Raw genomic sequence first — 138,808 nt, 5'->3', positions numbered from 1 at the left:
AATTTTAAAAAAGGAACCCAAAAGAAAGAACGAAGCCAGAGGGTGACATTTCAGCCAGCAGGCAGGCCTTCTTCATGGTCCTGTGCTCAAGATGTGTGCCACCAAGCTCAGGCCTGGGATGTTCTCAGTCAACTGACCTCCAGCCAGGGCTGCGGGAAGGCTGAGGGTCCTGGAGGTGAGAGGGTCCTGAGGGCCACCATGCGGGTTTCTGAGGACCTCCGAGCACCTCCCAAGTCAGCACCGGTGCCTTCTGTCATTCACTCACTCATTCCTTCAGAATGTTGATGGCGTGGTGTCCGCCGAGTGGCCCGCGCGTCAGGCCTCCATTGTTCATTATTCACAGACTTAGTCATTCACGCGTTTAGTCATTTTCTTTGTCTAAAGAAGAAAGCAAATTCCACCTTCCGCCAGCCCCAGCAGAATGTCTGGGCACCCCAGTCACGGCTGTTGGGATTAATGAGGTTTCTCAGATCCTCATGACCATTTCAGAAACGCTGTCCAAGGTACAGTGGGCAGGGGCACCTCATGCCAGGAAGGTGTTCCTTTACAAGATGAGCAGTGAGAAGGTCAATTAAGACAGGGGCCCCCCCGAAGGGAAGGCTCCCAGACCTCCCCAGGTGCACAAAACTCGCCCCCAGAAATGGGTGTACCAGCCGGAAACAGGGGGTGGGGGAGGTGGCAGCCGTGAGGGTCACTGCCCTGGACCACCAGCCCGAGTCCAGGCCTTTAGGGAGTGTTTGCTGGTGGCCACTATTACAAAAGCCACACGGACAGCCGGGTCTCACCTGTGCGTGTCAATGAACTAATTCACAGTCATACACGCATTCATTCAGCCACGCGTGCATTTTCAACTGTTTCATGAGCATCTAGTGTGTCCTTCCTAAGGAGCCCACACATTTATTTACGAACTCACACGTCCACAGTGCAGGCAGGCACACATGCACTCAGTCCTGTAGGCTGTGTGGGGTTTGCAGGGGCAGACAGCCGGGTGGGTCGGGGGCCACTGGGAGAGCAGGCAATGCTTCCTGGGGAGGGGGCATCAGGGTGCTGTGTGGGGAGGGCATGGAGTTGCTCTAAGTTGGCGTGGATGGCGGCCACAGCAGCAGGGAAACCCCAGGCACCAACAAGAGTGAACCTTCCAGGTGGCAGAGGTCATGCCGCCATCCAGGGAGTCGACTGGCTCACTGGGAGAGGGCGTCTTGGTTTTGGGGTCCAAACCGTGCAGGCTGTGGGCACCCCCATACCCACAGCACATCAGAACCCACCTGGCCGGCCCTACAATGCCCAGCGAGGGGTACGCTGTTGCCAGTGCAGCAATTTACAATGAAACACTCATCACTGCTGGCAGAGCCCTGAAATGCGGCACGGAGAAAGCAAAAAGAGTCATCTGGCATTTAGTAGTTGTGTCAACAAAGCTCTGTTTGGAAGTGAATTCAATCTGATGGCATCCCAGCCAGTGAGCGTTAGGACCCTGCCAACCTGTCCTGCAGCGGCAAGATGATGGCTCATTCCCGGGACATCCAGGAGAGAGCTCGCCAGCGGGAGACACAGCTGGGCAAGGCGCAGACTTGGCTTGAGGTCATAGCCAAAGGTACTCCACTTAAGGGCAGCCCATGAAATTTTAACGACATTCTGAGGTTTGCCAAAAAGCATCCTTTTAAGAGGAGAGCAAGAAATGCCCCTGCGTGGAGCCTGGCCAGCAGGGGCTGAGAGGAACTCATTCCTTCCCGCCTCCCCATCAGCTCCAAGGCGGGCATGCCCACAGGGCCACCCAGACTCCGGCTTCCCAGGCAACCGCAGCTCAGGCCCTGCCTCTGGCTTCATTCCCTTGTAAGCCCCTCCCCAGGGCAAAGGCACCCCTCGTCCCAAGGACCGGTGTCCCTCTGGAAAGGGCTGCCTCTGGCCCACATGCCCCTCTTGAGTTGCTTTTCAGAAGTAATTTCTATGTAATGAGAACACAGGGAAAACTCATTATTCCAGACACTGCTAATTAGGGGTGTGGGGCCAGCAGAAAGTGACATTTGCTTCCTCCACAGACAGTGCGAATTAACAACCAGACAAGATTGCAGGACCTTTAAAGAGCCAGAAGTAGCTCCTGGCCAGCGGCTGTCAGCCGTCAGGAGCACGGTCCACGTGAGAGGTGTTAATTACAAGTCTTTCTCTCCTAGTCAGTGAGGAAGACTTCAAAGGGCGGCCCAGGGCATCACTGCCTCCAACCCCGAGTGTGAGATGCCCCAGAGCAGCCCTGGGAGGGCGACAACAGTATTATTCCCATTTCACAGAGGAGGAGACTGAGGCTCACCCTGGGTCTCACAGGGAGGACCCCACAGAGACCAGAGACCACCAGGCCCCACTGCCTGGGGTCCGGCTCACTCCCCCCATGGCAGTCGGTGGAGAGGACACAGGCTCCGTACTCCATCCTCTGGCTTTGCCAAATTCCACCGCATCTGGGAGACTGGAAAGATGGGGGCAAAGGGACCCTTCTCCTTTGGAAACTGTGAGATCCTGGGGGGTCAACAGAGAGGGGCAGCCGTACCAGAAGGATCATGTGAGCAAAGGCGTGGAGAGCTGTGTTGCTGGAATGAAGCGTCTCCGAGGGGCACACAGGAGGGCTGGGCAGTGGGAGCCATGGAAGGTCACAGAGCAGGAGCCGCCATGGGCATCCCGGAGCCCGGCCACGCCATTCCTAAACGGCCCAGCCTGCCCGGCTAGATGAGGAGGGGGAGGAAACCCCTGCCCCAGGAGAGAAGGGAAGGAGGCCAAACTGAGGAAGGGGTAGGAACGGGGACACATTTCCTGAAGATTCCAGCTCCTCCCTGGTGTTCTCCCCATGCAGAGGTCATCCCGTCGTCCTGGAAAGTTGGGGCCCCCAGGCCACACTCACACTGTCAGGTTCTTACCAATCCGTCTGCACCGCATCGCTGAGAGATGTGGCCCCACTTAATCCCACACCCACTCCTGAGGTGTGACACCCATGGGTGTGCGTGGATCTGTCCCGTCCCCGCTGGGTCCACAGCTAAGGAGCCATGCTCAGGGGGATGGGGGTTAGGGACAGGAGACCTGGGAAAAGTCACATCTGCCTAAGAGGGTCCCGTGCTGGGGAGGGGGTCGGGGGTGAGGGCTGTAGCCGTCCTGCGGCAGAATCTCCATCCCATCCTCCCCCCACCCCTGCAGGTGCGGAGGCAGCTCCGCGGACACCAGTGGGGTCAGCAGGATGGCAGCCACGGAAAGGCAGACCGTCCACCCCACAGACTCTCCTGCACGCACAGAGGCAAGATCTTCTCCACCTTCAGCTCACACGGGATGGAATCGCCAGCCGCATGGGGTCTCCATCCTGTGTCCGTGGCCCTGAGCCCACTCCTGCGGAGAGCGGCCCAAAAGAGGCTTCTGACCCCTTGATTGGTCAGTAGCTGGTAGTCGGTTGAGCTGGGAGGAGGCCCACGGTCACCTTGCCCAGAGGCCCTCCTGGCTGTGAGGGGCGGAGCAGGTGGGAGGGGCTAGGGGCGGGGCTCTGGTGATGGTGGGCAGGGTGGGGCGGGACCGGGAGGGGCAGGGCCAAGCAGGTGACCTGGCGCACAGGGGCAAAGGGCTTCAAGGGTCATCACCTTACTCCTCATTGGATACTTGCTGGACACACGATGCACCCCAGGCCCTGACCATCCCGGACACCCAGTCAGCATAGCGGTGAGGTTTTCTCTGGACACACCTGCAGGGTGGGAGCAGGAGGGGCCAGGTGGAGAAGGGGGTTTAACCAGGGTTGGGGTTTTGCCAGGAGAGGGCCCAGAAGGGAGAGAAGAAGGGAGGGAGTGGGGCGATATGAAGGGCATGGTGAGGGCGGCCTGGACTTCAAGCCAGGACAGAGGGCAGCGGCCAGGGGGCCTGGGGAGGAGCGGGGCAGAGATGGGGGTGGGTGGTGAGTGAGCGGGAAGCTGGGGTGGAGAAACAGGTCGGGGAGGGCCCCAGGTGCAGGCCTAGAGCAAAGTGGAAACACAGGGCCCTGTTCAAAACAGCAGGCAAGGTGGGTCATTAAAGGCATTGAGATCCAGAGCCTTGTCCTTTCCTCCGCGTGATGTTTTTTATTTGCTGCTATTTAATGTCATTCTAAGTACAGAAAAATTTTAAATGTAAATTCTTAGCATGAATTTTACCATTTATCCTGGTTTCTTCTCTGATTATTATATCAGAGCATCTAAGTCGTATATGGAATCACTGCAATTATTCAATTTGTATTTCATGCTCTTTCCTGAGGAATGTCTGCATGGGGCTGAGGAGACAAGCCAAGCCAGACTCAGGAGGGAGGAAGAGGATGCCCCCCAGGCAGGAGCTGCTCCAAGGAGCGCCCCCTCGGACCCTCGGGCAGAGCGCAGACCTGCCACCTTCCGGGCACACCTGCTCGGACCCGGCTGCTGGGTCTCCCCTCCTGCCAGCCGCCAAGGGATACACACACTTGAGCGCACGCCCCCAGCCCACTCGATCAGTCGACCCCAGGGGCCTTGCAGCCTGCACACCAGGACTCAGTGGGTAGTGGATGGGGGGGGCGAGAGGCTCACCCCCACTAAGTCGCCGCCCAACTTGCCTGGGCCGACGCCATAGCTACCACCTGCCCCAGCTCCAGAGACCAGCCCGATCCCTAGTGCCCAGGCCCCTGCCAGGACAGAGGGCAGTCATGGTCTCTGGGCAGGGATGGGTAGGGGAAAGTCGGGCTGGAGTCTAGGTGCTGACGGGTGACCCAGGTGGGATGTGGAGAGAGAAGCTTAGTCCTGTTGGTCTCTGTACAGGGGGCTGGGGGAGGGGGGAGAGAGGGAAGGGGATGGGACCCGGGAGGAGGAGGGGGGGGCATCTTTTGGGAACAAGCTTGCTCAGGGCCCTCCCTGCCCTCCTGCCAGAGCCACTCAAGGCCCGAAGGCTGGGGGAACAGGGCCGTCGGTGGCTGGTTCTGCTCTGGCCTGGGCCCCAGCTCCGGGCTCCCGGCCAGTGTCTTCCCCTCCCCCACCCCCGAGTCCCTGTCCCCTTTGGAGGCAGGAAAATCAAGGCAGCCAGCGTGGATGCGGTCAGGACCACAGGCCACACTGCCTCCAGGAAGGGCCCAGAGGACAGGTTGCTGCTGCCCGTCCTGGCCCCCCCAACAACCCTGGGAAGGCTGTTTCTCGAGGATTCGGGATACGTGCAGACCCGGGCCCACGCTGACCCCGGGCACCTGGGCTCTGGCCCCAGCGCTGCCCCTCCCCTGCCGTTGCACCTAGCTCTGGACCTGTCTGTGGGCCTGGACACTCACTCAGACCCTCCCCAGGATGTCCTGCCCTGGACCTCCCCAGACTCGCGCCTCGAAGGAATTTTCCATGAGTCTGTGGGTCACCTCCATTGAGTCCCAGGTGACACCCAGACCTGGTGTCTGGCAATCAGTGAGCATGTGAGTCTGCATGTGTGTGCACACATACACCATGCATTCACACACACACACACACACACACACACACACACACACACACACACACCCACCCATGGGGTCTGGTCTCCACACCATCCCGCCTTTCACAAATAGAAACCCCATCTTTCCAGGGTCTCTGTCTCTCCGTCTCTCTCTGTCTCTGTCTCTCCCTCTCCCTCTGTGTCTCTCTGTCTCTTTCTGTCTCTGTCTCTCCACCTCCTCCCATGTCCTTCTCTAAACCAGGACATTTCCATCTGGGCTCCAGCCCACCAGCGCACAGGACGGGGGACCCGGGGCATCGCCCTCCCGTAAAGGGTGATCGCGGTGATTTATTCGACTTTCTGGCAACAGCTTAATCGAGTCTGGATGGGCACCTGGTTCTGGGCTCATCCTCGTTGCCAGGAAACCCTCAGCCTGTAGACCCCATCCCGTCCCAAGTAGCAGAGACGGTAGGCAGAACCTCTTGTGCCCCTTGTGGCCGAGGCTAGGGCTGGGATGGCTGGGACAGCTGGGGATCACGGTGGCCTGTTCACCTACTGACTCCCTGGGGAAAGGGCCTGGTTGACGAAGCTCCCACGGGTGCAGGGGCCCTGCTTGCCCCGGCCCTCCCCGGCCCCCTGACTCAGGGCCCTGCACACCCACCCCTCCAGCCTCTCGCCGAGACTACTGCTTCCATAGACCCGGCTTTGTCTACCTCTCCAAACCGTACGGTGCCGTGGGGCACATCTCTTTGTGTGTCTCTCTGCCTGTAAACCATAAATGCCTGTGAGCAGGACAGGTCTTTCTCATCATCATCTCCCCAACATCCTGCAGAGATTTGATTTGGCACTTCAGACACTTACATGCTGGGGGGGAGGGGAGGAAACGGAAGAAGGGAAAGAAGGAGGGATGGAGGGAAGGAAGGAGAGGGGAGAGGTGCTGGTGGGAGTGAGCTGGGCAGTCCTGGAGAAACTCGGGGCAGTGCAGCATCAGGACCAGACAGGGTGGGGCAGCTGACCTCACCAGGTCATTCAGACGTGGATGCCAGATGCCAGGACCACTGCATTTCCACCTGGCGTGGCAGAGCTGGGAGGAGCCCTGGTCCCCTCGGCCCTCAGCATCCTAGGACCAAAGACCCCCTTCCCTGGGAATCGCCAGTCCTCGGCTGTTCCTATTTTTCTCGTTTCAATAATTCTTGCAGCCAATGTTGTGTAAATAAAATTATTCTTCCCCAAAAAATCATTAGCAGGGCCCGACATTAAATCCCCTGCAATCTGTGTAATTAACTGCATGTAACACAGGGCATTAAAGGATCCATTTGCTAATCACCACTCCTCTGCTCCAGGCACCTAATTAAATCCCTTCCTGTTTATCCATTTACAGGATCCAGGGCAAAGATACAGGCCACCGGGAAAGCTGCTGTCATAAATCGGCTTTTTGTAATTGTCAGAGGGTGCAGGTCCACCTTGTGTATTTGCATTTCACTCCCACCACTCAGTCCCCTCCCTCCCAGACTCGTGCCTCTCCACCCAGGCCCCTGCAGGGAAGGAGGACGCTGCACCTGGGAGGTGGGCGCAGGAAAGAGCACCCACGAGGTCCAGGTGAGCGCCTTGCCCGCGACACACCTACCCCCGGGTCACACCTTTGCCGCTGCGGCCCCTTCACGTGAAAACTTTGTGCCACCCTCATCTACGTCTGTTAGATGGGGCTCTGGGACCACCTTTCCATCCTGGGCCTCCTGCTTGTTCCCTTAACAGCAGCAGCTGGGGCAACTGGGGGTGATTTTGTCCCTTCACTGAGGTCCCCAGACAGCTGTCTCCTCGGAAACGGGGCCTCAGGAACACAGCTGTGGCATCTGACATGAGTTTTGAACCCTGGCACCTCCTAGCCCTTGTGCCCTTGGGGAGGCACGTGACCTCCCAAGCTCCTGTTTCCTAGATTATCAAGGGGGACAATTCTGTTGGCCAGGATGGTCGTGGAGGTGTGAGTAAGCAGTCAAGGGAAGTAACAAGCCTCCCCAGGACCACCCCCCACCGATGGGCATTGAGCACTTGCTATCTGCCAGCACCGCACATAACCCTGAAGGACGGCCTGTCACCCAGCCCTGTGAACGGGCACGTTCAGGGTCCTGGAGGTCAGGCCGCTTGCCCAGCATCCAGTGGCTACTGGCAGAGACTTGTACAAACAAACCCAGGTCTGAGGAAGCAGATAAACAGGGCCAGGCAGGGTGTGGAGCGACAGTTGGTGGGGACCAGGTTTCTTTTGGGGTGAGAGTCGCACAGCTCTGTGAATATACTAGAAGCCCTGAATTGCACATTTTAAACAGGTGACTTTCACAGTATGTGAATTACATCACAGTGAAACATCATCCACGCAGCCCAGGCCGTGACAAAGCCCACCCACGGACCTCTGGGGCCCCCAGCAGCTGGAGGAGACAAGGAAAGTCCCTCCCCTGGAGCCTCCAAAAGGAGCGTGGCCTTGAGCCCTGGATTTTGGACTCTGGCCTCCAAGACTGTTGTTTCCAGGCACCCGGTTTGCGGCGATCTGTTACAGCAGCACAGGGAACTCATACTTCTTCTGAATCAGAATCTGAATTTTATAAGATCCCCAGGTAATTCAGTGCACGTTACAGCTTGAAAAGCACTGGTCTCCAGGTGCCTGGAGCCCAGGCTGTCTCTGGGCTGAGCAAGACTTGGGTCTGAACTCAATACTAATAACAATACCTCCACTCAGAGTGGGAAACCGAGGCAGGAAGTGAAATAGCTATGCCAAGGGCACACGACACAGGGCCAAGTGCCCTCCCCCAGGGCCCTTGTCCACACGGCTGCGAGAGTGATGAGGGCCCTGGTCCCAGCATCGGCATGGTCCATCCAGAGCGTAGGAGGCGGGCGGGGAAGCTGAAATCAGGTGGCCAGACTGAGTTTGTTGGAAGAGATTCCAATTCAACCTGAAAGCACCGGTTGCCTGCAATGAGCCTCCACTGCCCGGGTGCTGCCCCCGCAGATGCCCAGGATGGCTTGATTCCCCTCGTGGGATGGTTCTCTGCACCCTGTCCCTGAGACGGAGACGGGGACGCGGGAGGTTCTCTGGGAGCCCTCTCGGGTGAGCGCCTGTCGGGTGAAGGAAGCAGGATCAGGCAGCGGGGGAAACTGAGCTGCGAGGCGGTCTTGACAAAGGCCTCAGTCCGTCCCGCAGGTGCTCGGGGCCATCCCAGATCAGGGCGAGAGGCCAAGGCTTTCGGCCCTGCACGGGCCAGTCTGGGATGTTAGCCGCCCTCAGAAGAAGGCATGCGCTGGGGCCAGGCTGCTCTCTTCGGCCAAGGGCGAGCCTGCAGAGGGCTTGCTGAGAGCGTGGGGGGTGCAGGGAATCTGGGCACCGTGAACCAGCTCCCATCACCCTCAGCCTAGTGCCAGCCCCACGCGGTCCCCGCCATCCAGCTCTCCGTCTGAGTCCCCTCCCCCAACAGCTGCCTGCCTCCCACCAACGTGGAGGCCCCTCTTCCTGGTCAGCACAGAGGGCCTCAAGACCGGGGTCCAGTGCAGAGCTCGGGGGGCAGAGCCATTACCCACCTTGATCGGGGGGTCTGTGGCGTTAATCATCTTCCACGTGCACAGTTAAATCGGGCAGCCTGCCAAGCCCGTCGCCAGCAATTTCCTCATGTTAATAATGCTTCCATTTGCCCCATGCAGCAAATCTGTCGCAACTAGCCCCCTTCTGGCCCATATTTTTGACTTTTAATTATGATCAGATGTGGGATATTGAGTAGTGTGAGGCCTTTTAGACATCTACCGAGATTTCTTTCTAATAATGTAAGGCTCTCATGGCTCATAACTTGGGTCATTACTGAAGTACGTATACAGCGGTGTCTCCAAAGTTGGACCCTCCTCCCCTAAGAGGGGAGTTTCAGGGGGACAACCGGAGGTCGGAGATGACCCGGTGAGGAATAACAGAGGCAAAGACCTTCTCAGGTCCCGGCCGTGAGCCTCTGCTCCCAGGGGTGCCTCGGGTGCGCCCTCCCCGACACCTGCTCCTGAGTCTCTGATCACCTGAGAACAGCTCTCCTGTGTCACAGAAGAGCCCTCACCAGGAGGGAGACGCGGGGCACCGCCCCTGGAGCAGTACGGTTAAGGGTTAGGGGGGCTTTGGGTCAGGAACCCCAGCTCTCTGAGTCTTCCATGCTCCCCCCCAAAAAGCAGCATCAGGAGGGTCGGTGAGGGGGTTCAGTGCCATAAGCCCCATCACCTGCTTACACAGGACCTTCCTGATGGCAAGGTCACCCCACCAGCTGCAGTCATGGGCATTGTTGTTCCCGGGCAGCGGTGCCTTGTCCAAAACAGGAGCTCAGCACCGAGCACATCCCTGCAAAGAGCGGCAGAGACACCCACACAGCCCACAGCCCGGTTCACACGTCTACCAGTGCAAGTTAGACGCTGACAGCTCTAAACTACAACCCTGATTGCTGGCTCTTTCCTTGCAAAACACCTGCTGGGTTCCCCAAAGACCCCTATCTTCTCTTCTGCAGACCCACTCATCACCCCTGCTACTACGCCCAGGACGGGGTGGACGCCATGCCTTCTTCCCAAAGCAGGGCTGGTGGCAGGAGCCAGCAGGGGCCACGTCGTAGCCGTGGCTCTCAGACACACCCTGCCTTCCGACAGCTCCTAAACATCAGTCAAAGGACGCCCAAGGCGGAGCCACAGGTAGTGTCCTCGTGGCCAGTGCCCCCAGTTGATCCGCTGGCCCTTGAGGCATCTTCAGCTGCTTGGCTGGACCTTTGCTGCCCCTGAGATAGTCACCACGGTTTGCCTTCCCTCCCGCTGACACCCTCCGGCCCCCAGAGTGCTGCCTCCTCTTTACGAGGCTCTCCCCAAGGCAAGAGAGTGTCCGTGGCCCACTTCCCGACTGGATGTGACTTCTTTGAGGCTGGCGGCTCCAATGTGCGCCTGAAGATGAGAACCACCGCCTGCGTGTCCGTCTGAGACCCCGTGATCTGCACATCCTAGCTCCAGACCACCTGTACAGGGACCACCAGGAGGCTGGGAGACAGCCCTGCCAACAGCCGCCCCTCCCACACCTCCCAACCCTGGAAGGGGACATGAAGAGTCCACCAAAGGTTGGAGAAGCAAGATGGGCACTTCCCCAAAGAAAACGTGGCCACGTGCCATGTTCTGCCCCCCACCCCATGGCAGGAAGGTAGGGGATCCTCCTGTCACTGCAGGTCAGGCGAGGGAACCCGGGGCTGGGCACCTGACTGTCCCAGGTGAGGGGCTATGCCTGGAGCATTCCTTGTGACAGAGCAGGGAGTCGGGCTGTGTATGCCATGGCCCTGGTGCCACATTTGGAGGCAAAGACTCCAGGGGGGTTCTCTCCAGGAGGGCCGCTGGGTTCTGGTCATCTTGGAAGAGACCCCTCCCACAAAGACCGCTTGGAGTGGCCAGGTGACCCCAGGAGAGGGGACAGTGGTGGCCAGCCAGCCAGCAGCCTCCCTACCCCAGGAGCCACAGGCGAGAGATCCTCAGAGATGGGGTCTCCCAGGCCCACACAAGGACCCCGAGGAATCTGTCACACCCGGCAGGCACCAGCAGCAGTTTACAAGGCACCGTCCAGAGTGCCCTTCTGCCCCTGGCCCCTCTCGACTCTGCTGGCGCCAGGTGGGTGGGGGAGGGAGACCAGGTGGGGCTCAGAGAATCAGCCCACAGGCGTCTCACCCCCGAAAGCAAGGGCTTGACCTCGGATGAATGTCTTGAGATGAGTGACCGTTGGAAAGACCATTTATTACTATGTATCGCTTATCAGGGATGAGAAGCAGGGCAGGGAAAGAGCACCCAAGGAAGCAAGTCCAACAGGGAGGGTGAGAAAGAACGAATGCCATATGGTCCCGCCTCCCTGGTCCAGCTCCCCCAGTAAACCAGTGACCAACTCGAGTCCAATGGTGGATGAATACAGAAACCGGACATGGTCCGTCCATACCATGGAATACTATGCAGCCTTAACGAAGAATGAAATTCTGACCCAGGCTATGACACAGATGAACCTTGTAGACATCATGTTCAGTGAAATGAGCCAGTCACAGAAGGGCAATCCTGCAGGACCCACCCCTGTGAGGTCGCTGGAGGAGTCAAACCCACAGAGACAGGAAGTAGATGGTGGGGCCCAGGGGCTGGGGGAGGGGAGGGGAGTGAGTGTTTAATGGGGACAGGGCATCAGTTTGGGAAGATGAAAGAGCCCTGGAGACAGACGTGGTGATGGTTGCACAATAATGTGAATGAGCTCGATGCCCCTGAGCTGTGCACTTAAAAGTGCTTTAAGATGGTATCATTTATGTTATGTTTATTTTACCGCAATTTAAAAAATTTTAATAAGCCCATTACACATGTATTTATTTTTATCAAAACTCTGGAAGCGCGGACACCCAGCCCGTCTCTGGCCGAGGTGCTGATGACTGCCTGCTCTCACTTCATCTCCATCGCTTGTTCCTAAGTTTTCTACGCAAACACTCATTATCTTTGTTGGGAACAGGTGGAGTCATGTGGGCCCACCCGCTCAGAACGGCTAGGCGTACAGACAGCCAGACCAGCTGGTGGGACTCAGGAATGGAAGCCGGGGGACTGACCGCACCCAGGCCCACAGGTCGGGGCTGAGTCTGCCCTGAGGGACCCAGGGTGTGACTCAGCACTTAGAGAAGAAGCAGAAAAGGTCATCTCTGGTGTCAGAGAGCATGGTGAGAGGCAAACGGCCCGGTCCATTCCCCACCCTGAGTCAAAGCAAGAATGCCTGGGGCAGAGCCCGCCATTCAGGGGATCCAAGAAGAGGGAACCGGACCAGCGAATCACTGCCAGCCATTTGAGCAAGTGGGTTCTCAGGCCATCAATAAATGATGAGTGGTTGCCACAGCAACAGCCCCACCATATTTCATCTCCTGGAGACTCAGGAAAGCTCCAGCGGTGCTGCAAAGAGCCGGGCTGAAAATGATGGGGCTTCAGCATCCCGTCTTTATGTTGGCCAGACCCCAGGGTTCTGAGCACAGGGTGGACACTGCTTGGATGAGATGGGGTTTGGAGGGAACAGAAAGGATGGGTTTGAGGCAAGAAGAGTTGTGAGCGGCACAGCCCAGGAAGCAAAAAGGAACCAAGTTCAACCCCGGCTGACTGTTGCTCTTTGTTGTATTGTCCAGGCCATGTGACCTCTCCGAGCCTCAGTTTCCTCACCTGCAAAACGGAGATAGAAAAAATGCAATACGATACAATATGTGGAGTGCTTGGTGCATATCAGCATTCAGTAAATGGTATCTAACATCATTATTGTAGGTAAATAGATGTAAACTGTGTTTACCCACATAGTTACCATATTGGGGTGTTTTTATTCCTCTGTGTAAATCCATAATTGTATTTGGCATCACTTCTTCCTGAAAGACAGGCTTCAATATTCCTTGTGATGCAGGTGGTTGGTGGTTCATCCTTTCAGCTTGGTGTATCCCAAAAGCCTTTATTTCACCTTCATTTTTGAAAAAGTGTTTTCGTGGGGTATAGAACTCTAGATTGACAATTCTTTTTTCTCTCAGCACTTTAAAGATCTTTCCCTACTATCCTCTCACTGGTTTCCTATGAGAAATCCACTGTTTCCCTCATCGTTTTTTCTCCGAGTATAATGTGTCTTTTTTTTGGCTGCTTTTCGGTCTTTGTTGCTGTGCGCAGGCTTTCTCTAATTGCAGATAGCAGGGGCTGCTCTTCGTCGCGGTGCGTAGGCTTCTCATTGCGGTGGCTTCTCTTGTTGCGGAGCACGGGCTGTAGGCACGCGGGCTTCAGTAGTTGCGGCACGCAGTCTCAGTAGTTGTGGCGCACGGGCTTAGTTGCTCCACAGCATGTGGGATCTTCCCGGCCCAGGGATCGAACCTGTGTCCCCTGCATTGGCAGGCAGATTCTTAACCACTGCACCACCAGGGAAGTGCATAACGTGTCTTTTTCCCTTGGCTGCTTCATCACTGGTGTTGAGCGATTTGATTATAACATGCCTGGCTGCTGTTTTCTTCATGTAACTTGTGCTCAGGTTTCGATGAGCATCCTGAACCTGTGGGTTTACAGTTTTTATTAAATTTGGACATTTATGAGCCATCATTTCTTCCAATAACTTTTTGTTCTCCTCTTTTCTCTCCTTCAGGGTTCCAATTGCTCATCTATTAGGCCACTGAAAGTCGTCCTGTGGCCCTCTGTGCACTGTTCATACTTGTGAGGTTTTTTCCTCTGTGTGTTCCATTTTGGATAACTTCTAATGCTATATCTTCAAGTTCATGTATCTTTTTTTCTGCAGTGTTTAATCCCATTCAGGTGTATTACTCATCTAAGACACTGCAGTCGGTTGTCCTCACTTCTAGAAGTTTGATTTGAGTCTCTTTTATACCTTTCACGCCTCTACTTAATACATCCAATTTTCCAGTGTGTGTTTCATTCTGGATACCTTTTAATGCTATGTCTTCAAGTTCACGTATCTTTTTTTCTGCAATGTTTAATCCCATCAGGTGTATTTCTCGCTTCAGACACTGCAGTTAGAAGTTTGATTTGAGTCTCTTTTATAGCTTTCACACCTCTACTTAATACGTTCAATTTCTCTCTGTGTGTTTCATTTTGGATACCTTCTAATGCTATATCTTCAAGTTCACGTATCTTTTCTTCTGCAATGTTTAATCCCATCAGGTGTATTTCTCATCTCAGACACTGCAGTTGGTTGTTTTCACCTCTAGAAGTCTGATTTGAGTCTCTTTTGTAGCTTTCATGCCTCTGCTTAATACGTTCAATTTTCTTCCAGCTTTTTGAACATAGTTACAGCAACTGTTTTAATATCCTCGTCTGCCAATTCTAACATCTGGGCTAGTTCTGGGATGGTTTCGACTGATTGATTTTTCTCCTCCTTGAGGGTCATGTTTTCCTGCTTTTTGTGTGCCTGGTAATTTTTTACCAAATGCCCAACCTTATGAAGTTCACTTTGTTAGGTGCTGAATCTTTTTTGTTCAGGTAAGTAGTCTTGAGCTTTGTTTGGGGGTGCATTTATTTTGAAACAGTTTGAACCTTTCCAGTCTTGCTTTCAAGCTTCATTATGCAGGATCAGACAGGGGTTAACCTGGGTTTAGTTATTCCTCATGACTGAGGCCAGACCCTGCTGAGTGCTCCCTGCAGGGACCCGTGAGTCACGAGGTTTCCCATCTGGCTGGTGGAAGGGAACCCTACTCCCAGCTCCGTCAGCCCAGGGGCTGTTTCCTCTCATCCTTCGGGTGGTTGGTCCTCTGCTAGACCTCAGGAACCCTCCTCACATGCATGCAGCAACCAGCACTCACATGAATATCGGCGGGAGGTGGGGGGAGCCTCCAAATCTCCCTTGTGCAGCTCTCTCCTCCAGGGCGCTGCCCTGTGACTCTAGATGCCTTGGTCTCCCCGGGCCCTCGGGTCCTTCTCCTTCACTCAGGGCTTCCATCAGGATCCTCCTGGGGTCCCCTCCCTGTGCCACAGCTGGAAACCCCCTCCTGGCCATGAGCTGGGGGCAATCTTAGGGCTCACCTCACTCCTTTCAACAATCACTTGCCCGGTGTCCAGTGTCCTAAAAACTGTGGTTTCATAGATTATGTCTGGATTTGGAGAGCAGCAGAGGGGAACACCGAGGCTTTGAGCAGACTCCCACCGAGACCTCGAGTTGGCCCCAAGTCCAAGTCCAGGGGCATCGAGCCAGGCCTACATCTGGGTGGCAGTGCCAGCAGCATCACTGTCATTGTCATTTATATTTTAAGGGGAGACAAGAAAAGGGGAGGGTCTCACACCCACTGGGCCTCGTCTTTCAGCCTCAGTCTCTACTGGTCAGTAGGAAAGGCCTGTCTTTACCACTTGGTGCAAAGGCTGTTTGCAGACTGGAGGCCCACCCATGTTTCCCTGAGAGCGGTCAGGGCCAGGCCAGCAGGCCCAGAGCACGGGAGTGTACGAGCCCATCAGGAGGACAGAGCCCCATGCGGCAGCTGGGCGTCCACCCTACGCCCAGAGGGTTGCCCACCTCTGGGCCAGATCAGGGGCTGGGGGGAGGGTCTGGGAGCCCCGAGAAAAGGGAGAGGGCTCTGCCAGGCTCTCAGGAATCTTATTTTCATCATCGCCATCATCTTCACCTGCATACGCAGGCCGCTATCACAGAAGGCCCCAGCCTGACCTTCCCTCCAACTCCCCACCCGGCCTCCACCTCTGCCCGGTCCACAGTGCCCGGGCCCCGCAGGGGATCTCTCTAGACAGAGGGCCGGGCTCATCCCCTGGCTCTCCTTGGCCTCCCTGAGTCTCAGGAGAGACAAAGCCGGCAAAGCCACTGACCTCCAGCCAATGGGCCTCTCGCATAAAAATTTACCACCAGACCGTGAAATGTTTAAACACCATATTTCACTACTAAAAAGCGAGGCAGAAGCCAGCACCTTCTGAGCCAGGATTTTCCTGGGTACAGACGGGCATTTTATAGACCAAAGCGATAGAATAAAATAAATATGGCCGGCGAGCTGCGGGGAGCGGGGAGCGGGGAGCTCTGCCCAAGGAAGAACCTGGGGGGTCAGGCCCTCCCAGTGGGCAGCCTCGCTGCATTGTCTTGGGGCCACAGCGTGTCCTGGCTCAGAGCACTCGGCAGACAGGATGGTTCAAGTCTCCAATTTCCAGAGGAAGAGCCTGAGGTCCTAAGAGCTCCCATGACTTGTGTAAGAACCCCCAGCCCTGTGGTGGAGACAGGCTTGAGCCCGTGTGAATGCAAACCCTGCTTGCCTGTTCTTGAGCCCCCATGCCGCCCACACCCAGGCCAGGAGGGCTTTGGCCTCCTCTTTGCACCCACAAGTGAGGGCAGGACATGGGGTAGTGGTGGAGAAACACAGCAACCCCTGGAGGGACACAGAGGAATGGGGGTAGAAGTGGTGGGAGGGCCCCCCCTCTCTGCTCTGGGAGGCTGGAAATCCGGAAACCGGACCCAGGCGGCAGCTTCCACACAAGCAGGGTCCTGCAGTGGGTTCTCCCACCCGCCCCCACCTAGGGGACCCCCAAGGTCCTCTCCAGCCCCTGCCCTGGATGCCCTTGACCTCAGGGTGGGACGGAAGACTGGCCCCCCAGCCCAGACGGCCCCAGGCCTGCTCAGAGGCCACCTGCCCGGCTCAGCGGGGGGCAGGGGAGGTGAGGGGGATTAACAACCAGACGCCCCCCCACCCTGGGCATCACGGGGCTGAGAGCAGCAGGAGGGGCCGGTCGTCCACCCCTCGCGCCCCTCGTGCCCTCGTGCCCCTCGCGTGTACAGCCGGCACGTCCTGTGCCTACCGTGCCCCTGGCACGTGCGGGACACAGGGCATGTGGGAAGGGGGCATCTCCCGGCAGTGGACCGTACCACGCCCTAACATACAGACAGGTGAGGGGCACCGGGGGGCCCGCATGCCCAGGGTCCCTGCGGACCATCTCAGCCTGTGCTGCAGCGGGTGCGTTTGGGGTCGGGGGGAGCCCTGAGGGGATGAGGCGGAAGGCTGGGGACCCAGAACGGCAGCCTGAGCGGTGGGGAGCTTTCCTGAGCTCGGGGGCCACCGTCAGAAGCTTTAGGTCGGAGGGGGCGAGAGCAGGGCCAGCCTGTGTGCTCCCGGGGGCGGTGGTGAGAAGGGCGGGGGCACGTGGAGGGCAAGCCGCGGGGTCGGGCTGCAGGTGGAGGGAGGGGTGGCAGGGGGACGAGGCTGCCTGCCGGCCGTGTGGCCTTAGACAGGTGACCCCTCTGAGCCCGGAGGGCTTGGGGGTTAGGAATTAGGAATTAGAGGTCTTGGCCCAGAGCAGGGGTGGCTCCCCGCCTCCTCAAAGGGCCACATCGAATTGGCTCACACATGCTGCTGGTGTTGTCCTCAGCCATGGCCCCCCCAGGGACCCCAGTCCCTCCCCTGCCATCCAGGAGACACCCACTCCCACCAAAGCCTCGCCTGCAGATTTCTGTGCCCACGTGTTCCGCTCCAAGCAGCTCCCCGGAGTCGCTTCCCGAAACTGGCGGTCCCTCCCGAGAGGCGCTGAGCCCTCCCAAGACAACCGTGTTTGCCCTCTGCCGTGTGTTCTTTCTGAAACCCGAGAGCACTCCAGGGTCCCAGAGAGCCCGTCCCGGCCAGGGTCACGTTCGAAGACTAACGGTCCAACAGCCAGAGTGAGTTCGTAAAAGAAATCCTGGCCTTTATTTATGCTTCTTAGAAAAACTGGAACTGATCCAAATCAGAGCTCGGAGACTCTTCGTCAAGTCCTTTACTTTCTTCTTTTTCTCCCACAACCCACAGATGCTCCAGAACCTCCAAGAATGTCCATCCCAGAGTCCCCACCACCCTCCACTCCTGGGTCCTTAAACTCCGACCGCCTCCCAGATGCTTCAGAGCCCGGGACATCCGGGAGATGCAGCCCAGCCAGCACCCTGCCCTCACCTCCCTTCTTCCCGCTCCCCTCCCCCCCTTCCCTCCCCCGCCCCCTGGCCCAAGATCCAGGCCACAAAGGCCCAGACTGCCCTCCCAGAGCAAAGCCCACATGTTCTCTTAGGAGGGAAGACTGGATGCAAAATTCGCAGACCTGGTCCCCAACACATCAGAGAACAGTGATTTCCCATTTGCCCCCAAAGCCCGCTGGCCCTGCCCTGTCCCCACTGGGACAGCCCTGAAAGATGAGATAATTCCAAACGGGGACATCAGGGCCACCAGGAACAAGAGGAGCCTGGCCCAGGGCCTGGGAGGGTTCCAAGACCTGCAGCCCCACCTCCATCCGGCCCCTCCTTTGGCGGCGGGAGCCTCCCATCCACACCCGTCCACCAGGAAGGGGGCCGCCACCTCCCCCTGCCCCTCCACACTCCCCAAGAGAGGAGGGAAGCATCAGGGTGCCCTTGGGGTCTGGCTGACCCCAGCCCCAGCGAGACCAGCCTGCCCTGCTGCCCTCCCACTGGGCAGTAGCCAGCGCGGGAGGACCAGTTCCTCACCCAGGTCTGCCATCTCAGCGGGACAGTGAGGCAGCGACTAATTACGCTCCCCAGGGAAGGCTTTTCTGCTTTCTGTCCTTTTTAATGAGGCTCTGGGTCTGAGCCTCTAATCACCACCGTCAATTATCTGTGGGCGGGTCAGGTTGCCCACCTTCATGAGCCCCCTATGCCCAGGTCTCATCCTGCAAGGCGTGGGGCAGGCACGTCAGAGGGCAGAGAGCTGGCCAAAGAGGGCACAGCCGGGAGAGGAAAAGGAGGAGGCCTGGGGGACCCCAGCAGGTCCCCAGTCCTCTGGATTTGAGACAGGCTGGGACCTGGGACCCTTTGCTGCAGTGCTTGCACCTGGACACATGTCTCCTCGAGCATCAAAATACAAAGAAACTATAAGGGACTAAAAATAACTGCGTGCATGCACATTTAGGGCAAATTCTGGACAAAAGATACAAAGAGATCAAAAAGCCCAACTGCCACTTCTGAAGAGCCGGGAGCAAAAGCAGGGTCCTGCGCATGACCCCTGCACGCACCACCACCAAGGGGGTGGGCAAACCTCCTAAGCCACCCCTCCGGCCCGACCCCTGGACACACCCCTACCCTCACCCCATAGAAGGAACCAGCTCGCCCCCCACCCTCAGGGAGGGAGCAAGGGAACCTGTTGTTTATTCTCACTCGCTCCCGCCTGCGGCCCCAGTACAGCCTCGCCTGAATTTCTTGTCTGACCGCTAGTCAATTTCTATTGATTGGGGAAGGTCAAGAACCCTGGTTGGTATCAGACTGAGTGTCCCTTCCATAGGCAGGAGACCCACACCTGACCCCCAGCCCTCCTCTGGCGCCCCCGCCGGCTCAGCAAAGGCTCAGTTCTCCTCCCAGATCTACACCTTCCTTCCCAACCCAGCCCCTCATCAGCCAGACCACGGGCCGCGCTACAAAGGGGCCTCCTCTCTGCCCTCCTGCCACCCCTCTGCCGCCCAACCCAGCCACTTTCTTCTCTGTCCCCCACAAAGACCGTCAGCACCATAAAGGCGGCAGGGGCTCTGCTGCATCCACTGCTGTAGACCCGTGGACCCCAGTGGGGACCATTCTGCCCCCCAGGGGACACTCAGCATGTCTGGAGACACTTTGGTTGTCACACTGCCAGGGGATGCTCCTGGTATCCAGCGGGCAGGGGCCTGGGACGCTGCTCAACACCCTGCGATGCCCAGGATGGCCCCACGACAAAGATCAGTCCAGCTCCAAATGGCCACAGTGCCCGGGGAACGGATCTGCGAGAGACTCGCCACCTGGCACAGGGCCAGGCACACGGTAAGAGCTCTGTGATGTGTGCCCACGAAAGGCCAAAAAATGAACTCGCTGGTAACAAATGAATGATGGGTGACTGCTTCCCAAGCTGCAGGGAGGGGCTGATGTGTATTTTGAGACGTGCTCACACATGTACGAAGGTTCTCTGCAACAGTAGAGTTCATCAGAGCACAGGGACATCGCCCTGACCCGGAGTGTACACCCTCCACATGCCCCCTGCGCCCCTGCCCTTCCCCAAGTCCCGCCCACGAGCTGAAGCCACACCCACCACCCTCTCTCCACCCTCCTGGGCTACATGGACCACACCCCACAGAGGAGAAGGCTCAGTCCTGCCCTTTGGGGCTCTGTGCCCAGGGACAGATCATCATCTCCCTTGATCCTCAGTTTCCAGCAATGGCCGCTGCCTGGCCACGACCCAGGACCGTCATGACAAAGGAACGAAACACTGGACTTGGAAGCACCTTGTAAATTGCAGGGTGCCCCACCACCGGGAAGAGCATCCCTCCCGTGCTGTTGGGCCCTCCAGGCCCAGCCCCTTCTTCACCAGGGCACCTGGGCATTTCATGGGGCTGGAGTCCAGGGCCCCCGTGTGCAGCTGGCAACTGTGCCGGGGCCAGGCAGCCCACAGGCCCCAGCACGCTCGCTCAGAGAAGGAAGGAACCAGGCAGATGGCTCGTGGGCAGGCTGGTGGCACCACCCCGTGTGGGCAGTCAACGCAGACTCCTTTGTGCTGCCTCCTCCACAGTGTATCAGGAGACACATGCGGAGAACGAGTTTGGCCCCAGAGATAGGCCTCCAGGATCTCAGCTAAGCTGTCTGTCTTCCAGGAAGCCTTCCTTGATCGCCCCCCGCCCCCATCAGGCATGGCTCTGCTGGCTGCCTCTGCACCTGTGCTGCCCTCACCCCACCCACTCCACACCCATGGATGCAACTGGTTTGCTCATCTGTCACCCCACCAGACTTTGGTTCCGTGAGGGCAGAAACTATCTGGTTTTTCGCCTTTGGATATCTCCCTCCCTGCCCACTCCCAGACCTAAACTGACTGTGTGACTTGCTCAAGAAAAATATTTATAGAATGAGGGGATGGATGGACGGACGGATGGATAGGTGGATGGATGGATGAATGGATGGATGGATGGATGGATGGATGGATGGATGGATGGATGGATGAATGGGTGGATGGATGGCTGGCTGGCTGGCTGGATGGATGGATGGATGGATGGATGTATACATGGCTGGCTGGCTAGATGTATGGATGGATACATGGCTGGATGGACAGATGGATAGATGGCTGGATGGACGGACGGATGAATGGATGGACATATAGATGGATGGACGGACGGAGGGACAGATGGATGGATGGACAGACGGACAGATGGATGGATGAATGGGTGGGTGGGTGGATGGATGGATGGATACATGGCTGGATGGATGTATAGATGGACAGATAGTGGATGGACAAACCGATAGACAGACAAATGGAGAGGATGGATGGATAAATGGATGGATGGTAGATGATTGGTTAGATGAGTGGATGGATGGATGGATGGAAAGGCAGATGGTTGGTTGGATGAGTGGATAGATTCCCGGACAATTAACACACTCAGCACATAAGTAGAGGCCTAACATGAGGTGCAGAAAAGCAAGAGGTGGACAGAGGCAGGGCCCAGGCCTGGAGCCAAGTCAGGAGGCCCTAGGACAGCAAGCCCAGGGAAGCAGGACCATTTGCAGGGCAGAGCCAGGAGTCGGGAGTGATTAAGCCTGCATGCTCATCCCTGGAGTCCCAGCAGCCCTGCATTCATTAAGGTGTTGATTAGGAGAATTTCATGGGAAATAGACATTGAGGTCTGAGGTGCTCCCAACCCTGGCACCGCCAACCTCCTGATCGAGTGTCTTTCAGGGTCTCCCCACGGCCCCAGGGCCACACTGCCTGCAGAGAGTCTCCAGGAGTGAAGGAATCCTTGAGCCCGCAGGGTCCCTGCCCAGGAAGATTCAAATGACCTTCTGAGGCCCCCACTTGTCCCCTCCCTCCACCAAAGAAAATTCAAAGATCCAAATACCAAGGACTTTAAAAACCTCCCAGGGACTTCCCTGGTGGTCCAGTAGTTAAGAATCCACCTTCCAATGCAGGGGACATGGGTTTGATCCTGGTCGGGGAACTAAGATCCCATATACCATTGGGCAACTAAGCTCTAGAGCCTGCGTGCCCCAACAAGAGAGCCCGCGTGCCACAACTACTGAGCCCGCGTGCCACAACTACTGAGCCCACGTGCTCTGGAGCGGGCACACCACAACTAGAGAGAAACCCGCGTGCCACAACAAACAGCCCGCGTGCCGCAACGAAAGATCCTGCATGCAGCAACGAAGATCCCGAGGGCCGCAACTAAGACCCAATGCAGCCAAGTAAATAAACAAATATTAAAAAAAAAAAAAAACGCCCAGCTCAGGCTGCCTGTAAGCACCCTGGGGGGACCTCCCTGGCGGTCCAGTGGTTAGGGCTCCGCGCTTCCACTGCAGGGGGCACAGGTTCAATCCCTGGTCGGGGAACTAGGATCCTGCATGCCCTGCGGCAGGGCCAAAAAAAAAAAAAAAAAAGATAAAAGAAGAACCCTGGGGGGCTCAGCCCTTCACCCACGGCCCTGGTCCCCACCCCGTCTTTCCTTTCTCACGTCCTCAGGTCTGAACAGGGCGCCCTTTACGTATCCTGCTCATCTGAGACACGCACAAGGCTCTCTGTTAGGTCTCTGCCTCTCAATTTCCAGATGCAAAACTGAGGCTTCATGAGGTGGCGTAACTTGCCTTGGCCAAGAGGACACAGGCCAGAGCTGACCCCACGTGTGCTGTGGGCTGTTGGGCAACGCCCCCTTGGCCAACTGCACAGCAGTTGTGGAGGTTTGCCCATCACCTGCTGATGAACCTGGCCGGTCCTGGCTCCCAGGAGGCGGGAGGGAGGCTCGGGGACCTGCCGGAGCCAAGAGCCCAGCCCCAGAAGCCAGTGGGTGCCTGGGACTCACGGTTTCCCTAACACTTGCACACCTGAGACAGGTGTGGTCACCCTGGGACACTCCCATCCCGTTCACAGGGGAAGGAGCCAAGCCCAGAGAGGTCTCAGCACCAGGCAGAGGAGGCAGGGGCTTCGGTGTCTGGCTCAGCCCTAGCGCACCGTGTGACCCCGGCGAGCCCCTTCCCCCTCTGCACCCCACCCTCATCTCCCCCAGGGTGCAGGGGTGCAGACAACCCCCCTCGTAGGGTGGAGAGTTCTGTTCCTGGGCTGCCCTGCAGCTCCCCAAGGCCCGTCCATCTCCGGACCTCTCTGAGCCCCACGGGGACCTTGGGTGTGATAAACAGACAAGGACCCTCGTACAGGACAGGACAGCAGGTTTGAGGCAGCTCAGCATGTCTTTGCTGGCGACACCGTTTCTCAAGGTGGGGATGGGGGATTTCACGTCAAGTTGGGACAAATTAAAACACGTTTGTCATCCGTTCGGAAGGCGTCCAGCCCCCGGGGAGGCCAGGCACCGTCTTACTGCAGCTCGCCCAGTGCCAAGTCAACTGCGGGAGCGGCGAGCTTCTGGCTGAGGACACGCGGGGCAGGGCTGTGGTTGATCCCGGGCCCATCGCTCAGCCCGGACGGAGCCCTGGCTTCAGCCTCACTGGAGCCTCGTCCACACTCTGCCCTTGGCCATGATGACCGCGCTTTGGGAGGACCCTCCCTGCTTCCTCGAGGTGCCTCCTGCTGAGCGGGTGACAGCCCGGGGAGTCCTGGCACAGGCTCAGCCCCGGAACTGGGGGGTGTGGTCCCAGACGGCGCTGGTGGTGGGAGTGGCAGTGAGGACCGCTGTGTGGGCCCCACAGCGAGCCTTCTTCACCTGGATTAACTTGTTCAGCCCTCAGAGCAAACACCGTTCCCATCAGCATCTACGGAGGGGGCCCTGCACGTCTGCAGGGCGCCCCTCACCCGGAGCAGTAATTACATCTCCCTCGGGACCACGGGGAGAAACACGGGCACTGGCAGAGCACGTGGGCCGGGGTCTAAGCCCATCGTGGGCCAGAGTACGGCCCTGAGGGTGCGACTGCTAAGACCAGCCCCCAAGGCTGGAGAGGCCGGAGGGTCGGAAAGGGCAGGGGCCACTGAGACTGCAGTAGGTGGACCCTGGGCAGGACTGACGGCCAGGAGGGGTCTCAGAGTGGACCCAGGGTCCTCGCAGCTGCTGCACAGGCAGCCGGTGGGGGAAGGGCTTCATGGTCCTCAGAGGGACACCCTTGGCCGGCTGAGGTGGCTGCCTGACCACAGAGGAGGACAGATGTGCTTGGGGTGCACCCTGGGGACGGGAGGGCTGTGGAGGGTGATGACCCATCCCTGCACACCTCACCTGGGGAAGACGGGCCCTGCACACCTCACCTGGGGAAGACGGCAGCCCCTCCGGAGCTACTCGGCTTAACCGTGTGCTGAGAACTCAACCCACAGCCCACTGGTCCCTGCGTCACGTCCCAGCTGGGCGCTGTCATCGACTGCTTTGCGCAGGAGAGCCTTGAACCGCCCCGGGGGGCTGACCCCAGGCCCATCCCGTGGATACGCCCCCATCCTGTGCCAGCTCCCAGCCGTCTCTGCCCAGCCCCCATCACCTCCTTCCCGGGAGGATCCCACTGTCCGTCTCACGCCCCTCACAGCCCAGCATTGCCCCCTCCGCCAACCCTGGCCCCCTCTCTCCTCTGACTCCTCACACCCCAGGTTTTCCTTGCCTCCTGGAGGACTTTATCTCGGCTCCAGAAAGATGCCCAGGGGTCCTCCTTACCTCCTCCGCCCCACCCACTACCGGCCACCCCCCAGCCCATCTCCCTGGCCTGGACCACCTCCAGGGGCTGCTCTCTGCTCCTGTCCCCCCACCCCCATCACCTTGGCTGCCCTGGCCCACCACCGTCCAGGAGCACCCTCCTTCCCCCCCCCCCTCCCCAGGCCACCCAACCGCCCGCAGGCTCCCAGCGCCCCCTGGTGGACAGTCGCAGGCTGGCCCTCGCCTTCCTTCCCAGGCCATGCAGGGCAGGGACCCGTCCCCGCTCACACACAGGTGATGCCGACGCCGACAGCAGGAGGGCGGACGGAGGTCTGAAAGGGGACCCCACGCCTGCGGAGACGAGCGCAGTCCTGCGGTGACCTGCTCCAGTGGGGGTGGAAGAGCCTCACGGGGGTGAAAGGTCGGGGGCCCACATTCAGAGATGACACCAAAGGTCCCCATCTACGAGCAGCCATGGTTCTGACATATTAGGGCCCGGGGGCCCCAGGGCCACGGTTCACTTACTTATTCAACCCTCATTTTACCGAGCGCCAACCGCGTGCGGAGGGACCCAGCTCGGCGGCCCGGCTCACAGAGCGCCCCATCTGGGGGGGCAGAGGCGTGAGTGAGCCACGCGGTCACCCAGCAGAGGGATGCACATGGGGTCTCACAGAGCCCCGAGGAGGGGCGCATCCCACCAGGGCTGCGGGGCGGGAGACGCACCAGGCTGGGCTGCTCACAGGAGCTCGGGGGGTCTGAGCAGAGGATGGACGTGGTCAGATTGCTGAGTTAGGGGGAGGACTCCGGCCGCCCAGGGAGGACGCTGCCCGGGGAGGGGGCCATCTCAGGGTCCAGGGCGGGGCCGAGGGGGTGACAATGTGGGGTGATGGGGTGGGAAGAGGAGACAGCCACGTGGAGGCCGAGCCGGCAGGCCTGGTGACTGGGTGGACTTGGGGTGAGGGGGCAACAGGGAGGACCCCAGGCCAGGGCGGGGCCCCCAGGAGGAGAGATTTCTAGAGGAAGACGGAGATGTGAGTGGGGGTCAGGGGCCGTTTAGGGGACTCTGCAGTGTCCGTGGGGAGTGGCACTGGCAGCACGGTGGGTGCTGGGGGGAGGCACACGGGACACGGCCGGCAGAGCCCCAGGGCGACCACGGGGCCTCACAGCCATCTCCTGCCTTCACCCCTGTTCACTGCCAACATGTACGAAGACCCCAGGGCCGGGAGGCTGGGGTCCCAGCACCGGTTCCCAGGCCATTTGTTGAAGGAAAGAGTGAGGTGTGAGAACGCGTGGGAAAGTGGAGGGATACTTTTTCCCACGAAAACAATGTTATAGCTTCTGGTTGGCGTGAGCAGGGCAGTCTTTGTGTCTTTGTCGAGAAGACGTTGGGGAGAGAGCAGGACTCCACTGGCGGCAATCAGGCAGCAGCAGCAAAGACAGCTCGGTTGCCTTCACGCTCTGGATGCGGTTCTGGTTTTTATAAACGGACACATAGATGGCGCTTTTTCCTGTGCCCGGCACCGTGCTGAGCAGGTCTCAAACGCCAATCCGCTTAATCCCAGTGATCACCCTACGGTTCAACGCCTGACTGTATGTATGTTGCCTTTTGTGGAAACGTCCGAGACAGGAGCAAGGACACTCCTGGGCCCCGAAGCCAGCGTGCTCCCCGGAAGGAGAGCAGGGCTGGGGAAGGAGCAGCCTCAGGGGAAGGACCAGCCTCCGGACGGGGGCAGCTGGGAATCAGGCCCACCCTCCGCCACCCTCACTCAGGCCCCCATCCTGGCCTCTACCAGACGAGCCCCCAGAGGGCCCAGGACCAGGGTTGGGGCATTTGCTCCTGGATCTGCGCTCGCTCTTTCAGGCTCAGTACTGCTTGCTTTTGGCCACGCTGTCTCCTTTGTTCCCCCCAGGCCCCTTGGGTTTTAAGGGAAACGGCCCTGACATCCAGGTCTGGAGGACTCGGTCTCATTGCTGGGACAGCCCTAGCCTTTCAGCCACCAGCCAGCTGTGGGCAGGGACCCCCGAGCTGCCCCTGACGGGAGCCGAGGAACTGAGCCCAGAAGCACGGCAGTCTCACCACAAGCAGAGTCAGCCAGACCCAGGCCCCCAGGGAGACAGCCTGCACCTGCACGAGAGCCACACACAAGCCCTCCCAGGGGTACTAGAGGCCCGGATGCAGGGCCCACCCTGGGGGGAAAGGAGCCTGACCCCATCTGGGTGGAGTGACCCCATCTGGGCGGAGTGACCCCAGCTGCCTTCCAGCCCCTCCCAAACCACTGCCCCAGAGGCTGCCAGGCGGTTTGCTCTGCCAGGACCTTGCAGGTGGCGGGGCTGCCCTGAGCCCAGGACCAGCCAAGGCCAGGGCTCCAGCTCCTGTGCCCAGAGCAGCCTCTTGAACGGGTCTCGGCCCTGTGGCTCCCCAGGCCCACAGCCGTGTCCCCGCACACTGGGAAGCCAGTGACCCAAACAGGGTCAGCAGGACCCTGGCACCCCTCCCCCAACTCTGGAGATCGGACTTGGGTCCAGTCAGGCCGTCACCGGACAGCTTCCTGGGGGCAGTAGTGGAGAGAGCTTGGAGTGGACAGAACCCATCCGCTTCCACAGGTCACTCACCATGTGACCTTGGACAGACTTTGTCCGGGCCCAGCCCCAGCCTGGGCCTGTGTGTCCCCCTCTGAAAATCAGGACAGTATGTCACCCATCACAGGGGTTGAGACTGGAGCTCTGTCCTGGTAAAAGAGCTCAAAACCTGGTAGAAGAAGGGGGCGGCCGAGGGGCAGTGCATGGGGGGCGGGGGGTACCAGGGCACTCTGAGAACACCTGCCGCTACTAAGTGGGCCACCTGCCCTGGTCCCCTAGGCCACTCCAGCAGCTCTGCCCGTCCCCTTCGTCTGGGCAAGGCCAGCTCATCAACCAGGCGGGGAGTGGGGTCCCATCACGATGGACAAGCATCCTCTAGAGACCGAGGGTGGGCAGGGGCCACCGCGGGCAGCATTTCCAGCTGGTTTCTTCAGGCGTCTCCCAGGAGACATCCCTTGGGTCACATAAATTTGAGAAATTCCGCACTCGGCCGCTACAGCAACTCACAAAGTGCAGGGATGTATTGACCACCTGGGAAGCATGGTGGACTTCATCAAAAACGATGTTTCCCAAACTTATTTGCCTGAATTCTTTTTTTTCTAGCCACACCTGTTAACATCTCCTGGAGCCCGTGTCCTGAGGAGCCCAGCTGGGAAATTCGGCCAAAATGTGTCTCAGAACAAGTTAAAGGGTGTGACCTCTGGGTGTGACCTGCCCAGTTCCATGACACCCTTGTCCCCTCCCTGCCTCCACCACACGCTCAGTATGAGAAAGAGCCCGAGTTCCAACACCCCGTCCTCAGACTCTCTTTTCTCCATTCAGGGACAGGAAATCATTCAACTAACGAAGCGGCTTACACCCGTGTCCAGGAGTGGGTAGGAACCAGACGTTCACAAAATGGATTTTCCAGAAAAATAGAAATTGGCAGTCTTCCCTCAAGCTAGTATCAGGAGGGATAAAACCATGAACAATTTAAATAATGACAGAAGAGAAAACTCACGAAATTCCCTGAATTCCCCTCTTAGGCTGATGGGAGGCCTGAGAAGTCCCAGGAAAACAATTTTAACTCTTCACCCAACGCTTCTGCACCCATGAAGTCCTTTCCATCTTGTAAACTGGTGCTCGGAAGGAGCCTGGAGAGACCAGGCAAGCATTCCCCGCCATGTGGCCTCGGGCCAGCCCTTCCTCTGCACCCACGTCCTCAGCCGTGGGCACTGAGCTGGACTCCGGGGAAACCAGGGGAAGAAACGCAGAACAAGGTGATCACGTGATGAGGCAGCCAGTGTGTCCTGAATTACATTGCTCTGAATTTTAACCCTAAGCAGGTATTAGGTTTGCGGGGCAGGGTTGGTACTCGTGTCCGTTTGCCACCTGGACGCAGGGGCTCAGGGCAGATGAAGCGTTCTCCTTCAGTGACGACACACACTCACTCACACATCCACACATGGCTGCCTCTATTGTACTTACGGATTTGTTCGTGCATGTACTCCCCCAAGTATTGATAACGCAATGAGCACCGTTAGCCCCCAGACCTTATGGGCTCCCTCCATCCCCCCTCCCCACCTTCCTCACCATCCCAGAGATAATTGCCAGCCTGTGCTGATGTTTATTTGCTTCCTTTGCTGTTCATAAACAGTTTTATCGATCCAGAAGTATGCCGAAATCATCCGATGTTCAGTTTGTCTCTCTGCTGATGAGATCCACCAGTCACCGGCACGGCCCGTCTCCTGCCGGGGGACCCTCTGCTCTTGCAGCACCACGACTGGCCCATCTTTTCCCCGGGGTGCTCTGCGGCACAAGTTGTGCACCTGTGCACACAGTCTCAGGGCGTGTGAATGTTCAACTTTGTAATATGAGCCCAAATTCTTCCGAAGTGATTGTTCAAATCTATCCTCCCACCAGAAAGAGAAGGTCCTACAGACCCAACCGAGTTCACCACTTGGCAGGCTCTAGACTGCACTTAAGACGGAGTCACGGGTGGTCCTCATTTGTGCCTCGTGTGGTGTCAGCCGTCTGTCTTCCCTCGTCTGAGAGATGCCTGTCCATGGCTTTTGCCCATTTTGCTATTGAGTTGTATGTCCTTTTCTTATTGGTCCATCAGAACTCTTTACATATGCTGGATCCTAATTCTTTGTCCATTATTTGCCTTGAGAATATCTTCACCCAGTCCATAGCTTGCTTTTTGCTCTCTTTAATCGCTCTCTTAATAGACAGGATTCTTAATTTTAATATCTTCAAATTGATCTAGTTTCCATTTACGGCCAGTGATTATGGTGTCTTGCTTACGAAATCCTTCCCCGCTCCCCCCCCCCCACCCGCAGGTTGGGGGAGGCTGGGCACTGAGAGGGAAGAGCAATAATCCTATGGATGAGGATGTCCAGCGGGGAGGAGGCTGGGGGAGACCCTGAGACACCCCAGAGTGGTGTGAGGTCTCTGAGCACAGGGGGAGCTTGGGCTGGGAGGAGGAAGAGGAGGCAGAGTGACCCCCGTGGATCTTCACGCCCAGGGTGCTGGGACCCTCCGCCTTCTCAGGGAGAACCAGGCTGTGCCAGAGGGGGCAACAGACAAGTTACATTCTGGCAGAGCGCCGCAGAGAACAAGGACTGACTGTCCCCGCTGCCAAGGTCTGGGCAACCCCACATCCCCAGAATGCCCGCCCCCAAGAGAAGCTGGAGGGTGAGGGGGAAGAATTGGCCTTGACATCTCCCATCTCCCAAGAGGGGCCAGGAAAAGTCACCAGGAACGGGCAAGATTAAGTTTTGCACCCCAGATGCGCATGGGGGCTTCAGAGCCCAGTTCATTCCCAGAGAAATACTGAGTTTCTACCTTCCCCGGCTGAAATGCCCGTCTGCCCCCTGCATCGGGGCCTCGGCACCTGGAAGGGCCCCTGGTGGGTTTGGAGGCAGATGTGCTGGGCCTGCCCAGAGTCTGGTTTTTGGTCCTGACTCTGGGCGCCCGGGTGGGACACACTCCGTCCTGGGCCCACCGCCCCCTCTGCGGCAGGAAGGGACCAGCCTGAGTGATGCTGTCCACGCCTCCCATGTGCAGATGGGACCAGGGTGGGGTTGGTGTCGCCGCCAGGCCAGGAGGCCCAAGGTCTCCATCAAACACACCGACCCATGGCCACGTAGCTCTGCCCCAGCTGCGCAGGCACAAGACTCCTGTCCCTCCCAGACTGACAAAGTGCCACACGGCAAGGCGCCGCTCCGAGGAACAGCACAGAGCCACGTTTGAAAAGGCAAAAAGAAACAAGTGAAGTGAATTCCGCTCATATATTTTATTTAGGCCGAACATATCAATTGTCAATTTCAATGTGTAACCGATATAAAAATTATTGATGAGCTATTTGCATGTTTTTCTACTAAGTCGTTGTCAACATCGGGGGGTGTATCGGTCACAGCCCCTGTCAATCAGATGGCCACATCCGCTCGGGGGCTGGGGGCTGCCACATCCGATGTGCAGAGCAGAAAGGACACCGGGGTGGTGGATGAGAACGAGAAAAACTGCAGGCGCACTTTTTAGAAAAGAGAAGCCAATGGTCAGTGCAGGGAAGGACCAGAAAAGGGGCTGTTTCCGTGCTCAGCTTCCACCGAGCCTGGCGTGACCATGTCTCCCGTGGGTGGGCTGAGGGCCTCAGGACTGATTTTTCTAGCATTTCTGTGACAGCCACAGGGTTCGCGCCAATCCAAGGGCATGACTGCCCCCTGCTGGACTCGCTGCTCCCTGCAGCCGTCCTCTTAGGTGGGGAAATCCTGGCACCCAGTGGGCACAGCTGGCATTTCTGCAAGAGGGGAGCTCCCCTGGCCGGGCTGGGGCTCAGAAGTATAGGGGCCATCGGTAAAGGGGGTCAGAAGGTACAAACTTCCGGTTATAAAACGAATAAGCCCTGGAGACGTAATGTACAGCATGGTGACCATAGTTAATAACACTATATTGCACATTTGAAAATTGCTAAGAGAATAGATCTTAAAAGTTCTCATCACAGGAAAATTTAAATGTTGCAACTATGTATGGTGATGGGTGATAACTCGACTTATTGCGGCCATGATTCTGCAATATATACAAACACTGAATCATTACACTGTACACCTGAAACTAATATAAATGTCACATGTCAATTATACCTCGATTTAAAAAAAAAGAAAAAAGAAAAAAGAAAGGGGCCACCTGGACCCAGTTTACCAAAAACATCAGAAATGGGGCTGGGAATAGGTTGAGGCCAGTGAGGCAATAGAATAACTTAAAGGGGATGCCAGAAAACTCAGTAATCAAGATTTTAAATATATATATATATATATAAAAAACGTAATTTTTAAAATCAATATTAACACTAAACTACCCATGATGAACAAAATATCAAATGTTAAATAAATACAGGATCTGACCCTCGCCCAGTCCTGGAGGTGGTGGGGTCCTGCTTGGCTTTGGAGAGACCCACCTAAGCCGGCCCGGGACTCTTCCAGCTGCCAGAGGTTCTTTCTGGAAGAAGGTGGGTGCGTTAATCTGCTCAGGAGGCCATAACAAAATACCGTAGAACTGGGGGGGCTTAAACAACAGGAGTTTATCTTCTCACAGTTCTGGAGGCCAGAGTCCCAGATCCAGGGGCCAGCCAGATGGGATCTAGTGAAGCCTCAGTTCCCGGCTTGCAGATGCGTACTCTCTCCGCGTCCGCACGTGGCCCTTCCTCGGTGCAGAGAGAGACCTCTGGTGTCTCGTCCCCTTCTTTTTTTTTTTATAACTTTTTATTTTATATTAGAGTATAGTTGATTAACAATGTTGTGCTAGTTTCAGGTATACAGCAAAGTGATTCAGTTGTACATATACATGTATCTATTCTTTTTCAAATTCTTTTCCCATTTAGGTTGTCACATTCTCTTCCCCTTCTGATCAGGACTTCAGCCCTATAGGATCAGGGCCCCAGCCCCATGACCTTATTTAACCATAATTGCCTCCCGAAAGGCCCCATCTCCAAATGCAGTCACATTAGGGGTTAGGGCTTCAACGTGTGAAAGTTGGGGCACAGTTCCATCCACAGCAGAGAGATACAGATACGGGAAGCAAACAAAGGCTCCTGCTACCTTCCCGCTTCTCTCTGACCCTCTGAGGCTGCCTGGGGGAGACTCTGCAGTCAGGCAGCTGGACCCTAGAACCTGCCCAGCACCCTCCAACCTTTGGCAAAGACATGGGATAAGCATGGGCTCGATAACCCGCAAGCTCCACCCGCCTGCACAATCCTGGTGTCCTCACGGCTCAGACCAGGCTCCCCGACCCTCCTGAGCAGCCAGGCCACGGGGCCAGCAGTGCAGCCACTGCCCAGCCCACAGGGTCTCCTGGATTCAGAGCTGACAGCGGGGGGAGCAGGAGCCCCCCCCCCCACAAGGGCTCTTTCAGCTCCCATGAGGATCCCGACGGCGGCCTCTGAGCTGTTGGATCCTTCATTTCCGTGACTCCCCGTAGAGGGGCCCACGGTCACCCAGTAGGAAACCCGGGACAGCCCAGATCGCGCAGACTGGCAGCCTCTGTCCATGGCTGTCCAGGGCCTGCCCCGCGGGGCCAGCGCACTGCGGGGATGGGAGATGGACCTTGGTTTCTCTGGGCGCCTCCAGCCAAACAGAACTGATTTCTTGGGAGATTTTGCAAGAGGTTCTAGACTCCTTCTCCCACAGAAGTGTCCTGGAGGTGGGAGGACGGTCGGGTTTACAACTTGCCCTCGAGAGGCACAGCCAGGAATGGACTGGGGGAGCTGCCCAGAAACTTAACTACCCCCCTTCACGGTCATTCCCTGCACTGACCATCGGCTTCTCTCTGTCTTTTTTTTAGTGCTTTCCCAAAAGAATTGAACACACATTCACCTATGTGTTAAAACGTGCTTAAAAATGGTTCATTTTGTGAATTTCACCTCAATTTGTTTTCAAGTGCTTGAATCCCTGCAGGACACTCTGAGCCCAGCTGTGGAGCCTGGGGTGGTTTAGAGCCTGGGGAGCTCCAGACTTTCGGGGGGTACTTCGGGTGATGCCATTCATCCGTCGTGCCCCCAGACACAAAGGACAGAAGTGCACACCTTCACCACAAATGTGTGCTGTATTCCAGCCTCAAAGACGTCTTAGAGACTCGGGGTGGCAGCTGTAAAACGTGTCCCCAAAGCCACTGACCTTCTGCCTACTGAGAGCTGGGGTCTCTGTCACCTCCTTAAAGCTGGTAGATGGCTCCTCCAACGGAGGATGGAAGAGGGGAGATCTCTCTTTGCTCAGAGGCCAGTCAGCACGCTGCTGGAATCCGGCTCCCTGGACTTTCACCGTGGGAGACTCCCTCTCTGAACCTGGCCACCGCCTGGAGAAGCCCAATCCACATGGACAGGCCACAGGCAGGCGCCACCTTGGAGTCCGGCCTTCGGCACCACTGGGATGGTCCAGCCTCCGGCTCCAGCACTGGCACCTCCCAGCCGGGCCCAGACAACCTGGAACAGGGGCAAAGCCACCCCAGTGCAGCCGGCTCGAACTCCTGACCTCCAGGCCCCTCCGCGAGTGTGATAAAACTGTGACTGTTTTATCGCACACAATTAAGGTTGAGGTGGTGTGTTTCACAGAAATAGAAAACCGGATCATCAAGAGAGTTCTTTATTTGAGTGACAGCTGCCCCATCACTTCCAATTTGAACGACCTCAAACTGATATCTTTTCCATCTAAAACCTCATGCTTTGCAGATATCTGAGCTCGCCCGTGTAAAGGCTTGATGAATGGCAGTATTCTCAGGAAGTACGGAACCCACTGGAAAGCTCTACTGCTCAGAACCTTCCATTGCAAGGGACAGAAACACGAGCCAAACCAGCTTAGCCCAGAAAGGCAGGTGCCAGCGGGGCCAGGGCAGCCTCGGGCTGGATCCAGGGACCAAGGAGAGGTCGTGGGCGTTTCCACCCCCTCTCTTAATCTCTCTCCCTCTGATGGCCTCTCTCCCTGCTTCTGGACCTTCTCCGCATGGCCAGGGGAAGGGTGGACGTGGCCACAGAGCCCCCGGTTCACACCGTCCCATGTCAGCAACCCGGATGGAAGCACCCCCTTCGGTGCGTGTCACCCGTGCAGATTCACACCCCTATACGCACACACCCACATGTGCCCACATGGAAAGGACTCTCTCTACATAGCAAGACTTTGGGTCATAATTTCTATTTCCTTAGAAGCTGCGTACACACTCACGTACATGTACACAGATGCACGGGGCCCATGTACATACACACAAGCACACACACACACACACACGCTCACGTGTGCACACACACACTGGGTCTTCTGATCCCCACACTCACGTTGGGGCCACCTGCCCTGGTGTCGCTCTGCCGTGCCCACAGGAGGTTTTCCAAGACCAGGCAGACGGCAGAACAATCGCTTTCTAACAACCCTTCCTGTGAAGGAGGCAGACAGACCTTCTTAATAAAAGACATCTAACAGAGGGAAATATTTGCACTGAACTGTAAAAACTGCTACTCCAAAGGGCATTTTTAATTATCTCTTTGAAGCTGGAAAGTGTCTTGTGTGGGTGCGGAGCCCAGAGGCTTGTTTTTCACTTTTCACTGCGTCATCGTCCTTCGCGGGAGGGGGGGGGGCCCTGAGGGATGGCAGCCCCGTCCTGGGCCCTAATGCTGATCCCCACGTTTTCTCGAGGTGCCCTGGCTGAGGACCATGCAAACCCTCCCACCTCGAGGCCTGGCTCCTGAGATGAAGACAGAGATGCCGCTCCCTGGCTGTGAGCTTGGTCCTGATGCCCCCTCCCTCCGCCTCTTGCCCCAGCCAGGCTCCCACTCCTTTGTTTATTCTACAGATACTGACAGAGCATCTTCTCCGTGCATCCATCAACTGAGACCTGCTTTCAGCTTGGAACATTTAAACCAATTAATTCTCCCATTGCCTTGAGTCAACCATGATAGAGCTGCAACCGTGAACTTCTGAGTTGCAGGATGCTCTGGGGACGGCAGTTCAGTGGGCAGGGGGCTCTGCCCTTTACAAGAGACAGATTTTTACACAAAACCATAAAGCCTCGCATGTTATTTTCTGCCAGAGTTCAGACTCCCACTTCCCTTTTCCTGAGAAATTCATCAGAAGCGGGGTTCCCAGGCCCAGCGCGACTGACACTGGCGCTGGATCACTTCGCGTCGCGGGGCCGCTGGGGCGCCTGCTGTGGGATGTGGAACATCATCCCGGCCTCTACCTGCTACATGCCACCCCTGCCCACTGTGACAACCGGTGGCATCTCCAGACTCCATCCCGTGGCCCCCTGGAAGGCAGTGCCCCCTCCTGTCCGGCACCACTGATTCAGAGGAAATACTTCTCCTAGATTGGAGTCTTTTTGAGCCTGTTAGAGAAACTAACGGCTTCCTTTACATGTGAGGAAGGTCTCTGCACATCATGTGGCCAAGAACACCTTCCTGAGAGAGCAGACCCAGCGAGCAGGACGCTTTTACAGGGAAATCTCCGATGGCAGGTTTGGCCGCCGCCTTCCCCATTGTGCCCTCTACTTCCCCATAATGATCAGACGGTCCGTCCAGGTTTCTACCTTTGACTGAGCCTTATCATTCCTGATACATCTTGACAGGCTCCCCCACTGCACACGGTTTGAGTGAATTTCCTGTGAGGAGCCTTTCATCTCGAATATAAACAGCCAAGGAGCCTCCCTACCAGAGAGACAGTTGCTGAAACGCATGGAGCGTAATTGCTTCAAAGGAGGCGGCTTGGAGCCGGGGTGGGAGCCGGGGGTTCACTTCTGAGGACGCAGCCCCTGTTTGAGCTCTTGCTTCTGTGACTCTTTCTGCAGTTTGGATCCTCTTTGTGAGTTCATGTCCCTGAGGAGGTGGTGCCCCTCGGTCCCCGGCCTCCCTTCCCCGTCTGGGGAGGGGGGGGCGGATTTTTCCACATCCAACTTCACGAGCTTTTGGGAGCATCTAGAACCTTCTGGGAGCATCCAGAATCTTCCAGAACCAGGCCCAGATTCTTCTGCCAGGGAGAAGAATCACTTCTGCACTTTTTACTCCGTGAAGTATCAGAAAGGAAAAATCATTATTTCCCCTCAAGGCTTTTATACAAATAAGCAAAATTCTAAGCAACAGGAAAAGAGAAAGGGAAGTGCCCAGTTTTTGGTTTTGTTTTTTTTTTTAATCCAGTGAAAGTTGTCCTCTTCGTTTGTTCTACCAGAAGGGTTTGTTTAAATTTTTGGAACATAATAAACCATAATATGTGTTTTTATTAAGCTAAAATTCTGTAAAAGATATTCCTAAAACCAAGATGACTTCAAAAATTTCTTTCAGGAAATATGATTGCTGTCTTTAGCTATAAAAATAAGCCAGAACAGAGTCTCCCAAAGGAGATCATTGTGTTTTTTAAGAGAACCTTAGATATTTACTTGAAAAGCGTGAGTTTGAGCCCTCTGCTGTGAGCATAGCTGAAGCTATGTCTTTATCTACCTAGATATCACGTTAAAACAACAAGAAGAGTTTTTTTTAAACCCCATGTTCAGAAAAACTAGGAGATAAGTATAAAGTACAGACTCTGAAAACACACATAAGGGAGGGGAGCTAAAACTGGGCAGAAGGAGGATGGGCATCTCCGAGGGTGGTGGGCAGATCCCAGGCAGCGGATCTCAGAAAGAACCAGCAGAGCGCATCCCTTGTAGATGAAAGGGGCTCGCTTGGAAGTGAAAACACTTGATGGTCACCAATGTGGGGATTGCAGGGAGAGGAGGGAGTCACACTGTCAGCAAAAATCCACCTGCACCAGGTTGGCTCAAAGAGCCCGAGAAGGTAGCGGACACACGTGGTTACACGGACCAGCAGTGTTTGTAGGAAGAGGTCCACTCAGGGCAGCGGAGGAACAAGCTTTGGAGTTGTGAGGCTGGGAGGTACGCTGAGCCCTCATCCAGAGCATCCACACGAGCAACGGGACAAAAATCAACAAGTGGGATGATGTCAAACTAAAACGCTTCGGCCCAGCAAGGGAAAGAATCCACAAATGAAAAGGCAACTTGCACACTGGGAAAGAATATTTGCAAACCGTATGTCTGAGAAGGGGTTAATATCCAAAATAGATAAGGAACTCACACACCTCAACAGCAAAAACTAACCAATTTTTAAATGGGCAGAGGATGTGAATAGACATTTTTCCGAAGAAGACAGTCAGACGGCCAAGAGGTACATGAAAATGTGCTCCACGTCACTAATCTTCAGGGAGATGCAAAATCAAAACCACAGTGAGATGTCAAGTCACACCTGTCAGAATGGCCATCGTCAAAAAGAGAAGAGATACCAAGTGTTGGTGAAGATGTGGAGAAAAGGGAACCCTCGTGCACTGCTGGTGGGAATGTAAATTGGTGAAGCCACTGTGGAGAACAGTACAGAGGGTCCTCAAAAAATTAAAAATAGGGCTACCATATTACCCAGCAATTCCACTCCTGGGTGTATGTTCCAAGGTAATGAAAACAGGATCTAGAAGAGATACATGCACCCCTCCCCCATGTTTATTTCAGCTTCATTCACAACAGCCAAGATATGGAAACAATCTAAGTGTCCATGAACAGATGAATGGATAAAGAAGATGTGGTGTATATACAATGGAATACCATTCATCCATGAGAAAGAAGTACATCCTGCCATTTGTGACAACATGGATGGACCTTGAGGGCATTATGCTGAGTGAAATAAAATGCTCAGACAGAGAAAGACAAACACTTTAAGATATCACTTATATGTGGAATCTAAAAAAGCCAAACAACTAAGAGAAAAGAGAATGTGAAAGAATTTAGAAAAATATTTATGTCATATCATTAAATATAAATGGGTTTAACTTATTATTCAAAGAAACAGACTTTCAGGTTGTACCTAAAAGCAAACCCAGTTCTGTGCTGCTCACAGAAATACATCTAAAATTACTAGAAATTTCTAAAATAAAAGGTTGTCAGTGGTATGTCAGGAAATGGAAAAAAGCAACTATGATTATGTGTTAGAGGATTATATGTTAAATACTGTCTACAGAAAATGAGGAATAAAGTTTAATATATACAGTTAAAATAGTAAAGGCAACACTATCACAAAAGTCAAAATCTTTCTAAGTATCATGACCTCAAATGGAGGAGAAAGGAATGAAGAATAATGAAAATGGTAAATATGCAAGTAAATGTAAATGAATATTAAATGTATAAAACAAAAAGATAGGAAATACAGAAGAGGGTGAGAGACATAGTAGATGGAGAGAAAAATCTAACGCACATTTCACTAGGGTCCCAGAATAGGATGAGGCACAGAATGAGAAGCAATATATAAAGAGGTAATGGTTAAGAACTTTGCAAAACTGATGAAAGACATCAGTCTACATATTCAAGAAGCCTTGTGAAACCCCAAGGAGGATAAATAAGAATAAATCTATAACTAGACATTCATAGTATAAACCTGTTTAAAAATCTGCAATAAAGAGAAAATCTTAAGCAGCCAAAGAAATAAAGAAGGTTGTTGAATTGTCACACACACAAAAAAACAATGAAATGATATCTTTGAAGTGCTAAAAATAATAATAATAGTAATAGCAATAGTTCTACTTAGAATTATCAGATAGAAGAGGTGGGGTGTTGGGAAACAATATACTCTTTACAGGAAATACACCTAAAACACAAATATACTTAAAAATTGAAAGTAAAAGAATAGGAAAAGATAGCATAAAATACCAGCCAAAGGAAAGCTGGTGTAGCTATCTATATCAATATCAGAAAAATAAACTTTAGAGCAAAAAGCATTACTAGACATAAAAAGAAAGACTTAATATTGATAAAATAATCAATTTATCAGGAATAATGACAATTCTAAATTTTTATGTACCTCATAAACAAAGAAAAATAGACAATTACACATCATGGGAGATTTTAATACAATCTCAGTAATTAAATAGAACAATCATTTGAAAATCAGTATGGATATAGAATATTTGATCAACATGGCCAAGAAAACTGAGATTTGTTACTTCTTACAACTCCACATGTTCTTCCCAAATGCACTCAGAGCATTTACAAAAATTAACCATACACTGAGCCAGAAAGGATATCTCAAAAGTGTGAAAGGGCTGATATCATGAAGGGTACATTCTCTGACTTCAGGGAGTGTAGCAGATTGTAGTTTCAATAAAAATAGCTACAACAGTATTTCTGTTTCAAGTTCTTCCAGAACCGTGAAGAGATGGAGTCTAATTCCCCTCGCTTGGAACCTGGCACGTCTTTACCTTCAAGGACCAGAATCTAGTGGGATTGATGCTGAGAGACATCTAGGGCTGGGTTACAAAGCTGATGCCACCCAGCTAGCTCTCTCTCTCAGACAGGTCTCACCCTTAGAACACAGCCATAATGTCGTGAGGAAGCTGAGGACACATGGAGAGCTCCTGTGAAGGTTTTCTGACCCAGCTAAGGTCCCAGCTGATGCATTAATTACTAGATGCATAAATGGATGAAACTTCATATAATTCCAGCCCCCCGCCTTTGAGTCATCCCCACTGAGCCCTACCCAAACTTCAGCTCCTGAGCAAAATAAATACCACTGTTGTTGTCATTTTAAACTGCTATGTTTTGGGGTGGTTTGTCACAAAGCAATATGTAACTGAGACACATCAAGCTAGAAATCAATACCCAGGGCTTCCCTGGTGGTGCAGTGGTTAAGAATCTGCCTGCCAATGCAGGGGACACAGGTTCGAACCCTGGTCCAGGAAGATCCCACATGCTGCGGAGCAACTAAGTCCATGCACCACAACTACTGAAGCCTGTGCTCTAGAGCCCATGCTCCGCAATTAGCAAAGCCACGGCAATGAGAAGCCCGCGCACTGCAATGAAAAGTAGCCCCCACTCGCTGCACCTAGAGAAAGCCCACACAGCAACAAAGACCCAACACAGCCAATAAATAAATAAATAAATAAAAATTAGAAATCGATAACCAAAAAAAATCAGGAAATTTCCATGCTTGGAAATTACCATTACATTATTATGAGAATATTTTTAACTAAATAATAATCAAATTGTAATATATCAAAACTTGTGAGATGCAGCTTAAGTCATGGCTTAGAAATGTATAGCCTTAAAAAGTATGTGAAATGAATAAGAAATGCTAAAAATTAATAGATGAGCATCCATCTTTAAAAAAACTAGAGAAAGAATAGTAAAGTAAACCCAAAGAAAATGGATGGAGTAATACAAATAATAGAAATTAATGAAATAGAACAGCATTTAATACAAAGTTTTCAACAAAGTGTAAATTTGGTTCTTGGAAAGAACTAATACAATTGATAGATCCATGGTAAAGAGGTTAATGAAAGAGAGAGGGAGAGAGAGAGAGAGAGAGAGAGAGAGGAGGCATAACTAACCAGTATCAAAAATGGAAAAGAGGACATCTCTACAGATCTTGTGCATATATACACAAAAGATATTAAAGTGCTATTATGTACAACTTTATGCCAATAAGTTTAAAAATTAGATTAAATGGACAAATTCTAAGAAAAATACAACTTACCAAAACTAGTATAAGTATAGATTCTAAATATTCCTAAGATCGTTAAATAACAAACCCAGTAATAGATACAAAGAATAACATAAGACACTCAAATGTGTTCCAGAAATTCCTAGTTACTGATATTTAAAAATCTATCATTGTTCCTCACAACAGTGACAAAATAAAAATGAAAAATCATTTGAACATGTTACTAGTGAAGAAAAAGCATTCTATATATTCAACATCTATTCATGATAAATAGCTTGTAACAAACTAGGAATCAAATGGAGCTAGGAAAATATCAAAGATATCTACCAGAAAATAATACAACACACAACCCACTTGAACTCTTGTTCCAAGAAACTGGAATGCTTATTAATTTCGGGTAGGAATACAAAATGGTACAGCTACTTTTGAAAACAATTTGGCAATTTTGTATAAACCTACCATGTGACCCAGTGGTTTCACTCTTGGTATTTACCCAAGAGAAAAGAAAATATCTGTTCATACTAAGACTTGTACACTATTTATGATAGCTTTGTCTATAATAGCCCCAAACTGAAAACAACACAAATGTCCATCAGTTGGTGAATGGATAAACAAATTGTGGTACATCCAACATTTAAAAGTAACAAACTATTGATAGATGCAGAGTCATGGATGAATCTCTAACTATTATGCTAGGTGAAAGAAGCCATATTCAAGTGGCTACATAATTGCCCTGAATCAGAATGTCCTTCAACTTCTGAATGGACAATGAAGACAGTAATTAAGTAACTAAGACAGGGAGGTTTGGCAATACAATGTGGAACCCAGATAGAAATGTGTGCATAAATGGATACTTGATTTATCACAAAAGTGGCACTGCAGAGAATTCAGGAATTATGTCTCCACTTAATGGTTCTGGGCAATTAAATATTCATATTTTTCTTTTTTTTTTTAAAGGAATTCCTTTATTTTTATTTTATTTATTTATTTATTTATTTTTGGCTGTGTTGGGTCCTCGCCTCTGTGCAAGGGCCCCCCCCAATTGCGGCAAGCAGGGGCCACTCTTCATCGCGGTGCGCGGGCCTCTCACCATCGCAGCCTCTCTTGCTGCGGAGCACAGGCTCCAGACGCGCAGGCTCAGTAGCTGTGGCGCACGGGCTTAGTTGCTCCACGGCATGTGGGATCCTCCCAGACCAGGGCTCGAACCCGCGTCCTCTGCATTGGCAGGCAGACTCTCAACCACTGCGTCACCAGGGGAGCCCAATATTCATATTTTTTAAATATGGAATCAATACTTCACATTACATACAGCAATCAATCCCATATGGACTGTAGAGCTAAATCTGGAAGGAAAAATAATAACTGTTTAAAGATAATATAAAAAAACAACTTTTTGACCTCAAAGTGAGCAAAGGGAAAAAAAATTACCCATAAAGGAAATTATTGAAAAACTTAACTACAATAAAACTAAGCTTCTCTTCATCAAAAGATGCCCTCAAGAGAATGAAAAGACAAGCTGAAGGGTAGGATAAAATAGTTGCAATGTATATAACCAAAAAAATAGTCATTTCCAGGTTACTTAATGACATTTTATAAATCAGTGAGAAAAATATTGTAAACACAATGGAAAAATGGACCTGAACCGTCACCTCTCCAAAGAATGTATCCAATGACCACTAACCACATGAAAGAAAAAAAAAAAAAAAAAAAGCTCAATTGCTTTGGTAATCACAGAAGTGAAAATGAAAACCATAATGAAATAACACCTCACATCCATCAGAACGATTGAAAATAAAATGACTCACAGTACATAGGTCAGCTCAGACTCCCGTGCACTACTGGTCAGAGTGTGGATGGTATAACCACTTTGGAAAACCGGCTGCGTCTACTAACAGAAATGCCCACTCTATTACCCAGTAATGCTGCTCCTATGTATACATCCCCCAAAACTGTGTGGGCATGTTTACTGGGGGACATGTAGAAAAATGCTCACAGTAGATTTACTCATAATGGTCCATCTGGAGAAGAATGGATAAAGCATCATGTTTATAAAATGGAACTTGATGGAATTCAACAACTAATCTATTTTTTTTAATTGATTTAAAAATAGCTGGATACTTCATATCCACCTTCCAGCCACATACTTTTTTTTATGGACAAGAGACTCATTGTAAGTTTAGGGTAGTGGTAGGAGCTGACACTACAAGACAGATAACAATTAAAAGTTGAATATTAGGGACTTCCCTGGTGGCACAGTGGTTAAGAATCCACCTGCTAATGCAGGGGACATAGGTTCGAGCCGTGGTCCGGGAAGATCCCACATGCCGCGGAGCAACTAAGCTGGTGCACCACAACTACTGAGCCTGCACTCTAGAGCCTGCGAGCCACAACTACTGAGCCCACGTGCCACAACTACTGAAGCCCGTGCGTCTAGAGCCCATGCTCCGCAACGAAGAGTAGCCCTCAACTGCCGCAACTAGAGAAAGACCGTGCAAAGCAACGAAGACCCAATGCAGCCAAAAATTAATTAATTAATTAATTTTTTTTTAAGTTTAATATTAGACATCTCTACCGTAAAGCGCTAGTGCTGTTTCCTACCCCGACTTTCTCACTGGCCACGACCCTCTGCTGACCCCTGAAATCTACCTTTTTCCTGAGGCTCCTCATCCTCCTTACACTTGTCTCTTCTCGCCAGGTCATGGGTGGCTCAACCCTTCTTTCCAGAGTTAGCAGGCATCACACTTAGTGGGAAAACACTAGAGCAATTTCCACTACAGTCAAGGACAAAATAAGGGCGCCTGAACTAAGCCCGTGCGCCACAGCTACTGAGCCTGCACTCTAGAGCCCGCGACCCACAACTGCTGAAGCCCACGTGCCTAGAGTCCATGCTCTGCAACAAGAGAAGCCACCGCAGTGAGAAGCCCACGCACTGCAACGAAGAGTAACCCCTGCTCTCTGCAACTAGAGAAAGCCCGCGCACAGCAATGAAGACCCAACGCAGCCAAAAATAAATAAATAAAATAAATTTAAAAATAAGGGTGCCTGGCAACAGAGGTCTGGTTTTTCCGAAATCAGACCCTGAGACAAGGACTTGGAAGAGGGAAATTTACTTGAGAGTTATCTCAGGAAGCACGAGTGAGGGAACGGGAAGGGAATAGTCAGGAAAGTGTGCTTTACAAGTAGAAGCGACTGCAGCCCTTTGTTCTTCAGGGCTCTGCCCTCGGAGAGACTTTGCATTTCCATGAGAAGTTGTCCCTCTCTGTAGCTGATTGGCTTTCTCACCTTGGTTCCTACAAATTGAGTCCCCAAAAGTCTTTGTGCCATCTTGGTTCACACTGCAGTGTTTCCACCAATGGAACTCTCTTTAAAACTCTGTGCATTTCCTACAAATGACTTTAGCCCTCTCCATTCAACAGAGGTCACACCCACAATTCTTCTCTAGACAGACCTGTTTCCAGTTTCAGCAGGACGTGGAAGGTCTTTGGGGAAACACCCCTAAGATTCTTAGAAGCTCTTTAGTCTAGCGGGGAGGGTCTACTAGCCACTGCCTGGAATCTTTCCGAAGACTTAATAAAGGGCTTAAGCTATAACACGTGTTTGATTTAATCTTTACCCTGTGGCCATTTCTTACTTTTATCACCTTTTGCCAGGTGGAGAGATTTGAGATGGGAAACAGTTTTATTTTCCAACCCAGCAATCCAGGCTTCTCTCTACTTCCTCAAAATTCTGCTTGCAGATTGAGTGGTTCTCATTTTAGCTCATGTCTGCCTTCCCGGTTCTCACATAGCGGAAAGAAGCTACCTGACAATTTCAACATGTCACCTAGAAATCTCTCAACCAGATCCACAGGTACATTTTCTATCTTCTAAGTTACAGACAACAGGCAACATTTTGTCAATTGTTGAGCTACTGTGTTACACCATTTTTCCATCAGCTGCAGCATTTCTTCTTTAAATGCCTTTGCAGACTCCACTACCATTTTGCCATTTTTTTAACCTTTGCTGGTAAGTTCTTTGACACTTTTCCATTTTCTGTCCACTGCCTGGTCCCAAAACTAATGCCACATGGGTTGGGTTTGTGTACTGCAGTGTCCCCCTCCCTCTTTCTGGACTCCAATTTCTGCTTCAGTCAGCTTTTGCTACATAACTAGCAACCGCAAAACTACTGGCTGGAAAAAACCCACCATTTTATTTGCTCATCATTCTATAGTTCAGCAATTTGGTCTGGGCTCAGCTGGCCTGTTCTTCTACCAGTCTTGTTACTCTCATGCATATGTGGTCAGCTGGTGGGTTGGCTGGTGGCTGGATGACTAAGATGAGGCCCTCAGCTGGAATAGCTCCTCCTTGCCCCAGGGGTCGGTCATTCTCCATTCTGCTAGCCTGGGCTTCTTCACATGGTGGTCTCAGGACCGCAAACATCAGCGAGACCAGCAAGCCCCAGTGGGCAAAGCCATTCAAGCCCCTGCTTACACTGTGTGTGCTGATGTCTCGTTGGCTGAGGCAAGTCACACAGCCTAGCCCAGAGTCAAGGGGTGGAAAAGCAAAGTCCTGATGGGAGGAGCAGTCACACCTCTGAAGACCACAGGCCTGGAGGAAGAGGAGGTGACGATGTGGCTGGAGACGGAAGAGGAGGCCCAGCTTAGGGGCCAGAGTTGGCTCAAGAAACAGCTCAGGGAAGGCCAGCACCTCAGGCCTGGGGATGTGAGTTGTGCCCCTTCTCAAGTCATGTGTCCTCGAGCAGTCACATGACTTCTCTGGACCTCAGTTTTCCCATCTGTGAAATGGGGATGATGACAGTAGCTGCCCTTCAGGACTGTTGAGAGAGCTAAAAGAACTGCCTGGAGAGGGTTCTGAATACCTGCCTGGGAGGGAAGCAGTGCTCCCTCAGAGTGAGAGAAATTCTGACTGGGGAAGAGGGCAGGCATTGGAGCATGAGGGCTTGGGAAGACCCCAGAGGGAGCGATGAGGCACTGGAAGTGGTTCACGCTCACAGAGACAGGGAGGAGCAGACAGGGAAGAGGTGGCTGCATCAGGTGGGTGGGCTGCACGGCCCCCCAGTGGGGCTTTTGTTACCAAACTCAGGTTTGACTGCTCATCACTCAAGAATCCAATACTGAGGGAATTCCCTTGTGGTCCAGCAATTAGGACTCTGCGCTCTCACTGCTGAGGGCACGGGTTCAATCCCAGGTCAAGGAACTAAGATCCCTCAAGCCACGTGGCATGGCCAAAAAAAGAATCCAATACTGAGAGACAAGTATTGGATAGAAGGAAATGTTGCTTTATTGAGGAAGCCAGCAATTCTGGGGAGAAGCTGGACTCGTGTCCCAAAGAACCAACTCTCCACTGCCAATCAGGGGACAGAGTTTTAAAGGCAGAGTTTCAGGGGGTACACAGGCTGGGCAGGGGGCTATGTGCAGAAACAACACAGTCAGCTCCAACACTCATCTTGAAATTGGTCATGGTGGTCTGATCAGTGTCATCTTGATTGTTTTAAGTGCAGTTAATCTTCAGGTCCAGGGTTGGTTTGTGCCCATTTCCCTGAGGCCAGTTCTCGGAATTATGCAAGATGGAGCAGCTTATGTCATGGCTACAGTCTGGTCATCATGTAGTTAACTTCTTCCACTTGGTGGGATTTTAGTACCTGCAAAACAGCTCAAAGGAGATGGCTCAGAATATTATCTATAGCCCTTGAGCAGGAACTAAATGTCCTTGACTTTGTTTAATGGCTAAACTATTATCATTTTGCCCTGTTTGACTACTTTTCTTTGCTTTTTCATTTTTTTCATTTCTCTGATTAAGTTTATTCTTTGGCTAAAGTTTTTCTACAGACAAGAGGCAGGCGAAAGACATGGCAGAGGCCAGCCCATGAAGGCCCCATAGGGTCCTGCTCCATTACACTTTCACCTGCACGGGCCACTCAGCCACAGACCACAGTGTGCAGAGGAGGCTTTAGAAAAGCAGGGCTGGAGTTTCAGGCCAGGGGACGTCTCTGCAGATGGTGTTCCTGGGAGAAACGCTTTCTCTCTCAACATGGATGGAGACAGTGCCGGGCCTGATGCCTGTGACTGCCATTTGGAGCAGTGCACGTGCTCATGCGTGCTCTGGTGGGTCAGGCCTGTGACCTGAAGGCCTGTGACCTGACCAGAAGGCCTGGCAGGAGGAGAGGCTGATCGATTACCCTGGGGTTTAGCACTCAACCTGGGAAAGGAAGGAATCCACGGTGAGCCAGTGCCCATTGGAAAGGGAAGTCCCCTCAGAGTGTGGACATCCGGCTGTCCACCCTCTGGGAAGGGCTGGGCCCTGGAGCTGCAGAGAGCTAGGAAGGCAGGCCTTGGGCTGTGGTGAAGGGGCTCTTGAAAACACTCTGGGCTGGGGGGATCTGGCCTCTAAGGGACCCCTGAGTGTGGGCTGAGCCAATAGGCCCCAGAGCAGGGCACAGGCTGCCTGGGTGTACTTCTGGCCCTCTCCATCCCTTGGGGAAGCTTCATGTTTGATAAAGGTAGAGGGGACCTCTGGGCATCACCCCCATCACCGGAGTGACTCATTCCCAGATAACATTCTGCCCTCTGTTCTGATGTCACTTTTCCAAAGATGCCTTCCCAGAGAAAGAACGCTATCCCTCCTGCCCTGACCCCTTGACCTTGCCCTGTTGGTCTTCAAAGGACTTTCCCCTCAGCACACAGCACATGATCTCTCCCTCAGATTGTGGTTATTTATTCCTTGTTAGTGCCCTCCCTTCCCTCATGGGCCACCAGTGTGTGCTCCCTTTCTCCTCCACTTGCCCTCTGGGAACCTCCCCCCCACCACCGTTATCTGATTAGGGGCCATCCTCTCCACAAGCCTGTGCCTCCCATTCCCTCTTCCCAACAGGGACACCATTTACCCATAAGGACCTTGGTGTGAAATAGCCATCCTTGTGCAGTGAGCAACCTACACACCTGGACATGGCCACCCTGCCCCATTCAGCAGCCCAGGATGGACAGAACCATTGAACAGGGACTGAAGGTGACACCAAGCGCCAACCCAGGGGTCTTTACTCACTCATTGTTTGGGGTTTTTTCCAACAGCTTTATTGCAATATAATCCAAACACCGTATAAGTCTCTTAAAGTGTACAGTTCAAATCTCCACCATCACAGAAAGTTCTATTGGACAGACCTGTCCTAGCCCCTCTCCAGCCAGGGACAAACTACTTGCCAAATGAACAGCATCCTTCAAAGTGATCACCCGAGGAAGATGTAAGTTTATTTGAATAATGCTGCTTCGGTCCAAATATTTGTAACTCCTCTTTCAGAAATAACTGCAGAGCCATTTTATAAGTTGCACTTTATTGGTGACCCAACATGGAAGTGACCACCTCAGTCCCTTGATGCCCTTCACTGGACTTGGCTTTAAAACACTACTAGCTATTTCCAAAATTTGAATCCAAAATTCTCAAAAATATAAGGATGTGCAACTACTGAACATGGCAAAAATATATCCAAGGCACAGAGGGCAATTCCAAGAGTTTCAAACATTATTCATGGCTGTATCACTGTAATAAATGAACAACACTCCCCAGATTGGGGAAAAAAAAAAAAAAAAAAAGGAGTATACAATTCAGTGACTTTTGGTAAAGTCACCACATGGGCAGCCATCACCACAGTCGATTTTAGAACATGTTCACCACAAGTTGAAACCCCACGCCCTTTCAACTGTCACCTTCCCAGTCCCCCAGCTCCCCACCCCAGCCCCTGGCAGCCCATGATCTACTCTTGGTCGCTGTAGATTTCCCTATAGGTGGCTGGCTGCTTGGCTATTTTTATTTGCCCTCTGAATGAGTGCTGTGGCTCAGCCAGGATCCCCCTGGGTCTCCCAGGTGGAGGCGGAGGACATGCCCTCTGAGTCTGGATGCCCCCTTCCCCGTGGCCTTGCTCACACCAGTAGGTTTTCCTTCCAGATTCTAGTTGGTGGCAAAGGGAAAGCTGACTCCTGCTGGGTGTGTCCTTCAGAGAGTCCCAACTGTTGATCACCTTGCGATGTCACCTTGGGGGAGAGTGTCGGTAAAGAAACGGATGGTTTAGGGGAGGAGTCAAGATGGCTGTGTGGGAAGACGCGGAGTCAGTGGCTCCCCACAACTAGGGCTCCTGCCGGCCGCTGGTGGGGGACTCCGACCCCCCAGGAGACGGGAGCAACCCCAGAGTGAACCGGTAGGATGCAGGGGGACCGATGGGGGAGGAGAAGTGGAGGCCAGACAAGATCAGCACCCCTGAGGCCGGGGAGATCAGGAGAGGCAGGGGGGAGGGACACTCTGGGAACAGCAGGAAAGCAGCAGAGGGCGATCCCCTCGTCCACTCAGGCCGGAGAGCCTGCTGAGCTCCCAAGCCGCTTGCCCCCAACCAAAGCCCCACCCAGGCCACGTGGGTCCTGGGGGCATAGGAGGGAGGCCAGGGAGAGATCAGGAGAGGCAGGCGGGAGGGGCCATCAGGAGGAGCTGGAGAGGAGCGGAGGGCAACTGCCCCGCCCACTGGGGCACGGGGAGCCTTCTGAGCTCCCAGGCTGGTCCCCTGCCCTCCAAGGTCCCCCTTTCCCCCGCCCTCCCTCCCACCAGCTGCAATGGTCCTGGGGGCATAGGAGGGAGGCCGGGGAGATCAGGAGAGGCAGGCAGGAGGGGTCCTGCAGGAGGAGTAGAGAGTGATTGCCTGGCCTGCTCCAGCCCAGGAAGCCTGCTGGGCTCCCAGGTGAGGTCCCCTGCCCTCTGAGACCAGGGGTGGGGGCCACGCCTGGGCCCCGTTCCTTGAGCCTAAGCCCCACCCCCCACAGCCCCCAGGGCCTTTTCCAGCCCTGTGGGTCCTGAGCATTGGCCCCGCCCACCACCCGAACCTCGCCCTTGCTTAGGCCACGCTCTCCACAGCCAAGGCCTTTCCCACCCACCCACCCACCCCTTTTTTTTTTCCTTTCCCACCCACCCACCCACCCACCCCTTTTTTTTTTCCTTTCCCTCCTCCTCTTTTTTACTATTGTGGTACTGATGTACCTTCCAATTGTTGATTCATCTATATTTTTATTTTTACATTCTTTCTAACATATCTGTTAGTTTCCTAGTCTAATTTTATTTTTTACTTTGTTATTGTTCTCTTTTTTTTTTTTTTTTTGCCACCCCATGAGGCTTGCGGGATCTTGATTCGGGAGCCTGGGGTCGGGGGAAAGCTCCTGCGGTGGGAGCTCCGAGTCCGAACCACTGGACTAACAGAGAACCTCAGACCCCAGGGACTATTCATCAGAGTGAGGTCTCACAGAGTTCCTCATCTCAGCACCAAGACCCAGCTCTACCCAGTAGCCTACAAACTCCAGCGCTGGAAGCCTCAGGCCAAACAACTAGGAAAACAAGAAGACAATCCCACTCATTAAAAAAAAAAAAAAAAGTGAGATAGTAAAAAAATATGTCACAGATGAAGGAGCAAGGTAAAAACCTACAAGACCAAATAAATGAAGAGGAAATAGGCAATCTACCTGAAAAAGAATTCAGAGTAATGATAGTAAAGATGATCCAGAATCTTGGATATAGAATGGAAGCACGGATTGAGAAAGTACAAGAAATGTTTAACAAAGAACTAGAAGAACTAAAGAACAAACAAACAGAGATGAACAACACAATAACTGAAATGAAAAATACACTAGAAGGAATCAATAACAGAATAACGGAGGCAGAAGAACAAATAAGTGAGGGGGAAGACAAAATGGTGGAAATAACTGCCGAGGAGCAGAATAAAGAAAAAAGAATGAAAAGAATTGAAGACAATCTCAGAGACCTCTGGGACAACAGTAAACGCACCAACATTCGAATTATAGGGGTCCCAGAAGAAGAAGAGAAAAAGAAAGGGTCTGAGAAAATATTTGAAGGGATTATAGTAGAAAACTTCCCTAACATGGGAAAGGAAACAGTCACCCAAGTCCAGGAAGCACAGAGTCCCATACAGGATAAAACCTAGGAAAATCACACCAAGACACATATTAATCAAACTAACAAAAATTAAATTCAAAGAAAAAATATTAAAAGCAGCAAGGGAAAAACATACAAAAGAATCCCCACAAGGTTAGCAGCTGATTTTTCAGTGGAAACTCTGCAGGCCAGAAGGGAGTGGCAGGATATACTTAAAATCTACAACCAAGATTACTCTACCCAGCAAGGATCTCATTCAGATTCAATGGAGAAGTCAAAAGCTTTTCAGACCAACAAAAGCTAAGAGAATTCAGCACCACCAAACCAGCTTTACAACAAATGCTAAAGAAACTTCTCTAAGCAGGAAACACAAGAGAAGAAAAAGACCCACAAAAACAAACCTGAAACAATTAAGAAAATGGTAATAGGAACATGCATAGGGATAAGACGTGGCACATATATACAATGGAATATTACTCAGCCATAAAAAGAAACGAAATTGAGTTATTTGTAGTGAGGTGGATGGACCTAGAGTCTGTCATACAGAGTGAAGTAAGTCAGAAAGAGAAAAACAAATACCGTATGGTAATGCATATATATGGAATCTGAAAAAAAAATTGGTACTGATGAACTTAGTTGCAAGACAAGAATAAAGAGGGAGACATAGAGAATGAACTTGATGACATGGAGTGGGAGGGCGAAGCTGGGGCGAAGTGAGAGTAGCATCAACATCTATACACTACCAAATGTAAAACAGATAGCTAGTGGGAAGCAGCCGCATAGCACAAGGAGATCAGCTCGGCGCTTTGTGACCACCTAGAGGGGTGGGATAGGGAGGGTGGGAGGGAGGCTCAAGAGGGAGGGGATATGGGGACATGTGTATGCCTATGGCTGATTTGCTTTGTTGTGCAACAGAAACTAACACGGTATTGTGAAGCAATTATACTCCGATAAAGATCTATTAAAAAAAGAAAAAGAAAAGAAAAGGGTGGTTTCAGCTACTCCAGCCTGGCCCCAGAGGACAGACTGGTCACGACTTGAGAATTTGTAGCCAGACTGTCACCTGATCAGATAAAGGTCAACTGACCAAGTTGCAGCTGCTGCCTGGGGGAGCCGGGGAGTCTTAGGCTGGGGCCAGGCTGGAGGGAATCAGCAGAGAACTCTTGTCTGCTGGTAACCCAAGTCCCTGGCATCAGGGTGTTCGGGCCCAGCACAAAAGAACGTTCCCAGTAAGGGAATCTCGGCCCTTTAGATGTCACATCTCCTTGACTTTTTCTTCTCTACTTTGACAGCTTTAAAGGAAACCCAATTATTCCCCAACTTAGTAAACTTGCATTTGTGAAATATAAGTCACCATTTTGTGGGTGGCGACCACGACTCTGAATGTCAAGGGCGTTGCGGGTATGTGCACGCGCTTGAGGTAGGACCCCTGTTTAGTCCAATTTGGTGGCTAAGACCCTCCCCTGTAAAAGGATGGGGCTTCCCCAGATGGTCTGTGAAGCCCTTCCCAGCATTTCAGACTCCCCTTAAATACATCAGCAAGCCCCAGACTTCAACCAAGCCAGCAAGGGAACTTCCCTGGTGGTCCAGTGGTTAAGACTTCACACTTCCACTGCAGAGGGCATGGGTTCAATCCCTGTTTGGGGAATTAAGATCCCACATGCTGTGCGGCCAAAAACAACAAAAAACAAAAGAACAGCCAGCAAGGAAGAGTAAACAAGCCAAAGTAAGGAGGAAAATGGAAATGGTAAACAGAGGGAAAATAGAAAACATTAATGCAGAAGATGCACAATGAGTTGCAGAGGGGATACTTCTGCTGGGGGGTCCACATATTCAAGGGCTCTCCCTCCAGGACCCCACCAGGTGCTCTTGGGGAAGAGCTGATTAGACCCCTAGTGTCCGTAGCAGGGGAGGGGGAGTAACACGCCGGAGCCTGCCCCATTCCTGCCTTTTCCACACAGTTGATCTGGGAAGACTGATCGTCCTGCCAGGTTCTCCGCACTCTGGGTGCTGCTGGCCACCTCCTCCCTGCAAGGTGGCAGCTGGGGCTCCATCACTCAGTCCCGTCCCCTCGGCCAACCCTTGGGGCTGCCGTGTTCTTCATCAGGGGCACAGAACGTCTGATCTTCCTCTTTTAAGGGCCACTGGCTGCCATTCCCATTAATTCCGCCAGGGAGTTGCAAAATGGTGATATTCGAATTCTACGTTCCTCACTCGTTTATTAATCAGAATGCTTTAATTTAAAAAACAAAACAGGGCTTCCCTGGTGGCGCAGTGGTTGAGAGTCTGCCTGCCAATGCAGGGGACACGGGTTCGAGCCCTGGTCTGGGAAGATCCCACATGCCGCGGAGCAACTGGGCCCGTGAGCCACAATTACTAAGCCTGCGCGTCTGGAGCCTGTGCTCCGCAACAAGAGAGGCTGCGATAGTGAGAGGCCCGCGCACCGCGATGAAGAGTGGCCCCCGCTCGCCACAACTAGAGAAAGCCCTCGCACAGAAACGAAGACCCAACACAGCCATAAATAAAATAAAAGTAAATTTTTTAAAAAATTATTAAAAAACAAAACAAAACAAAACCCACTCCCTATGTACTATTTGGCTCCCCAGTGGCCCAGCTCACTCGGGAAAGGCAGGGAAAATGTGGGATTTCTCCTCTTCACGTCCTCAAGATAAGGAGCTGATTCCTGTTCCCCTCCCCGACCCCCCACCAAAGGTAACGATTTGGGTTATTTAGAAATGTTACAGTGAACTCATGGACTTAGACTTACTTTCAAATTTTACTCTATTTTGTCCTGAGTGGCCAGCAGGAGGCACCTGCAGCCTGTCCCGCCAGTGAAGGAGGATGGCCAGTCCACCTCCCTCAAGGCAGGGGATGAAGGAGGTGGCTTCCAGGTCCGGGCAGGGAGGCCGGAGGGTGAGCCCCTGAGCACTGGCTCCCGGGGCGGGGGAAAGCTGGCTTCCGCACCAGAGCAGGCTCTCCCTTTGAACTTGTCCCCCCAGATCAAGGTCTCAGGTTCAAAGGTCAATGTTGTTCTGTCCATTTGAGGTCTCCAACTAAGTCTTGACACCAGGGGTAAGAAAAGCGAGAAGGTACTCTCAGGGTTGAGGCTGTAACATGTTTACTAAAATTTTAGCATTCTTATCAAGATGGATAAGAGTCCTGGGTTAGGGGCAGGATATCTTGAATGAAGCTCTCTCTGCCGCTGGCCTGTCCTTAAAGCCTAGAGTCTCTGGGCCCCCTCGGCTGGGCAGCCCTGGAAGAAGCCTTGTCTTCTCATCAGGACCTTCAGCCAAGGGACACGGTCTGTGCTTGGACATTTCTCCAGAAGTGGCCTTCTTCTCCACCAAGTTTCTCAGTCGGCTCTGGATTCTTCAGGAGAATGTCCACCAGGCAGCTCTCTCCTTTTCCAATCACAAACGTTCTGTCCTCAGTTCCCTGGTCCTAGAGGCCCAAGAAGGGGGGATCCCCAGACCACACAGTGGGACGCTCTCTCCAGCCTCATCCGACGTCAAGAGCAGCTTTGGGCATGTTGGGAAGATCCAGCCGACGCACAGCAGAGACACCCCTTTTTTCTCCAGGTCTCAGTGCAAAACAAAGCTCTGCTCTTTTCCCCAAGTTCAGCCAAAGGCACCAGGGAAGATTCGCAGAGCAGAAACCAGTTGTCAAACGTACTTTCTCTCTTGGGCACCACCTTTAAATGCCTGGGTTTCTCCTTTGAGGTTTTAGGTGGAGTTCCTTCTCCAGTCGGCCGGGGGTCCAGGGCAGCCGTCAGAGCAGGGGCTGTCACCGTGGCTCCCCCAGCAGCCCCTCCAGCCCCGGAAACCTCAGACTGTGCCTGTATGTTCTGTTCCAGGCTCCCAGAGCCGGGGTGGCTTCTTAGCCAGAGGGTTTGCACGGCACTCCTGGCCCTTTCTATCCTTGGCAACAGAGGCTGCAGAGAATAACAGTGGCTGGAGATCCAGTGGGGCCTGCTTGCCCCCCACCCAGACAATCCACTTCTGAGCCTGCCTTCTGTGGTCCAACTCTTTTCCCTGACGCCTTAAATGATGCTGAGATAAACTGAGCACATACAAGTCTCCACTGTGTTTACGTGCATTAAGGACGAAACTAACGCACTGCATCCTTAGACTATAAGCGAGCGGACTTTGCAGGGCGACATGAAAGGTCACCTCTGCCTCAGTCGTAAATGTAACCAACCAGCCTGTCCCCCAGCGAGTCTCTCGTATAAAACCTCAGTGGTGCTGGGCGGCCCAGGTAAAAGCTTCCTTCTCTCTGGCTTCTACTCTAGGAATTATGGCTACGTTTTAAGTCTGTCTTACTGGTCAACCTCCTCTTGCCTCCCAGCAGAGCAAACACCCTTCCGTTGTAACCGGAGACCATGGTGTCTGAGTGTAGGGTAAAGTGCCACAGCTGCTTTTTATAAAGGGGCTCGTCCTGCTGTGTAAACAGAGCAGAAAGTGCCAGCTGGGCAGTGGGTCCACTTCTGAGCGCTCACCCTGGCACCCCGCCGGCTCTCGCTGCACACACTATCTCCGCAGGGGCAGCTCACCTGTCCTGCCCTGCAACCTGGGCGCTGGGTGGGTCGGGCATGTGGACGACCACACTGTGCCACCCAAGTTGGAAAAACAGCCACACTCACTGGGCACACTCAGGGCAGTGAAACACTGTCACTTGAAAACTAAGAAAGTAAAACCCGGCACCCAGGCAAACGCTGTGTCTGATGCTCTCGTTTCAGGGAGGGGAAAACCCTATACGGCCCCTGGCTCCGTGCCCGCCCCGTTCACTCCTCACTCCCAGCCTCCGACGCCTCTGTGCGCAGCCTGAGAGCCAGCCTACTGGAGCCCCCCTGGGATGGAGCTGGGTGTCCGCCCAAAGGCAGTCACCCCACCCATGCCCCCTCCCAATGGGTCTCCATCCACCAGCGCAGGCCTCACGTCCCTTCCCGGGTCTGCAAGTTCCTGACGTTTTTCCAGTTATGTGCCAGAGCGAGATACTCCCAAGATGGAATACAGAAAGTGTCGTGGAGGGGAATGTTTCTGAAACCGGCTTTAGTGTGAAAGTAGACAGTGCCTTCTGGAATGGAGAGAGGGGATGGGACACAGGGGAAGGCCCAGCTCTCCACGCAACCCGACTTTCCTCTAATGGCACCAAACTAACTGGTACACGGAGAAACCAGGACCCTTTATCAATCTGAGGAGACCCTTCCCCAACCCACGTCCTAGGAAGGGAATACATGATTCAGGGTAGAAGGAGCTTTGTACTCAAAAAAGGTTGAATTTTCCATATTGCCTTTCCAAAACTCAGAGAACGTGCAGTAGATTCCTCTTCTTTCTGCCAAAAGAAAACTGAAATAGAATCATTTTTACAGATTTGGGGACATTTTTGAGACTGAAGTGTGAACTCTCGTTTTTACTCTGTGCCAATTCATTCCCCAGGAGCACGGAAGCGCCCTCGTAACAAGTTCCGCCAGAACTGGTTTCCTTCACCACATTTGCCATCATTTTCATCCTGATTGTTAACATTCTGATGCAGATTTTCATATCTAAGTCTTACAATCGTATCATTTCTGGACAAATTTTCAGCAGCCTCTTCCACTGAATGTAGTTGGGATAAAACTCCTATAGATTTAACAAGCTAACTAACTCTGCCTGAAATATGGATAGAAAGAGCGGCATTTCTCAAGTACAGGATTCGAGTAGTTGTTTCCAAAGGAATAAAGTCCTGGAGGTTTGCAGTGGACACAGGGCAGCTGCCCAGACCCCTTCAGGGTGGAGGCGCCAGGAGTGGGGTCTGCACTGGCCACACTCCTGACTGAGGTCCTCTCCTTCCCGGAGGCCGCCCACGTCCAGTGGCCTCTGTGCAGGGGGTGTAACGGCCCAGCCACTTCCTTCAATGGGACAATCTGAGGGGGTCATCTCAGCCTCGGCTTCCACTGCACCCACCTTACGGTCACCTCCCCTCGCCCAGTCCTGTGTCCAAGGCTGCTCCAGCCTGAGCCCTGCACACGCTTCTCCTTCGCATGTCTGCGTGGACTGACCTGAGGGGGGCTCCTGTCCCAGAGCGTCTGGGCCCAAGACATCCGATTTCTGCTGGCCTTTTGTCGCTTTGCTTTGCTCAGTACGTTTTCCTGCCTTTAAAGGGTTCCCCAAACCTGGGGGCCTCAGCCTCCAGTCTGGCCACCTCCCAGTGCCACCCCAGTTACCCACAGGCCCTCCGAGGAGAGGACGGGCGCAAACTTCCCAAAATTGCCTGATAAGAATGAGGGCCTTCATCCAATTTATTTTCTGCCAAGAATCAGAGAGAGAAAATCATTTTTCTCTCAAATCTTGAGCTGGAAGATATCCTGCCCTTGCATGAGTAAATCAGAGGTAACTTCATTCTCCGTTTATGACGGACTCTGGGCCCTCCTGAAAAATTTCGTCTCAAGGGGATTATCTTCTGCCTTAGTTTAGCTGCCTTATAAACAGACGATCTTAAAGTCTCAAGTTGGCCCCTGAAATGGTAAATAATAAACTGGGTGAAATTCATGTCAGGAAAATTCTAAGAACATGACACTCAAGAAATAAACTGAATAAAGTTCATTTCTGAGGTGAGAGATTTTTTTTATTAATTTTTATTGGAGTATAGTTGCTTTACAATGTTGTGTTAGTTTCTGCTGTACAGCAAAGTGAATCAGCTATATGTGTACATATATCCCCTCTTTTTTGGATTTCCTCCCCATTTAGGTCACCACAGAGCACTGCGTAGAGTTCCCTGTGCTATACAGTAGGTTCTCATTAGTAATCTATTTTATACATAGTAGTGTGTATATGTCAATCCCAATCTCATCAGGCGAGAGATTTTAAAAAATGGTTTTGCAGAAACAGAATTTCCGAACACTGAATCGAGTGGGCGGAGATACTTGGACCTGGTCTGGGTGGTGTGTGTGTGTGTGTGTGTGTGTGTGTGTGTGTGTGTGTGTGTGTCTACACTTACACACATGAACTTTCATACATTTCCATTCCATTCTTTACATGAGTTGATTTTTGTATATATGAAAACAATGCTCATGATTTTAAAGTTGAAACAGTATAAAGAAGCCAGCAGAACAATGCAGCATCTCCCGGCCAGCCCTCACGCGGGGCCACTCCGCAGAGGAAGTCTCACTGCTAACGGTGGCTGGCAAGTCCCGGGGGGAAATGCCACTCTGCCGTCTGTTCTGCCAGTCAGGCCACCCCACGGCCACCGGTGAGATCAGCCCAGCCAAGGCTTTATGTGGACCCACCTCATCCTCTCCAGCAGAGGCTCCGGGCGCAGATGGTCAGTGTCGCCGCCCCTCCGAACAGCCGTGTAGGTGGGGTTTGCTTTGCTAAGTGAAGAATCGTCTTTGTGGAGATCCGCCTGCGTGAACCGTGTGACCATAACCTCGGGGCAGAGTCCACGAAGCGGGGTCGGCAGGCTTCACACTTCACAGACGCTGGTGGGGATGCAGTCCTTCATCCTCCCGTCAACTCGTTCGGGGGTGCCTGCATCCCCCACGTCCCCCCTAGGGACCATCAGTGGCGGGGGGCTGGGGGGGAGGAGGTGGCGCCTCCTTTCATTGGAGTTTCTTTCATTATGAGAGCACCCTTAACTCTTTTAGGGAAAACAGGCACAAATAAAGGGGCCTCTGGCTTCTGTCACTCGCACTGACTCTGGCCCTGTGGTCCTGGCTGTCTTCCTGGGGGTCCCCTGCTCCGTGTGGAGAGTAACTGAGAAAGTCCCTAAGGGTTCCCTGCTCCCTTGACAGAAGGGCAAAGGGAGGGACAGAGGGGAGCAGAGACCGCACAGGGCCCCAGAGCCTGACTGGAAGCCCACCCACCGCCCTGGTCCCTGCTGCCAGCGCTCACCCATCCGGGAGACGGCAGAGCTACTGACTGTCGTTCTAGAAGAGTCAGGCCTGGGCTGAGCAGAGATGCCAGGGTGACCCCTGCCTTGGAAAAGGGAGCCCACTTCATGGTGGTAAGAACAGGGGGAAGGCGGCCTGTGGGCGGATCCTAGGAGACCCAGAGCTTGCACAGTGAGGAGGCTGATTGGGGGGAAACTAAACGCCAAAGTCAGCACCTCTTACAACAGGAAAGTTTTGATAAAAATAGATGTCCTTCTTGTTCCTCCGATGAAGATCTTACAACATGCAGGAGATACAGCTTCCCCAAAGTTACAGTATAAATGTGTGTGTACGTGCATGTGTGTGCACACACGCGTGCCTGTGTGCACATGCAGGTGTGTGTGTGTGCACGAGCGTGTGTATATACATAGGTATCTGAAGGTCAGTGGATTCAAAAAGGAGAGAAGAAAGCACTTCCCTTTCCAGAATCTGCTTATTACCCATCAAACCCTTGGATTTCTGATTTCCACAGGAATCTGTAATTCATGCCCCTCCATGTCTTCAATTGTTCTTATTTGGAAATTTAGCCATTAAATTGATGAATGCTTACAAAATCTCAGCGTGGTAAAAGCTGCCCTGGGCCTTACCCCCAAGCCAGAAACCATAAAGGAAATTTCACAGATTTGGTTACACAAATTGAAAACTCGTGCATGGCCAACAAAACAAACCAAAAGCTAAATCCAAAGTTAAAAGAAAAATGACAAACTGAAAAAGAAACGAGTATACACTGGAGATGGGCTAAATCCTTAATGCAAAAAACTCTGGAACAAGAAAGACACACAGCCCAATAGAAAATTTTTAAATGCTCACAGAACATGTACAGGCAATTTTCCAAACGGCCAATAGTAAAATAAAACGATGTTCTACACCACCACCAGGCAAAGAAATTAAAATCAAAGTGGAAAAGTCTTGTTTTACCTGTGAGGTTGCCAGACGCGAATGCAAGGAAACAGCCCAGCCCTGCTCCCCACTCAGTGGGTGGACGGTACGTCAGCTGGGCGTTTCTGGAGGGCATTTTGGCCAAAATGCTTCCCAGTCCTCAGCCCAGGCGAGGTCTCTTCTAGGAATTTACCCTGAGGAAAACTCAGCCGGCTTCCAAGGACATGTCAGCAAAGATGTTCATCACGGCACTATTTAAAAACTGTGGAAAGGAACTTCCCTGGTGGCACGGTGGTTAAGCAGCCGGCTGCCAATGCAGAGGACACGGGTTCAAGCCCTGGTCTGGGAAGATCCCACATGCCACGGAGCAACTAAGCCCATGCACCGCAACTACTGAGCCCACTGAGCCCACGTGCCTACAGCCCATGCTCTGCAACAAGAGAAGCCACCCCAATGAGAAGCCCGCGCACCGCAATGAAGAGTAGCCCCCGCTCGCCGCAACTAGAGAAAGCCCGCACCCACAATGAAGAGTAGCCCCCACTCGCCGCAACTAGAGAAAGCCCGCACCCAACGCAGCCAAAACTAGATAAATAAATAAATAAAATTTTAAAAAATAAGAACTGTAAAAAAAAAACCATGCCAAAATATTTATAGAGTCCCTATTTCTGGCTCATTAGGTTATTAATTAGATATCTTTTCCCAAACTTTTGGTAATGAAAGAGTATGACTCATAGTGAGAAGACAGTGTTTATTAAACAATTCTCTGAAGCATGAATGCTATGTTTTCATGGCTTTCTTGACACTTGGCCCCAAAATTCCCTAGGCGGATAAGGCTAGAAATAGCCCCCTTCTCATTCCTGCAGGAAAAAGCCTCTGATTTTTTTCTCCTGTCCAACTTCTGGCACTTTTTAGACAGGAAACGAAACCCCAGTTCACCCCGAGATAGGTCTGGGTCAGGGGCACGGAGGCCGGTAGGGATGGAAAGACAGACAGTCTTTGTGTCTTGCTTTCAACCTGCCCCTCCCGCTGGTCGGGCTCCATCCCCACCAGCCCCAGCACCCTGAGTAGCAGTGGGACACCACAGGCCTCCGGTGAAGATCTCTGAACTGTTAGAAAAATCAAACAAAACCAGAAAGAACTTCAAGGCCACACAGTCAGCGAAGAGACCAGAAAACAGAACTTGTGTTATTGTGCGGGGCGGGGCGGGGGGGGGAGGATGTTCCTGGAAGACAGTGCTCCCTGCCCATTCCCAGACAGGCCAAACGCCCAGGACAGATGTGTCTTTAACATCTGTTGCCTCTGTTGGAACCCGGCTGCAGGTACGCCTATGGAACCAGTCACAGGGTGCCCCAGCCTCCACCCCAGCCTCCACAGACCCCCAAGTCCAGGCCAAGGGCCTACACACGCTCAGGTGCTCAGTGACCATTTCCTGAACGACTGAGGGATGCTCTGCTCTCCCAGGTCCCCTGCGGCTCTGAAGTCCTGGGCTTCCACTACACATGAGGCTGCCTATCGAGCTTCCCTGCTGCAGGACCCCGGCCCCTGGGCGGGTTGTTTATCCATTCTTAGCCTCAGGTTCCTTATCCCGAAGTTTGGGGTGACGCAGGAAGCACAGACACAGAGAAGCATTTGGCAAAGGCAGCGGGAGGCCTGGGCGGCTTTCCTGGAAAGAAGGCTGGCCCTGCAGCACTGGAGCTCGGGGTACTGGGGGGCAGGGGGGCACAGAGCGACCCGCTGCTTCCAGAGAGCCAGACTTGAGCTCTGTGCAGACTTAAGGCAAGGAACCACCTCCGCCAGCCCGGAGGAGGAGGAAGGAGGAGGCACGGTGCTAGGCACACAGCGGACACTGGCCGTGTAGGAGCTTCTAGTAACAGGACTGCTGATGAACATAGTAACATCATCCACGATAAAGTAGCCCATCCGTGCGCCTCCCGGCCTGAACTTCCCACCGGGGACCGCGGAGGCAGGGCGGCGTCTGCCAACACGGCCACTGACTCAGCGCGCGCCCCCCGCTCCCGGGGCAGTTGGGGGCCAGGGGAGAGGGCGCCCAAACAGCACCGGAGGGCCCCAGCCTCTGGCCGGAGTGGGCTGGGGGTCAGACATCACTCCGACTACTCACTCCGATCGCACCGGGCGCATTTCGGGGGGCCGGCCCGAGGCTGGGGAGGGGCGGGGCGTCTCCGGAGGCTCGGGCCGCCTCTGGGCTGGGCGGGCGCGGGCGCGGGGCGCGAGCGCGGGCGCGGGGGCGGGAGCGGGGGCGGGCGCGGGGCGGGCACGGGGGCGGCGCGCGGCGCCCGCGCCTCCTCCGCAGCGCGGCCGGCAGGTGGGCGCGCGCTCGCCGGGCGGGGGTCCGGCCGGGCCGCGCGCCTCCCCCGGAACTCGGCCGTGCCATTCCCATGATGCCCAGCCACCGGGCACGGCTTCCGGAGCGCGGCCGCCACAGCCCCGCCGCCGCCGGTAGGTCCGGGGAGGGAGCTCCGGGGGCCGCCCCGCCCCGCGCGCGCGCGCCCCGCCCTCCCGCGCGCGCCCCCGGCGCCGGCGGCCCGGCCCCTCCGCGCCGGGACCCTGCCGCCTCCCCGGGACGCGGCGCGCGGGGCGGGTGCCGGCGCGGGGCCGAGTCGGAGGAGGGGGCCTGGCCGGAGGGCGGGCATGCAGGCCGCACCGCGGCGCCGGGCTGCCGGGGTAGGGGCCGCGGCGGGCGGGGCGGGCTCGGCCCGGCGCCGGGTAGTTAGCTGGCGCGGCGGGCGGGGATCGCGGCCTCAGAGGCGGCTCCTGGCCGGGCCCCCCGCCTGCGCGCGCCCGCGTTCCTCGAAGCCGGCCGGTCGCGGGGCCCAGGTGAGGCGCAGGTGAGGGCCCGCGGCGGGACAGCTTCCGGCGCGGCCGAGGGCCCGGGGCCTGGCCCTCCCGCTGAGATCGTGCCCAGCGCCCCGCCCCGTGCAGCTTCCCGGAGGGTCACCGGGCCCCTCGCCCCCAAGCCTACCGAGCCCAGAATATAACCCGGGCGCAGCCCTGCGTGGAGGCCCGACCCCTTCCTGCCAGAGAACCGGGTCGCCTCTCCGGGCGCCGGGATCTCTCCTGGCAGAGGCTGCGCTGGGGGTGAGCGCCGCCAGGCCGGGAGCAGAGGACAGGGCAGGGTCAGCCGGGAGGGTCTCGCCTGGCTTTCGGCCCCCCAGGCACTGGCAATGGCCCTGCAGCTTTGCTGGGGAGCCGTCCTTGCTGTATTGTAGTAAAGTCTCCTCTTCCGCAGGCCAGGGCCAGAATTCCAGCGCACGCCCACTTCAGGCTGGCCCTCCAGCGAGGGCCCTCCTTCTGGGCCTTGCATCCTGACCCTCACCTCCCTAACCCTGGGGAAAGTCCAGCCTGGGAGGGAAGAGCCGGAGCTGCACAGCGTTATGACGAAGCCACATCGCGTGCGGGGAGCCAGACTTGGCCAGGGGATGAGCGTTAGCGAGGCTCTGTCCTCCTGGAGGTTGGTGTCTAGACTGAGAAGAGACCCAGGTGCCCTCCTCCACTGTTCAAATTCTGGCACCACATGGCTTTGGGGTGCAGGGCTGGGTGTCCTCACAGCCACCCTCCAGACCTGGTCCCGGGGTTCTCGAGGAGCAGGGTGGCAGTTTGACAAAGCGGAAGCCCCCAGGCTTCAGCCCACAGTCTCTCCAAGTACAGTTTCGGGGAGTTTTCCAGAATGATTCATCTCATGTAGGTGATTGTTTTAAAGCCACAAGCTGTCGCTGGAGACGCCCTCTGAATTTTTAACCTCATTCTTGCGCTAGGTAATTTGACAGTTCAGAAGACCGCTCACTAGGAGTCCGAGCTCTGGACAGTCATTTAAGAGCTATGAACATGGTCAAGGTGATGAGGAGAGAGCAGCGTTTTTCCTGCCGCCCACTCTGCTACCTGGAGTGGAAACCACTGCAGCTTGGGTTCATCCTTGGGCCCACTTTTTCAGATAGCAGTGCTGTTTAAGAAGTTAATATTCCTTACGTAGACTCTTCACAGTTCAAGGCCTATGCAGATGTCTCGTAATCTCTGTCATTTTGCCAAGGCATTTTGCCAAGCACAGCAAGGTGGGCACAGCCCAGTGAAAGAGCCCTCCCCCTCCCCATTGTTGCTCCCCACTGCTCTTGGGAGGGAATCTCCCTGGAGGGCGGTGCTGTGGGAGAGATCATGGACTGTTATGGGTGCTCAAATCTGAGGACTGATAAATAGCCTCACAGGAGAGTTGGGAATTAGTTGTGGTTAATAGTGTTTGGCCTCAGGGTAAGTTCTTCCAAAATTGAATTTTGAGCCCTTAAATTAATGTGATTTCTTTCCCCCAAAATATTTACCAGCTGTAGTTTCAGCCTCTGAATTAGGTCTCTGATTCTCTTTAATCTTGGCAGTCAAAAGTCTGTTTAAAAAGTGGGCACAAGATGCTACAGCGTAGAGGTGGGGGTACGAAGACCCAATCCCCGAACCGTTCTGCAAACGTCACACTGAACCTGGACTTGAAGGGAATCGCAGGTAATTGCAGCAAATTCTTTTACATTGTAGTCTCACTTTTTTGAGCATAAATAGTAATAGCAAAGGTCTTCCTTCTGAATTGGTCGTGCCCTCTGGTTTATTGCTGGTCCCACCTGTTTGGGCACGTCCGTGCCTAGGTGGCTGGGCTAGGCTTTCCTGGAAAGGACTGTGATGTGTAAACACAGGATTCTTTGCTCGTCAGGAAGGAAGCTCCTGAGGGAGAAGGGTCCGCATGGGAAGCAAAGCAAACACACAGGCCACTTCCGGCCACCCCCCAAGGCTCCAGGGTGGTGACCGCCTTGCCTGGCACTGTTTTGGGTTGGAACTCAATTTCCCTGTTTCCACAAGCACTGCCAAGCTCTCCTCTTGCATCTCGGCTACTTTGCATTCCAGTTTGCAGGGGATCGGGAGAGGTCAGAGAAACATGTTAAGAACTGACAGTTATATGACGTATTTTGCGTCTTTCTAATCGGCTGCGTACAGCCTGCGTTATGTTCCCCTCCCAGACCGGTAGTGTAAAGGCTGTTGGGAGCAGGTCTTCAAAGTGTTCCCAAGACTATGCCAGTGGTTCTGCCAACCCAGCCACATTTGGTCTGAGATACGAAAGCTGTGGAGAAACCACACAGCATGAAAAGGGGCGCCTGGCTGTGTTTGGGGCAATTTCTATATTAATTACCTAAAAATAATCATACAGTCCCGTGAGACCATCTGGCAAATATACATTCGACGTTTTAAAATAAAGAGGCTTTGGTATAAGTGACTCTTTAAAGTTGTTTGGGGAGATAATGTTTAAATGCTCCCATCAAGTAACTTCTCATTTCAGGAGCTCCTGATTCGCGTCAAGGTTGGACCTACCCACGACGTCTCACTGAACCTGGATTCATACTGGTTGTTGTTTTCCACCTGCAGAGAAGCACTGAGTCTTTATCTCATTGGCACTTCCTGACAACTTTTGGAGGTAAATAAGACCTCTGTTCCTGTACCGGAGAAGATGGACAGAGGGACGGGGAAAGGACACTCATGTGAGCTTCCGCGAGCTCACTGCGGGTGGCCCGGAAGCATTTTCTCATGTAGCTTCGTGGCCGTCCTCCATCTACAGCCAAGGGAAATGAGGCCCGGGAGGCGTGAGTGACTTGCCCTGGGACCCGCGGCCGGCTGGACCCTCACCAGGCCCACCGCTTCTCCGTGACCTGACCTAGGGTGCCATCCCGGCGTGCCCTCTCCTCCAGGATGTGAAGCAGGCAGAGAAGCAAAGTGCCGCCTCTCTGCGCGTCCCGTCGGCTAGGATGTTTCTCATGAATGCCCCTCCTGTGCTCGCTCTGCCGTCCAAATGGGAGGCCTTTGGCCCACCCGGGAGCTGTAGGTTTCCCGGATGCTTCTCAGAGCCGAAAGAGGGCGTCTCGAGAGCGGCGGTGAGCGCCAAGGTGCAGATGGTCATCAGCACGCTTCAGGGGGACGGGGGGGCCGCCCTGGGCATGAGCGGTGAGCATGCCCGGCAGAGAAGCCAGAGGGCGGAGAGGGGCCGCGGCACCAGGCTGGCTACCAGCCCCGCCTTTGCTGCCTGTGGTCTTGCTGCTGGTTTTGACCCCAGGGGGGAGGAGGAGGCCGCAGACCTTGGCCCCCTGGTGCCGGATTCGGACAGTGATGATTCCGTGGACCGCGCCATTGAGGAAGCCATCCAGGAGTACCTGAAGGCCAAGAGCGGAGCCGCCCGGCCGCCCGCAGCCAGTCAATGCGAACCAGAGCCGCCTCCCAGCGGCACCCCAACCGCCCTGTGTCCCCCAGACCTCGCAGCTGGCCCCACTGCTGTCCCCGGCAGCCACAGGGGAGTCGGCGAGGACCGGGGCTCTGCCTCGCCGCTCAGCGTGAGCAGTGAGGACTCCTTCGAACAGAGCATCCGGGCGGAGATCGAACAGTTCCTCAGTGAGAAGAGGCAGCACGAAACCCAAAAATGTGACATTCCTGCAGACAGAAAAGCAGACCCCAGTGACAGCTCGGCCAGATCGGCGTCTAGATCCAGCAAAGAGCCGACGGGCAAGGCGCAGCAGCAGGAGCTGGCGGGCGCCTGTAAGGAGTTCATCTTCCGGAAACCTCCCAGGTCCGCAAAGGCTGGCGCGCTGCCCAGAGGCCCCAGGTCCAAGGTCACCGTTGAGCCCGCCCCGGCTGCGGGCCGCCCTGCAGAAGCAGCCCCTGGTAAAGTCGGGGTCAGGAGGGGCACCGGCTCAGCGAAGAGGGGAAGGCGAGCCCGGAGCGCGGCCCTGGTGCCTGAGGCGGCCGACTCAAGCAGCGATGATGGCATCGAGGAGGCCATCCAGCTGTACCAGCTGGAGAAGAGGAAGGAGGCGGGTGGCGAGCCGCCGCAGAGGGCCCTGCCCGCGGAGGAGAAGGGCCCCGGGGCCCCTGCACACGGCACGGGCCTCTGCACCAAGAGCACCTGGCCCGAAGCCCACGGGAAGACCCCGGGCAAGAAGAAGCCGGTGGCCGCCAAGGCCGCGGACCTCAGCCCGGGTGGCCTGGACCCCGACCACCCCGCCAGGCCTCCCAGGGAAACCGTGGCTCCCGCACCTCTGGGAAGTACGGCTGCCAAAAGCAAGTTTGTGGACGGGTCCCCGTGCCGCGCAGACACATCCGCGGAGCTGATGTGCGCTGAAGCGATCCTGGACATTTCCAAAACGATCCTGCCGGGCCCCCTGGAGGGCGGCACCAGACCCCCGCCCGCCAGCCCACTCTTGTGTCCCCACGACGTGCCTTCCTGCTCCGACGGTGACAGCAGCTCTGTGGACAGCGACGACAGCATCGAACAGGAAATCCGGACATTCTTGGCTCTGAAGGCGCAGTCAGGGGGGCTGCTGCCCAGGACGGAGACGTGCCCGCGGCCGGCACACAGCCCGCTGCTGCCGCCCGGCCTCAGCGCCTCGGCCTCCAAAACGCCGGACCTATCGCTGAGCTGCAAGAGGAAACGCGGAGCAGGCAGCACCGTCGTGCGGCCGTGCGCACCCAAGAGGACCAGAGAGACGGCCGAGGCGCAGGAGAGCGCCCGGGACGCCGACCGCAGCCTGGGGAGAGCGCAGCCCAGCCAGGGGAAAGCCGGCGAGGCCCCGGGAAGGGAGGGTGAGACCTGGGGCCAGCCTCTGCCCTGCAGGACGGGCGTGCCGGGTGATGAGCACAGGGCCCCGGTCACGCAGGGCACCGTGCTGCCGGGCCCCGGGAAGGCGGCCGAGGCGAGGCGCGTGGACGAGAAGGAGAGCTCCGAGGACAAGAGCAGCTCGCTGGACAGCGACGAGGACCTGGACACGGCCATCAAGGACCTGCTGCGGTCCAAGCGGAGGCTCCGGAAGAGGTGCAAAGACCCCAGAGCCGGCTGCAAGAAGAGGGTCAGGTTCAGCACCACGGAGACGCAGTTCCTGGATAAAGTAGGGGGCTTCCCCAAAGACTGGAAAGACCGAAGCCCACATCTGCTGAAAAGCTGCCTCTCAAAGTCCAAAAAAGAGAGCCCGGGGAGACCCTCGCACGTCCTCTGCCGAGAAGCAGTGAGAGCAAAGCCAGACGGCCTGGCAGCCGAGGACGTGCCCCCGGCTGCCCGGTCCAGGGGCCAAGCCGCAGGAGGGAGCCTGCTCTCTGGTGAATCGGAAGCCCGTGAACTTCATGGTCCGGCCCCAAGCCCCAGTTCCCTGTCTGATGACAGTAGTTCTGTAGACAGTGATGACAGCATTGAACTGGAGATCAGGAAGTTTTTGGCCGAAAAGGCCAAGGAGTCCGTGAGCGGATCAGAAATTCAAGGAGGGGGCCCCACCGCTCTCGGGACGGGGAGCGGGGGCAGGCCGGAGCTGCCGTGCCGGAAAGTGCCACCTCCCGGCCCGGCCCTTCAGCCCGGCATGTGCACTCGGAGCCAGAGGTGCAGGGGGCCCCTGCAGCCGGCCGAGGGACCAAGGGGCCCGGGCAGAGCCTTCGCTCCGGCCGGGAGGAGTAGCCCCCGTGCCCAGCAGGCCTGCAGCCCTGCAGCCCTGGCCAGATGCGAACTGGTGCCGCCCAGGGGCACCAGCGGGACCGCATCTGCCAAAGGGTCCCCAGCCAGTAGGAGAACCGCCTATGCGCCCAAAGATAAGAGCCCGAGGGGGGCCGAGGCTGCCGCGGGGGAAAGCACATTGGGTCAGCTCCCGAGCTGCATGGAGGCTGGCACTCGGGCAGAGAGCCGGAGCCCACTGGCACGGACCCCGGGCGCCGAGCGGGAGGGGAGGCCCCGGGCCGGCCTCGCCCTGCCCTGGGCTGACTTCGCCCCCCAGAGCCGGTTGCAGAGCACCTGGGCGCTGAGCACGAAAGGCAGGGACACGGCGGCGTGGAAAGGAGGCTTCAGGGGCCAGAGAGAGAAGGGGCTGGAGGGCCAGGCCCGGGGCTCGCCCAGCCTCGCCATGGACCCCAAGAGAGGCCTGCCCTTTGCCGGCTTCTCGCCGCTGCTCTCCACACAGCTGTTTCACTTCGGGAAGAGTGTCTCCTGGGGGGGGAAGCAGGCCAGCCTCTTCAGTACCCCGCTGAGTCTGCCTCTACAGGGCCCATCCTTCTCGGCCTTCCGAGAGACCCAGGCTGGCCACGGCCCAGTGTTCGGAAGCTCACACTTGCTGGTGAAGCAGGAGGGTGGCCGCTGGCCGCCCAGGAAGTCCCAGGCAGGGCTCAGTCTGCCCGACAGGAGGAACTCGGGGCCGGAGGAGAGCATCTTAGACCTGCGGTACAGGCGGAGTCGGGTGGATGGAGACGACGAAGACCAAGAGGCCCTGGGCAGTGACATCAGCGAGTTCAGTGATGCGTCTGTGGAGGAGGGCGGCAGCCCCTTGGCCAAGGGCCCCGTCCTCCAGCTGTGAGCACGCTCCTGGCCGCGGCAAGTGTGGGCGAAGCGTGTGTGTGCCTGTCCCCACATGTCACACGCTCCTGATGAAAGGGCGGAGCCCTGGAGCCCCCTGTACAGCCTGTATATATGTACACTAACGTGAAAGGATGTTTTTATTTAACAGATGTGTCCTGGTAAATATGATTTTTTGTAGGCTTTTTGTAAATTATTTAAAGTGCTGTAAAAAATATTTTTGGCGAATACCATTGTTGGATTTTGTAGGGCATTCCTCGGGGCAGTTTTCCGTGGTCTCCGCACTAGTCTTAGATCAGCAAACGCTTGGTTACGACTGCCCCTGCACTTGGGGTTGATCGCTGGTGGCCATGGCCAGTCGTGGCCACAATTCGGGCCTGAGGAAGGCAGCAGCTGGTGCCCGCCTGAGACGCGCCAGAACGCCCCGGCCATCTTGGTTGGGACGCTCCTGGGCAGCACTTCTTACGTAAAAGAGGCCACAGGCCCCCAAGAGGCCCGAGATGTCTTCGATTGGAAAAGCGTTTCAAAGCACAATGGCCAGCGAGCAAACCGGCCATGCCAGTTGCACGTAGAAATCCTGAGTGAGATCTCAGGGCCGGTCACCAGTTCACACCTGAAGCCTGTGTTGTTTAATGTCCAGTCCTGTTCAATTATGACATGATTCTACCAGCTCAATAAACCTCTTTTTTATACGGGAGCTGCCGTCCTTCGTTTTTAATCACAGCTCTAAAAAGGTACCAGGCAGCCCGTGTGTTTTAAATGCCCTTGTCCTGATCTGTGCAAAGCAAAGAGGCAGCGGCTGCCTCACGGGTTCTGGTGCCCGGAGTCCTGAGGACCGAGGACAAAGCCCAGCGCCCTCCGGGAACTGGGCTCGCTGGGGCTGTGCTCCACCAGCAGGGGCGTGCCCGCGCTCTCGGTGTGTTTGCGTGGCAGTGCCACGCACACAGGGAGGAGCGTGGCGTCCTGTGCCTGTGCTCTGAGCCTGCTGCGGTGCCCACAGCTACAGAAGAAGCAGGTGGGAACCCGCACACGTGAGGCTGAGCACTGACGTTTACCCGCGATCGTCCAGCAAACTTCGATCGGCTGCCCCGAGTGTGACAACTCAGCAGTTTAGCTGCAGTGGGCCTGGAGCAAGGTTTAATTTGCAGCTGAAGTTGTTATTCTAATGTGCAAGTGAATTTTCTACATGTTGTGCCCCCCTAGGTCTTAGCGGGAATTCACTTCTGTACCCAAATGGGGACGTGTGCCAGCACCCACAGGCAGTGTCCACTGGGTCAGATGCTGTGACAAGCAGGCCCTGTGGACTCCGCGACCGTCCGGTGCCTACAGGCTGTGCATTCGATATTTCTGTTGTCGAATATTCATTCACTTAAGTGCTTCCCGGAAAAACAATTCATTAATCCATGCTTTAAATTTCATTTAATTTTGAAGGAGTGCTTTTAACACTTGAAAACAAAAATCAGCTTGTTTTGTATATAAGAACTGGTTTTTTTGGTTTTGGTTTTTTTTTTAATGCTAATAAATCAAGCACTGCTCACAAGTCAGTTGATGTAGTCTGTCCTGTGCAGAGTGGCCTTTGCAGGATGTTGACGTGAGAACCCAATGTCTAGGACCTGCCACTGTGCCATCGTGCATTTAGTCCTGAGCACCTCTGCTCCAGCGGCCCATCCCAGTCTCCCCCAGACCCTTTGCACCTTCCTCTCCCCCTGCCTCCCCAGCCCCGGTCTGTGTGCTTACTTGGCAGTGCAGGCCATACCTGGTTTTCACAAACTGGACATAAACGAGATTGTGCGGGCCCATCCCTGGATTGCCAACAAGCCACGCTGCGTGAAAGCTTTTGCTTTCCCTCTCCCCAACATCCTAGGTCAACTCTGTCACACACTGGGGCCAAGGTCCGAGGTCCCCCTGCACCCTGTCTGCAAAGGGGGCTGCAGTGGGGGGCAGACGGGAGCACTGTCACAGAGTGATGGCCGTCTAGACGTTTGCAGCCCTGGTACAGCTCCTCTGATGATCCGGGCCCGACCCCGCATCCGTGCATCACAGCATCCCCGGAGCTGCTGCATGAGATGGCACACGTGCCCGCACTTGTAGGAAGAGTCTCGGGGAGGATGCGGTACCAAATCAAGCTGTAATTACTAAGACCTGCAGATAAGTCCGAACCAAAGAGCCCCTCTTGCTTCCCAATGGGGAGGGGGTGGGCGTCTATGTACCTGGGGCCACAGGTTCATTTCACCTAATGCAAAGAAGGGGGAGAGACCCGGTTTTTGAGGTGTCTAATGCTCTGGGTTAGGTCATCCTGGGGTCACTGTGTCGCTGCAGGAACTGCCCCCTTTTCTGGAAAGAATGGGCCCGTTTCAGAAGTCCCAGCAGAATAGGATGGGAGTGGGAAGAGGGGGAAGTCCTGGAGGTTAGTGTTTGATGTTCACCACCCACGTCTCCGCATCAAGGAGAGGCTCTTCCTAAAGAGAAGAGTCATGGACTTCCCTGGTGGCGCAGTGGTTAAGAATCCGCCTGCCAATGCAGGGGACATGAGTTCGAGCCCTGGTCCGGGAAGATCCCACATGCTGCGGAGCAACTAGGCCCATGTGCCACAACTACTGAGCCCACGCGCTCCAGGGCCCCTGCTCCTCAACAAGAGAAGCCACTGCAATGAGAAGCACGTGCACCGCAACGAAGAGTAGCCCCCACTCACCACAACTAGAGAAAGCCTGCGCGCAGCAACAAAGACCCAATGCAGCCAAAAATAAACAAAACTTTAAAAAATAAACAAAGAGAAGAGTTGCTCTGAACTTTCTCTTTTGCTCAGAATCTGAGTTATCAACAGGTTTTCCCAAAAGCTGAGACACACTCGCAGTGGGAAACCAGGCCCTCAATTTAAATACTAGCACTTTATCTGCTCATATAAAAAGTATTGCCACCTTGATCCTCCTCTCTCCTTGAAATTAATTTAAAGGCCTGTGTAAAGGGGGCGGGGAGGGGGAACTATTATATTATTTGCAGAATCTTTGAGATTTCTGGTGTTTTGTGTGCTGAACAGAGGGATTTTTTTTTCCCAGTGTCAACATATTTTACTATGTATTTGAAACCATTTATTCTAATTGACTGTAAATAGAAGATTAAATATCACTGAAGAAAAATAGACAAACAAATGAAAATATACTTTTAGAGTAAGGAGTTACTGGTTTTAAGCCAACTCAGCCGCTAAATTAAGCGATTAGTAAAGTCTTGTGAAGCTTTGTCAATGTTTCATTTCAGAGTGGAATAGAGGCCAGATAAAGTAAAGACCTACTCCTGGATGGGGAAAGAGTTTCTCTGGAATTGCTGTGCAGTTTATTTAATAACCTGTGGAAACTGGTTTTTGTTACCCTGTTTGGATCGCCTTTCCCGTAATTGTTCTGATTGGATTTCAGATTTCAAAAGAACTCAGTACAAAGGTCAGAAGAATGATGGGTGTCATTTTCTTCCCATTCTGTATGCTATAATGCCGAACAGAAGGCGTGTTCTTGTAACTTAGGATTAGACCTGTCAATCTAAACTCTTTTATTTTCCCTCACACATAAAGATTCCAGTTTGAAAATATGTTAAAAAGATAAATTTCATGATAATCACTGGAGTTCCTATATGACTCGTGCAAACATGTAGGAAGTTAGGGTGTGTCTATGGGGTCAGATGCTGATGACCTGGCCCCTCCCAGAACCCCCCAAGGCAAGTTCAAGCCCAGGACGTGCTGCAGGGCACCCCCTCTGGACCCTAATTTTCCCATCCATAGATGGAGGTACAGCAAGACCTGCCCCAGGCGTGAGCATCAGTTGAAGTGACACTGTCAAAGCTCTTTGAAAACCGTGAAACAGCAAAGTGGAGGGGAGCACGGCACCTCACGGGGGCCCAGGCGCCAGGAGCACGTGGGAATTGGGAGCCTGAGCCGGAGATGGTGGGTGAGTTTTCAGGAAGACGGGCATGTACGTTATACCAGAGGTACTTCGGTTGTCCATCTTTCCAGACATTTATTCTACGTACAGAGTCTAACATTCCATTAACTCATTAGCAACTGATACAGAAATATTGGTTATTGGCTATGACAATTAAAGCACTTCAATGCCCCATTTTGATGCCAGAAGTAACTTCGTAAAGCTCACTGGTGTGCTTGGCATGTTTTGTTTGTGGATGTCAGCTCGACTGACCGTCCCAGCCCGGGCCCTGACCTACACACGCTGTCCTGTTCCGGGAGCGCAGGTGCTCACCGGGTCTAGCTCGGAGGAGAAACCCCTGACGGCTGCATCCTCCCCTGGATCCCCTGGGCTTCCCAGCCAGCCGCAGAGGAAGGTATTTGTCCTTTTCAATGAGTTTAGAAATTGGATTGGTGAGCTCTTGTTTTTCTTTTCTTATTTCAACAGAGGAGAAATACAGAAACATTCTGAGGATTTTGGTATTTTTAACGAAAAGTTGTTTAAAAAAAAAGGCATTTTCAGTGTGATGCCTGAAGTCTGTGCTACTTTTCCAGCTAAGGAGAAGGATATGACATAGACCCTGGCTCCAGACTCAGCTTGGTACCTTCTCTATTCAATAGATTGATTTTCTCTGGAAACCATTTCCACCCCAAACTGAACGTTAAGAATGTTGCTGAAATGTTTACTTTTGTGTAATAATAAGTTTTTAATGAAGAAATAACCGGTCACGGTATTTCATTTCTTCCCAAATTCATATGTGAGTAAAATCTCTTTGGGTAAAAACCTCTGTAAACAAGGTAGCGACGACGGTCTGTAACAATGATTTCTTCTGTCTGGTTCCAACACCTTCCAGACTTCCTGTGATGACCTGTCATAAAGGAAGGTGGGAGGAATCTATGTCTGGAAGATATATATTGTCGTAGAAAATGTTTTCTTATTGAGGACCCTCTACATCATAGTAAACATTGATTGAGAACTAACTACATGGAGAGAGAAATCCACTTTATGTAGCTATTACCCCCACCTGAGAAAAACATGGTCTTCCCCCGCCTGATTTTTTTTAAACTTTTTATTGAAAAGGGGCAATGAACAGCGAGCGGGGAACCCCGAAGTACACCTCACCCCTCAGCAACAAGCAGCACTCACCAACCTTGTTTATTCCGCCTCTGCCCCGGCCCTGTTCGTGGCCAGGGGGTGCTCAATATCGCTCCAAGCTTGGCCCGGGTCAGGGCCAGTAAGGGCCCTCCTGCCTGGTCCCGCCTGGAGCTTTCCTCCTGAGGTCCCCTCTGCCTCCTCGCCCAGCCCTCGTCCACACCCAGGCTGAGCATCCTACCCTCCCTCCGTGGCTCGGCAGGATGCTCGAGAACAGAAACCACGCGTAGTTTGTCATGAGTATAAAAATGGCTCCCAAATAAAGATGCAGGTGGGGCTCTCCGGGCGTTCCCAGCATTCAGACTGAGATCGGGGTCCCAGGATGCCCACCGCCCTACTCATTGATTATACCTGAGTCAGGGATTGGGGACACGGAAAGGTTTTTAATGGAAAGTCAAGCCATCAGCTCTTTTTCATCTAGATGTAAAACAGAGAAAGTAGGGCATCATAGCCCCGTTTGCAAATTTTTTCTAACCTAGAGAGGAAAGATATTTTCAGGGAAAGCAGTGAAGTGTGTCCCTTTACAATTGGGCAAATTATCAAAGATTAGGGCCGCCAATTGTCCAGACTATCTCCGCCAGAGCCGGGAGGCCCCTCAGTCACAGATGGACGGCTTGCTGACCCTGTAGCTGGGGTGGAAGTTGAGCCGGTCGTAGAAGGTGATGTAGTTGTCCGGACCCGTCACAATGCTCTTCTCCATGTAGACGTTGAAAGTATTGTTCTGGAACATTCCACCAGCTGCAACTTGTCTGGAAAATTTATACGAATTTGGATAAAATACCTTCTGGAAGTGAAAAGGGGACACTAGGGTTAGTGATACACGTTAACACTCTTGAGCAATCAGTCATTAGGTATTTTTGGCAGAAAAATAAAAATTTGTAAGAAAATGTTTTTAAATTCTTATTTTGTAAGAAAATGTCCTCTCCAATCCTAGGAAGCAGAGAAGCCGGGGTGGGCAGGATGGCTGGCCTAGTTTGCCCCAACCATCCCAATTTATGCCTAATGTCAGGGAATAATGATTAATGGTGCCTCCTTTCACTACTACATGGATAGAAGAATCAATTTTGGGGCCACCTGAGCAAGGCATTGCCACACCTGAATATGGTTACAATGGGTCAGGCCCAAACCTGTTCCCAGTTCAGCTTTTGCCAACTGTACAACTAGGGCAAGTTACTGGACCTCTCTGAACTTGCGTTTTCTCTTCGGTGGAAAAGAGATAACATCAGTAGGTTTCCACCTTGATGGTGTATTAGAATCCCTTGTAGAACTTTAAAACAATTCTGATGGCCACACCGCCCCCACCAGCCGAGGGGTCTGGGGAGGGGATGCCCTAGCGAGGTGGAGGTGCAGCGAGAACACAGATGAGGCCGCTGGTGTGTGCGGCCACCCAGGGGTAGGAGTCATTTCAGCAATACAGCATCCCCAGGTGACCTCGAGGTTTCTGACAGAAGTGGCCTGGACCACTGTCAGATAGTACACTTGGGACAGGTGGCCTGTTCTAGGCTCCCCTCGTGTCAAGTAGATCACTTGATGTTTTGTCTCCTTGGCAGGAAGCAAGTACCAAGAGAAATGGCCCTCAGTGCATTTGTTTGTTTTTTGTGGTGGTTGTTTTTGTTTTGTGCTTTGTTTTGCTTTGTTTCGGTTTTGGCTGCACCCTGCAGCTTGTGGGATCTTAGTTCCCTGACCAGGGATCAAACCCGTGCCCCCTGAAGTGGAAGCGCGGAGCACTAACCACTGGGCAGCCAGGGAATTCCCAGGGCATTTTTTTTTTTTTTTTTTTTTTTTAGAGGGGGAGACCTCTAGATCCCCCTCCCACCACATTTCTTTTTTCTTTTTTTTATTTATTTATTTATTTATTTATTTATTTATTTATTTATTTATTTATTTTTGGCTGTGTTGGGTCTTCGTTTCTGTGCGAGGGTTTTCTCTAGTTGTGGCAAGCGGGGGCCACTCTTCATCGCGGTGCGCAGGCCTCTCACTATCGCGGCCTCTCTTGTTGTGGAGCACAGGCTCCAGACGCGCAGGCTCAGTAGTTGTGGCTCACGGGTCTAGTTGCTCCGCGGCATGTGGGATCTTCCCAGACCAGGGCTCGAACCCGTGTCCCCTGCATTGGCAGGCAGATTCTCAACCACTGTGCCACCAGGGAAGCCCCCCAGGGCATTTTTAAATAGACTTTATTTTTTAGAGCAGCTTGGGATCTACAGAGAAGCTGAGCAGAGTGAAGAGTTCCCACGTCGCCCCCCCGGCAGCACACGCAGCTGCCCTGCTGTTCAAATCTCCCATCAGTGTGGTGCATTTAGAACAACTGAGCCAATGGCGACGGCTCATCGTTAACTAAAGTCCACAGCGTACGTAGGGTCCACTTTTTGCATTGTACATTCTGGGTTTTGACAAATGAATAATGAATGACGTGTATCCACCACTACAGTGTCATTAAGACTAGTTTCCTTCAGTATTTTCTAAAACCCAAAGAATGCATTTTTATTTTCTGTTCCCATGCGGGAAGGAAACACTGAGTGCTGCTGGTTGAGTCCCATGGCCACACTCAGGTCAGGAAACTGGAAACCAGGTTCCAGATAAAGCAGGTCGATAAGCAGCAGGAAAAACTTCTAAACTTGCCTCCGGAGAACCTCGGTGCTTCACGTCCCACTGCCTCATAAGACCAGCAAATGGCCTTTTTTATAAAAGCAAAACATCTGGACCTATGTTTGTAAGTGTGTCGGTCTTTTTCATGGAAATACCTGATCCCTTGATCCTGGGACAGTGACCTTTAAATGCTCTAGAAACTTTCTAGATAAATAATCTTCTCATAAAAGCTCTATCCCCCATGAAAAACAAGTAAATAAGCAATTATCATGATCTTTTAACATGAATAATTTGGAAGAGAAACAACAACACTGCCAGCCCCAAAATGGGAGGCCCTCCTGTCTTGGGTACCCACGGGATGCTTACACTGGTCCATCTGCCCTTCACCTGGACCCAGCAGGGGCATCAGGGGGTTCTAGGAGGCTCCCTGCCATGTGAGGTTGATCAGGGGGGTCAGGTTCCCCAAAGGTGCATAGATCCCGGGGTCCTTTTGTAACCTGTGCTTTCATCAGCCAGTGCTGCCTCTTAAGGTCACAAGTTAAATATTTCATAAAATAGGCTACTCCTCCAAAAAGAAGCCAGTTCCTCATTTATTTGCCTCAAAACCTGCTGCTTTAAGTTACGAGAGTTGGCTGGTTGTACGAGTGAATGGGGCCAGCCCTTCGGGATGTTGTAAGGAAGCCTACATGCCCTTTTTTCACCCTTAAAATCATTTCATTGCTAAATTCATTCGTTCGTTTATTTCTACGCTGCCCTGTCCCAAAAGGAATTGAGGTGCGCCCTCCCCCTTCATGATGTTGGAACTGCGGGCCTCTCTGCACCTCCCCCTCCTGATGTGCTGCTCTTTTGAGAAATCCAGAGTCTCAGCCTCCTCCTAGAGATGCCCCACCTGTGCACCTTTCCTTGCTTCCTCCTTACCGGCATCTCGTGCACGGTGGGTGCTCTGCTCCCATAAGCTTGGTTACTGGTCCTGTACACTGAGGGGGGCTCCTTGGTCCTAGCAGATGAGAAAAATACTCTTTTCCACTCATTTGTTTTAATTCTGCCCAAGCCACAGCTTTAACACATTTGGTTGATGGAGCTTTGTTGGAAATGCCCCAGATGGGCGATGCAGCCGTGAACCTGGGCTCCTGTGGAGTGCAGGGCTGGCCTTCCTGGCAGGCTCAGCCTCCCTGACTCCCTCTGCTGACCTCTGCCAAAGCCCTAAAGAACTCCCAGGTGGCAAGTGCTGGTCCTCAGCCTCAGCGGGACCTGGGCCCATGCTGTCATTTCCTGGGTGGGTGGGTAGGCTGGGAGCTGTGACTCCGCCTCCAGGCCTGCCACTCGCGGGGGCGGCGGCGGGGGGGGGGTCCCTCCACTTCTGAGCCTCCAGGAGAAAATGTTCTTGCAATCTCTATGCTATTGGTACAACAGTTTAACTAGTGGCTGTGGGCTCAGATACCCCAGCTCTGCCTCATACTAACTCTGGGATCTGTCTTTCTACAACCCAGATATCCCTCCGGGGAAATGAAGATGCTAACAGAGCCAACTCTGTGGGATCGTGGAGGGACTAAGGGGGGGAGGGGGGGAGCAGGGAAGGCGCGCACAGCCTGCCCAGCTGTGTCTTAAGAGGCTGCAGCGCGCTGGAACAGCTGGCAGGCCACGCCCCTCGGCAGCCTGGTGATGGAGGTGTTGCCATGCACCTCAGGCGGACAGGTCCTCTCCGCCTAGAAAGGAGAGGAGACTGGCCCCGCCCTAGAGGGTGCGGCTGGGATCAGCCCGAGTTGTGTGATTTCCCCTGGGCAAACCCCGTCCCACCTCGCTGGCGGGAGGCCCACTCACTCCACCCGCGAGTCGCAAGCCGCAGGCAGCACCTCCGCGCTCATTTGGCGGTTAACAGCTGACCCCGCTTTTGACTTGGGGGCCTGGAGGGGGCCTGCGGGTTCTTGCACAAAGGGCCATCTGAGCAGAGCGCAGGACCAGCTGGGCACCTGGCTGGCGGCTGGACCAGGAGCCCTTTCTTTCCTCTTCGTATGCCAGGTGGACCCTGACCGGACTCCCTGGTCCTCACCTGTAGCCCCGAAACCATGCCGGGTTGTTGAACCTGGCCGGCAGGTCCTCGCTCACGCGGTAGTAGTCGCTGGTTTTCTCCGGGGAAGCCTTGGCCTTGGGCTCCTCCTGCTCCGCGCACCCCTGGGGGTCCTCCTCGGACATCTCGCCTCGGTCCACCCGAGTTTCGGGGGGAAGAAAGAGCAGGCAGGAAACAGCTTCTCGGCCCTGGGCCGCGAGGATCCGCGCGGCGTCCTGTTGCTAAGCGACGGCCCGGTCACCTGACTGGGTGGGCGGGATCCTTAAAGGCGCCGCGCATCCTGGGTCTGAGGCCGCCCACCGCCGGCGTGTGGGGCAGAAGTCCGAGGTTCTAGAACCTTCCGTGGGGAGCCGCGAGGCCCTGGGCTGGCTGGGATAATAAGGCATTACTTCCTGGGGCCGCAGTGCCGGGAACCCTATGATCAGTAGCCTTCGGCGCCAACATTTTCCCAAATGCGGTGGGGGGCAGATTTCCAGGCAGATGAAACCCCGGGACTGGGGCTTCATCGGCAAATTGCGGAGTTCAGGTTCTCTAAGGCTGCTCCGCTGTAACGATCCGACGCTCACCGCGTGGGCCAGGGCTGCTCCTTGACCCCCACCCCCGACTTCAGGCCCCTCAGTACGCTGCATCTAAAATTAAGACTCCAGGTTTGCCTAACTTTATGGAATCTTTCTCAGCCAAATGTTTAAAAATTAAAACACTTTTGGACAGCGGGAGGTTGTGCTGGACTGGCCGCAGGTGAAGACGGTCCCCATCTCCCGGCGAGTTCCCGCGGGACGGCTGGGAACCTCCTCGGCAGCCGGGCACTGTGCAGGGAGGGGGCGAGGGGAGGAGTATCCAGACCCCGCGCTCGACAGGACCCCAGCCCCGGCCCCGGCCCCACGCTCCTTGCGGGTCCACGGTGCCCGGGCAGACCTGGGGCGCAAGGCCCCGCCCTCCCCAAGGACTGCGTGCTCCGACCCGGGGGGCAGGCGGGGGCCAAGGGGCGGGGACGCGTCCAGAACTGGGGTGCCCGAGAGAGGCGGCGGGCGCTCAGTGGCACCCCCGGGCCTGCAGGTGGCGCTGCGGCGAAGGCGCGGGCCGCGGCCGGAAGGAGGAGCCGCTCGTGGGGCCGCGCCTGCCCGTCTTCCGCGTCCGTCCATCCGTCCGCCTCCCGGAGTCCACGCCATGGTACCCGGCTCGGTCCTACCGCGGCTGCTCGGCGCGGGTGAGGCGCCCGGGACCCGGGAGTGGAGAGCGCGGCGGGGACCCTCTTCCGGGCCGGGCGGCGGGAGGGAGGGAAGGAGGGAGGCGGGCGGCGGGCGCGCGCCACGAGTTTGCTGTCGCCGCAGGTGTCCGGCGCCGGCCGCTCCAGCTGCACCTCGTCCAGACGGCGACCCCGGGCCCGGCGGGGCCGAGCGGCAGGACGCTGGGGAGCGCCGCGGCCTCCGCGGCCCGGGAGCCCGAGCGCAGCAGCGGTAATGCCAGCCCTGCGGTCCTGGGGGTTTGAAATTGCCCCGCTGCTGGGAGTCCCGGGCGCCCTGGGTCTCCATGGGGCCCCTGGAGGATGCGGGACCGGGGAGGGCGAAGGGCGGCCTTCCGCCCCTGGCAGCCCACGTGCTGGGCCGCACGAGCTTGCAGCCCTCCGAGCAGCCCCACCGCCGAGTAGGGCCGAGGCCCGCCCCCCACCCCGATCCGCGGCCGGGGAGCTCCCGCGGGCGGCTGGCGGGACCACGGGGACCTCAGACACCACCCGGCTCCCCTCCTCTCCGAGTGAAGACTCGGCCACGTTTATCCAGGAGTGAAGCCGGGGTCAGATCCCGGTCTCCGCCCCGAGCCTCCAGAAAAGGCCTCTGGGGACCCTCAGCATCTGCCCTCCCGCAGCCCCCAGGCTTGGGAGCCGGGGTCCAGACCCTGCATCCTCTCCCTCTCCCCGCCCCAGATCTCAACGAGAGGATCCTGAGTGAGCCCCTCAAGCACTTCGACTTCTTCAATGTCAAGGAATTGTTTTCTGTAAGAAGTCTCTTCGATGCCCGGGTGCACCTGGGACACAAAGCTGGCTGTCGGCACAGGTAGGTGACGCCCCTGGCGAGTGTAGGGGTGCCCAGGGGGCTCGGGACCCTTGCCTTGGGGTCCAGGGCCGCTCTTTCAGTTTGTTTTAAGAGGGTCTAGCTCCGTTTTCTTCCAGATGGGATCACTGAGCCCCAAGGAGGGGCAGATGTTTATTCTCAGGCCCCGTTTGCTACCCCCGACACCCAGGCCCCGTGGACCTTGCTGTGGGGCTTATGGTCCTCGGTGGGGTCAGGCCCGCTGCTGCTGGTTCCCAGACAGGCAGGCCAGCCTGGAGGGCGGTGCTGGCAAGGCCGTCGGCATCTCGAGGGGGGTCTCCAAGGGCACGCAGAGGAGTGGTGACTGGCCCAGTCTTTTCACGTGGCGACTTTGATGGCTGGGTTGGGCGTGGATTGGAGGAGCCGTTAGGAGGCCGGGGAGGGAGGCAGTTGTAGATGTTCAGGGGGAAGGTGAGGGGCCCAGCGGCGCCGACAGAGCCGGAGCAGTGGTTGGATGTGGGGTGATGGGGGCAGAGCCGGAGGTCCGGTTGAGCAGAGCCCAGAACAGGTGTCGACGTCCTTCACATCAGGAACTTGGGTGTCGACATCCTTCACATGAGGAACTTGGTTGTCGACATCCTTCACATCAGGAACTTGGGTCCGGTGAGGGTGACCCTTTGGCCACCCCAGTGGGGATGTCACGCAGGCACTAGGGAGAAGCAGCCTGGGCCGGGGGCCACCGCGTCAGGACCTTTTGAGAACATGTGGAGTGGAGGATGGAGGAAAGAGGAAGTCCCAGGCGGGAGCCCTGGGCAACCAGCGTTTGAGAGTCTGGGAAGAAGGGGAGGGGCCGGGGCATGGGAGGAGGGTGCGCCACTGTAGGTGCTGCGGGAAGTCACCCGAGGTGAGGGCACGTGGGGCCTTGGGAAAGCTCTTTGGAGAGGAAGAGACACAATCCAGGCGGGAGTGAGCGCAAGAGTGAACGGGGTGAGGGGGTGCAGGAGGGCGGTCTCGCACCCCCGTCCCTCGGCCCGGGCCAGCGGGTCTGTGCCCTCAGGGTTCCCCTCCTGGCTGGCTCCTGCTCCAGCCCGCCACACTTGCAGCCCGGGGCACCCCACTGCCTTTCTGGTCCCCCAGCCCACCCCGGGGGTGGGGGAGGCCTCAGTTGTAAAGTCTCAAAGATGATGATAATGACAAGGGTGGGAGCCAGACGAGCAGCACCGGGTGGGACGCTGTCCGGACGTTACGTTTGAGTGTCCAGACGTCCGTGAGGGCCCAGTCTGTTAGACACCCCACGCGGCGAGGTGTGGAGGTTCAGAGGGTTAAGCCACTTGCCCGAGACGTGGAGTGGCCTGCAGCCCAGCCTGCCCTGCTCGCCCACCCTCACCCTCCCACTGCCCGCGGCTGTCACTCCTGGGACAGCGTCCCCGCTGCCGTCGTCATGGTGAGGGCTGCGGACTGTACCAGCCCTGGGCTTGCCGTGCCCCCCGTGCAGGGGCCCGGGGCCGGGGGGGGGGGCGGCGCGTGAGAAAGGGCGGGTGGAGGTGGCCACGTGGGGCTGGTTCACACTGGTCTTGGTGGGTGTCCGGCAGGTTCATGGAGCCGTACATCTTCGGGAGCCGCTTGGACCAGGACATCATCGACCTGGAACAGACGGCGACGCACCTACAGCTGGCCTTGAATTTCACGGCCCACGTGGCCTATCGCGGGGGCGTCATCCTGTTTGTGAGCCGCAAGCGGCAGTTCTCACACCTGATCGAGAACGTGGCCCGGGACTGTGGGGAATACGCCCATACCCGCTACTTCAAGGGCGGCCTGCTGACCAACGCGCCCCTCCTCCTGGGCCCCATGGTCCGCCTGCCCGACCTCATCATCTTTCTGCACACGCTCAACAACGTCTTTGAGCCGCACATAGCCGTGAGGGACGCGGCCAAGATGAACATCCCCACCGTGGGCATCGTGGACACCAACTGCAACCCGTCGCTCATCACATACCCCGTCCCGGGCAACGACGACTCTCCCGCGGCCGTGCAGCTCTTCTGCAGGCTCTTCCGGACCTCCATCCGCCGGGCCAAAGAGAAGCGCAAGCAGGTCGAGGCCCTGTACCGACTGCAGGGCCAGGAGGGCACCAAGGGCCACGGTCCAGCTGACCCTCCTTCCCCGGGGGTGCAGGCCGAGCTGGACTTGGGTCAGTCCCCTTGACCTGCCTGCTCTTCTCCCGAGTGAAACAGCAGCCTAGTCTGTTCCGAAGCTGGGAACCAACCCCCATACCCACCCCCACCCCCAGCATGGTCCTCAGCACCTTCCCAGTTGTTCCAGGCTTTGGGTCCCTGCTGCTAGGAACGCTTCTCAGCAGCTGCCCGCCCGGGGCTCCACTTCAGACCCGAGGGCCCAGCAGGCTCACTGGGCAAGTGGCCCGCCTGAAAAGGACCCGTCGGAAAACATCCCGTCCCTGGAGTCTGAAGTCCTTGCTTCTAACTCGAGATGAGTCCCTTGTATGTTAGGAAGGTTCTCACCAGGTTGCCTTTTCTCAACCAAAATACCCCTAGGTTGGGCTGCTTCCCTGCTGCCTGGTTTCAGGGGCTATTTTATAACATGAGGTTGCAGGGTGAGCCACTAAGAAGATCCCATCCAGGTTGGGACAGGCTGGGCAAAGCAGACAGCATGATTTCAACAGGAATAAAACTTAGATTTGGGCAGAACGGGGACCTGGACCATTGGTTTTGCAGTGTGGTCTGTGTGGTTGGTTTTCATCGGCACCCACGGGGCCCCTGGAGCACATGAGACACGTTCCTGCCCCTTGGATCCTTGAGCTTCAGGGAGACAGGCAGGCATGTGCACGTGGGTTTGGATGGGACAGCACCGGCTGCCCCTCGACACCGTCTTTGGTGTTGAGGCTCGAGGCCCTCGTGTCCTGCCCGTGCCCTGAACAGGCATCCTCTCCAGGTGGTCGGGTAAGATGGGACCCTGTTCACAGGAACTTTTTGATGCCCCCTCATTTGTGAGACCTTCCTTGGCAACACTTGTGTTGCTGGGATGAGGTGTGGGTCCCCGCTTTCCAGGACCCCACCCCGTGGCTCCCGGTGTACCTGACCACCCCAGGACCCTGTCTGCTGCCGAGGGTCCAGGCAGCAGGGTCTGGTGGGGTCAGGACAGGATGGCCTCATGTGGATGGATGCGTGCCACTCCACGTCCTACAGTAGCACACGGGGCCAGGAAGACTGGTTTCACGGGCCCGCTCAGCATCATTCGGCGGGGCACGCAAGGTGGAGGTCGCTGATGTTTTCTGGAAGGGTTCACAGTTCGGAAAGTGCAAGGAGCTGAACCCCAGTTTGAAACCACCAAGTGACGGGCATTGCTTTAATTTGTGAACATGAAGTATGGGCATGCAAATTCACAGGCAGGTAAATTGAGGGGTCCCCCCAAGACTTTCCCCCCACAAGATACCTCCCTCGGTGTGTGTGGGTGAGATTTCCCGAACTCCTCTGGAGAGAGCTGGCCGGGCCTGTCGCTCGGCGCTCCGGGGAGGCCGGAGCGGGCAGCCAAGACCCTCGAGATCAGCGCAGTGTGAGAAGGCTCACTGGCCGTGGACGGGAGCCCTGGAACGTGAACTGGGCCTCCTCAAGGCAGAGGGTCCACACCGCCCTTCAAAAGCAGGCCGTCTGGGGAGGGCAGCACTGGGCAGGACAACGAGGGACGCGCAAGGGGGCCCTGTTCTCTCACCCTTGACCCGGGCTGGGTGGAGGGGAGCAGCCCTGGAAGGCGGGCTCCCCGCAGCGCCCCTACCCCACCGCGTTCCCCATGGTGGCCTGCCTGGCCCTGGCCATCCCTGTTCCCTGAGGATCCCCCTGGAACCTGCACCAGACACAGGCCGGTGAAGACCAGCAGGGACGATGAGAGTGTGTATCGGTCACTGGCTGTGCTGCCGGTCCTGGGGACGCTGGGAGCAGGGCGGACGGGTGGCCACACTGCGCAGGTGACTCGGCGGACGATCGGACACAGATGAGCTGGGCGGTTTCAGGTACACGAGGACCTGGAGGGAGGCACGGGCTGACGGGGCCCAGAGCCTGGATGGGGGCAGCTCCAGCAAGAGCGGCCAGGGCCGGCCGGGGGTGGGGGGGCACTTCCAGAGGGGCTCAGGTAAAAGGAGGGGGGAGGCAGAGCATGGGCTTCCACCCTAGTCGGGGGGGTCAGCCAGCCCCGATAGACATCACAGCAGGCACAGTAGATGTGACAGCCTCGGGGTCTCCTCTAGATACAGATGCATCCTCCCTGCAGGAGGGGACCTCCAAGTTTGCCAACCTGGAGATAAACACCAAGAGAGGCCAGAAGCCCCAGAGGCCTGGAGAGCAAGGGCCTGAGCCCTCCCCTCCTGCTGCCACGGTGACAGCTTGCCCATTAGACCTGACCTTTCTTGGGGTCTGGCAGGGTCGTGCCCTGAGTGGTTGGTGTCCCAGGGGCCTGGAAGAGCCAGGTTCAGGGGGGGATTTGGGGCCAGGGTGGGTGAGGGCAGGTGCACCACGCCACCCACTCGGGCCAGAACAGGCTCGCGGTGCGTGTGGGCGTGGAGGGGTCTCTAGAATCAGGCCTGCAGATGGCTGGGGCCAGACGCCACCTGGGGCCACTCCCCAGGGTCCAGCCCAGGACTTTGCCTCCAGTGGCCAGTCCCAGCCCAAGGAGCTGGGTTCCTCCCTTCACCACCAGTGCTCTCCAGGCCTGGCCCTGGCCACGTGCAAAGCCAATTCTTTATAAACTGTTGCATCTCAACATACGAGCCTGAGTATTCTCACACTGTTTTTTGAACTGTCTGTCCTTTGTCTGAAAATTAGCCCGTGTATGAAAATGAGTCGGCCCTGAACCTGTATGAGACCTGCAAGGTGCGGACCGTGAAGGCAGGCACGCTGGAGAAGCTGGTGGAGCACCTGGTGCCCGCCTTCCAGGGCAGCGACCTCTCCTATGTCACCATCTTCCTGTGCACCTACCGAGCCTTCACCACCACCCAGCGGGTCCTGGACCAGCTGTTCCAAAGGTGAGCGCCCCGCCCCTCCCCGGCACAGCGGCTCCCCGCCCACCCACTGGCTGTGTGTCTTGGGAATGTCGCTTCACCTCTCTGAGCCTCAGTTTGCTCACGTGAAGGTCGGGCTGCCCAGAGGCCCGACCTCCCAGGGCTGTCAGGACTGTCGGATAAGCGTGGACAGTGCGGCCCCGCGCCGGCCCTGTGGAAAGGGCTGCTGAGGGATGGGGTGGTTTTAATTAAGGTTTTCCTCTGCCCCGTGGAGAAGCTCTCTGCTTCCAGCCCCTGGGCAGAACAGTTTTCCCATTTGTAAAGGAGGTTCCAGATTCTGTCTCAGGGGTCCTTCCTGGGAGTAGCCAGAGCAGGGCTGGCTGGGGGCTGGCTGAGGGCCCAGGCCCACTCAGGCATCTGTAAGGTGCTGGTTGGGCTCATTCATTCAGCAATACCTACGAAGCACCTACCGTGTACAGGCACTTTTCTAGGCATTTGGCTTAATTCAGTGAACGGTGCAGACAAAAAGCCCTGCCCTCCCGGGCTTCCATCCTAGTCGGGGGTCAGCCAGTAACACTAGACGTCATAGCAGGTACGGTAGATGTGACGCCCTCACGGCCTCCTCTAGATACGGGTGCATCCTGCCTTATTCCAGTGTGGACGGCGGACCTCAGGACCAACTGAAAAAGTGAGTAGACTTTGCGTCCGATGGGAGGGGCTGGGCAGAACCTGGCTGCCACATATCTTGCGATTCCCGCTAGAGGGCTGAGGTCTGGGGGCTCCTCCTGCAGGAGGAAAGGAGTCAGAGAGCTGTGGCTGGGGTCCCATGTCCCCAGGGAGCAGAGGGGAGGCTGTGGGCTGAGAGCCGGCCCCTGAGAGCATCCATCCCCGCTCAGATCCGGGGCCCAGGACAGGAGGTGTGGGGGGCAAAAGCTGCTGACACTTCAGCCTCGCAGCCCAATGTGAGTGCTCAGCTGGGGCTCACGGGAGCTCAGTCAGGGCCGGGGGGCCGGCTACGTCCCCACCACCAAGTAGAGCGTCCCTGGGAGGACGAGCCCCGCCCTCCGGCGCGGAGACTAAGGCAGCCGCCGGTGCGCGAGCCTCCGGTTCAGGTGCGCGAGGCCCGTGAAGGCCGGGCAGGGGGCACGCTCTGCTTGTCCCCTCCTCCCTCCCCTGTTTATGCAGCGCCTACTGTGTGCGGCCAGCCCAGCGCAATGAACAGAGCGGGCGCGGCCCTCCCTGCCCTCCTGCAGTTTCCTTTCCAGGGGGGAGGGCCCGGGGGGGCTGGGGGCAGACAGGAGAGAGCCAGGCTCCCCCGAGGAAGGGAGAGGTGGTCACCAGGGATGGAGGGCCCCTTCCTACCAGGCCTGCCCCTGCCTGGCAGCCCGGTGCGGGTGGGGCGGGGCGGGCCCAGAAGCCCGGCCCCCATGGGGGAGCCGGGGGAGGGCCGCGTGGAAGGAGAGGCCAGGCCCCGACTCCGCTGCCCGCCCGCCTGCCCCCAGTGCCGTCTCCTCCATCCTGGGCACCTGGCTGGACCAGTACTCCGAGGACTTCTGTCAGCCCCCGGACTTCTCCTGCCTCAAGCAGCTGGTGGCCTACGTGCAGCTCAACATGCCCGGCTCCGACCTGGAGCGCCGGGCCCGCCTCCTCCTGGCCCAGCTGGAGCACACGGAGCTCACCAAGGCAGAGCCGGAGGGTGAGGAGATCGGGGTGGGTGCGTGTGAGCGTGAGGGGAGGGGCCGGTGCTGGACACGGAGGCGCCCCCGAGGCTGCCTCAGGCCGCCCACGTGGGGACCGCTGTCGGGGAGGACGTCCTGTCGCAGATTCCTGGACCGGAACTTCTGTAAAAGGCAGCGGGTTGTTTCCTTTCTTTGGAAAGGCACGTTTGGAAGGCAGGCACGTTGACCTCCTCCTGCACCTTCACTGCCATCTCAGGATCTAGAACTGGCTCCAGCACCAGCCCCTGTACAATCTGAAGACCTAGATCCAGCTGCAGAAGCAGCAACAGAACTAAAGCCAGATCCAGAGCTGGAGGCGTTTCCATCAGTGGCTGGAGGGACGCCTCGAGCGGCGGCACCAGAGCAGGAGCCAGCATCACAATCAGTTGCATCAGCACCTCTGCATCCAGGGCCCGTGGCTGCATCTCCGGAGGAGACCCAGAGCTGGCTCAGGACCCACTACCCCTGCGGGGAGAACCAGCTCGGGCACCATGCTCAGTGTCAGCTCCTGACCCACTTCTACCCGCTCCCCCCACCCCCGAACTCTCCTTCCCCTCCCCTGTTACTGTTTCTGATTTGGTTTTTAATTTTATTTTTTCATTTCACATTATTTATGGTGTCTTTTACGTCTTCATAGAACCAAGTTTAATTTTTTTAATTTTAAATTGTGCGTCTCAGGAGCATCGAGTATATTCACAGTTCTGTGCAACCTTCCCCAGGGTCTCGGGCAGACTTTCACTCCCCAGAAGGAACCCCTGAGCCAAAGCGTTCACTCCCCATTCCTCTCTCCCCAAGCCCCTGACAGCCTGTAATCTGCTTTCTGTCTCTGTGCCTTTACGTGTTCTAGATGTTTCCTATAAATGGAATTATACAAGGTGGCTTTCTGTGTAGGCCACATATTTTAAGAGGGGAGTAGTTAATTTTTGTTTTCTTTTTTCACTTGAAATAGCATTTTTGTTATATGAAAGGGAAATGCCAGATGGATTAAAGATGAGAGGTACAACTTGAAGTCTCTTTTGTAAATATGTGTGTGATCTCAGGGTAGAGACCCCTGTTCTGAGTACGGCCCCAGAGCCAGAAGACAGAAGGGAAACGCCTGGCTCTTCCCATGGCCAAACAGAAACAAGAAACACATAGAAAGCTGGGAAGACAGACCACAAACTGGAACAGCATTCCTCACATCCCAGGGCCAGAGAAAGGTTTGACACCCCTGTGGTGCCCCAAATCTTGAAAGTCAATGTTTTAAAAAGGGACAAAGAACAAACACGTGCATTTCCAACAAGAGGCCACACACGTGGTCGGTATAGGTCAGAGATGCTTGACCTCCCGATGAGGACACGCAGATGTAAACACCGTGGAGACAGCGTTGTCAACACCACACTGACAGGTTTCTAGTCTGGTGGCAACCAGCCCTGGGGACAGTGTGAGGAAGCAGAGGCCCAGCAGATCCTCTAGAGGGAAGCGTGGAAGGACACTCCTCTCTGGGAGAACAGTGCGCAGGACCCCAAAGCTCCACAGATGCAACCCTTTACCTGCAGAGCTAATCCCAGGAGTTTACCCACAGGAATTCTCGCATGGCGTGTGTGCCCGTGTGCACATGTGTGCGTGTGCAGTTGTGGGTGTCGGGTGGGGCGGATTCTGGGGACGTGTGCCCTTCTGGAACCTGGTTCCCCCGGGGGGAAGCTGATCAGTCCATTGTCTTCCTCCTTCGCATTTTCTGGGGCCCCGAATCAGAATTTCCAAAGAGCCCCTGCTATGGGACATGGGCCATTTGCCATTTTTCACTCTCAGAATCATGCTGAAGGGAACATCTGCGTCCATAAGTCTCTATTTAGGGCAGAATCCATGCGGTGGATTTTCTGGGTCAAAACATATACAGTTTTTAAGGTATTGGCCACAGTTTCCAACATAGCAGTCTCTGCCCACTTTGAGCCTTGCTTGGGAAAGAGGGGCCTCAGACGCCCCGAAGGCCGAGACCTCAGGGAGGGAGGAGGAGGAGGAGCTGGGAGTGGAGGTGGTGAAGGGACCTGGGAGTGACGTACCCAGAAGGGACTGTCCCGCCCCTCAGCCCCACACCCAGCCCCGCCCACTTCTAGAGCTGGTGCGTGGCTCTGCTCCTAGAACTGGCACTGGAGCTTATGCAAGAGCTGATGCTGGACTTGGTTCTAGCTCTGGGGAAGGCGCTGGAGCCGGATCTACCTCCAGAGATGGTCTACACCTGGTTCTGCAGTTGGACAGCGCTCTTGAGCTGTCTCTCACACTGGCACTGGAGCTGGTGCTACAGCTATTGCGGTCGTTGGCTCTGGCTCTGGCTCTGGAGCGACCACTGAAGCTGACTCCTGGGTGGGTACTGGTTTGGCTTGAGCTGTGGATCTGGTCCTGGAGCCGGCTGTACCTCGGAGCTAATGTTACAGCAGGTGCCAGAAGCAGCTGTGGATTTCGCTGTGGATAGGGCGCAGGAGCTGTCCCTGGTGCTGGAGCTCTCGCTGACTGTGCGGCTGACTCCAGCTCCGGTCTGGTGCTGGATCTGCTTCTTGTGCCTCTAGCTGTACAGCCAGTCCTGGCTCTAGCTCTGTAGCTGGTGCTAAAACTGGTGGTGGAGCTGGTTGTAGCTCTGGCACTGGTTCCACCTCTGGAATTGGTGTCAGGGCAGATTCTGGCACTAGAGCAGGCACAGAATCTGGCCTAGGAGTTGGTGGTAGAGCTGCCTCTATCTCTGAAATGGCATCATGCTGGTGCCAGAGCACGATCTAGCTCTGATGTTGGTGCTAGAGCTGTTGCTGGAGCTGGCTCTTTCTCCTGAGCTGGCATTGGCTCTAAGTCTGCTACTGGTACCCAAGCCAGCTCTTGCTCTGGAGCTGCTGCAGGAGCTGGCTCTCATGGGCGCTCTGGCTCTGGAGTTGGTCCTAGAACTGTGGCTGGAGCAGGCTCTAGCTCTGAACTTGGTGCCGACTCTCGCTCTGGAGCTGGTGCCAGGAATGGCTGTAACTCTGGAGCTGATGCTACAGCTGGCGCTGGGGCGACCTCCTCCTTGGCACCTAGCACTGGCTCTAAATTGGCTTTGAGCTGGTTCTCACTCTAAAGTGGGCACTAGAACTATCACTGGGGCTGGCACAGGAGTCAGTGATAGAGCTGTCTCTATCTTCCAGAGATAGAGCTGACATGACAGCTGGTGTTCAAGCCAGCTCCAGCTCGTGGGATAACACCAGCCCTGGCCAGGACCAGCACTGGAGCTGAAGCTGGAGCTGGCTCTATCTCAGGAGTTGATGCCAGTGTTGGAGCCTGAGTTGACTGTAGCCATGGAGCTGGCTCTATCTCAGGAGTTGATGCCAGTGTTGGAGCCTGAGTTGACTGTAGCCATGGAGCTGGCTCTATCTCAGGAGTTGATGCCAGTGTCGGAGCCTGAGTTGACTGTAGCCGTGGAGCTGGCTCTATCTCAGGAGTTGATGCCAGTGTTGGAGCCTGAGTTGACTGTAGCCGTGGAGCTGGCTCTATCTCAGGAGTTGATGCCAGTGTCGGAGCCTGAGTTGACTGTAGCCGTGGAGCTGGCTCTATCTCAGGAGTTGATGCCAGTGTTGGAGCCTGAGTTGACTGTAGCCGTGGAGCTGGCTCTATCTCAGGAGTTGATGCCAGTGTTGGAGCCTGAGTTGACTGTAGCCATGGAGCTGGCTCGAACTCTGGTGCTGGAGCTGACGCTGGCTATGGAGCCAGCTCTGGCTCTAGTTCTGGAGACCCAGAACTATTAGTGGTCATAGAACTGGCTCTAGCAATGGATCAGTGCTGAAGCTGGTGCTGGAACTGACACTGAGTCTGGAGCTTTGGCTGGAGCTGGCTCCAGATAGATATCACTTGCGCTCTTGAGCTGGTGCTTGGAGCTGGCTCTAGACCTTGTGCTGGAGTTGGCTCTAGCCCTGGAACTGGCAGCGGAGCTCTCTCTAGTTCAGGAGCTAATGCTCGAGCTAGTTCTGGTGCTGACACTAGCTCTAGAGAGAGCTCTACCTCTAGAGCTGCCTGTAGCTCTAGCTGTGTTGCCAGAGGTGGTGCTGGAGCAGACTCGAGTTCAGTTCCTGTTGTTATCTGTTACTATGGAATTTGTGTTGGGTCTGATCCAAACTCTAGAGCTGGTGCTGGAGCTGGCAAATAGGTTGATGATAGAGCTGCTTCCATCCCTGCAGGTGGTGAGACAGCTGGTGCCAAAGCTGGTTCCAGCCCTGGAGCTGGTGCTAGAGCCAGTTATGGAGCTCACTGGAGTTTGAGGGCTTTTCCATGAGCTGATGTTGGAACTAGTTCTCTCACTGGACTTGACTCTAGATCTAGTGATAGAGCTGGCTCTCATTCTGCACCTGGCACTGGCTCTAAATCTGGAGGTGGCCCTGGAGCCAGCTCCAGCTCTGGAACGCTGCAAGAGCTGGTGCTGGAGTTGGCTCTAGCTCTGGAGCTGGTGCTACCTCTAGCTGTCAGGCTTGTACCAGAAATGCCTTTAATGCCAGATCTGGCACTAGCACTGGTACAAGATCTGGCACTGACAGTGATGCCAGCTTGGGAGCTGGTAGTCGAGCTGGCACTGGTGCTGCAAGAGGACAAAAAGTTCACCAACCTCATGACTGTAGACTGTGCGTGCACACACTTGTGCACGCATCAAATACATTTCTTTTCTTCCCTTCCTTTATCTTCTTACCATATAGCATAACATAGACCATAAGATGCACCAATAACTGTTACCCTCACATCACAGGGTTTAAGTTACAGGTCGTCAAGGAGAAAAGTAAGCATCACCCCAGCACTCTGCATGCCCTGGGGAGAGTGTCCGCGTGTCTCATTAGGAGGGAGAACGACTCTCTTACTGTCTTCACTTAGAGACTCAACATGGCTACAGCAGAGCAGTGGGTACCAAGTCAAAAGAAGGTGGGCCGTGACAGTTGGTCTCACATGTCAACCTGCCCAGGCCATAGTGTGCAGTCATTCGATCAAACTGGTGATTTAGTCCACACATGTTGTGAAGGTACTTATAGGTGTGGCTGACTTGCCTTTAAGTAAAAGAGATTACTTAAATGGTGGGTCTCATCAGGTGAAGGCCTTACAAGCCATCAAAAAACCGAGGTTTCCTGAAAAAGAAAGTCTGCCGCAAGACACAGCATCTAAGGATAGCTTCAAGGTGGCGGAAGAGTAAGACGCAGAGATCACCTTCCTCCCCACAAATACATCAAAACTACATCTACATGTGGAACAGCTTCTACAGAACACCTACTGAATGCTGGCAGAAGACCTCAGACTTCCCAAAAGGCAAGAAACTCCCCACGTACCTAGGTAGGGCAAAAGAAAAAAGAAAAAACAGAGACAAAAGAATAGGGATGGGACCTGCCCCAGTGGGAGGGAGCTGTGAAGGAGGAAAGGTTTCCACACACTGGGAAGCCCCTTCACTGGCGGAGATGGGGGTGGCGGAGGGGGGACGCTTCGGAGACACGAAGGAGAGCGCAGCAACAGGGGTGCGGAGGGCAAAGCGGAGAGATTCCCGCACGGAGGATTGGTGCCGACCAGCATTCACCAGCCCGAGAGGCTTGTCTGCTCACCCGCCAGGGCGGGGGTGGGGGGGCTGGGAGCTGAGGCTCGGGCTTCAGTCGGATCGCAGGGAGAGGACTGGGGTTGGCTGCGTGAACACAGCCTCAAGGGGGCTAGTGCGCCACAGCTAGCCGGGAGGGAGTCCGGGGAAAAGTCTGGACCTGCTGAAGAGGCAAGAGACCACTGTTTCAGGGTGCGAAAGGAGAGGGGATTCAGAGCACCTCCTAAACGAGATCCAGAGATGGGCGCGAGCCGCGGCTATCAGCGCGGACCCCAGAGATGGGCATGAAACACTAAGGCTGCTACTGCAGCCACCAAGAAGCCTGTGTGCGAGCACAGGTCACTCTCCACACCGCCCCTCCCGGGAGCCTGTGCAGCCCGCCACTGCCAGGGTCCCGTGATCCAGGGACAACTTCCCTGGGAGAACACACGGCCCACCTCAGGCTGGTGCAACGTCGCGCTGGCCTCTGCTGCCACAGGCTCGCCCCACATTCCGTACCCCTCCCTCCCCCTGGCCTGAGTGAGCCAGAGCCACCTAATCAGCTGCTACTTTAACCTCGTCCTGTCTGAGCGAAGAAAAGATGCCCTCAGGCGACCTACACACAGAGGCGGGGCCATATCCAAAGCTGAACCCTGGGAGCTGAGCGAACAAAGAAGAGAAAGGGAAATTTCTCCATGCAGCCTCAGGAGCAGCGGATTAAATCTCCACAGTCAAATTGATGTACCCTGTATCTGTGAAATACCTGAATAGACAATCAATCATCCCAAAATTGAGGCGGTGGACTTTGGGGGCAAATGTAGACTTGAGGTTTGCTTTCTGCATCTAATTTGTTTCTGGTTTTATGTTTATCTTAGTTTAGTATTTAGAGCTTATGATCATTGGTAGATTTGTTTATTGATTTGGTTGCTCTCTTCCTTTTTTTAAAATATATATATATATTTTTTTCCTTTTTCTCCTTTTGTGAGTGTGTATGTGTATGCTACTTTGTGTGATTTTGTCTGTATAGCTTTGCTTTTACCATTTGTCCTAGGGTTCTGTCTGTCCATTTTTTGTTTGTTTGTTTGTTTAGCATAGTTTTTAGTGCTTGTTATCATTGGTGGATTTGTTTTTTGGTTTGGTTGCTCTCTCTTTTTTTTATTACTTTTTTATTTTTTATTTTTAATAATTTTTAAATTTTTTGTTTTAATAACTTTATTTTATTTATTTTTCCTTCTTTCTTTCTTATTTTTTCTCCCTTTTCTTCTGAGCTGAGTGGCTGACAGAGTCTTGGTGCTTCAGCCAGGTGTCAGGCCTGAGCCTCTGAGGTAGGAGAGCTGAGTTCAGGACATTGGTCCACCAGAGACCTCCCAACTCCACGTAATATCAAATGGCAAAAGCTCTCCCAGAGATCTCCCTCTCAACGCTAAGACCCAGCTCCATTCAACAACCAGCAACCTACAGCACTGGACACCCTATGCCAAACAACTAGCAAGACAGGAACACAACCCCACCCATTAGCAGAGAGGCTGCCTAAAATCATAATAAGTTCACAGACACCCCAAAACACACCACTGGATGCAGACCTGCACACCAGAAAGACAAGATCCAGACTCATCCACCAGAACACAGGTACCAGTCCCCTCTACCAGGAAGCGTACACAACCCACTGAACCAAACTTACCCACTGGGGGCAGACACCAAAAACAATGGGAACTACGAATCTGCAGCCTGCAAAAAGGAGACCCCAAACACAGTAAGTTAAGCAAAATGAGAAGACAGACAAATACACAGCAAATGAAGGAGCAAGGTAAAAACCCAACGGACCAAAGAAATGAAGAGGAAATAGGCAGTCTATCTGAAAAAGAATTCAGAGTAATGATAGTAAAGACGATCCAAGATCTTGGAAATAGAACGGAGAAAATACAAGAAATGTTTAACAAGGACCTAGAAGAACTAAAGAGCAAACAAACAATGATGAACAACACAATAAATGAAATTTAAAATTCTCTAGAAGGAATTAATAGCAGAACTGAGGCAGAAGAATGGATAAGTGACCTGGAAGATAAAATAGTGGAAATAACTACTGCAGAGCAGAATAAAGAAAAAAGAATGAAAAGAATTGAGGACAGTCTCAGAGACCTCTGGGACAACATTAAATGCACCAACATTCGAATTATAGGGGTCCCAGAAGAAGAAGAGAAAAAGAAAGGGACTGAGAAAATATTTGAAGAGATTATAGTTGAAAACTTCCTGAATATGGGAAAGGAAATAGTCAATCAAGTCCAGCAAGCACAGAGAGTCCCATACAGGATAAATCCAAGGAGAAACACGCCAAGACACATATTAATCAAACTATCAAAAATTATATACAAAGAAAAAATATTAAAAGCAGCAAGGGAAAAGCAACAAAAAACATACAAGGGAATCCCCATAAGGTTAACAGCTGATCTTTCAGCAGAAACTCTGCAAGCCAGAAGGGAGTGGCAGGACATATTTAAAGTGATGAAAGAGAAAAACCTACAACCAAGATTACTCTACCCAGCAAGGATCTCATTCAGATTTGATGGAGAAATTAAAACCTTTACAGACGAGCAAAAGCTAAGAGAATTCAGCACCATCAAATGAGCTTTACAACAAATCCTAAAGGAACTTCTCTAGGCAGGAAACACAAGAGAAGGAAAAGACCTAAAATAACAAACCCAAAACAATTAAGAAAATGGTAATAGGAACATACATATCAATAACTACCTTAAGTGTAAATGGATTAAATGCTCCAACCAAAAGACATAGACTGGCTGAGTGGATACAAAAACAAGACCCATATATATGCTGTCTACAAGAGACCCACTTCAGACCTAGGGACACATACAGACTGAAAGTGAGGGGATGGAAAAAGATGTTCTATGCAAATGGAAATCAAAAGAAAGCTACGGTAGCAATTCTCATATCAGACAAAATAGACTTTAAATGAAGACTATTACAAGAGACAAAGAAGGACACTACATAATGATCAAAGGATCAATCCAAGAAGAAGATAAAACAATTGTAAATATTTATGCACCCAACATAGGAGCACCTCAATACTTAAGGCAAATGTTAACAGCCATAAAAGGGGAAATAGACAGTAACACAATCATAGTAGGGGACTTTAACACCCCACTTTCACCAATGGACAGATCATCCAAAATGAAGATAAATAAGGAAACACAAGCTTTAAATGATACATTAAACAAGATGGACTTAATTGATATTTATAGGACATTCCATCCAAAAACAACAAAATACACTTTCTTCTCAAGTGCTCATGGAACATTCTCCAGGACAGATCATATCTTGGGTCACAAATCAAGCCTTGGTAAATTTAAGAAAATTGAAATCATATCAAGTATCTTTTCCGACCACAATGCTATGAGACTAGATATCAATTACAGGAAAAAATCTGTAAAAAATACAAACACATGGAGGCTAAACAATACACTACTAAATAACCAAGAGATCACTGAAGAAATCAAAGAGGAAATCAAAAAATACCTAGCAACAAATGACAATGAAAACACGATGACCTAAAACCTATGGGATGCAGCAAAAGCAGTTCTAGGAGGGAAGTTTATAGCAATACAATCCTACCTCAAGAAACAAGAAACATCTCAAATAAACAACCTAACCTTACACCTAAAGCAGTTAGAGAAAGAAGAACAAAAAAACCCCCAAAGTTAGCAGAAGGAAAGAAATCATAAAGATCAGATCAGAAATAAATGAAAAAGAAATGAAAGAAAAATAGCTAAGATCAATAAAACTAAAAGCTGGTTCTTTGAGAAGATAAACAAAATTGATAAACCACTAGCCAGATTCATCATGCAAAAAAGGGAGAAGACTCAAATCAATAGAAATGGAAATGAAAAAGGAGAAGTAACAACTGACACTGCAGAAATACAAAGGATCATGAGAGATTACTACAAGCAACTATATGCCAATACAATGGACAACCTGGAAGAAATGGACAAATTCTTAGAAAAGCACAACCTCCCGAGACTGAACCAGAAAGAAAAAGAAAATATAAACAGACCAATCACAAGCACTGAAATTGAAACTGTGATTTAAAATCTTCCAACAGGGGGCTTCCCTGGTGGCGCAGTGGTTGAGAATCTGCCTGCCAATGCAGGGGACACGGGTTCGAGCCCTGGTCTGGGAAGATCCCACATGCCGCAGAGCAACTAGACCCATGAGCCACAATTACTGAGCCTGCGCGTCTGGAGCCTGTGCTCCACAACAAGAGAGGCCGCGATAGTGAGAGGCCCACGCACCGCAATGAAGAGTGGCCCCCGCTTGCCGCAACTGGAGAAAGCCCTCACACAGAAACGAGGACCCAACACAGCCATAAATTAATTAATTAATTAATTAAATTTAAAAAAATAATAATCTTCCAACAAACAAAAGTCCAGGACCAGATGGATTCACAGGCGAATTCTATCAAACATTTAGAGAAGAGCTAACACCTATCCTTCTCAAACTCTTCCAAATATAGCAGAGAGAGGAACACTCTCAAACTCATTCTACGAGGCCACCATCACCCTGATACCAAAACCAGACAAAGATGTCACAAAAAAAGAAAACTACAGACCAATATCACTGATGAACAAAAATGCAAAAATCCTCAACAAAATACTAGCAAACAGAATCCAACAGCACATTAAAAGGGTCATATACCATGATCAAGTGGGGCTTATCCCAGGAATGCAAGGATTCTTCAATATACACAAAGCAATCAATGAGAAAAACCATATTAACAAATTGAAGGAGAAAAACCATATGATCATCTCAATAGATGCAGAAAAAGCTTTCGACAAAATTCAACACCCATTTATGATAAAAACTCTCCAGAAAGTAGGCATAGAGGGAACTTACCTCAATATAATAAAGGCCATATATGACAAAACCACAATCAACATTGTTCTCAATGGTGAAAAACTGAAACCATTTCAGGATCAGGAACTAAGACAGGAACAAGACAAGGCTGCCCACTCTCACCACTATTATTCAAATAGTTTTGGAAGTTTTAGCCACAGCAATCATAGAAGAAAAAGAAAAAAAAGGAATCCACATCGGAAAAGAAGAAGTAAAACAGTCACTGTTTGCAGATGACATGATACTATACATAGAGAATCCCAAAGATGCTACCAGAAAACTACTAGAGCTAATCAATGAATTTGGTAAAGTAGCAGGATATAAAATTAATGCACAGAAATCTCTTGCATTCCTATACACTAATGATGAAACATCTGAAAGAGAAATTAAGGACACACTCCCGTTTACCATTGCAACAAAAAGAATAAAATACCTAGGAATAAACCTACCTAAGGAGACAAAAAGACCTGTGTGCAGAAAACTATAAGATACTGATGAAAGAAATTAAAGATGATACAAACAGATGGAGAGATATACCATGTTCTTGGATCGGAAGAATCAACATTGTGAAAATGACTCTACTACCCAAAGCAACCTACAAATTCAATGCAATCCCTATCAAACTACCAATGGCATTTTTCACAGAACTAGAACAAAAAATTTCACAATTTGTATGGAAACACAAAAGACCCTGAATAGCCAAAGCAATCTTGAGAAAGAAAAACGGAGCTGGAGGAATCAGGGTCCCGGACTTCAGACTATACTACAAAGCTATAGTAATCAAGACAGTATGGTACTGGCACAAAAACAGAAATATAGATCAATGGAACAGGATAGAAAGCCCAGAGATAAACCCACACACATATGGTCACCTTATCTTTGATAAAGGAGGCAAGAATATACAACAGAGAAAAGACAGCCTCTTCAATAAATGGTACTGGGAAAACTGGACAGCTACATGTAAAAGAATGAAATTAGAACACTCCCTAACACCATACACAAAAATAGACTCAAAATGGATTAAAGACCTAAATGTAAGGCCAGACACTATAAAACTCTTAGAGGAAAACATAGGCAGAACACTCTGTGTCATACATCACAACAAGATCCTTTTTGACCCACCTCCTATAGTTACGGAAATAAAAACAGAAATAAACAAATGGGACCTAATGAAACTTAAAAGCTTTTGCACAGCAAAGGAAACCATAAACAAGATGAAAAGACAACCCTCAGAATGGGAGAAAATATCTGCAAATGAAGCAACTGACAAAGGATTAATCTCCAAAATATACAAGCAGCTCATGCAGCTCAATATCAAAAAAACAAACAACCCAATCCAAAAATGGGCAGAAGATCTAAATAGACATTTCTCCAAAGAAGATATACAGATTGCCAACAAACACATGAAAGGATGCTCAAAGTCACTAATTATTAGAGAAATGCAAATCAAAACTACAATGAGGTATCACCTCACACTGGTCAGAATGGCCATCATCAAAAAATCTACAAACAATAAATGCTGGAGAAGGTGTGGAGAAAAGGGAACCCTCTTGCACTGTTGGTGGGAATGTAAATTGATACAGCCACTATGGAGAATAGTATGGAGGTTCCTTCAAAAAATAAAAATAGAACTACCATATGACCCAGCAATCCCACTACTGGGCATATACCCTGAGAAAACCATAATTCAAAAAGGGTCATGTACCACAATGTTCACTGCAGCTCTATTTACAATAGCCAGGACATGGAAGCAACCTAAGTGTCCATCGAGAGATGAATGGATAAAGAAGATGTGGCACATATATACAATGGACTATTACTCAGCCATAAAAAGAAATGAAATTGAACTATTTGTAGTGAGGTGGATGGACCTAGAGACTGTCATACAGAGTGAAGTCAGAAAGAGAAAAACAAATACCGTATGGTAATGCATATATATGGAATCTGAAAAAAAAAATTGGTACTGATGAACTTAGTTGCAAGACAGGAATAAAGAGGTAGACACAGAGAATGGACTTGAGGACATGGGGAGGGGGGAAAGGTAAGCTGGGACGAAGTGAGAGAGTGGCATGGATTTATATACACAACCAAACGTAAAACAGATAGCTAGTGGGAAGCAGCCACATAGCACAGGGAGATCAGCTCGTTGCTTTGTGACCACCTAGAGGGGTGGGATAGGGAAGATGGGAGGGAGACAAGAGGGAGGAGATATGGGGATATATGTATATGTATAGCTGATTCACTTTGTTATACAGCAGAAACTAACACACCATTGTAAGGCAATTATACTCCAATAAAGATGTTAAAATAAATAAATAAACAAACAAACAAATAAATAAATTAAATTAAATGCTCTACAGGAGAAAAAAAAAAAAAAAGAAGACACAGCATCTAGAAGCCCGCCGGAGTGTCCAGTCCTGCAGACTTTGGACCTGCCAGCCCACTTGCTCACATGAGCCCGCATGTTAAAATCAATTCTCTCTATATATACACACAACATATACACACGTGTGTGTGTGTCTACACGCACATGTGTATAGGTCGTGTGTGTGTGTACACGGGTGTATCCTGGTGGAGCCCTGACTTGCCTGTGTCCTTCCTGCTTCCCCTTTACAATCACTGTTATCTGAGGCCTTAGACTCAGTGCCCGGTGGTATGCAAGCCTGGTGTTGCCTTCTGGGCTCTGCCAGCACTGCCCGGGGTTCCGAGAAAAGCCTGGCTGACACTGTCCTGGCTAAAGACACACAGAAGACCCCCAGAGCCCTCTTACCTGTAACGATCCAGAATGTGGTCAGAGAGCTTACACTCATGAGGCTGGCCAACAACACGGTCAGCATGCAGACTCCTGGAACAGAGAAGCGGACATATAAGGCCTCAGAAAAATAAACTAAAAACAGGATTTTCTGAATGCGGACTTCCACAACAGGAAGGTCTGCACAGAATATGTTATCATTCCTTTAATACATGTCTTGGGGAAGTCAAGTCTTTTGCCCATTCATTGTTACCTTTTAGCGCACAACTTAATACATGCTATTTCGTGCACAATCCTCTCCTCTGATGCTAAATATTTTCACTCTACGGTCTGCAAAGAGAAGAGGCAATCGTGGTGTATGCAAGAAAGAGGGAGCCACCACCCCTGGAAATCATCATTAATATTTGAATTTCTAGCTGTCACTTGTTTGGGGTGTCCAATAGGCTGGTCCACCCCCAGTTACACAGCAGCCAGGGCAAGGATAACAGGATCAAGAGGGCTACACTAATCATTTAACCATCTTGCAGTGAGTGTTTAATATTTGGATTCTGATTTGCTTCCAGGGAGGTTCTGTGTGTTTGGCGAGGGAGAAACACAGAGGAAGAGGGGGAGGCAGATGATTTCATGGTTTAAAAGCTGCTTAAAAGCTTTTCCCACTAAGTGCAGAAAAACATTGGACAAAACCCAACATCCTTTCATGAGAAAGACACTCAAGAAACTACAAACAGAAGGGCACTTCCTGAGCCTGATATAGGGCATCTGGGAACAATCCACAGCTCACGTCACGCTTAGTGGGGAAAGACTGAAGCCTCCCCTGAGATCAGGAACGAGATGAGCAGTGACCAGTCTTGCCAGTTCAGTGCCACATTTCACTGGAGGTCCATCAGGCAAGAAAACGAAATAAAAGGCATCTAGACTGGAGGGGATGAAGTAAAACTATCTCCATTTGCAAATTACATGACCACGTATATAGGAAATCACAGAGACTACGGGGGGAAACTATTAGAACTAATAAACGAGCTCAGCAAGGTTGCAGGATACAAGATAAATACCAAAAAAAATCAATTGTATGGGAATGTAAATTGATGCAGCCACAATGGAAAACAGTATGGAAGTTCCTCAAAAAATTAAAAATAGAACTACTATGTGATCCTGCAATCTCACTTCTGGGTATTTACCCAAAGGAAATGAAACTCAAAAAGATACATGCACCCCAATGTTCATTGCAGCACTATTTACAGTAGCCAAGATAAGGAAGCAGACTAAGCATCCATTGATGGATGCAGGGATAGAGAAGATGTGCTGTGTATATAATGGAATATTATTTAGCCATAAAAGAAGGAAATCCTGTCATTTGCAGTAATATGGATGGACCTTGAAGGTATTATGCTAAGTGAAACAAGTCAGACAGAGAAAGACTAATACCATATGATCTCATTTATACGTGGAATCTTAAAGAAAAAAAAAATAAGGGCTCATAGATACAGAGAACAGATTGGTGGTTACCAGAGGTAGGGAGTAAATGGGGGCAAAATGGATGAATAGGGTCGAAACCTACAAACTCCCAGTTATAAAATAAATAAGTCCTGGGGATGTAGTGTGCAGAATGGTGACTAGAGTTAACAATACTGTGTTGAATATTTGAAAGTTGCTAGGAGAGTGGTTCTTGAAAGTCCTCATCAGAAGGAAAAAAACTGTGTAACTATGTGAGATGGTGAATGTTAACTAGACTTACTGTGGTGACCATTGGGCAATATATATAAATATCAAATCATTATCTTATACACCTGAAACTAATATACTGTTATATGTCAATTTAAAAATCGATTGTATTTCTAAAACTAACGCTGAAAAATCTGACAATGAATGTAAGAAAACGAGTTAATTTACAATAGCATCCAAAAGAATAAAATACTCAGAAATAAATTTAGGATCAAAAGTATAAAACTTATACAATGAAAGCTACAAAACATTATTGAAAGCAATTAAAGAAGGCTGAAATAAATGGAAAGATATCCCACATTCATGGATGAAAAGACTTTATACTATTAAGATGGCAATACTTCCCAAATGGAACTACGGATTCAATGCAATCCACAGCAAAATCCCAGCTGCCATTTTTTTTTTTTTTTTTTTGCAGAAATTGACAAGCCAATGCTGAAATTCATTTGGAAATGCAAGGGATCCAGAATAGCCAAAACAACACAGAAAATGCAGAGCAAAAGTGGAGGACGCATACTTCCTGATTTCAAAACTTGTTACAAAGCTACAGTAATGAAGACAGTGTGGTCCTGGCATAAGGATAGACATAATAAATCAATGGAATAGAATTGAGAGTCCATAAACAAACCTTCGCATTTGTAGTCAATTGATTTTTGACGAGCCACCAGACAATTCAATGGGGAAAGAATACTTTTTTTCAATAAATGGTATTGGGACAACTGGATATTCACATGCAAAGGAAGAAGTTGGACTCTTCCTCACAGCCCTCACAGTGGATGAGGGCTTGCCCAAGAGCTGCAAGGAGGCTGCTGGGGCCAGGCTGCTAGGTGACCCAAGAGCCTGCCGGGCTCAGAGCAGCTGGCTGGGTGAGGTCACTGCCTGGTGAGGCCCTGGGACGAAGCTTCAGTCATCCTCCAGCTGCATTAATGTGGGCCCAGAGCTTGAGGGCAGACCTCGAGCATCTGTACAAGAACCTCTGAGCTGGGGACTACAGTTCCCCCTCGTTCTAAGTGGGAAACTGAGATGCCAAGATCCCTCCTGGCCTGTAAGTAGCAGCCCTGGGGTTAAAGCCAGATCCCTCTGGTCCAAAGGCACAAGGCTTCCCCTCCCCTGCATTCCCTTTCCCTTGACTGGCTCCGCCTCCTCTTGGGAAATGGAGTCCTGAGCAGGGATGTCAGAGGCCCTCCCCAACACAGACAGGCTGTGGCCTGTTCCCTGGCCTATCCCCATCTGGAACACACTTCACCACTTCACATCTGAAACAGTGTACACACACACACACACACACACACACACACACACTCACAGGCCATGAAAACACTGGCTCATCCTGGGAGGGCTACCCTCCGACGTTTTCTATTTTACTTAAAAGTCCCAGCTATCCCACTAACTCGGTCATAGCCCACTAAGCGGTGGTGAGGGCAGTGGGGACCGCTGTCTGAGTGTTCCCACTGCCAGGACACCAGATTCCCCCTGCCAGCCCCTGGGGGTGTCCCCTGCAGGGCTCTCAGAGACAGGCACAGATGACCATCGAAGCATATAAGCAATTTATATATGTCTCTAGCTGTTTTCTCTGGTTTCTAGAAGTAGATAAACTCAGTTGAAGGGGAGGGTATCAGGGTCCTATTGCCGAGTCACCCCCCAAGAGGAGAGTCCAGGGACCTTTTATCTTCCCTCTCCTTTTCACCCAGCTCCTCCCAGACCAGCCTTGAGGCTGTCCTTAGGCTGAATTTGTCCTCTCCTGGCGGGAGGGGTGACAGGAAAAACAGGGAATGCTGGTTTGGCCAGGGGATGGCTGTTGCCTGTTGACAGAATGCTGGTGTGTCTGCCAGGACCCCAGGGCTGGGTCTGCCCCTGCGCACAGCATGTGGGATCTTAGTTCCCAGACCAGGGATTGAACCCATGCCCCCTGCAGTGGAAGCGCAGAGTCTTAACCACTGGACCACCAGGGAAGTCCCTGGCTCACCTCTTTATTACCAGGGAGGGACCAGTGTCCAGAAGGTACACCAGAGAACTTTGTAAAAACACAAACTGAATGAGAAAAACCAATCAGTTGGTCCCAGACCAGGTCCCAGGGAACCAGGTGTTTGCAGCTAAAAATGGAAGCACGACCTTTCAGCCATACGTCACAAGTTCCCCGGGCCTGTGCCTGGCCCCTGCAGACTCTGGGGAAAAAAAACCCTGCCTTACAGGAACCTGAGGTCCTCAAGGGAAATCCCAAGGACACAGGCAATGACACCCACAAAGGACCTGGGACGCTGTGCCCATGCGCCAGGCAGATCTGCGTTTGCAACTTTAAGCTGCATCATTGTGACCTTGAACAAAGCTCTAACCTCTCTGAGCCTTGATTATTGTTTTGTCTCCCATGCTGTTTCTCTGCACAGATAATTCCTCGACTTACAGTGGGGTTACATCCTGATGAACCCATCCTAAGGTGAGAACATACTGAACATCATAGCTTAGCCTAACCTACCTTAAACTTGCTCAGAATACGTACCTTAGCTGGCAGTTTATATTATAATAGAGCTGAACATCTCATGTAATTTACTGAATACTATAGTGAAAGTGAAAAACAGAATGGTTGTCAGGGTACAGAATGGTCGTAAGTGTATCCTTGTTTAGCCTGGTGGTGGAGTGGCTGACAGAGTTGCCACCACGCTGCCCAGCACCACGAGAGTATCCCACCACATAATCCATAGACAGCCCAGCCGGGGAAAGATCAAAATTCACAATTCGAATTGCGGTTTCTACTGAATGCCTATAGCTTTCACCTCATCCTAATTGTATCGGGTTTCTCCCCGGCCCTTGTTACTGCTCCCGTATTTACCATCAGGGGGCCTTCCTTTTTGTCCCTCTGAATGCCCCCTCCGTCGCCACGCCTCTGCCTCCACCCTCTGCGCTTGGCCTACACTTGGAGACATATAAGACGGTCCCCCTGGGGCTCCTGGAGTCCCTGGGATGAACCAGGGTCAATATAACTCGGACAGGCCTTGGTAGGAAAGTATGGCCAACTCCCTTCACAGGGGAGGAAACAGAGGCTCCGAGGGATTCCGGGAGCCGCTCACGGTCTCCAGGCCGGCGTGCCAGCCTCAGGGGCCCTGAGCAAAAGAATGATGATCCTAACCCGGAAAGTAAGTACGACGTCCAACTGGTTTCCCATCCGGTGATTGCTTCGAGGCTCTTCTAGAAACAATAAAGTTTTTCCCTCAAATCGTTTCCCTGATTTCTCAAGCCCGCACCCCAGCCCGGAGTTCCCTGACGCGCGCTCCTCGCCTGGAAGGTGGGTCCCCTGCGTCGGAGGCCACGGCCCAGGTAGCCAGCAGAGGTTAAAGGCCCTGGGACCCCGGCGCGCGTGTACCCCTGGCGACTGGGGGCTGCAGCTGGTGGGCGGGGCGGGGCGGGGCGGGGCGGGGCGGGGCGGGAGGGTGGGTAGGAGGAGCAGCGGTAGGTGGGCGGGGCACGCAGGGGGGTAGGTGGGGCTGCGGCCGGTGGGCGGGGCGCGCGGCTCCTTTCCCCTCCCCCGAGCCCCGCCCGGCCCCGACCCCGGCGGGCCCTGAGTCAGGCCCCACCCAGCGCGCTACTAAAGGCGCCCGACAGGCCCTGGGTTTCGCCGGACTGCAGGCGAACCGAGACCCTGTTTTCAGGGCCGGGCTGCGCCCCTCCCTCCGTCCTTTCTAACGCTGGTCCGGCCGCAAGGGGCTGAGTCTGCAGCCCGCAGGGACAGTCGCGCTCCCCCGCCGCTCCCTGTCCCCGCCCCGCGCCCGGCCGGAGGAGCAGCGCCGCGAGCCCGGAGCCTGTAGTGGCCGGCCGAAGTCGTGGTGCGCGTCTCGGCCCCAAGCTCCTGGGTGCAGATCCCCGGCTGGGGCGGCCGAAGCTCGGGCGTGGTTCTGCGTCGGCGGAGCGGCCCCGGCGGCCTGGGCCCCACCGGAGGAAGAAACCAGCGGAGCCGACGGTCGACGCGGAGCTTTGGAGGACGCCGCGCCCCAAGCCCGGCTGGGGAAACGGAGGTCCGCAGAGGGAGGGAGAGGGAGAGGGAGCGGTACTGCCAGAGGCCACCGGGCGAGCCGGGGCCAAAGCCCCAAAACTCCGGCCCGGGGATCTTTGTCTGACCTCGGGCGGACCCCCGCAGAGCTGTCAGGCGTCCCGCGCTCGCAGTGACCCGGGCCGGACCCAGCGCTTTAGAGCCCTTCCCGCACATCAGGGGCGGTGCGGATTGCGTCTTGCCACCGCACCAAGCCCCCTGTAGCTGAGGAGGACGCCGAGGCTGTGGTGGAGCGGGCAGGAGAGCGCCTTGCCCAAGGTTACCGCCGAGCGGGTGAGAGCTGAAGCGCGTTCCCGCGGTCCCGGGAGAGCCCAGGCCCCCTCTCCCGGAGGAATGCGCTGCTACCACCCCTGCCCCCACCCCCATCCCGGGGGATCTGTGCCGCCCCTCTCCGCGCACCACCCCCTCCCCAGGCCGAGTGTGTCCCCGCGGTGCGGGCTCTGGGCTTGATTTCCGGCGTCCTCGCAGTTTCCCCTGGAATCCTTCTCCAAGCCCCGCCCCCCCCCCCCAAGCGCTGTTGCCCTAGTCCCTAGGATGGCCGCCCTTAGCTCATCACAGGAGGTCAGCAGGGAGACCTGAGAGACAAGGCAGGGAGCCGGTCGCCTTTCGCAAGGCACAGCAGCAGGCTTTGGCTGAGTCCTGAGCCTCTGTCCCTCAGAACTGCCAGATCTGGGCCTGGGTCCAGCAGGACCAGGAGACAACTGGAATCCACATTCCCCTGGTGGGGCCGCCCAGGGGAGGGCAGGGCAGCAAAAATGGGGCCACTGTCCTGTGGCTAAGGAGCATTCCTTTGCAGGTGTTTCCTGGACCCCGGAGACACAGGCTCCGAGCCTGACACCCCTGAGAGAGGTGGGCTGGCACACCCAGACTCCGCAGGTACCCAGGCTCAGATGCTACCCACCCAGCGATGCACTGCCCCAGAATAGCCCTGGGCCTGGGGTTCTGCCTGCTGGTGGGCATAGCCCTCTGTTCTCTGTGGTGAGCATGCCCCGTGGAGCCCTCCCTCCCTACCCCAGACCCCTGCCTCTCTCAGCATCTCAACCCCCAAACCTTGACCCCTTCACAGGATTCCCAGGTCCCACCCACCTCTCTCGGTGCACCTGTCCCTTCACCCCAGCCCCAGTAAGACTGAACTAGCCTGGCTTATGGAGTTTGCTTTGCAGTGGCCTCCTGGCCTTTGCACTTGCTCTTTCCTCTGCCTGGACTATTCTTCTAGCCATGTTAATGAGGCACTCCTGTTTATGCTCCAGAATTCACCCTATGTGTTCTTCCCACAAAGCTCTGGGGGCTGCCCCCCACCACCAGCACCTCGTGTGCAGGGCCTGGCGTCAAGAACATTCCTGTCCCGGGAATGAATGGCTGCATGGCTAATGACTCATTGCAGAACACCAGGAGGCTTTGTCCTCCGAGGTCAGCCAGACCCAAGGAATGATTGGGCGGGGGCGGGGAGGGGGAGGGGAGGTGTATCCCAGGTGCACCACTCGGGGCCTGCATTCCCGCTAACATGCAGCAAAGTGCGTTTTCAGCCTCAGGTGCAAAGTCAAGTCAACAGGTGTTATTTCCTTCCCAGGGTGTATGTCGAGAACTGGCTGTCGGTCTCCTATGTCCCCTATTATCTCCCCTGCCCAGAGATCTTGTAAGTATGGTCCAGGGAATATTGGGGGCCCCCGGAGTGGAGGAGATGAGAGGGGTTTTAAGGTCACTTTGTAGGTTCTTAGGTCCTAAGCTCATGATTCTGAGCAGTGTGATAAGCATGTAGGTAATTTATGAGCTGCCACAAATGTGGAGTGAAACTCCCCCGTTTCAGTCCTTGGGTGTCCTTGCAGTGCCCCCGCCACAGTTCTGACCTTGAGCACGTTGCATAGCTCTGAGCCTCACTTTGCTGTATCTGTAAAATGGGATGATAGAGGTGCCCCTCCCGAGCCAGGCAGAGCATGGGGTACTGTGATGATGCCTGTAAATATCCTGGTGTCGCACCTGGCACGTAGGAGATGCTCAGGAAAGAGTGCTTTTAGGACTTGACTTTTTTTTTTAATAAATTTATTTATTTATTTTATTTTTTATTTTTATTTTTGGCTGCGTTGGGTCTTCTTAGCTGCACATGGGCTTTCTCTAGTTGTGGCGACCGGGGCCACTCTTCGTTGAGATGCGCGGGCTTCTCATTGCGGTGGCTTCTCTTGTTGCAGAGCATGGGCTCTAGGTGCACGGGCCTCAGTAGTTGTGGCACGCGGGCTCAGTAGTTGTGGCTCACAGTCTTAGTTGCTCCGTGGCCTGTGGGATCTCCCTGGACCAGGGATCGAACCCGTGTCCCCTGCATTGGCAGGCGGATTCTTAACCATTGCGCCACCAGGGAAGTCCAGGACTTGACATTTTGCTCAATTTTGTGTTCTCTGTGGCTTCAGAGAACAAATGGACACATGATCAGTCTCCCCCACATAACAAATCTGACATTTTGTCAGTTAAGAGTGAAAAAGATTTGGTTATAGATGAATCTAGAACTTGAAATGATTCCTACTGATTGCGTCACTTTTTATATCCGATATCAAATGTATCTCAGACTTGCCAAGATGGGATCAAACAGTCTGCCGTTCAGATCGCCCCAGCGCTGTTGTCGTTCAACTGTCATTAGCGAATAATTCTCTGCCCTGGGCAGGTTGTTCTGTGACAGCAACGGCCTGATCCCAGTGGCCTCCTCTCACCGTGGTTTGTTTCATGCCCCAAATAAGTGCTGGTTTATAAGAACCAGCGTGTTTCCCAGCCAAGTCCTCCATGTCATCAGACTAAAGCTAATAACAATAATTTTCCAAGTCCAAAAAAAAAAGAGTGAAAAAGGTGATTTGGGACAGTCTCAAGGGGACATTTGGCCACCCAGTCTTGTTTTTCATGACAGCAAAAGGAAAGTTTAAAATCTGAGTCATAGACTACTAACTAACAACAAAGTGTGTTTCACTATTATAAACATAGAATACAGTAAATTAGGAGGCTGGATAACAGAAAAGACAAAAGAAAAAAAAATACCCTCTTGTGTCTTGCTGGTCCACGTCATACTCTGACTCCAAAGTTCATTGTCAGCTCGTTGGTTGCTACGCTTTCTATTTGAACAGATTGTTCTAAAAAGCAGAAAGGCTGCTTGATATTGAAAGTAGTTGTGGCCACAATGTTTTTGTGATTTTTATCCAGTTTCCCCAGAATTGGCTTTCTTTTTTGGCGTCTGGTCACCATCCTTTTATTCCACCCAGGGACTGGGCCCTAATTCTTGAATCCCTCTCCCTTTCCCACCAACAAGTTTGCGGCATTTAGATTGTTTGCAGTTTCCCAGCATTGTAAATTAGTTTGTAATGAGCAACTTTGGATATGCAGCTTTTTCCATCTTAAAGATCCTTTCCTTTGGTAAGTTTCTGAGCCAAAGGATATGGCTGAGGTGTCCATCCATCGCGTCAGGTTGCTCTCCAGGGGGACCATGGCACACACACACTCGAACTCACACAGATACACCACCACCCCACCACCCCACGGCAGCTGCATTGCACCGGGGCTGGTGCTGGAAGTATTAGGTGCTATGAAAAACAAAAAGCAAACCACCTTGCTGACTCCAGACATGGGAAATGTGATGTGGTTTAAATTTCATTTCTTTGATTCCTACCAGGCTCTCACCTCCCCCACGCCTTCCCATTAACTGAATTTCCTCTTTGGTGACTCGCCTGCTCCAGCACCTTCTCTCCTTGGCCTGTTGGTGGGTCCTCTATCACCACCCTTGGCCGAAAGTACTCGCTACATTTTTTTTCTTTGCAGTTTGTCTATCTTTTGGTTCTACTGAGTTATTTTTTTTTTTAATAGATTAAAGTTGGAGATTATTGTTTGTTTGAAATGGTCACATCTTCCCCTCTGTTCATTTGGATCTCTTCTTTACTTTTAGTTTCATGACCTTCAGAGGTTGGGAAATGTGAAGTTCCTTTTTTTGGCTCTGGCTCATCTGTGGCTTTGGAATTCTTTTTTTTTTTTTTTTTTTTTTTTTAAATTTATTTATTTTATTTATTTACTTCTGGCTGCGTTGGGTCTTTGTTGCTGCACACGGGCTTTCTCTAGTTGCGGCCAGCGGGGGCTACTCTTCGTTTTGGTGCGCAGGTCTCTCACTGCGGTGGCTTCTCTTGTTGCGGAGCACGGGCTCTAGGCGCACGGGCTTAAGTAGTTGTGGCTCATGGACTCAGTAGTTGTGACTCACGGGCTCTAGAGCTCAGGCTTCAGTAGTTGTGGCACGCGGGCTTCAGTAGCTGTGGCTCACAGGCTCTAGAGCGCAGGCTCATTAGTTGTGGCGCACAGGCTTAGTTGCTCCGCGGCATGTGGGATCTTCCCGGACCAGGGCTCGAACCCGTGTCCCCTGCATTGGCAGGCGGATTCTTAACCACTGCGCCACCAGGGAAGCCCGGCTTTGGAATTCTTATGTCTAACCCTTTAAAGTGGCCAGAGCAGAGCGTGTCCAGGCTGGTGGGGGGAAGGGAAATACCGATGGCCAGGGAAGTGTGGAACAAGGGCCCCTTTCCCCTTCTCACTTCTGACCACCTTCTCAGAGTCCCATCACTTTCTTTTCTTCTTTCTTTCTTTTTTCTTTTTGAAGATGTTGTCTTCTTTATTTATTTTTGGCTGTGCTGTGCAGCACGCAGGATCTTAGTTCCCCTGCCAGGAATCAAACCCGCACCCCCTGCACTGGAAGTGTGGAGTCTTAACCACTGGACGGCCAGGGAAGTCCCCCTATCTCTTTCTGAGCAGGGACCTGAAATGTGCTTGTCTGTGTGAAACTAGAGCAGGGGGCCAACTGGATGGATCAACTTTTAAAAATTGTTGCTTCCAGAGTATAGACTGATCACAGAAGGAAAACTGTAATAGGGTTTCACTTCTAAGAGATCTCTGGAATAGTCATATTTATAGAGACAGAAGTAGGAATAATAGTTACCAGGGGCTGGGAGAGGGAATGGGGAGTCAGTGTCTCAGGGGGACAGGGTCTCAGTTTGGGACGATGAAAAACTTCTGGACATGGATGGTGGTGATGGTTGCCCAACAATGTGAATGTCCTTTAATGCCCCTGAACTGTATACTTTCAAATGGTTAAAATGGGAAATCTTTGTTATGTATATCTTACCACACACACAAAGCACAGACTGAAAAAACTAGGAAAGCTCCAGGAGGCTTAAGCCATCCCATCGTAGGAGACGTACTGAAGAGACCCAAGTGAATGGCAGGCACCCACGTCCTCAGGTGGTCTGAGCCTTACAGGCGAGCTCAGGCCTCTGCCGGAACAGGTTCTGACCCGGTCCCTGGGTGGCCTTGGGCAAGCCTTTCCCTTCCCCAGGCCTCACTTCCACCCTGGGGAGTGACATTATTGTCCCCACTTTAAGGGTGAGGGAACTAAACCCCGAGGAGTGAGATGTCCGGCCCCTGGTCTCTCCAGCCAGCTGGTGGCAGAGCCAGAGGCATGTCACCGGCAGCCTCCTGTGTCTGACCCTGTCGCCGGCCACCTCCTTCCTTAATCAGCCCTCCTTCCTAATCCCCCCAGGTTGGCCGCAGCTAGTGGAGGCCGGCCACACAGACAGCCTGCCAAGAAGGGGCCAGGGTGCTGCCCTTACCATTCGCTCCGTGCTGGGCCCTGGCTGACAGGCCCCGACTCACATACCTGTCTTACCTCTCACGACAGCTCTAAGGGTTAAGGGTGCTGCCTCATTTTACAGATGAGGGAAAATGGGTGTATCAGTCAGCGTTCCACTAAAGAAACAGGACCAGGAAGAGGGAGGGAGACTGACTGACTGACTGATTGATTGAAAGCAATCGGCTTACACGACTGTGGGGTGGCTGAGCCAGTCTGAAATCCATGGAGCGGGCCATCGGGAAGGGTGGGCTGGAACTCTTCGGCAGGAGCTGACACTGCTGTCCACCGGCAGAATTTCTTCTTCAGGGAAACCTCAGTTCTATGCTATAGCTTTTCAACTGACCATATCAGGCCTACCAGACTATGGAGGATGATCTTTACACGAGGTCAACTGGTGTAGATGTTACTGACATCTACAAAATCCGTACCTTCACAGCAATGCCTTGATTGGTGGTTGCGTAACTGGGTCCTTCAAGTGACCATCACCATAGGTTCAGGTTAAGTAACTCGCCCACCCAGGCTAGAAAGTGGCAGAAGTGGGCTCACCAGGCCTTTGCAGCTCCACAAACCTTCTCCCCAATGCCCAGGCTCTTCCAGAGCAATATGTTTGAAAGAGAGACAGAAAAAGACTTTGGAGACAAATGGTACCAGGCTGGAATCACTGCCCTGCCACACGGTGACCCTGGACAGACCGCCTCTATAGGAGTCCAGCCCCGACAGAGTGGACAGAGCAGTGGGGGAGGGTCAAGGGTGTCTGGGGGGTTGGGGGTGCCTGTCCCATGGGGTGCTTCACCTCGACCTCATCCTTCCCTGCTGAGTGTTTCTGCCCCCCACCGGCACTAATGGCTCTGTCTCACCTCTCCCACCAGCAACATGAAGCTGCAATACAAGGGGGAAAAGCCATTCCAGCCCGTGACACCGTAAGCAGACTGTTACTTCCCCCTTTGTGGCCCCGGGGTTGGGGGCTGCCTCCCCTTAACCACTCACCCTTCTTGGTTGCAGGTCACAGTACCCTCAGCCCAAGCTGCTGGAGCAAAAGTAGGTGTTGGTTAGGGCCTGGGCACAGAATGGAGAGACCTGGGGTGGAGGCGGGGGCACAGGCCTCTGATCTGGAAGTTGGGGTACTGGAGGTGTCCACTGGCCTCGGAGTCTGGGTAGTCTGGGACCTGGGCTCCAGTCCAGCTCTGTCACTAGCTGTGTGACCTTGGACAGGTTACCCAACCACTCTGGGCTTTTTCTGCACAGGTGGATAATAATAATACCCACCTGATAGGAGGTTGGAGGATGAGATGAGACGGTGTTTGCAAAATGCAGAGCAGGGAATTCCCTGGCAGTCCAAGTGGTTAGGACTCCGTGCTTTCATTGCTGAGGGCCTGGGTTCAATCCGTGGTCAGGGAACTAAGATCCCTCAAGCTGCGTGGCGAGGCCAAAAATAATGATAATAATAACGCAGAGCACTGTGCCTTCTGCATAGTCGTGCTCCATCCATCGTTGATGATGATGCTGATGACCCCCGTCTCCGAGGCACTTAGCAGGCACCGGAAATGCCAGGCTCCTCTAGACACTGGACATGCATTAACTCCTGGTCCTCTTGACCACGCTGGGAAGTAGCTATGACTATCCCCACTTTCCACATGAGGATCCTGGGGCCCAGAGACAGGGATGAAGCTGCCCAGGGCCACACAGCTTTGGCAGGGCCAAGATGAGAGGGAGGCTTTCCCCAGGGGAGGGTCTCAGCCCCGACGGCCTCCTCTGCTGCCAGGCCCACAGAGCTCCTGACCCTCACACCCTGGTTGGCGCCCATTGTCTCCGAGGGAACCTTCGACCCCGAGCTTCTGCATCGTATCTACCAGCCGCTGAACCTGACCGTCGGGGTCACGGTGTTTGCCGTGGGGAAGTGAGTAGTGGGCTGGGCTGGGCTGGGGGGAGGGGGGGTTATAAATTCTGAACCCCAGGAATTTATAGTCTGGGGAGAGACAGGGCCCCAACCCGGGCACCAGGGAGGCCCTGAACCAGGTGCTGTGCAGGTGGGAAGGTACAGAGTGGAGTATGCTGGTGGGAGGGGAGCTTCCTGGAGGAAGGGGGTCTGGCCCTGGCATGGAAGTGGGGGAGGGGGAGGCAGCCCAGGTGAGGAAGCAGCGGGAGCCTTTGTCAGGAGGCACCCTTGTCCCTTCACCCCTTCTGCTTCCCCTGAAGCGTCCAGGCAGGTGTGAAGGAGTGGAAAGCCCCCCAGACCACCTCATAGAATTGGGGGTCTGTGGTCAGGCCACAGGCGTGTCAAGAGACCCAGGCAGAGCTGGCCCTGCCCTGGGGACCCTCTCTCCTCCACCCTCCAGCCTGCGGGCTCTCTGGACACCTCCTGTTTTCCCCTCTCCTTCCTCACCCCGCCTGCCCTTTCCTTTAGGAGCCATCACCTGGCAGCTGCCCTCTGGGTCCCTTTCTGGGACTCCTGAGAGAGGGACCCTAATGGGTCCCCAGCAACTAAGCACTGGCCAGATGATGGATGGCCCAGCGGGGGTCAGGGGACCCCCCACCACCACCGGCCCAGTCGGCACCCAGCACCCAGCACCCAGCACCACTCACCTTCCCTTGACTCAGCCACTTCCCCGCTTCTTGGCTACTTTCCTCTCTCTGAGCCTCAGTGTCTGTGCCTAGGAAGTGGGGACTGTGGTCCCTGCCTTCTAGGGAGTTTATGAGGCTAGAAGGAGAGAAGAATCCCTTAAAACACTGCCTGGCACTTAGTAAGTGCTCAATAAAAGTTAGCTCAGTCTGTGAATATGAGTCATCAAGTATCATTATTAGGACAGTCTTAAGAGGTTGGTACTAAGATTGTGGGAATTTGACAGACAAGGACCCCGAGGGGCAGACCTGAGTGACTTCTTGAGATGGGAAGCTGGGAGGTGGACCCCAGCCTGGCCAACCCCAGCCCTGTCCGTGTGGTGCCAGCACATAGTGGGGACCCAGGCAGCGGCCCTGCTGAGGCCATGGTGCATGATGGGATTCTCTCCACCAGGTACACCCAGTTCGTCCAGCACTTCCTGGAGTCAGCCGAGCAGTTCTTCATGCAGGGGTTCCGGGTGCACTACTATGTCTTCACTAACGACCCCACGGCCATTCCTCGGGTCCGGCTGGGCTCCGGCCGCCTCGCCAGCATCATCCCCATCCAGGGGCACTCCCGCTGGGAGGAAATCTCCACACGCCGGATGGAGACCATCAGCCAGCATATTGCGGAGAGGGCGCACCGGGAGATCGACTACCTCTTCTGCCTCGATGTGGACATGGTGTTCCGGAACCCGTGGGGCCCCGAGACCTTGGGGGACCTGGTAGCTGCCATTCACCCCGGCTACTTCGCTGTCCCCCGCCAGCAGTTCCCCTACGAGCGCCGGCCTCTTTCCACCGCCTTTGTGGCGGGTGGTGAGGGGGACTTCTATTATGGCGGGGCGGTCTTTGGGGGGCGGGTGGCCAGGGTGTACGACTTTACCAGGGGCTGCCACATGGGCATCCTGGCAGACAAGGCCAACGGCATCATGGCAGCCTGGCAGGAGGAGAGTCACCTGAACCGCCGCTTCATCTCACATAAGCCCTCCAAAGTGCTGTCCCCTGAGTACCTCTGGGATGACAGGAAGCCCCAGCCCCCCAGCCTGAAGCTGATCCGCTTTTCTACCCTGGACAAGGACACCGACTGGCTGAGAAGCTGACGGCTGAGCCGGGGCTGCCGTGGACAGGGGGGACCCCAGTGAGCGCCCAGCTCACCGGAGCCTCACTTCTCAAGCCTTAAGTGAGACCAGCCCTGTGCTGTCTACCTCTCAATCTGCCGGCAGAATCCAATGGGAAAATGGGCCTGTAAAGGCCTTTGTAAACTGTGAAGGGCGGTGTGCATATGAGGAGAACGCCAAGACCACACAGCCTGTGGCCCAAGAACGGCAGGACAGGAGGAGGGGAGACCAGAGGTGGAAGAAGACAGGGCCCGGCAGGCCTCACCCAGCACACGTGCCTTGCGGCGGGCTCTGGAGTCTCAGCCCCGCCCAGTACCTCAAATTCCCCCTCTGTCCCCCTTCTGTTGCCTGTTGCCCTTAAAGTTGCACTTCTAACACTCGTGTGCAAGGCATCCGGACCCCTTTCCTCTGGCTGCAGAGGTCCTGGGTGCTGTGATGTCCCCCAGCCACACGGAGCCAATTCCTCGCTCAGGACCCTGAGTGAGCCTTCGAAATCGACCAGGTCTAGGCTCTCTCTGGTTTCATGTCCCACCTCCCTTGAGGTGCACCACACTCCCTGGCACCAGCCGCCTCCTTTGTAAGAGGGTTTGGGCAGTTTTTAATAAAGGTGGCGTATGCTCGGCCCTAACCGGGGTTTCTTCACCTGCACATCCAAGTATCTTGGCCACCAGCCCGCAGGGATGCAGACAGCCTGGATTGCAAATACACTCAGCTCGGGTAGGTGTGGTCGGGGTACAGTTTTCCAGAGAACCTGGGCTGATGCTGGCCGCTGCAACAGACAGGGTTTCACCCTGCTTCTCCTGGGAGATGGGTGAAGTGGAAATGTCGCCGGATATGCTGCTCTCCTGAGTCGGGGCGAGCAGAGCCTACCAGCTGGATACCCTGTGGGCTCTTGGTCCCTGAGCACACAGCGAATATGTCTGCCGGGTTCCTGCATCTGCGGTCAGCCTCAGCCCTGGGATGCCCCTGGCGGGCGTGGGGCCCCAAGGCCGTGGTGCAGGCCCAGGATTAGAGGGGCTTCAGAGCCCTGCGGTGGTTCCCTCTGCCTGGTGGGACAGAGATGCAGTGGGGGCGGCCCAGTGTCCACTCCCCTGGGGGAAGCAGCCTCTTTGCCACGTAAGGCAGGGGCGGAGGGCGGGGGGCGGTGCAGTCTGTGGCCATGTCTGGAGGAGCAGGAACCCACCCTCCTGACCACCCCTGGCAAAACTGGGGCCAGCCCCAAGTCCACTCTTCCCGCAGCCTGTGTTTTGGGCGGCAAGCGAGGACAGACTACAAGAGTGTGGACAGACTGAGTGACCGCTGTGAGGAGACAGCCTGCGCTGGAGAGGATGGTCAGGGAGAGGCCCCGAGGGGCTCCCTGGGCAGAGGGACAAGGGCGGACCCATGGCCCATGTGTCCCTAGTGGGGAGCACCTTACCATGGTGCCTGGACCTGCCCCAGGGTGTGTGTGAGGCCAGCAGTGTTGAATGAGCAGGCCCTGCCTTCACGGAGCTTCCATGTTGGAGCAGGGAGAGGGCCCTTGATGTGGAGACCAGAGAAGCCCTCAGGAGCAGGTGGCCCTGAGGCCCTGAGGCCCGGGCAGCGGCATCCTTGCGGCGGGGAAGTGAGCCCCTTCTCACTCCCAGCCCAGCTGATGGGCCCTTCTCAGCCGTGGCCCAAACCCCAGGCACTATGGCTACCCTGGTCTCCATCCCAGGGTGCAGGCCTCAGACACAGTGGAGTGAGTTACAGTGCCCAACTCCTGGACCCAAACCAGAGTCCTGGCTACCTTCCACAAAGGAGCTGAGGGCTTGGGGCCAGAGCTGCTCCGTGGGTGGGAAGAAGTAAGGGCCCTGGTAGGAGTGGGAGGGGTGGCAGGAGACAGGCCGGACCCGGCAGAGGGAGGGGGAGTGCCGGAAATAGAAATAGACGAAATTACAGATGCAAAATGTCTGCAGTGCCCCCTGCCATGGAGGCCCCTGAAACTTAAAACTTGCCGTCCCCTCATGGCCACCTACCACCTCCCCACTCCCTACGGTCCAGCATCCCTGCTCTGCCACAGGGCCTGGCCCTGCACACGTCCACTCACACGGCCTGCTGGTCAGGCCTACCTGTCCAATCACCAGGCCAATTCCTGGGGACAAACTCCTGACATCTCCTCCAGGAAGCCTGCCTTGATTTATTCCCTCCTCCAGGGTGGGTGCCTTTCAGTGTTCCCATAAATTCTCATCCCTGTGTCATCATTGACAGTGTTCTGCCCATCTCCACCCCGTTCCCCAGTTGGTAAACCCCAAGAAGTTACAGATGGCGGTCAGCCAGGTTTACCCTGGTACCCGAAACCCAGGAGGCATTCCATGAATGTTTGTTGAATGACTGCATGAATGTGAGGCAGCTGAGAGAACACGGGTTTGAGTCTGTCCTAGCACACGAGGGATGCTGGGCAGGTTACTCCATCTCTCTGAGGCCCTGGGGTGACGATCAAATGGGATTATGGCTGGGAGACCTCTGGGCACTGACTTCTGGGCAGGTACTTGGAGAAGTAGCTAGGTCTGGGACCTAGCTAGGCAACATGCCCAACCCTGGGAGGGGGCAGATGACCACCATAGCCCCCACTGTGCACAGGAGGAAACTGAGGCAGACCCCATCCCTGGCTGCATCTCAGGGATGCACGCTTGGGTGGGGTGAATAACGCACCCACTAAGCTCCTTCCAGTTGAGATGCTGTGGCTCTGATAAAAGCACATGGATCGTGTCCCCTGCTGCCCCCAACCTGCAGTGACCCCCAGCTCCTTGCCCCACACTCAGACAGACCCCTGTGTGGTCTGGTCCAGACACCCTCCCCAGTGTGTGCACCCCTCACGCCTACCCCAGCCTCCCTACAGCCTTCCTCCCCCAGGGACCCCACCAAGCCCTCTCCCCTCAGAGCCCCTGCCTGCAGCGCCCCTCCCTGAAGCCCCCCATCCAAGAGGGACTCAACTCCAAGGCTGGGCTCAGAGGCCACCTCCTCAGACTCCTGTGGAAGCACAGCCTTTGGGGTCAGAATGATCTGGGTTGAAACCCACAGCGGGGCCACATCACAGCCCTGTGACAGGCAAGCTCGTGTGGTGACTCTCAGAGCCTCAGTTTCCTCCATTGAAGATAAGGCCAGTCACTCTGACCTTGGGAGGGAGTGTTGGGGATTAAAGCAGGGGGAAGGTGCCCAAAGTGCTTGGACTCAGGAGGTCGCCTGGCTGAGGGCGCCCAACACAGGACAAGGCCTCTGATGGTCAGCGCGGGCTCCGTGAAGGTGAAGAGCAATGATTTTGAGTCCCCCGTTCACTTAGAGCTGGTCACTTCGTCACTTAGAGCTGAGTGACCTTCAGTGCTGGGGCCACTGTTCACAAATAAAAAAAGTCAAAATCACTGAGCACCCAGAGGGTGTTCTTACTAATACTAACTACCCCCGACAGCCATTCATCCAGTGGGGGGCCCCTCCTCCCCGGGCTCCTCCAGCCCCCTTTCAACAGCCAGGGCTGCAGCTGGCGGCAGACTGGACCTCGTGTCCGGAAGTCCTGCCAGGAAAACAAGGAAGGGAGTGTGGCGGGGGTAGGGGCGGCTTGACCTTCTTTTCTGTACCCCGTGTCCACTGCCGCCTCCAGGACTGCCTGTCCCAGCCATGCACTGAGCTGGCCCCAGCAGGTGGCACACGGGGTAGGACAGAAGGATGCGGGTGCACAATCTCACATCTCCAGGTCTACACTACCACCCGGCCCAGCCCCCGCCCGGTTGGGTTTGGGGCGGCTGGAGGTCCTACGGGCACAGGAGAAACAGAGCAGGTGGCGGAGGTGGGAGATGCGCTGTGACTCCCGGGGGCGCTGCGCGCGAGCGCGCGGCAAGGCGGGGCTCACGTGCACGCGCCGTCCACGGCCCGCGCAGGCCCCGTGTGCGCTCCCGGCCGTAGACTCTAGGCCCTGCTGCCCCGGCGGAGTCCACCCACGTCACCCAGCGACAGGGAGACCGCTGCGCGTCCCCGAGCTCGCGCTGCGGGGTCCGCCCCTCACACCTGCGGTGGGCAGGGCAGGGGCGGGGCGGGGCGGGGCCGCGGAGGTCCCCGCCCACCCGGCCGGAGCCCGGGAGCCCGGGCGGAACCCAACAGCGGGGCCCGAGCGGCCGCGCGCGGCGCAGACAATGGGAGCGGCGCTGGCGGCGGCGGTGGCGCTGGCGGAGCCCCGGGCCCGGCGGGGACGGGAGGCCGCGCCATGAGCCCCGCAGCCGGGCGCCCCCCTGCGCCGCGCGCGGGCCGAGGCGAGCGGCCTCTGCGAGCCCTGGGCCCCGCCCTGGGGCCGGCGATGTGCTGCCAGGGCTGAGGATGATGGTAGATTGCCAGGTGAGTGCCCCGCCCGGCCGCGACCGCCCTCCCCATCGCCAGGGGGTGGAGGAAGGACCGCGTGCCCGCCCCCGCCCACACCCACACCCCATCCAGCCGGGAAGGAGCACCGCGTCGAGTCCACGCTGAGCGCGCGCTTACGCAGCAGTTCCGAGTCCAACCCTTCCTGGTACAGTTGGGAAACTGAGGCCAGGAGAAAGACACGGACTGGCCCGGGGCCACGAGGTGGGCAGAGTCCAGAAGAGAAGGGAGGGTTCCAGCCTCCAATGCCAGGGCTCAGCCACTACCATGGGGTTTCCTTTGGGAATGAGAGCCCCTAAGATTCTGGGGGACCCCTGTCCACCCCCACCCATGAGGGGCCCTTTCCTCTTGGCATCCCAACGCGCCCACAGGTACATACACACACATTGACTTCACAGGTGGGGACCATGGCGTAGATTCAGAGGAGAGTGGACACAGAGGTGACAAGGGGGAAAGAAGAAATCGGTTGGAGGCAGCTCTACCACGGGGCAGGACCATCTAGTCTCCTGGCAACGTGCTCAGGGCTCAAAGCGTGAGGGACAGAGGTGCCAGGCAGACGGGCTGGGCGTCTCCAAGGTTCCCACGGGTCGGCGTAGGCAGGGACAATCCCCAGGGCAGCCTGGACAGGACAGTTTCTGGGGTCCTGCATCCACCACTCTGGGCACCTGGAACTAGGATGAGATTTCCCCCCTAGTGTGGAGGGAATTACAGGAGAGAAGTCCTTGGTTTACTCCACTGTAATTTGGGGTGCATAGATGGGGTGATCCCAAGGGTCCTGCAGCTCGTAGAAGAGTCTTTTGGCCTTGGTTCTCCATCCCTGACCCACTGTGCTCCAAGTCTTCCGAGTAGAAAATGCTTTCTACTCCTTCGAGGTCCTTCTGAGCAGAGGGCAGCCTGGGGGCGTGGGGAACTGGGGACCCGGGTGGTACAGAATGAGGCAGAGCACTGGACCGCATCTTTGTTGGCACCTGGGGTTCCTCATTTGGAAGTGGGTGGAGTCACTGACCTGGTGGGAGTGAGGAGGCCTCCGGAGTGAACTGGACACCAGGACAGTGGCGGGAAAGAGGGGAGCAAGAGAGGCTTCTGAGGTCCTGCACATCGCCCCTGGAGCCGGCAGGTCCTGCTCCTTTGCCCCTCTGGGGTAGGGAGAGTCGCTGCCTTGACTACACCCAAACAAAGGTGTGTGTTTTGTTTTCTGGTTTTCCTGCCTAGGGCTGCAGTGCTGGGGCTGACCACCAGGGGGCGGGCTGTGCTCACTCTGCTCAATGGAGCAACTGGAGCAGGGAAGGGACACCTGGGAGTCATTCTGGGCATCCCCCTGCCTCCGACCCAACAGGCACCTTTTATTACTAGCCTCCAGGTCCACAATATGAGCTGCTCAGAGGTAGGAGGGGGCTCCAAGATCCTCTGTTGATTCAGCTACTGTGCCCTGGGCACTCACCCAGGAGCTCACAGCTTAGAAGGGCAGATGGACAAAAGCAGGAAAGCAACTCCACGTGAGAGAGAAGAGCAAGTGCTCTAGGGAATGAGTCAGGGCCCTGGAAGGAGGGCCAGGAGCCCCTGGAGGGTCTAAAAGGCCTCCATGGTGACATTGATGCTGGGACCAGAAAGACAAGAGCAGCCAGCCCTGCACACTCTGTGAGCAGTGAGCCTGGGGGAAGGTCAAAGGTGCAGAGACTTGGAAACAGAAGATTTTGTAGCCAGGAGGAAGTGAGACAGGAGCCAGTGTGGCTGGGAGAGCTGAGGAGGAGAGCAGGGAGGAGGGCAGGGCAAGACCTGGAAGGACGTCCCGGTGTCTGTGCCATGTGACAGCATCCCCTAACTTAGCGCGTGCAAGGACAAACACTGACCCTCTCACTGTCTGTGACCAGGATGCAGGCTCAGCTCAGCTGGGAGCCTCTGCCTCGAGGTCACCCAGGAGGCTGGGCTGCGGTCTCAACTGAGGCTCAATCAGGGTGGGGTCTGTCTTTGAGATCATTCTCGGGTTATTGGTGGGATTCATCTAGGCAATGGGTGGGTGCAGAGAGATATTCCGGAAGGAAATGTCCTGTGGTCAGGCTTGATTTGAGGAGGGGAAGTATGATGCTGAAGATGAGGATGGTGATTGGGTCTGGCATCTATTGAGTGCTCACCTGCACTCCATCCTCACTGCCCCGGGTCACCTGCGTGGTCATCAGGTTCCTGGGCTCTGCCTGGAACACTGGCTTGGCTGCACTTGGCCGGGGTAGCAGAGGTGGGACTTGGTCCACTGGAGGTGGGGTGGTGTATTAGTTTCCTGTAGCTGCTGTAACAAAGTACCATAAACTGTGTGACTCAAAACAACAGAAATTTATTCTCTCTCAGTTCTGGAGGCCAGAAGTCCAAAATCGGATGTTGGTAGCACCATGCTCTCTGAAGACTCTAGGAGGGGATCCTTCCTTGCCTCTGCCAGCTTCTGGTGGTTGCCAGCAGTCCTTAATGTTCCTTGCCTTGTAGATGCATCCCGCCAAACTCTGCTTCCATACTCACGTGGCCTCCTCTGTGTGTATGTGTCCAGTTTTCCCTCTTCTTACAAGGACACTGGTCATTTGATTAGGGCCCACCCTACTCCAGTATGACCTCGGCCTAACTTGATCATGTCTGCAAAGACCCTATTTCCAGAGAAGGACAAATATCATGTGATATCGCTTATATGTGGAATCTTAAAAAATGGCACAAATGAACTTATTTACAAAACAGAAATAGAGTCACAGATGTAGAAAACAAACGTATGCTTACCAAGGGGGAAAGCGGCGGGGGGGATAAATTGGGAGATGGGATTGATGTGTACACACTACTATATATAAAACAGATAACTAATAAGAACCTACTGTATAGCACAGGGAACTCTACTCAATAGTCTGTAATGGCCTATATGGGAAAAGAATCTAAAAAAGAGTGGATATATGTAGATGTATAACTGATTCACTTTGCCGTACAGCAGAAAGTAACACGACATTGTAAATCAACTATACTCCAGTAAAAATTAATTTTAAAAAAAGAGTGCTCCTAAAAAAAAAAAAAAAAGACTATTTCCAAATAAGGTCTTATTCACAGGTGCACAAGGTTAGGACTTCAACTTATCTTTTGTGGGGACACAGTTCAATCCACAACAAGGGCATTGGAGTGATTCTACCCCCGAAGGCCAGGTACCCAGGTGTCCTCAGGGATGGGGGCAGCAGTTGGGATCTGATCAGGTCTCCGGGGCTTGGCCCCCGGCTGGAGGTTTTGGGGTGTGAGTGGAGCCTGGGGGTGCCCTGTCAGGGACAGCCCGGCTCCCCAGCTCGGTGCGTCCTGGCGCAGCACCAGCAGGTGGCGCTGTGCCCTCCTTGCGGCCGCCCCGGCGCGGCTCTGAGCAGCCGCGGCGCGTAGACAAAGGTCTCACCTTCCAGTTGCGAGGAGATCACAGACACAAAATTGTAAACAGACCAGGAGAACAGTCAGTTCAGGGGTGACGCGCTGTGGAGGAAATCAAACAAGGCGGGGACCCGGGGTAGTGACTGAGTGGCGACCTGGATGGGCGGCGACGGAGCCCGGCCCGGTCAGACCCACAAGGGTTAGTTTTTCGTTTCCTGCTTCACCTGCAAGCTGAGCTGGCCCTTCTCAGCTGCTTGCGGGGGCCCTGCAGCTATGATTACACTGGCGGTTTCCAGACAGCTCTCCCATTACCGCCGGGCCGGTGACCGTGCGTCCCAGATGTTGGGGGGAGCACAGAAGGCAGCCATGGGGATGGGTGGGCAGGGCGAGCAGGTCAAGGCTTGAGGGGTCCCTTCCCCAGAGACCCTGCCCAAAGAGGGGGCGATGCTTCCTGAGCTCTCCCACGGCCCGCCTGGTGGGGTTCTGCCCGGTTGTACAAAGCGGGGAGTACCATCTGGAGCTGAGGAGCAGGGCCCCTGGGCTCCCCGAGGCATCAGTGAGATGGAGCAAAGTGCCCCGCGTGGCCGTGGCCCGGGAAGTGGAGGCCGTTTCTTACTGTGTCCTTTGGGTGCTTCCGCATCTCACAAGGCCGGGGCCAGTAGCCTTGGCAGTGGGTCACTGAGGGATTTACGCAGCAGATGTTCATCGAGGGCCTCAGAGCTGAGCACTTGGCCGGTGCGGAGCACCTTGGCTCTCATCTGAGGGGATCAGACCACAGACACAAGGGACAAGGGTATAGGACAAGCAATAGATCCAATGGGGAAGGCATTGGGCTGGGAGCCTGGGGACCTGGGTTTGGTGGCCGCTTGGCCAGCAGTGGCACACTGGCCATGGGGCCACGCTCTGTAGAGTTCTAGGCCACTCCCACACCTCCATCCCGGGCTGCGGAGATGCCTGTTGTAATGACAGCCAGCCCATGGCACTTTCCCTGCGCCCGGCCTTGGGCTGCAGCGTCTCGTTGTATCTGCAAGATCAGCACTGCTGCCATCCTCCCTTTTGGGTGGGGAAACTGAGGCCCTGGAAGGCCAAGGGACTCCCACAGCTAGATAGTGGCAGGGCTGGTGAGGGCGCGTCCCTGCGTGCAGACAAGCCTGGGAGGGGCCCGGCATGGGCACTGGGGGCAAATTCCTTCCAATTACAGTGAGCTCCCAACGGTCAGGGCAGGGCAGGCCCCAAGGTGGTGGTTAACAGCGGGCGTGGAGACGTAAACAGAACTAATGAACCCCTTTCATCCTCAACCCGCTCTAATGAAGGCCTTGGGCTCTGTTCTCTGCATTTTCTTAGGGTTCTGGGTTTTTGAACCTCAAAGAGTCTTCTCTTAGGGTCATGGCTGAGTGGTCTCCCTGGGGGTGGGGGAATTAGGTTTTGGGGCGTCAATATCTCCTCCCAGGGCAGCCAAGCCAGGGTGAGGAGGTGGAGAGGAGAGGGCATCCCCCTAAAAATGATAAGTCCCAGGAGAAAGGAGAGTTCCCATGGCAACCTGGAGGAGTTGCTTGGCAACTACAGGTCCCCAAAATACTTGCCTGCAGGAAGGCTCAGGGCTGGGGCTTTCCCATGGCCTGTGTGTATGCCTTAGCCACTCTTTGTGGCTGATCCCCCACACCCTCCTCTTCCACCCAGCAGCCTCACCCTCTGAGTCTTCCTGAGGGAAACCCTAGCCTGCTCCCCCCTCCCCATTGCCCCACCCTGCCAGCCAGCCAGCGGGCATCAGGCCAGTCCCCTAGCAACGGCTATTTCCTGGACACCTGAGTGACAGTTGATGGTAGCAGAATGTCATAAAATGCAGGGTCAGAGGGCACAGCAGATGGAGCCCAGTACCAGCCAGAGTTGGGAGGAGCATGGTGTCTTGTGCTTTGCACCCCCTGCATCCTGAAGCCATGAGTAACCTGGGCCTGGAGCAGGATGGCAAGGCAGGGTGTTGCTGGAGGGGGTCGGCGGGTAGAGCGCTGAAATAGAGGATGTCTGTTCTGGGCCACCTTGCAGACTGGCTGTGTGACCCTGGCATGCCCCTTCTTACTAGCCTCAGTTTCCCCATCTGTAGTCACAGCTACCCTTGTACCCGTGTGTTCACCATTCAGTGCATAAATTATGCCACCTACGGGGCCTTGGGGTGGGAGGGTGAGGGACCAGGACCGGGCCAGCCACTGCTTCTTCATCTGCCCATCTGCATCCATCTCCATGGTCCAGGGGAGGCAGGCGGCCTCGTGGTTAAGGCCATTCACTGGCTTTGGAGATGGACACCTGAGTCTGTATCCCAGCTCAGTGCTTAGCACTCAGTGTCCTGGAACAGGCACTAAACCCGTGGAGGCTCACTGCTCCCCAGTGTGAGGAAACGGGGTGCCATGGGGATGGAAGGCAATCGGCCCTGTGGGCCTCTTAGGGGCTGCTTTAGTTTAGTTTAGTTCACAGGGATGAGGGCTGTGGGTAGCCAGGAAGGAGCCCCTTGACCACAGGACAGCGTGGCGTGTTGGAAGGGAGGAGAGGCTGGTAGGGGCCAGGCTGCCCAGTGGTTGGATTTTGGAGCCGGGCAGGGAGGGGTGGGACTGCTGGTGACACCCCCCCCCACCCCCCACACACACACACGCACAGGGGTGTCTGGGTGCCCTCAGGGAGCCAGGATTCTAGACTGACCGTGACCATTCACTCTCTGAGTGACCTCGGGCCATCGTCCCACCCCTCTGTGCCTCCCTGGCCGCATCTGTCAAACGGGGAGGGGGCGTGCCCACCTCCGGGGTTGGGGGAGGCTCCGGCGGCACCCGGTAACCCGGTGCTGGGCACCTGTGTTGGGCGTGCTGGCAGCGCGGGGCTTCCGGACGATCCTGGCCTTGACTGCCCAGCTCCCGCACCCCCGTCCCCCGCCCTCGCTTCGAGCGCAGCGGGAGGAGGGGGCGGGGCGAGGGCGGCGCAGACAATGGCCCGGGACCCGGGCGCGGGCAGTGCCCGGAGCGGGGCGTGGCGGCGCGCCCCTGCCGGCGTTCATGCTGGTGGCCCCGCCGCCGAGCGCGCGGGCGGCTGAGGTGAGCCCCAGCCCCGCGGGCGGCCGGGGTGGAGGGGCGGGAGGCCACCGGCGTGGGAGGGAACCAAGACGCGGGGGCACTGCCCCACCCACCCTGGGCTTTCTGCAGGGAGGGAGCTCAGTTCACCGAAGTGAGGCAGCTGTGCCCTGCCCCCCCTCCACCCAACCCTGCAGGGTAAGAGGGGGCGGGTCCACCCCGGGGCCGGGGGGCACCCCAGATCGTCCCCGCTTTCTGGGTTGGGATCCAGAACCGGTTCACTTGGGGAAGGCACAGGGCCTCTTCTCTGGCACCACCTGCGAGTCCAGGTGTGCCCACCTGACTCTTTGGAGCTGGGGTGGGGAGGGGGTGACCCTGGACGGTGGAGAGGAAAGTCCCCTTGGCCAGTGAGTGACCCTGAGCCCCAAAGCTTACCCACCTCCCGGCCCCTCCCCTCTTGGAACTCCACCCTGACCACAGGCCTTTGTCGAAGGAGGCTCTTTCCCAGTAACTGTCCAGCTCAGACCTGGGAGGGTGAGAATGTGGGGGGGACGTGAGGACAGTGTTGAAGCCCTTGGGGCTGCCGCCATCTGAAATGAATCTGTTCCAGCAAGATTCTTGCTGCTACCCACCCCCATCCGTCTGGGCTGCGGCCCATCTCCATCACCGTCTGTAAGGGAGGCCCTGGCCCCCGGGCATGTGGGAGGTGAGGCTGTCTAGAGGTCAAAGGGGAGAGAGAAGTCTGGGGCGGCCTGGGAGGCTGGCTAGGATTTACAGCATCCAGACAGGTAGATGCCTTCACTCCTCCCTGCCTTGGTTGCCTCACCTGTGGACTCCCTGGATGTCAAGGTGTGTGAAATGTCCCTGAAGCACCTGGCACGGGCACAGGCAAGCCCTCTGCAGGTGGCAGGAAATGTCTTTAACCCTTCAAGGGAGGCAGGTGGCCGTGTGGCCCACCAGCTGTGTAGACAAGCAGTGTTGACCACCCTTGGAGAGCTGTGGGCGGGGCGCCAAGTTGAATCCCCGCCTATTTCCAGCTGGGGAAACTGGGGCCCAGAGAAGCTGAGAAAATTGTCCAGGCCGTACGGTGAGCTTTCTCTGCATAGTGTTCTTCCCTGAAGCCAGCGTTCCAGGCCCCTGACCACCCCCCCACCGCCGCCCCCATCGGGTGTGCGGCCTGGAAGGTTGCCCTTTGACCTTCTAGTTGCTCGGGGTTGAAGTTCAAGGGCGAGGCAGTCCACCTGGCCTGAGGCCCTGGGTGGCCAGGGAGGTGGCAGCTGCGGACTCTGGGGGCAGGGAGCTGGTAGGTGGGCAGTGCCGGGTCACTGCAGACGACTGCAACGACTGCCATTCTTCAGGATTTCAAGAGCAGTTTCTTTCACAGCCACTTGGGACCGGGACATCCCAGCACAGAGTACGGGCCTCCTTCCTCTCTCACCAGCCTTGCCAGGAGCAGGCATGGGGTGTCCCTGAGGAAGCGTGCTCACTGAGTCTGGGGACATGGGGTGGCCATCACCTGGCAGTATGGGGTACAGGCGAGGCTCCTGGGGTTGGGTGTCCCATCCTGCACATGGACATGCGAGTGTCTTGGGAGCATGCCCCTGCCTTTGGGGGAATATGTGCACGTCTGAGTGAACTTGTGACCACGTTTGTCATCACGTGCCAGTAGTGTGCACGGCAGCTCGGCAGTGGCTGAGCGAGCACACGTGTGAAAGGGCGTGTGCAGACTCACGACTGGTGCCTGGGGGAGGGAGCGCGTGCATCATGAGAGCACAGGCGTGTGTGCACACGCGCATGCACGCAGGCATCTTGTGTTTTCAGAGCACCAGGCCCGAGCCTTGACCGTGAGGAAGCCGGACCCCTCAACCTCTCATCTTTAAATGGGTTGAGAAGTGTGCCCAGCTCACAGGGCTCTAAAGTGCTTAGCACATGCCTGGCACGTGTGGGCGCGCTCTTGCCTGGCGGTGGCGTGGAGACCTATACAGCTCTTAGAGGGTCCCCAGGCAGAGGAGGCCACCTGGTGCCTTGGCGCCCCTGTCCCTTGTCCCAGGTATGAGCAGGTGAAGGCCCTGGAGTCTTGCCTTCTGTGGGAGGAACCAAGGAAGGAGCAAAGTCCAGGGCTTGGCAGAAGGACAGTGGGCGGCGGGAGGGTGGGACAGAGGCCGTGAAACCGTCACTCAGCCCCAGGGCCCGGAAACCCAGGGCATCCTCTCGCCTTCCCACCCCCCACCGGCCTGCTGGAGAAGAACTGTGGGAAAGAGGGCAGTGGGCACCAGCCCCACCATCTCCCGCAGCCAGCTGGAGCCCCAGATCCTTTCCAGAGGCCAGGACAGCTCAGGAGGTCCCCCTCTGAAAGGGCAGCCCCGCTTCCCAGGCCCTGGGCCCCCGCAGGCGGGTGGGTGGCGGCGCCGGGTACGCAGCGTCCCTGGCACGGCAGGCAGCCTCCTCACCACAAGAGCCCGTTTGTCCTGACTCCCCTGGCCCTGAAGCCCTGAGTGACCAGGCCCCGCTGGGCACAGGGGCCTGACTGTGGGCTCAGCTCCCTCCCCCACCCCAGCCTCAGTAGGCCTGGCTGTGCTTTGGGAAGGGGCTTCTTAGGCCAGGCCAAACCACGCCAGAGCAAGCTCTGCTTACCCGATGAGCAGAGACCCATTCCTGAAGAATTGTTACTGAGCTGGGGATCCATGAAGGAGAAAAAAACCCCAGGTTGAACCAGAGCTGAATCGACTGCCCGCCTCCCCCCACCGACATCCCCAGGCAGGCTGGCTTCTGGGAGCTTCCAGGCTCCTGTTTTCCAGAAAACCTGGCTTCCCCATTGCTCCGGCCTGGGCATGCCCCCGCACCTCTGCTCCCAGCCTCACTCTCTGGAAAGCGTTTTAATGGCAGGTTGGCAGACGGGGCCTCGCCCTTCCTCTTTGCCATCCCTCAGGCTGCTCTCTAACCTCACCACCTCCTCCAGGAAGCTTTCCTGGTCATCTTCCCAGATGGAGCTCATTGGCTCCGAACCCTGAATATTTTCGAGTCCAGAAACTTAGAAGCCGGAGGAACCACCTGGACCACAGAGTATTTGTTGAGAGCCCACGGTGTGCCAGGGACCGTTCCAGGGGTCGATACGTCAGGGAACAGAGTCTCTGCCCTCAAGGAGCTTAGATCCCTTCCAATTTTAAAGAGAGGGAAGAACTGAAAAAATGCTTAGAACACAGTGGCCTTTGCACTCCTGTGATGGTGTATGTGTGCACGTGTGAGTGATACAGTCATCCATCTGCCCATCGGCAGTGTGAGAACGCACCACGGGCCGGTCATCAGTCCAGGTACTTGGGTATGAGGGGCGAACAGGGCAGATTGAGCTTACAGCCCAATTGAGTGGGGAGACACAAACCAATCCCACAGTGGATGACTGTTTTATTACCATTTTATTAGTGTTACTTTCTCAGCTCATCCACCTTATTTAAAGTTGCAGCTCTCCAATCCCATTACTCTATTCTATTTTTTTCTTCTATAGCATGCTTGCCTTCAAACAAGTATTTTACTTATTATACTGCAGGACCAGAAGCTGATCTTTATCTGTTTTATTCCCTGGCATATTCCCAGCACTTGAGCAGGGCCTGGCATCTAGTACCTGCTCAGTTAATCCGTTGTGGTCTGAGTGTGGTGCTGTAGTTGGGCCCCCGGGGCCACTCTGGTCTGCGGATGGTGCAGTCTGCAAACCCCGTTACCAGTCCCTCAGGGATGCAAGATGCACTGAAATTGCTTAGAGATTTTTATGGCAATTGGATGTTGCCGCGACATTTCAATTGCATTTTACGACAGTGTCAGTCAGTCCCCGATTTGGGGATTAAAAAGGAAAACCACTGATTCTTCCCCACAGAGTATCCTAGGCTACTTGAGGGTAAGGTTTTTTGAACATGTGGCCTATGCCAGGCCCCATCCTAAGTGCTTCCATCCGATATTGCATTTAACCCATGCGAGCTTTTGGAAGCAGTGGTCATCCCCACGTGTGGCTCAGGACCACGCTCAGCGGGGGGTGGGGAGAAAGTCGCTTGCCAGCTCCCCCCAGCCAGTGAGTGGCAGGCTCTGGGTTTGAGCCCAGACTCCGTCTACCTGGAGCCCCAGCTCGTGGCTGCCGCTCTAATCCACAGAGTTGGATGTTGGGCTCCTTGCCGAGCTGGACGCGGGGGCAGGCCCGAAGGGGCGGGGAACTGTCCTCGGCTGCCACGGGAGGGGTCCGCTGGCACCCTTGGCCCGGCTAGATCCTGCTGGGCGCAAAGCCAGGGGGAGCAGCTGGGGCAGGGCCCGGATTCTCGCATCCTCAGCTTCTTGACAACCTGTGTGACTCAGTGGGCTGGTAAAAGGGGCCGGCGGGCGGGCCGCCCGAGCAGGGGAGCCCTGTGGCCGGTGAATCAGCAGTCAGAGCAGCTGACCGCTGGCTTGCTGTCCTGCCTGGGGCGGGGCCAAGCCTCAGCTGCCAAAATAAGCACCGCCCCTCTGTCTCCCTCCCTCCCAGCTCCCCTGGCAGAGGTTCCCTATGTCTCTGCCGTTCCCAGGGGTCCCCACGTCTCCCCAGCCTGGAAGAGGAGACAGAGCCTCCCGGTTCGGGCGTGTAGCCTTCCACAAGTCACTCTGAGGTTCTGGCCCCCGATGGCCTTCCTGTAAAGAGGGACCCCCTGCCCATGAAAGGGCACCTCGAGGATAGACTCTCCCTCGGCTCTTATAAAAAGGTGGGAGCAGCTTGGGAACAACAGCCTCAAAGCCAGACTGCTGTGTGGCTTTGGGTGAGTTCAGTGCCGTCTCTGAGCTTCTGTCCCCAAGCTCACCTGCAAAACTGCCTCACACATTGTGACGATTAAATGATATCCACGCTGGCACATCAGTGAACAGCAGAAATATTAGGGAGGTCACTGACTCCGGTTTAGGCATGGAGTTGGGGGTGGGGGAGGTGAACAGGGAAATGAATGTCAGAATCTCAAGCTGGGCCTCATACAGCGGACAGACCACCCACCCTGCTGACGGGGACCCAGCAGCCCCAAACCTGCCCGTGCTGCCGGGAATAAATCCACTTTAACCCAGTGCACAGTGGAGGAAAGCAAGCTGCCCTGGGGACCGGACAGGCCCAGGCATATACCTGGGGTTGGCACTGACCAGCTGTGCAGCCGCGGGCAAGCTGTTTGCCCTCTCTGGGCCTCGGTTTTCTGTTTTACAGCAGAGGTAGTTACCGTGGCTTCATCTGTTTCACAAATGCTGGGTGGAAAGGTGTTTTGTCTCATCAGTAGCTGCTTCTGCCTGCAAGGCTTCTATTTGCCTTAGATGAACCCCGCCCCCCCCGGACCTAAGCCCCTCTCCCAGCTTGCGGGGCTGGGTCACTGGCGTGCACAGCTGCGGCATCACCCCTACCTAGCAGAGCCAGGCTGGTAGTGACTGTGTTGAGCGACCTGACGATGGGCCTCAGGTTCCCAGAAATGAGAGGGAGGAGAACCGGGCTGTCCCCACCCCCAGCAGGACCCCAAGTCAGGTCAGGAGGCTGCAGGAAACAGGAACGAAAGCCTGGCCCCAGGCCTCTCCTGCCTGCTTCCTGGACAGGATGTTGTGCTGAGTAAACAACTTGAATAGGAGTCACCGCTCTGGCTCTGAGTCACAGCTCCTAGCGACAGCCACGCGGTGTTTATAAACAGTGTGCTTCCCACCCACCAGGGCCTGCCCCCACTCCCCGCCCCCGGAGTCTGAAGAGGGTGAGAGGACCCCAGATGCCGGAGGCAGCAGGCTCCCCTGGAATCCCTCCCCCGCCCAAAGGGCTTGATTCGGGGCACACGTCTGTGCGTACACGTGTGTCCACGAGTGGGGTTTTGCTATGTCTGGGCTCGTGTGTCGCTGACCAGGTGCCTTATCCCGGGGCTACCTGCATCGTGGGCAGAGCACCGTTTGCAGGTCACGCGACCTTGGTGTCCTGGGACAAGCGTGGAAGCCGTGGTAGCATCTCAGGGCTGGTGTGAATGTTCCCCGAGGCCACGCCCACCCAGAGCTCCGTGCACAGCATAGGGGCACAGGAATGGAGGTGGAGACGTGGCGGGAGGTGGTTTGCAGGTGGAGCGCCCCTAACGGGTCCCAGCCTCAGAGCCCTGGCTCTCCGTGGCCGGTCTCCGTTCCAGGCCGTGACAGTGATGGTGTGGGCCATGTGGTGACACAAGGCCGGCAAGGAACAAAGGCGCCTCTGCTCTCCCCTACACGGGTGGGAGGAGGGGAGGCTGGGCCCCGCCTCTCCCCCCCTCACCCCTCCTCCTCAGGGCTCCTGCCTTTCTTGCCTGCAGCTGGTCCTGTCCTCCCTCCTGGCTGTGACTCAGGCCCTCGGCCTTCCCAGAGCTCAGGGCCCAGTGCTCGGGGCCAGCCCTGCCTGGGCCTGGCCTGGCTCACAAAGGAATGGCCCAAATGGCTCTGAGGCCAGGCTGACCTGTGCGGGGGCCTAGGGTCATTGGAGAAGAGCCCAGGCAGCCTTGTCTGGTGCTCAGGAGCGCTGGGAGGGAGATGTGCCACCCGGCACGGATCCTGGTACCCGGGAAGCACTCAGTAAATGCCTGTCCAATCAAAGGCGTTAACACAGAGACACGCCTAACTGGGCAGCCTGGTTCCCTACTGGCTCCTGTGACCCCGCCCCCGCTTCTTCTACAGCCCTCCTGAAGCTCTCCGCCACCCCCAGGTCTGTCCACACAGTTGGAAAGGCTTTCCCATCCCCTCGCCCACCCGCTCATCCCTGCCACAGCGCTGGGCCCAGGGACCAGGAGGCCATGGCTCAGGGAAGGCCCTCCCCCATTTCATCCAGTGCCCCCAAGGCTAGGGAGAGTTCGCTGGTCCACGTCCAGGGCAGCCAAACCGCATCGAGGGGTGCCCGAGGTCACATGGCCAGTCAGCTGTCAACACAGGGGAGAGAGGCCAAGGGTGCGGTCAGCCTAGGCCCCACAGGGCTGTCTCCCTCCTCGGAACTCTACTGCCCCCTGCCTCACCCACGTCCTGCTGGAGCCTGCACGGGGCTTCTCCCCAGCAAGGCTGAGCACCTGGGGGAGGCCTGCCATGCCAGCCTGTCCTCGAGAAAGTGGACCAGAGTGTGTCTGCCAGCCCTCTTGGCCTCCCCTCTGCCGGGACCAGGGTGACAACAAACACTTCCAAGTTATCCACTGGGATCCGGTTGCAGGGCTGCATGCCGAGCACCGAACAGACCTCGCAGTGCCATCTGGAGCTCTTGGAGGTGGAGCCAGGCCACAGCACCCCTGGTGCAGGGGCAAGCGCCGCCAACATTCACTGAGTGTATATTACATGCCAGGCCCATGTCCGTGGGACACGATCAGAGTGCAGGTCCCCCGAGTGCCAGCCACGAACCAAGCCTGTGCTGAGTTCTTGTTGAATCCTGCAGCGTCCTTGTGCCCATTTTACAGATGAGGAAACTGAGGCCACTAAGTCGCTGGCCCAGAGTCCCAGAGCTGCTAATAGAGAGCCCAGTCTCCCAAACCCACCCAGTTTCCCAGAGGTCCAGATTAAGAGCCACCATGCACGGAGGGGCTAAGGTGGCTGGGGAGAAGGAGCAGGGGGTGCCTGAGTGGAGGTGAGCACGGGGCGAGTCAGGGCCGAGTGAGTGGGAGGGGGCTGGGGGCAAGGAGGACTTTGGATTCTTTTGTGGGTTGGACAGAAGCCTTTGGAGGGATTTTAGTGCCGGGGAAACATGCCGCACTCTGGGTGCAGGCATGAGGTGGGCACCTGCAGGCAGGAAGGCGGCTGCCTCAGGGTCCACCTGGAAGCCCCTGCCACTCAGTCCCCCCACCTCCAGATGCCCACCCACATCCCCTAGAGAAGCCCCACCCTAGGGGCTCCTGTGTCCGGGGAATCCTTTCTTCCATGAAAGAAATTCTCCTGCCCCAGAGGTGGGGGGCGGGGAATTGAATTTGAAAACCTCTGTACACCACCACCCCTTCCTATAACAGATCAGGAAACTGAGGCTCAGAGAGAAGAGGAACCTGCGAGTCCCAAAGGGAGGCAGCACTAGGCGGGGGCAGGAACCAGGTCTCCGTTCTCCCGCTCTGAGCTGCCTGCTCTCGGGTCCCCTGCGCCCCACAAAGCCACCGGAAGAGGATGTGAAACGCTTGCTCAGAGAAGCAGAGCAAGTGCTGGCGGGGCTTGGCGTCAGGGCGGCATGCTGGGCCCCGGCCACCCCGCCAGGGCCCCGGGGCCTGATGTGCCTGCGGGCCGGCTCTGGACCCCCTGTCCACCCCCTTCTCCTCTCGGCCTCCGCGATCCTGCGTGCCCAGCCGGCTGCCCACCAGGGTCCGAGGAGGGTAAGGAAGCAGCCCTTGGCCTCTGGGTCATCCTGGCATCTCCGGATCTGGGGATCTGGGCTCTGAATGCTGATGAAGGGAGGGTATGTGGGCTCTGCAGAGGTGCGCACAGACACAGGACCTGGATTCTCCCTGTGACATCTTGGGCAGGTCCCTGCTCCCCGGGGCCTCAGTTTTTCCATTTGTCAGATGTGTGGGTTGGACTCATCCCATGGCGTCCAACGTCTGGTTTGCAGCAAAATGAGAAAAATGGAGACAAGGTCGTGAGTTTTCCTTAAAGCCAAATGTATTCATTCAACAATTATCCATTTTTCTGATCGTATGCCCTCCTTGTTACTTTTGGTGGGGTCTTTTCTGAAACGATGGTAATGATGGTGGTGATAGTGGTAATGATAGTGGTGGCATTTTTTTTTTTTTTTTTTTACTGCCCTACTTGGCAAAATAAACAGTTGCCAACCCTAGGTTGGTCCCCGCAGTTTAAAATTAAATCCCATGTCTGGGTGCCAGGGGTGGAGGAGCTCCGAGGGCTGAGTGGCGGGGAAGGCTTCCGGAATGAGATGGTGGCCTAGAGAAAGCGGGGTCTCCTGAGCACCCTCCACAGGGCCTGGCAGGGCTCACACCTGCCTGGGGGCCCCACTGGCCAAGCTGCTTTGACCTCTGTGACATGTACTCGCCACCTTTTCTGACTCTGGGTGGTGATTTCCCCCCAGGCAGGGGGAACGGGGACAGGGCCTCAGGGTGTTGGGGGACACAGCTGGGCCCACCCTAAGACAGCAGGTCTGAGCTGCAGCTACTGGCCCGGCTCAGGACAGAGCCCCGTCCACCCACCCTTAGCTGGCCCTCAGCCTGGTAAGAGCGGGAATTCCTGGCCCTGCTCATCACGGGAGCTGGTATGACAGCCACGCGGGTGACACCAGGCCTAGGCACTCGGGCGCCCGACTCCACTGGGGCCGGCAGATGGGCAGACAGACTGGCAGAGGGCCTCCCTGGGAGCCCAGCCCCAGCCTGGCTCCCACCCCATGATGGCCCAGGAAGCCAGGCCTGCCGAGCCCAGAGGCAGGAAGGGTAGGGTGTTCCTCGCCTGTGTCTCTGGGGTGACCACCAGACGGAGGGCCGTCGCCCACCGTGCTGCCCTCCAAAGCCCCACACCTTGGCCGAAGACACCTCTGCTGGCACCGGCCACCGAGGTGAGTTTCCAGGGCAATCGGTGCCTGTGCCGAGAGGCTGGCTAGGCCACCGCCAGGGCCCTTGACTTCCTCCCCTCCCATCAGAAGTGGTTGAAGAAGTTTGGCTGGAAGCTGCCCGGGGAGGCCCATCTCCCATTCCGGGTGTGAAAGAGGAGGCGGGTGGGGGTGGGGGGGCGGTCACCCTGGTACCCGTGTCTGCCCACCTGGCCGGCCTGTCTACCTGCTCCCTGCCCAGGCGGGTTGGGGTGGCTGCGGCTTGTCCTAGCGGCTCCGCAAATTCATATGATGCTTCTCAGATTACAAAGCGCTCTTGTGCATTGTTTCATCATCTGCTTTCCTGAGAGCCAAGTGGTGGTGGTATTACTACTACTATTATCCCCCCCTCTTACTGATGGAGAAACTGAGGCTCAGGGAGATGGAACTGAGGCTAGGAAGGTGCATAGCAGGGACTTGAACACAAACCTAGGCTCTACATTTTAAGAGAGAGTTTCCCAAACCTACAGGCCCACTCCTCGGTCGTGTGTGCCCAACGTTCCACCGGCGTGGTCCCGGGACCCCTCCCTTTCTGACCTTCCCCTCCGTTATTCTCGTGTTTCAGGCTCAGTTTCCACCTGTTTGTGTCCCCTTCTGGTTCTCTTCCTCTCTCCTCTCCTGCACTCCCACCTCGGGCTCGTCGCACGTTGGATTGGTGGCCTTTGGGGATGTCAGGGACCCCTCAGGGTGCTGGGCCCTGAGCGCTCTGGGAGTGGAGGACAGTCGTCAGTGTGGCTCCTGGTCTCACTCTGTGACCCTGGACCACACGTGTGCTCCCCCGAGTGTCCCCCTTAGCATCCCAAGAGTTAGCGTCGGGGCGTCTCCAGGGGAGGACAGGGAGGCCGCCTGGCGAGCTCACAGCTGATCTGGAACGCCCGGCATCCTCGTCCTGAGCCATTTCCACGGCTCCGGGCATTGATTCATCTTGTTCTGGTCACCCTGGGACAGCAACGCCCTGTGAGGTCAGAGATTTGGGGTGATGATGATGTCAAACCCCTCCACCCAGGATGGTCTCCTAGGTGTTTGGAAGCTTCATTTCCCGCCTCCTGACCATTTCTGAGCCTGGCCTCCAGCCTGTGAGGCCAAAGAGGAGGAGGCAGTCCCTGGAAGTTCCCAGGGACCAGTGGCAGAGGAGGTGGGGCTGAGCTGGGCCCACTCGCTGTGCTAACAACTCCCACGCTCAGCCCGGGTGCATCACCTCCTGCCAAAGTGTGTGCTCCCCCGCCCACAGAGGGCTACCCCAGGACTCAGGCAGCCAGGAATGGTGACATCAGGTCAGGGAAATGACCGAGGAGCCTGGCCAGGCCACACCCCATCCATGACTTCCCCAGGCTCTAAATATAGACCAGAAAAGACAGACAGACCTGGTGACCTCCACCTGCCCAGTGAGAGGTGAAAGGTTTTCCACAAAGGCCTGATCCGAGTCCGGGTACCTGTTCCTCACTGGGCCACCAGCTCCCTCCATCACCTTGGCCGAGCCCAGGCTGGAGGAGGCGATGGCCAAGGCCCTTGTCATCTGGACATGTCCTTGAATCAGTTCTCGCTCTGAGCCACCGTGTGCCTGGCGGGCTTCCCCAGAGTTGCACCCTGGGCCCAAAGCCCATTCCCTGGGACCCTGTGCTGGGCAAAGTGGTGGGTGGGAAGTGGGAAGCATGGGCCAGGCAGAGAGGGGCTGGCTCGAGGCTCTGAGGACCGCAGCTGTTCTGCGTGAGCCTCACCGGACGTGGTGAGAGAGGACCCCAGAGATGCAAGCTGGGGTTGCACCAAGCAGTTGGTCTTTTGTCTGAGGGCGAGAGGGGCTGGGGGGCTTTGAAGGGTCAAGACCCCTCTGGTTGCTGTGCATCAGGGGGACCAATGATCGGATGACAGCGGGTAGGAAATGGGGCCCCAGAGGTTTGGCCTGAGCACACCTTTCCCTGAAACCGGAGGTGGCTACTCAGGGGCCTCTGAGCCAGGGAGTGATGGGGGGCCCAGGGGGGCCTGGGGCAAAGCCACAAGCAGATGGCCCGGCTGGAGAGGACAGCTGCTTGTCAGCTCCCGCCCGGTCTCCTGTTGCGTGGGAACACAGACCAGGTGCGGCTGGGTTGTCCGAAGTTACAGGAGCAGCCAGAAATGTGGATTTTTATATGAAATCACCTGACCTTTTACTGTTGGCTCAAAAATTGAAAAACACTTTGCAAGCCAACCAAAACACACGTGGGCTAGATTTGGCCCGGTTCTCTTCCCAGCTGTCAGCTAGAGACCTGTCTTTTGAGCTTCCCATGCGAGGAGCATCCTGCCTACAGGAACGGTCTGTATGGCGATGTCGCCCAGGGCTCCTTGTGACCCCCAGGGAAGGACAGCTGCACTCTCCAGGGAAAGGTTGTACGGTGCTTTGTGCTTGCTCTCCCTCCCAGCAGACCCTCCATGGGCCCAGGTTAGCATAGACTCGATTTCAGGCTTGCCTGAGGTCCCTGGGTTTGCCTCCAGCCCCATCTGAGCTGCATGATTCAGTTTCCCAGCTGCCCACTGCCTCGGGCCCCTTGTGTTGTAAGGATGCTCTGGGTGCCCCTTGGGTGTGGAGTGAGGAACATGGGAAATGGTGAAGGTGGGGGGGTGGTCACTGCGCTGGTCCCGGGTCTGGAGATTGTTCCCCTCTCTCCAGGGCTACTGGGTGCCTCAGCAGCATTAGGGGATAAGTCCCAAACTGTGTCCTTTTTCTTTTCTAACTTCTATTATGGAAAATTCCAAAAAGACACAAAAGTAGATAAAATGGCATAAAGGCACGCAGCTTTCATGATCACCAAGTGCAGGGGCCACTCTTGCTGCTGCTTCTTCTCTTACTGGCCCCATGTCCTGCCCTCCTTCCCCACAGCAAACGATATTGACACAAATCCCAGGCACATCGTTCCCTCCATCAATATTTTAATACGTTTCTCTAATAGTACCAAAATCCTGTGATCACACCCCAAAAATGATGTCAGCTATCATCAGATATCCAGTAGTGTTCAAATAATCCCAATTGTTCCTCAGGGTTTTCTTTTTTTGCTTTCTTTTTTTTTTTTTTTTTAAACAGTTGCCCTGTTCAAATCACAA

The 138,808-nt window shown here is 54.7% G+C and overlaps 5 protein-coding genes and 1 long non-coding RNA gene across 33 annotated transcripts; 4 read left to right on the top strand and 2 right to left on the bottom strand.

Annotated features, from left to right (window-relative positions):
- The first annotated feature begins 61,499 nt into the window (after positions 1–61,499).
- On the top strand, positions 61,500–69,280 carry PPP1R26 (protein phosphatase 1 regulatory subunit 26). 10 transcript variants are annotated; one of them, XM_082403169.1, is made up of 4 exons: positions 61,500–61,684; positions 62,475–62,696; positions 63,610–63,730; positions 64,554–69,280. In XM_082403169.1, the coding sequence occupies exon 4, from the start codon at positions 65,017–65,019 to the stop codon at positions 68,584–68,586; it is 3,570 nt and encodes a 1,189-aa protein (XP_082259295.1). In that variant the 5' UTR covers positions 61,500–61,684; positions 62,475–62,696; positions 63,610–63,730; positions 64,554–65,016; the 3' UTR covers positions 68,587–69,280. The 10 variants fall into 10 exon arrangements, with proteins under 10 accessions (XP_082259295.1, XP_082259299.1, XP_082259294.1 ...); XM_082403171.1 differs by lacking the exon at positions 61,500–61,684 and adding an exon at positions 61,835–62,062; XM_082403170.1 differs by lacking the exon at positions 61,500–61,684 and adding an exon at positions 61,835–62,073.
- A 4,767-nt stretch (positions 69,281–74,047) lies between these two features.
- Positions 74,048–79,174, bottom strand: PIERCE1 (piercer of microtubule wall 1). 5 transcript variants are annotated; one of them, XM_082403214.1, is made up of 3 exons: positions 78,321–79,174; positions 77,168–77,267; positions 74,048–74,433 (listed from the first exon to the last, which is right to left on the bottom strand). In XM_082403214.1, exons 1-3 carry the CDS (start codon positions 78,461–78,463, stop codon positions 74,284–74,286), a joined length of 393 nt encoding a protein of 130 aa, XP_082259340.1. In that variant the 5' UTR covers positions 78,464–79,174; the 3' UTR covers positions 74,048–74,283. The 5 variants fall into 5 exon arrangements, with proteins under 5 accessions (XP_082259340.1, XP_082259341.1, XP_082259339.1 ...); XM_082403215.1 differs by having other exon boundaries at positions 77,189–77,267; positions 78,321–79,167; XM_082403213.1 differs by having other exon boundaries at positions 74,048–74,465; positions 77,189–77,267; positions 78,321–79,166.
- Positions 79,175–79,406: 232 nt separating this feature from the next.
- MRPS2 (mitochondrial ribosomal protein S2) lies at positions 79,407–83,079 on the top strand. The gene is made up of 4 exons (XM_082403211.1): positions 79,407–79,545; positions 79,670–79,795; positions 80,260–80,389; positions 81,958–83,079. Exons 1-4 carry the CDS (start codon positions 79,506–79,508, stop codon positions 82,565–82,567), a joined length of 906 nt encoding a protein of 301 aa, XP_082259337.1. The 5' UTR covers positions 79,407–79,505; the 3' UTR covers positions 82,568–83,079.
- A 134-nt stretch (positions 83,080–83,213) lies between these two features.
- Positions 83,214–88,097, top strand: LOC309633885 (ral guanine nucleotide dissociation stimulator-like). Of its 6 annotated transcripts, none has more exons than XR_014247745.1 (5): positions 83,214–84,748; positions 85,195–85,394; positions 85,960–86,058; positions 86,267–86,482; positions 86,873–86,988. XR_014247745.1 is itself a non-coding variant. In XM_082403191.1 (5 exons), exons 1-5 carry the CDS (start codon positions 84,368–84,370, stop codon positions 87,344–87,346), a joined length of 915 nt encoding a protein of 304 aa, XP_082259317.1. In that variant the 5' UTR covers positions 83,214–84,367; the 3' UTR covers positions 87,347–88,097. The 6 variants fall into 6 exon arrangements, 5 of the variants coding, with proteins under 5 accessions (XP_082259317.1, XP_082259318.1, XP_082259316.1 ...); XM_082403191.1 differs by lacking the exon at positions 86,267–86,482 and adding an exon at positions 87,306–88,097 and having other exon boundaries at positions 86,873–87,066; XM_082403192.1 differs by lacking the exon at positions 86,267–86,482 and adding an exon at positions 87,250–88,097 and having other exon boundaries at positions 86,873–87,066.
- Positions 86,022–105,444, bottom strand: LOC309633895. Its single transcript, XR_014247748.1, has 3 exons — positions 105,131–105,444; positions 100,303–100,377; positions 86,022–86,155 (listed from the first exon to the last, which is right to left on the bottom strand). It is a non-coding gene; the product is annotated as an uncharacterized lncRNA (long non-coding RNA).
- A 151-nt stretch (positions 105,445–105,595) lies between these two features.
- GBGT1 (globoside alpha-1,3-N-acetylgalactosaminyltransferase 1 (FORS blood group)) lies at positions 105,596–116,033 on the top strand. 10 transcript variants are annotated; one of them, XM_082403199.1, is made up of 7 exons: positions 105,596–106,013; positions 106,845–107,026; positions 107,619–107,684; positions 112,559–112,609; positions 112,692–112,727; positions 113,452–113,586; positions 114,703–116,033. In XM_082403199.1, exons 2-7 carry the CDS (start codon positions 106,956–106,958, stop codon positions 115,385–115,387), a joined length of 1,044 nt encoding a protein of 347 aa, XP_082259325.1. In that variant the 5' UTR covers positions 105,596–106,013; positions 106,845–106,955; the 3' UTR covers positions 115,388–116,033. The 10 variants fall into 10 exon arrangements, with proteins under 10 accessions (XP_082259325.1, XP_082259331.1, XP_082259323.1 ...); XM_082403197.1 differs by lacking the exon at positions 105,596–106,013 and adding an exon at positions 106,020–106,321; XM_082403200.1 differs by lacking the exon at positions 105,596–106,013 and adding an exon at positions 107,328–107,458 and having other exon boundaries at positions 106,851–107,026.
- The last annotated feature ends 22,775 nt before the right edge of the window (positions 116,034–138,808 follow it).

Source organism: Balaenoptera borealis, assembly GCF_965194805.1.
Source record: "Balaenoptera borealis genome assembly, chromosome: 8".
NCBI classification, from domain to species: Eukaryota; Metazoa; Chordata; class Mammalia; order Artiodactyla; family Balaenopteridae; genus Balaenoptera; species Balaenoptera borealis.
Note: the sequence above shows the minus strand (reverse complement) of the source record. Positions and strands in the feature narration are given on the sequence as shown.

Coding starts and splice junctions, on each gene's coding strand:
- PPP1R26 (XM_082403168.1), top strand. CDS start 65,017: ATGTTTCTCATGAATGCCCCTCCTGTGCTCGCTCTGCCGTCCAAATGG.
- PIERCE1 (XM_082403212.1), bottom strand. CDS start 78,463: ATGTCCGAGGAGGACCCCCAGGGGTGCGCGGAGCAGGAGGAGCCCAAG. Junction 77,268..78,320: donor GCATGGTTTCGGGGCTACAG/GTGAGGACCAGG, acceptor CTCATCTGCTAG/GACCAAGGAGCCCCCCTCAG. Junction 74,469..77,188: donor CCACCGTGCACGAGATGCCG/GTAAGGAGGAAG, acceptor TTTCACTTCCAG/AAGGTATTTTATCCAAATTC.
- GBGT1 (XM_082403199.1), top strand. CDS start 106,956: ATGCACTGCCCCAGAATAGCCCTGGGCCTGGGGTTCTGCCTGCTGGTG. Junction 107,685..112,558: donor CTCCCCTGCCCAGAGATCTT/GTAAGTATGGTC, acceptor CTCTCCCACCAG/CAACATGAAGCTGCAATACA. Junction 112,728..113,451: donor CCCAAGCTGCTGGAGCAAAA/GTAGGTGTTGGT, acceptor CTCTGCTGCCAG/GCCCACAGAGCTCCTGACCC.
- LOC309633885 (XM_082403188.1), top strand. CDS start 84,368: ATGAGCTGGGCGGTTTCAGGTACACGAGGACCTGGAGGGAGGCACGGG. Junction 84,749..85,194: donor CCTCCCCTCCTGCTGCCACG/GTGACAGCTTGC, acceptor TCTGAAAATTAG/CCCGTGTATGAAAATGAGTC. Junction 86,059..86,872: donor CCTCAGGACCAACTGAAAAA/GTGAGTAGACTT, acceptor GCCTGCCCCCAG/TGCCGTCTCCTCCATCCTGG.
- MRPS2 (XM_082403211.1), top strand. CDS start 79,506: ATGGTACCCGGCTCGGTCCTACCGCGGCTGCTCGGCGCGG. Junction 79,546..79,669: donor ACCGCGGCTGCTCGGCGCGG/GTGAGGCGCCCG, acceptor CTGTCGCCGCAG/GTGTCCGGCGCCGGCCGCTC. Junction 80,390..81,957: donor AAAGCTGGCTGTCGGCACAG/GTAGGTGACGCC, acceptor GGTGTCCGGCAG/GTTCATGGAGCCGTACATCT.